General features: G+C 36.7%; 1 pseudogene; it reads left to right on the forward strand.

Annotated features, from left to right (window-relative positions):
• The first annotated feature begins 30,703 nt into the window (after window positions 1-30,703).
• Window positions 30,704-115,543, forward strand: LOC110203181 (ubiquitin-conjugating enzyme E2 C pseudogene; annotated as a pseudogene).
• Window positions 115,544-144,179: the final 28,636 nt, after the last annotated feature.

Genomic DNA, 144,179 nt, shown 5'->3' on the forward strand with positions numbered 1-144,179 from the left:
GTGTATGCATGTGTGTATGTGTGTATGTGGGGGGGGAGGTGTTAAGTCAATATGCAGCCTGTAGGGGTCCATTTCCATTTGACAGCACTGCAGTCTACAGTATCTCTGTGCAGAGTGGAGGTTATCTATGATTTGCAAAAAGAAATGCTTAAGTTGTTTTTGAACGCTAACAAAAAAATGGGGATTAAAGTGGGGGATGAAAGAACAAAAGAACCTAGGAGAGCTATAACTAGAAATCTTGGCACCCAGCGCAACCACCACAAAAGGATGTCTAAGGCAAACCAAACTACTGTGCCCTCAACATAATTTTGAGGAGAGACTCCAACATAAGCTCCATGGAGGAGACTCTTAGACACTATTTATGGGGAGGGAGTTTCCAGGATAACTCCCTTCGTGAGGAATCAGAGACTCCAAAGCATGAATCCTTCCTGGAGTGACTTTATTGCTAGGGAAGACCTGAGGAGGGTAAGAGCAGCCTAGGCTGCATAGGAGTTTATCTATTATGTGACCAGCTAGGAGAGGAGAGAAAGTTAGGATTACATAATCTTTTAAAATCATTACTTTAACTTTTTGCACCCTCTGTATTTCAGTGCCTTGGACAAAGTGGCAGTTGCCTTGCCTCAGTTATATTTCTGGAGCCCAGTGTAAGAAAGGAGAAATAAAATAAATGAGTGGTTCTATGATAAAGAAATAATCAGCTTAATGCATTTCCCTCTCCCCCAAGTTCCTTAAACTGTGGATGTTAACTCTTTCGATGTTTCAGTACCATGAAAAATTTTCCTTATTTAAACTACCTGTCCCTATGTTCCCTCATCCATACAATGAGTAGGCTGGACTAACATAATGGAAATATCCCTTCACCAACATAATGGAAAATGTCACTTCCCACTCTAAAATGTTATGGTTCCTTGAATGAGTTAAGTTCTTGCTTTAAATGTGATAATCCATTGATTCTTTTGCAAAATGGACAAACAAAAAAAGCAGGAGTGGGGAATCTCATAATGGGGTCATTGTGAATGAATAACTGAACTAAATAAATCTACTCAGCTTAGCAGAAGTAGTAGTTGGCTTAGCAAACCAATAAATGTGCTGTTCCTTGAACCACTATTATAGTGATAAGGAAATGTGTGGTCGTGATAATTTTTATTGGCTATTTTTATTAATATTTAAAAGCTTTGGTCTTAGTGTTTAAAAGCCCTCAGGTAAAAGACTAGGGCTAGTAAGTAAGTGAAGGAGTAGGGAATGGAGAAGGGGTAAGCGTGTGAGGAAGTAGGCAGCGGAGAAAGGACAAAGACAAAAGGTATATTTCTACCTCAAGGTAGCCATTGAAATAGCTCTCTCTTCTATATTATTCATGCCCTCCTTCTACTCAAGAGAAAATGAAGGTGAGAGAATGGGGCAAGGGATATGGAAAGGGATTTGGTAATATACAAATTAGAAAAGAAATGTAAAACAATAAATTGAAATAGGAAGAGGGGAGAGGTTGACAGCAACTTCAGAATCATAAAAGTTAGACCTAGTTGTTGTTCAGGAGTTTCAGTCATATCCAACTCTTCATGATCCTGTAGACCATAGCATGCCATTCCAATGGACCTTAAAGATCTAGTCTAATTCTCTCAATTTACAGATGAGGAAATCAAGTCCGAGAGAAGTCAAATGACCTGTTCTAGATCAATAAGTAAGTCATTACTTCCTTTCCCTTCCTTTTTTACTATTAAAAAAATTTCTAAAACTTGCCTGGTTTTTGTTGGACCATAGCACATCATTCTGATGTCATATCTTTTAACATTTTAATAGTGTCCATGATTTGTTTATTTGTCTTTTTGTTGAAGGTACTGGAGTGGTTTACCATTTCTTTCTCCAATGGATCAGAATTCTCCTCTACGTCCTGTACCATCTTGGGTAACCCTGCAAGTATAGCTCATGGTTTCATTGAGCTACACAAGCCAATTTGCTGTGACAAGGTGGTGATCCAAGATTTCCTAGTTAAAAAATAATGAGTGGAAGAGTATGGATAGCTATCTTGACCTTAATAATCTTTGGTAATGGACTCAGGTTTCAAACGGTCCTGCTACTCTTCTTCATCCTCATCAACCTAGGCATCCTAAACCAAACAACTTCAGCTGTTTCCATAATCCAGGATAATAAAAATCCAAAAGAAGTTTAAGAAACCACCACAAAATTCAGGAATTTATGTTCATTGAGTTCACTCAGCATCCCTCCCCCACTTCCCATGCTACTGGCATCAAGGCTACACCAGAATAACTAAGCACACAAAACAGACTTACATCAAAACCCACCTCTAAGTCTCAGTACCCCTTCCCACTTCCCAGTTCCAAGATGTAGAAGTTTGATTAGGCCTCAACAGCCACCTTGTCCATGGCCATTCAGGAGCAAAAGCCTGCTGGGGGCTGCAAACTGGAAGCATTAGCACTGAAAACTCTGAACTTGCCAGTGCCAGGTAAAGTAGGCTTTGAATTACTGGTGCTTGGACATAGATCTGAGGAACAGAGGGTCACCAGGACAAGACGCAACACATGTGGAGAGCTATGCAACATTCCTTCAAGCCTGAAGGGAAAAGCAGAGTATCAGCTGGGACCATTTCTGACCACTCAAAAGTCAGTTGGGACAGAAACATAGGCTAATGAACCATGAATTGACCAGTGGGGGAGCAAGCTGAGATGCTTTGAGATCTATCACCCCAAGGAAACTATCACCAAAAAAGAGGGACTCAGGAAGTAAGTGATGGGGAAAATAAGGTAGGGGAGAAATTCTAAAAGTACAAAAGATTTCAGAAAAAAACAAACAAACAAATATCTCAAAGACTTTGAATATGAATCAATAGGAAAAATAGTAAGAGGAGGAAATATGGTCTCTAGGTTTAGTAAACAAATTCAGGCATCTACGAATAAATATGGCAAAGTGGAGGAAAATGATCCAACACTTAATGAGACAGAAGACCCTGTGAAATGTGAGAACATGGAACCACAGCATGCTGGTTCTGAGCAAATGAAAAGAGAATTGAGGATCATTAGAACAGAATTTATGTTCTGCACATCAAAAATAATGAGCAGAATAGGAAAAAATTGGATATGCAATGGCAAGCCTCATCCAAGAAACAAAAGAGAGAAAAATAGATTGGGAAGACAAATACACAGAAATGAAGGACAACCAAAATGAAAAGAAGCAAAACCCAAAAATATTAAAAGAGAATATGCTCACTACACAGTCAAAATATACATATCGCAAAGACAAAATGTCTTTAAAGATTATAAATCTCACAAAATATATTACGGTACAAAACCTTAATACAGTAATGAAGGAAATAATGGAAGAGAACTGCCCAGAAGTTCTGATCATAGAAAATGAAATTCCAGGTGAAAAAATTTATGGATTGCCTCCAGAAAAGAAAAACAAAACAAGGCTGTAAACTTTAACACATATAGTGGTTAAATTTGAGAATTCAATTAAAAAATGACAAGTTTTTCAAGCCATCAGGAAAAGACCTTCAAATGCAAAAGAAGACTTTCAAGTAATGCAATACTATTCAAACCCGCTAGGGGAAAAAAAGGAGAGGAGAATGGAATTATGTTTTCCAAAGAGCATTAGAACTCAGGATGCAGTCCAGGGTTACCTTTCCTGAAAATGTGATCTTGGCCATACAGGACAAAAGATGGACATTCAAAAATAAAGAGTTTGAAACATTTTTAGAAAGAAAAGCAGCACTAAAAATTATCTGCTTCTTGAACACTCCAAACAAAAGAATTGTAGAAGTGACTAAATGGAGACAGCAACATCAACAGAGTGGTAACAGAAAGACCATTAAGACACTTCTTTCTAAAGGTATACAAGTACACAATGGTGAAGGTGGAAATCTGGCAGAGATTACAGTGAAAGGGTAGATCTTGGGCATTATGGACAGAACCTAGCAACACCCTATCTACAGATGAATGCTTTTTTGTGGGACTACATTACAACATGGGAGGATACATGAAGGGGGAATGGGAATCAGAAAAATAGAGAGGAGTGAGTCGTGCACCAGACTCAGATCAAGGGCTAGCAATAAAGAGAAGGTGAACTCTGTAGTCTCAGAAAGAGATGACTCTGCAAAGTAGTAGGTGAAAAGGTGGGGGTGAGGGGGAGGGAGGGTGCAGACTGAAAAAGGGAGGAAAGGAAGGAGGACTTACTTTGGAGGTAGGAAGGTGGTCCACTGATGAATGCTCCTGAGGGTGAAAGGAGATGAAGACTTTACACTGAATCAAGGTCTGGGGAAGTTGGTGCTTCAAAAGTCTAGTTGTCCTGGGAGGTGAGGGAAGCCCTGAGGGCAATTGGCACATGAAGGAGTGGGAGAGTATGGACTCTAGGAGGAGAATTCCAGCCAGGAGAATTTCCAGGTGTAGCTACATAGCTGGCAGAGGTGCCCTCTACCATGGGACAGTGTGCTCTTTGACACTTCCAATAAATTATATTGTTCTAAAAGTGATCAGTAAGGGAAAGGGGGAATCTATTGGGTAAGCCCTATGAGTGGCAGAAAATACCTTCGGTGAGAGCTGGAATAATACCTTGGAAGCCTTGACTATAGGAAGAATCCAGAGAAAATAGACACACTAGATGACTATAGGGGTCATGAATCAGAGAATGAGGTTCTAGGGTAAACATATGGAGAAGCTGGATAATGAAGAAACTAAGAGAAAGTGTTTTTGGAAAGGAGTACAAAAATAAAATTAAAAAACTGAGTAGAACTAGCTGAAAGGGGAGAGAGAAACGTGGAATCTTCTTGACTGAAAGGAACAAAGAGAGGGAGAATACACATACACACACGTATATATTTTTATATGCTCATGTAAAGGCACAAGAATGAGACAAATAAACAAAACTCTAAAGGGAAAAGGGTAACAATCATTTTAGGGAATCAGAGGAAAGGAAAGAGAACTAGTGGGAACAGCCCCCCTAAAAAAAAAGTAAAGTAAAATAATTGAAGGAATATAATAATGTGTTTACTATAGAGGAAGAGAAATATCATAACTTGGAAAAAACAATTTTATAGGCATGTAAACAAACATAATTCTAACTCATATCTTTAAATGTGAATGGATTAAACAATCCAATAAAATGAAAGCAAGACAGATTGAATAAGAAAGCAAATCTACCATCTGTTGCTCAGAAGAAATACATTTAAAAAAAGCAAAGACTAAGGGCAGTTAAATGGCACAGTGGATAGAGAACCGGCTCTGGAGTCAGGAGGACCTGAGCTCAAATCTGGCCTCAGATATTTGACATTTATTAGCTGTGTGACCCTGGGCAAGTCACTTAACTCCATTGCCTACCTCCCCCCAAAAAAAGACATACAAAATGAAACTGAGATAGAAAAAATTACTTTGTATCAAGTGAATAAAAAAACTGGAGGTGCTATCATGCAATAAGACAAAGTGAAACATTCAAAAAATAAAAAGAGACAAACAACGAAAATATGTTACGCTGAAAGGAATCATGGACCACAAACCCTGCAAAATAGCACAAATGATAAAAAAAATGGAAACAGTCAGTGTTAGAGGGTTGTGGGAAGACAGATATATTAATACATTGTTGCATTGTAAAGTAGTCTGATACAATTATTGTAAAACAATACAACTATTTTGGGAAAAAATTTGGAATTATGCAAGTAAAAATGACTAAAATGTCCCTATCCTGTGAACCAGAGACCCCATTATTAGGTTTATATTCTAAGGAAGCCATTAGTAAGGGGAAAAAAGTTCCCATACTACTCTAAAATATACTTTTTGTGAGAGCTAAAGATTGGAAACAAAGTAGATACCTATCATTTTGGGATTGGCTGAAAAAAAAACTGTGGTACATGAATGTAATGGAATACTACTGCACTGTAAGAACTGATATCTATGATGAATACAGAGAAGCATGGAAAGATCTATGTGAACTGATGCAGAGAAGAGTAAGCAAAGCCAAGAAGACAATAATCACAATGTAAATTGAAAGAACAATGACCCACCAAAAAGATAAAAAATAAGTGTAACAAAACTATAAAGATCAGGTGGGACTTAAATAAAGAGATGTGGGAAGATACCACAAACCTGCCTTTTTGTGGAGGTGGGAAATCCACAAGTGTTACACATTGTACATGCTTTCAGACTTTTTCAATGTATAGATCAGTTGTGTTGACTTTTTTTTCCCTCTCTAAAAAAATACTATTTTTCCTATGGGATATTGCTGGGGAGACGGAGAGATGTATAAGATTCTATGGTCATATAAGAAACATAAAATATCAACAACAAAAACATTAAAAATGAAATAAAATATTTTAATAATTCATTGTTCTCTGGGAGATAGGAAAGGGGGAAATGTAGAAGGAAAGTACGTGATACACAAACAAAATATATCAATGAAACTATAGTCTTAAAAAGTTAAGCAGAGAAGTTTATATTTTACCCCAGAGGCAAGAAAGAATTTGTTGAGTAGTAGAGTAACATAATCAGATATAAATTTCAGGAAAACCATTTTGGCTACTTTGTGGATGATTAATTGGAATAGTGATGGACTCAAGGCCAGGAGAATGATTAAGAGGCTATTTCACTAGGCCTGAGGTAAGGTGGGCCTGAACTAGTATTGTAGGTATGTGGGAGAAAAAAAAAGAAAAAGAAAAGGGGTCAGATACAAGATATGTTGGAGAGGTAGAACCATTAAGAAATGCTCTCCCTCCCCCAATTAAGATTTAGCTATTTATGGAGGAGGACAATGTCTAGAATCACAGAGAAATGATAAACTTGAGAGTCTGTGAAAGAATGGTTATGTCAAAGACAGATAAAATGTAAATTTGGAAGATATGAAGTTTGGGATGTAAGATAATGCATTTTGTGGTAGAGAGAATCTCATCTCCAGTTTCATCCTGGCTCACTCTGTTCCGATCAAACAAATTTAATTTTTGAATCTTTCTTTCTATCTCTGTTCATATTATCCCAGTTTATTATTTCCTATCTGTTCAAGAAAGAGACATATTTTTGATGTAACCAAGGTAAGAATTTGTTTTGCTTGATTATACAGATTTGTTATAGGGATTTTGCTTTCTTTTTTTTTCTTTTAAATGGAGAGAAAATAAATGATTATTAATTGAAAAATGACAGAAAATGAAAGATAACAAATTAAAACTTTTATCTGTCTCTTTCTTCATGCATAACTCTGCTACAAATCTCCCTTTTCCAGGAAGCTTCCTTAGATAATACTCCATGAGGAAAAGCTAGTTCTAGGCAAAATTATGAAATAAACAAAGTTTGACTATTTCCTTTAAGTCTTCCTCCTCTTTTCCCTATCAGAACTCACAGTCAGAAAAGTTTGACTTTTCAATGTGGTGTTACTTCCTTCTTAAAGGATTATCTGCAATCTATTCCTTGTGTTGAATTTCAAACAAAAGCCTTTATCCACCAGAAAAGGAATTTCAGAATTCGACTGTAAATTCATCCCACAAAATGGGACTGTTTATTCCATATCTTGTCAAAGCAGAAAACAATGGAGAGCTAAGTACCAGTCTCAACTTTGTCACTTACCAGCTACAGAAGATTGGGCCAGTCACTTCATTTTTCAAAGTCCTAATTTCCTCATCTATAGAATGAAGATGTTCTCCTGACACTACCATAACTTAGGTTATGATTCTGTTTTTAAATGTAAGACCTGATTGCTTCCCTGTTCTGGTTACCTGAAATACCTCTAATAACTAAAAACATTAAAATATTCTCATTCTCTCTCTCTTTCTCTCTCTCTCTCTCTCTCTCTCTCTCTCTCTCTCTCTCTCTCTCTCTCTCCTTCTCTTGATACAGACATAGATATATAGATATAGATGCAGATAGGCATATAGGAATATATAAATTACTCATATATACATACATATGACACAAATATTTATATATACATGTAAAATACATAAATGTGTATGTATGTGTGTACATATGTGTTTTTTTATGGCAAAGAACTGGAGTAATTAAAAAAAACAGCTTAGTGCAACTAGGAGCTATGAGTTACCCCTTCAACACAAGTGCTGAGTGTGGGGCCATTATCCCCCAAACTTTGCATGCATTCTCAAAGAATGTGACATAGACTTTTGAGGGAATGTTTGTACCAACTATTCTTTCTGTACCACCTTTGCACATGCTTCTTTCTAAAAGGGGTTATGGTTGGCTTACTAAATGAATCTCAGTTGATAATTCTGGGGAATCATACTGATGAGGACTCATACCGGTGGATTTAGAGAATCACCTCCAACTCCTTACAAGCAACCCTAGGACTCTGAGGAGGAGATGTAGCCTTACTCTAGGTTCCAAGATTCATCAATAAGAATGTGAGTTGGAATAAAGATTCTCAGAGCTTATATGGGTTATACCTATCTATCATCTGTTATAAAATATGTGTTACATGTGTGTGTGTATGTGTGCTTCCTATCTCTCCATTAAGTCATAAACTTATGTCTCTATTGTATGTACACTTCAGTATTTCTATGTGTTTTCCTTATCTCCCCTATTTGATTCAAAGCTCCTTATTGAAGGCAATTGGGTGTTATTTCCTTGGCATCAAAGATCTGACCTAGAAGGTACTTCAGAGATTGTCTAGTATAATTCTCTCATTTTGCAAATGAAAAAAAAAAAATCCAAGAACAACTATGCTTTTTGCCTCTCCCCAGAATGCTCGGTACAACATTGTGTAAACAGGTGTTAATAGGTCACAAGAAGTCAGAAATTTCAGCTGTAAGGGACCTTAGAAATCTCATTCAGCCCTTTTACTTTACTAATGAGGAAAATGAGGCCTAGAGAGGTGAAGTAATTTGTCCAAGGTTATACAATGAGTTAGTAAGACAGTTTCTAATTTATCTCACTCCTCTTCAATTCCATCTACACATAGCACCAAAGTGATTTTTCTGAAGTGTAGGGCTAACCGTGCCATTCTCCTGATCAATAAACCTCAGGGCTTCCCTGTTACTCCCAAGACTAAATATAAACTACCATCTTTGGACATTTAAAACCTTTTACAACCAGTCTCTCCAGCTTTACTATGTATTATTCCTCTTTGGCTGGACGCTATGGTCTAGCCAATTGGCATTTTTGCTGTTCTGCATGGACACCATCTCATTTTTCATCTCTTTGAACTTGCTTTCCCTCATTCTTGAAATGTTCTCCCTCCTTATCTCTGCCTCTTAGAATCCCTAGTTTCCTTCAAAGTTCGGCTCAAGAGCCACTTCATAAGGTCCTTCCTGATACTTATGTTGCTTTCTCCCACCCACCAAAAAATTGCTAGTTATTTATATTCTATCTATATATCAAGGATTTGGGGCAGCTAGATGGATCAGAGGATAGAGCACTGGGCCTGGAGTCAGGAAGACCAGAGTTCCAATCTGGCCTCAGACACTTACTATCCATGTGGCCTTGGACAAGTCACTTAAACTCTCTTTGTCTTAATCCGCTAAAGAAGAAAATGCCAAACCACTCAGTATCTTTGCCAAGAAAGCCACATATGGAGTCACAAAGACTCAACGACTGAACAACTACAAGAAGATACATATGTATGTGTGTTTATATGTATATGTGTATATATATACACACACGCATCTATTATATACTTATATGTGTATGTATATATGTATGTACATAGGTTGTATACAAACATACACACATGCATAAAACATTGCTCCCCCAAACAGAATTTAAGCTCCCTGAGGAGAGGAACTGTTTATTTTTCGTTCTTCTATCCTTAGTGCCCAGGACCATGCCTGGCACTTAGAAGGTGCTTTAGTAAAGTTTGCTGATTAATTAATGAGAATCCATGTCTCCTAGTGCCCAGTCCCCTCTTATTTTCCACTGTCATATGCCACATCTTGCTTAGGTAAATACAATTCAGTGCCATAATGTGAAAATTAATCCACACAAGAATTCCCTTACCTCTAAAAGGAGGGAATTAGACTAAATGATTTCCAAGTTGCTTCTGGCCACAAGTTTATTATATTATGAATGTGTAGATTTCTGCAAATCTTCCTTCTAGATTTGGGCAAAGGACACAGAGAAGAATAAAATAGCCTTCCCCTTGATTTTCTCACTTTGTGCTCATCCTTGCTGTCAGATGTTATCCTCCTTCATCTTTTTCCTTTGAAAAATAAGTCTTAAGACAAGATATTTTCCTTTCCCCCCCCATTAGGCAGCTTCCTCTCTGTTCCTGAAATGTTAGTGCTATCACCGATTCAGTGCATTTTTTCCAAAGACGTATTGTAGGCACATGTGACAGAGCTGCCCCCAGGAAGAAACCATTGTGAACATTCTGCAAACAGGCACACATAGAGGCCATGCTGCACAAAGTGCCTAAGTTGTCCAATAATGTACTTCTTCCAAAAAGCCAAAGCCTGGTCCATTCCAAGTTCTACTTCTTCTTGGAAGCATCCCCTTCACCCTCCATATTACCATAATATCACCCTCCTCTGGAGTCATATAGCCTTTATTCTGTATACTATACAAATGTATCTGTCTTTTATTTTATTCCACTATTACATGGTTGCGTGATTTACTTTCCTAACTAGATGCTGTTGTCTTAGAAGTCAGGGACTGAAGCTTACACACTTGTTTGTATCACCCCATGGTATATGTAATACATGCTCAAAGTAGACAAAGTAGCTCAGTGAATAGAGTGGTAGACCTGGAGTCAAGAACACTTTAGTTCAACTCTGGCCTCAGACACTTGCTAGATATGTGGTTCTGAGTAAGTCCCTTCTCCTCAGTCTGCTTCAATTACCTCATCTGTAAAAATGGGGATAATAATAGCACTACCTCCTAGGGGCTTTGTGAAAATAAAATTAAATAATATTTGTAAATCACTTGGTGAAATTTAAAGTACTCCACAGATGCTATTATTATTGTTATTTTTATCTTGATTGTACATACTAGGTCATACATTTAGAGTGAAAAGGAACCTTAGCAGTTATCTTGTCTAATGTCTTCTATTTATAGCTGGAGAAACTGAGGGTTGCAAAGGTTAGATAATTTGTCCAAAGGTACACAAATAGTGGCATGGCCAGGACTGAAACTCAGATTCTCCAACATGAAACCCAGAGCTCTTTTCACTGCATCTCCCTTAACAAGCCTGGCATCACGGTCAAATGGTAACCTTTAAGTTCTATAATGAGCCCTGTAGGCCATAGCTGTTTTAATATCACACAAAACACCAGAGTTGAAAGACATCTGGAAGCTGAACTTCATTTTTCACTTTTCATCTGGATGCCTGACATGTAGATGCAGCCAGTGTATCCATGGGCAAATCAACACAGAGAGCAGGATTGTCCTCTAAAATCACTCAGGGCCCCAGGTCTATTTGTCATTTTTAATGCCACAGATACATTTCATTACATTTACATACCACCTTTTTTCAGTCATTCATAGGATGACAGCTTGAGAGCTAGTTGGGACCTCAGAGGTCATCTAATCTTTAGCAAAATGAAAGGGATGAGAGACTTGACCTGAATTATCTATGCTGAATGCCTCCATCCATATTCTTATCCAGTTCAACCTTGTGCTTTGCTATTTGGGCATATGCTATGTTCATAGCACCAAATATCCAGGTGTTCAGTGGTGTACAGCAAAACAACGTAATTAACTGAGGCATACAACCTTTGTCTCAAGTCTCTGGAGGAGACTGATTAGAACCCCTAACACTTTGAGGCAGCCATAGCTACTTGGACTGCTATTTATGATTTTTTTTTGTCTTAATGGACATTGCAACCCATGAAATACTAACATCCATTGTGCAATTACATAATTCATTAATAAAACAGCAATGAACTTTTGCTGGACTTGACTTCCTTCAATGCAATTTATTAAAAAAGTAGTTTTCTCAGTCCTTTCAAAGCACTTACAGTATAATTGGTCTTGAACCTACTAAAAACAACTTTCTTCTCTTGTTTGGGAGACTGGCCTAGTTTGAGTTATGCTCAATTTATGCCTTTATTCATTTCAAGAGCCTTTGAAAATCATCATTTCAAAGCTCTAACACTCATTACTTTAAGAAAGGCGTTGAAAAAATGTTTGATGTAGCAGAAATTTTTCTTTAAGTCTCTTCTATGTGTGTACAAAGATGCTAATATCCAATTCTGCTAGTATCTTCTTTGCATACTGATGCTCCTTAGTCTCATCTGTGACCATCTTTAGTTTCTACATCTATAAAATGAAGGGGTTGGTATCTCCAAGGTCTCTTCCAGCTCTAAGATTAAGATCCTTTGACCCTCTGATCCTGCTCCATCTTTATGAATCTTTGGGGTAGTATCTTCCTTTGCCTACATTTGCCTGAAAGCCCAAATTCAAAAATGTCATAAGCTAATAACTGCATTTACAAAGATAATAGCTCTATGAGAACTCATGTATTAGTGGGAGAAATAGTTTATTTCTTTTCTATGTTTACCAGATGCCTTTTGCTTTTTACCTCACAGATAATTCCTGATAAATACTGTCCTCCCTAGCCAATACCTCTTTTCTCTTTTCTGCCCCTCTTCAACCCCGGGCACTGTCCCTCATATAAAAGGAAATGTCAGGCAAAAATACTATAAGGTAAGACTGACTGTGCAAAATTTCACATCCTAGATCCCTCATTTCTGTACAAAGAGAATGAAAGTATATTTCATCATGACTTTCACTGCCTTTTATTATTGTTTTCCTTTATATCTTTGTTGTAACTATATTTCCCTGGTATTACTTTCATTCAGCATAAATTCATACAAGTTTTCCCATCTCAAATACTCATATTTGTCATTTTTAATGCCACAGATACATTTCATTACATTTACATACCACCTTTTTTCAGTCATTCATAGGATGACAGCTTGAGAGCTAGTTGGGACCTCAGAGGTCATCTAATCCCAAACTCTTTCATTTTACAGATAAGGAAATCAAGGCCAGGGAATTAGAGTGGTTGCCCACTTTAAACCAGATAGCACCAAGAAGAAGGGCTAGGATTTGAATTCAGCTTTTTCTGATTCCTAACGCACAGTTTGTCTTTCTTTTTTTCCCCCAATGTACCATTCACCAATTGATAGGCAGCAAATCTGTTTTCAGTTGTTGGGGTTGTTTGTTGTTATTGTTGTTTGCTATCAAAAACAAAGTGCTGTTTTGAATGTTTTCTTATATTTGGGATTTTTTTTTCATTCTGCCTTTGACCTCATTGGGCTATATACTCAATAGTGTTATCTTTGCATTTTAAAGGTTGAAGGAGCACATTCCTCTTCACCAAGAGAACTTGAGAGGTCTTCTGAACCAATCTATTTCAACTAATTATGGGTACAAATTTCATCAAAGGCAAGAATAAGCCATTGTAGAAAGATAGAGAGACAGAGAAAGAAACAGATAGGGACAGAGAGAGACAAAAATAAGCAGAGACAGAGATGGACAGAAATAGAGATAAATAAATAGAGAGACAGTTGGAGAAAGAGAGAGGAAGAAGGGGGAAGGGAAGGAAGAAAGGAAGGATGGATGGAAGAAAAGGAAGGAAGGAAGGAAGAAAGGAAGGAAGGAAGGAAGGAAGGAAGGAAGGAAGGAAGGAAGGAAGGAAGGAAGGAAGGAAGGAAGGAGGGAGGGAAGAAAGGTAAGTAAAGAATGAAGCTGAATTCTGCTGTTATTAAAGTAACCTTTGCTGCTGTTGTTATTTTTAAACAAACTGTAAACTGAAAGCTAGCATCCACTTCTAGCACTAAAGAATCAAAGATGCTTTAGAGTTGCAGGTCGTTATGATACCTGCTTGTTTTTAATTGCACAGCTTCTTGTGAAGGACTTGTTAAAAAGCTAGTTCCAGCTTCTAGGTTTCCTCCAGCAGCCAATCCCATAAACACTACTGCCACCTTCTGATCTTCAGTTGAATATCTAAAAATCTGGTGGCTAATAAGGAATCATTTCCAACTAAATAATGTCCAAAGCATTGCATACCCAGTGACTTTCTTGCTGCTCCTTTTGTTGAAATCTTCATTGTCCTCACTATAACCACAATCATTATCATCATCATCATCATTATCCTCCTCCTCCTCCTCCTCCTCCTCCATCCATTATCACCACTTCTATTTTCTTTTTTGTGTATTGCCTTTTTTCTCACGGTCCCCTTTTTCAAATATTATTTATCCCCAGACCCAACAAATTTCTAAGCTGAGTTCATAGGTTTCTAAACACAGTACCTTAACAGGCCATAAACTCTGTCTTAATAATTCCACCTTCTGCTTATGATTTAGAGACTCCTATTTTATACTTCTATTGTGCCAATAGAAAATAGGTAGGGAATAAATGTTTCCTCTTTTGATGGCTTATTTTTCAGAAAAATAGTTCCAACCGCCTTTTGTAAAAATCAGTTGTAAAGCTCTCTTGTTTTTGCTAGTTTCCTATGATTTTCCAAAGAAGATCCTGTCTTATTAGATCCTCCCAAATATGATTTTTTTTTCTGAACAATATTTAATTTGAAGGGTTAGGAATAGTTTTTGTTTCCCTTTTCTATTAATTTATCAGCTGTACTCTGGGTATAGTTCCTCTGCTGTTAGGTATGGAGTCAAAAGCCATCCATAGATGCATGTATATTACACTTTGTTTTCTTCTACCTCTCCTCGCCCTTCCTCAGTTCTATCTCCTTCTCCTATTTTTGCATATATTTGTTTAAAATTTCAAACATTTTAATAGATCATCAAAAGCACCTTTAAAGTGAAATAAAAATAGCAAAAAGGTAGCATGTATTCTGAAATGTCTCTTTGGTTAAGGGAGGAACATTGCCTTTATTGGAGACTTTTCAATGCATTTGCATGTATTTAAGCTTCAAATATTTTCTTGGCACCAAATGGCAAAGCAACCTCTCTCTTCTACTTAGGCTACCCCCATGAGTTAATGCTCCTGACATTTGATTTCTATAGCAGAGTGGTTTGTGGAGTCATACCTCTGATTTACTATTGTCAGAGATGATTGAAGTCATGTTTCTTCAAAGAAGAAGTTTCCATGGTTGGATTGGTACTATCCATGGATAGACAATGTATGGAAAACTAGGTATACTTATCAGGGAATGTTAATAGAGAAAGCAAAGGAAGTCTGGAAAGAGGTGACAGTGAAGAATCATAAAACTGTTAGATCATAGTATTTAAAGCTGAGGGGGAAAAAGGGTTTTTAGACATCATCTAGGGATCATGAGCCAGGAATCAAATCAGGAACCAAAATGGGAGAAGAGACAATCCAAGCTTTTAATGGTGTTTAAGAGGTTATGATATAATATTATTTATTCAAATTTCCACAATGCTTTTATGCTTATAGTCTAAGTTATAGTGCTTATATATGCTTATAGTCTAACTTATGGTCTAAGTTCCTTAAGAAGCCTGGCAACCATGGGGATAGCTGGGCTCATATAGTCATGACTATTGTTACCATCACCACTATCACTTTTGTTATCATTATCATCGCTATTGCTAACATTTACATCGCATCTTAAGGTTTCAAAGTGCTTTAGATATATTATCTTATTTGATCATACCTTTGGGAGACTTCAGTTTGAAGAACAGGTACACTATCCTTTGATGCTTTGTAGTATGGTGAAAAAAGCACTGTCTTTGAAGACAAAAAAAACTGACTTTGAATCTTGTCTGTACCATGTACTACTTGGGTGACCTTGAGGAAGTCAATTGACCTCTAGGGGCCTTAGCCTCTTCATCCAGAAAATGAGAGGGGACCCTTCCAGCTCTAAAGACTATAATTCTACCTTGATGTGTAATTTCAACAAGTGAGGGCATTCTTAAGATCTTGCAGATTGCAATTCCTTACCTTTTTTTTCATCCTGTAGCAGTTCCTATCTAATGACTTTCTATAATCCTCTAACCATCCAATATAGTGTATGCCTTCTTCTGTTTCTTTTAGTGTTCCAGGAATCACAGTGTAGCATTAGATTTCTCCTCCATCTTACAACGTGACTTTTCCCTTCAATTCCTTTCCTAGTCATACATCAGAGAATTGTAGATTTAGGAACAGAAGAGACCTTGAAAGTCATCTAGTTCGACTCATTCTTTTTACAGATTAAAAAAAAAACTGAACCATGAAGGAGATTGTCCATAGTCACACAAGTAGTAAGTAATAAAGACAAAACTCAAAACCAGGTTATAGGATTATAGGATAATAAATATAGAGCTAGAGGGGACCTTAGAACTCATCACCTCATTTTAAAGATAATGAAACTGAGGCCAAGATAAATGATTTCCCAAAGGTCACAAAGCCAGGATTTGAACTCTGGATCTCTGACTCCAGTTCTAATTCTTATTCTACTACATCATGCTGACATGTCTCTTACTGTATTTGTTTACATGAGTAGTTGTTGGTCAGGGGGTGCAGGGTTTTCCTTTTACCTGATCCATTACCATTATATCCAAGTAAGAAGCCCATATTTTGTATTATCAATAGATGACACCTATTTTGCTTAGAATTATGTTCTAGATGTCCTAATCTAATCTGAATTCTTCATGCTCTGTCCCCTCAAAGATGATTGATAAGAAGAATCAAGTTAAGGAGGAGCTTCATGGGTTGCTGCCTACCCTGCCAAACTTATATTGAGAGCTCAGCAATGACAATTTCAAGATCTCCTCAAAGTCACTACTTCCAGGAATAAACCTGATTTAGCCAGGCAACAAAGACTTGAATGAAGATATCGTCATTGACATTTAGTGTAGATTTAATTCCTGAGATCAAAAGAAATTGTTTTTTTTTTACCCTAAATAAAATGGAATCATGTCTACATGATAGAAAATCAACTAATTAGGAAACTAAAAATGAATCAACTGTGGTTTGGTCCATGCTATGAAAAATAACAAGTATGACTGATTTTCATACCGAAACTGTTGATTCTTTTTATTTCCACAAAGTCTGCTAGTAAAAACTACCTTGAAGAAGAAGCATAGTTGAATTTAGTCAACCATTTAATAGCCAGTCACTAACTAATTAATTTCCAAAGATTTGGTTGGTTGGCTGAATTCATCCATTAAAAAACAAATAAAAAACTATTTGTGTACGTGTGTGTGTGTGTGTGTGTGTGTGTGTGTGTGTGTGTGTGTGTGTGTGTGCGGTCATAGCCAGAACTGACTGGTTGCTCTGGTATTACCAAGATGCAACCACAGATTCTTCAATTCATCTTATCTCAGGGTAATTTTTCACCCCTTTAAAAACAGTCAGTTGGATCATACATGACACTCAATACTGCCTTATTAACCAGAAACTAAATGAGCATTCAGGAAATTTAATTGAATGTGATACCTTGAATGTTAATGAGTGGCTGGTCAGGAGGGAGATTGATGTTCCCAGCTGCAAACCCTGCCTGGAAAAAGATGCCACTAAGACCTTGGTACCAGAGCCAAGCTAAGTTTCCAACTGTCATTTCTTTCATGCTTCAAATCGCCTTCCTACTTCCTTTAAGAAAAATCAGGAGATGTCTAATTCTCTCAGTCATCCACATGTTCCCCCTGGTCTGACTCTGTCAGCCTCCTGCAAAGAACCCTCAGACCACTGGCTGGCTTGTCCCTTCATCAAGCAGCACATTTGCTGAGAGCCAGTGTGCATTATTAGGGAATGAAAGCAACACTTCTGTGGCTGGGGATTTATCAGAGAGAAAGGGAAGAAGTGCTGGGGAAGGGAAATATTTACACCCATTTGGTTCAGAGATTTGACAGCCCTCACTAAAAACCTGGAGAAGATGTGGTCCTGAAAGTAGGGATCTATGCAGTATTAAGCCTTTCCAGCACTGGAGCCTAGGAACCTGGGACTTTGGTTGGTGGCCAGATATTTGCTCATAGCTGCTTTTGGCCAAATGGAGTCTTTCCAGCTAACCATACCCTTCTGCCTTTTCCCCAGACAGGTTCTTAGAAGGGATTTGGCTAGTCACTAAGCCATTGAGTTTCCTCACAAAACAAAATATTCCATTTTAAGGGCATACTTCCTAGAATCTCAGAAATTATTTAGTTGGTTTTGTGCTGTTTAGTCATTTCAGTCCTGTCTGACTCTGTGACCTCACTTGGGTTTTCTTGACAAGGACACTGGAGTGGTTTGTCATTTCCTTCTCCAGCTCATTTTATAAATGAGGAAACTGAGGTAAACAGGGCTAAATGATTTGCTCACGGTCACACTAGTATATGTCTGAAGCCAGATTTGAACTCCGGAAGATAAGTCTTCCTGACTCCAGGCCCAGCTCTAGCTGCCTTCCACTCTGTCACATAGTTGTACTGCTTGTTTGGAGCTATGACTTTTATAAATGAAGAAACTGAGTCACAGAGAGGGGAGAATACTTCCCAAGTATCATAGAGGGAGTAAGTAGCAGAAGTGGTATTGAACATAGACCTTCTGACCCTACTGCTTCTGAGAAAATACATTGTTTTTTCTTCTCACTTTTCAAATCACTGTTACCTAAAGAAGCCTCACACTTGTAGAGAAGGTGTTAGGGTTGAACTGACATTCAGCTGTCATTTATTGTGGTTGACAGGACTCCCAGTGTCAGTGTAACACAAGACTGTTAAGTGGGCAGTGTGTCTGGGGTTATGCTATCATATCAACCGCATTTCCACCTTCTTAGCTATTTCTGCCTCAAGTTTCTGTCTTGTGTAGTATTCCTGCACAGCATACAAATTTTAAAGGAATAGTTTAATGAATTAAAGGAGGAAAGAAACAGTAAACCTATACTAGTGAGGGACCATAACTTTCCTTTCTCAAAGCTAAATAAATCTTACCATAAAATAAATAAGAAAGAAATTAAGAAGGTGAATAGAATCTTAGAAAAGTTAGATATAATAGACCTTTAGAGAAAACTGAATGGGAATAAAAAGGAGTGTACCTTTCTTGTCAGTTGCATGTAGCACTTTCATAAAAATTCTCCATGTATTAGGGCATAATAACCTCACAATCAGAGGCAGATAAACAAAAATAGTAAATATACCCTTTTCAGACCATAATGCAATAAAAATATATAAAGTAAGCGTTATGTGTAATGGGGATAAACTTGAAGCCTTCCCAATAAGATCAGGGGAGAAGCAAGTATGTCCATTATTACTACTACATTCAACATTATTCCAGAAATGCTAGCTATAGCAATGAGACAAGACAAAAGAAATTCAAGGAATAAAAATAGGCAATGAGGAAACAAAACTATCATACTTTGCAGATGATATTATGGTATACTTACAGAATCCTAGAGAATCAACTAAAACAAAAACTAATTGAAATAATTAAGAGCTTCAGCAAATTTTCAATATATAAAATAAATACACATAAATCATCAGCATTTCAGTACACTACCAACAAAACCAAACAGCAAGAGATAGAAAGAGAAATTCCATTTAAAATAACTGCAGATGATCTCAAATACTTAGGAATCTACCTGCCAAGACAAACGCAGGGATTATATGAACTCAATTGCACAACACCTTTCACACAAAGGCAGATATAAACAAGTGCAGAAATAATAATTGTTCATGGATAGGTCAAGCTAATATAATAAATGACAATTCTACCTAAGTTAATTTATTCAGTGTTATATGCATGAAACTAACAAAGAATTATTTTATAGAGCTAGAAAAAAATAAAATTCATGTAGAAGAAGGAAAGGTAAAAAATATCTGTGGAATTAATGAAAAAAATGTGAAGGGGAAGGTGGCCTAGCAATTGCAGATTTCAAACTATATTACAAAGCAGTAACCATTAAAACAAACTGATATTAGCTAAGAAATAGAGGAGTGGATCAGTGGAATAGATCAGGTACACAATACATAGTAGCAAATGACTATAATTTATTATTTAATAAATCTAAAGATTTTGTCTTTGGGGTTAATAATTTATTATTCAGCAAAAATTGCTGGGGAAAGATGGAAAGCAGTTAGGCAGAAACTGGACGTAGATCACCACCTCACATTGCATACCAAAATAACTTCAAAATGCATAAATGATTTAGACATAAAAGGTGATATCATAAGTAAATCAGGGGAGCATGAGAAAATGTAACTGTCAGATCAATGGATAATAAAAGAGTTTATGATTAAACAAGCTATAGAGATGATCATGGTAAGTAAAATATATAATTTGGATTACATGAAATTAAAAAACTTTTGTACAAACAAAATTAATGCATCCAAGATTAGAAGGAAAACTGAAAACTGGGGAAATTTCATGGCAAATTTCTTTGATAAAGGTTTTATTTCTCAAATATGTAGTGAACTGAGACAAATTTATAAAAATAAGAGCCACTCCCCAGTTGATAAATGGTCAAAGCATATGACAGGAACTTTCAGAGGAAGAAATCAAAGCTAAGAGTAGTTATATGAAAAAAATGCTCTTAATCATTATTGATTAGAGAAATGCAAATAAAAAAAACTCCAAGATACTACCTCACATATTAGATTATCTAATGTGACAGAAAAGGAAAATGACAAATGTAGGAAGGAGGGATGTGGAAAAATCGGAACTCTAATGAACTGTTGGTAAAATTAAGAACTAGTCCAATAATTTTGGAGGACAATTTAGAGCTATAACACTGTGCATATCCTCTAACCCAGAAATACCACTACTAGGTCTGTATCACAAAAAAGATCAAAGAAGAAGGAAAAGGTCCTGTTTGTACAAATATATTTATAGAAGATCTTCTTGTAGTGACAAAGAATAGGAAATTTAAAAAAGATATTTATCAATTGGGGAATGGATAAATAAGTGATGCAATACTATTGTTTAACAAGAAATAATGAGCAGAATGCTTTCAGAAAACAACAACAACAACTTGAGATTACTTATATCAACTGATGCACAGTGAAGTGAGCAAAACCAGGAGAACACTGTACCCAGTAGTAACAATATTGTAAAGATAATCAAGTGTGAAAGACTTAGTTACTCTCATCAAGACAATGATCTAAGACAATTCCAAAGGACTCATGATGAAAAATGCTCTCCACTTACAAAGAAAGAGCTAATGTACTCTGAATACCGATTAAAGCATACTGTTTTTACTTTATTTTTTCTTGTTTTATTTTATGAGTGTGTATGTGGGGGGTTTCTTTTGCAATATGGCTCATACAAAAATATATTTTGCATGACTTCACAGGTATAATCAATATCAAATTGCTTTCCTTGCCAAGGAAGGGGAAAAGCTGGGAGGGAGTGATAGTTTTGGAACTCAAATTTAAAAAAAATATTAAGTTTTTACATACAATTGGGAAATATTTAATGAAATAAATAAGATGTATTTTTGAAAACACTAGGTCCAATCCTAGAATAAAAGATTTGTCTTTGTCTACCTACAAACATGTCTTCCGATGTCCTCTTCCCTTTCACTAAATATACATATTCAGGTATCTGATGCCCATTACTGTCCAAAGGCTCCCCATGTAAGTTTTCCCTGCCTATATGGTAGACCTATATTCTGATTTTATCTTCCCCTTCCCCACATCAAAACTTATTTGTTTTGTATTTATTGCCTAGGCATGGAGTTGCCATGGTGACAAATTAACTAGGCTAATATATTCATGAGCAGTAATATGTTAATAGGCATACTCGTTTCCTCCACAGATGAAAAGATTTTATGGGTATACTAGGGGATAGGGATAGGGAATAGAAACTGGTTCTCTGATTTCATTGGTTCTTCTGTTAATGCAAGCCAGAAACTTTTTTGAAACTTATGATATTAGAGAGGTACCTAGATTACTGAGACATTAAATTAACCAAAATGGTCAAATGATAATTGTTGGAGGAGCTGTGGGAAAACAGACACATCAATGCATTGTTGATGGCAATGTGAATTTGTCCAGAAATTCTGTAAAACAATTTGGAACTATGTCCCCAAAGTGATGAAACTATATAACCTTTTGGCCCAGTAATACCACTGCTAGATCCCAAAGAGATCAAAGAAAGGATAGGACTCAAAGATATAAAGATATTTATAGCAGCTCTTTTTGTTATAGAAGGTACCTGGAAATTAAAGGGAGATGCCTATTGTTTAGTAAATGGCTGAACAAATTATGGTATATGAATGTAGTAGAATATTATTGTGAGAAATAATTGAAGAGATAGTTTCAAATAAACTTAGGGAAACTTCTATAATATGATGGGGAATGAAGTTACTAAAACCTGGAAAAAAGTGTATGGAGTGTAGTTCCCAGAATGTGCCACATAACATTACATCTGGCGGCGTACTTATTAGCAGAGGTGTCATAAAGATGTGACATAAGTAAAAGACTAAGAGGAGAAAGAGAAAGAAAAGTCAAGACAATCTAAAGAAAGAGTGGGTAGCCATCCTCTGATTTCACTGAGGTCCACTCGCTGTTGTGGCCACAATTGTTCTTGTATTCATTAAAATCAGGAAAGAATCTATTTTCCTTTCTGCTCCCAACTCATTGCGTGAGTTAATTCAGTGGGGCCTAATTGCTTCATTTCTATTAGCTTCAGTTTTCTCATAAGTAGTATGAGCTCTCCAGAAAGGGACAGGGCTGAACAAATAGAGTTTGCAGATATGGACGGGGGTTGAACCAGAAGGGGGAGAGGTGATGGTGGAGCACGCAGCAAATATCTGTTCAGGGTGTAAGGACAGGTATCTGGCTGCTAAGTTTAGGTTCTTACTTGATGAAAGTGTCAGGAATAGGAATTGTTTTAATAAATCTGGTTGGGGAGACAAGACATGCACATGAGACAAAAACCCAACGCAAAGAAGCAAATACATGCCAAGCAAGTGACACAGGAAGCAAAGATTACAGAGGTGATTATCAGCTTTTTGTTGTTTGTTTTTAACCAGACCTGTACTTTCACAGGTATAAGGAGCTCCCAGGGAGAATTTTCTCTACCTCTACAACTTACATCTTAGAGGGTTGCCCAGGCCATTACAAGGTTACGGGGTCATACAGACAGGATATGTCAGAGGTGAGATTTGAATCCGAGTCTTCCTGACTCCAAGGCCAGGTTGTTACCTATTATGACATTGTATCTTCATATCATCTGTATTACCAAAAATATTGTTTTCTAAGAGAAATCCAAAGGTCAGCCCCGGATTCTGTATCTAGAACGTGCATGACCAGACAAGGAAGTGGTCTGGTCATATGGTAAGAATGAGACAGAATAGATGAGAAAGACCCATAAATAAAATCTTGCAATATATTGATTGATTAGTATATAAGAAGGGATTACAGGGAATCTTAGACAAGAATCATGCCGGATGAGAATGATTTCAACCAAATTAATGAAAGAATGTCTTTGTATTCATTTTAATTTTGATTTTTTTCTTTTTCTTTTTGATTACAAAATCCTTTTTGTTGAATCTCCTTAATTAGTAAAAATGTCAGCTTTTATCCCAATGATAACTTCATCATTAATGGTTGATACTTCATTCAGAAAAAAAAATTAAGGAAATACTATTTATATCTCCACAAATTGAATTAATGTGAATTGCTCACTAGAGGACCCTTTCTTCTCAACCGTTACCTTTATTTTGGTGGTTAATTACTCAACCAATAGATGGTCATAATTTCAAATGGGCTCAGTGCTGCACACAATCTCTTTCATGATGCCCATTTTCTCTTCACAAAGAATAGAAAGATTTATAATCCTGCAGCTATCTTAGCTATCAAATTTCTACATGGTTCTCAGGAGCTCAGAGGTATAGTGGCTGGAAGAAAAGCAATAACATTAATAAGGTCATAATTTTTGAATTGAGAATGGTTCTTACAAATAACTTTTATCTTTCTAAGGAGACTATTAGCATAACCAAATGAGATTAATGACAAGCTGGTCTTCATTCTCAGGCTAATGCTTTTTAGTTGCTTTGTTCCTTCTTCCTAATAGCTGGAGGTGGTGCATATCGATGGTCCATGATAATAGCACAATGGTGCATAGTGATTATTTCACAGATTTCATGAAGTCTCATATTGACAGAATTGACAAAGAACATGTGAATTTATCAAATCCTTCCCTTAAAGCCCTTTTCCTGACTTTCTAGACTTTAAAACCAAACTCCAGCTATTGTGTCATCCTGAAACTTCCCTCAGTGCCTGAAATGTCCTCACCCTTATTATCCTGCAATATTCCTCCACAAGGGCTGCCCCCTTCTCCCACTGGTGAGTACCTGCTGAGGCTTCCATTTTGTGGAGAAAGTCAGACTGCCCAATTTTTATTCCTTTCCTGGCCCTTTTACTGACTTTTCAAACTTCAAAACAATACCCCAACGCTTTGATCTTCATCTCTCTCTACCCTATCACCCTTTTTTTGTGCTGTTTTTCCTGTTCAGCTCTCTTTTACGTGCTGTCCCTTCAAATTAGAATGTAACCTCCTAGAGAATATATATCTAATGGAGAATCTATCTTTTTGATTCTCTGTATATCCCCTGTGCTTAGTATAGTGTCTTGCCCATAGTAAGCACTTAAAAAAAGTTCCTTTCTTCAAATCTCATGCCCCCCAATAAAATTTCATAAGCATAACTGGATTTCAAAGTCATAATTTATATTTATACAGTTACTTTCTATATAAAATATGTGTTTGCATGTGAATTAAATATGATGGGGGTGGGGAGAGACTCTGTGTGCCTTCAAAATTAGTTTAATACTTTTTATCTGACTCTTTGGCATGAGTGAATATTCATGTCAGTATATTTATCTTTGACTATAGACTCTACAAGTGTGGAATTCAGTTCATGGAATTATTTGTGTAATTAATCATTCAATCAATAAATATTTACTAAGTAACCTACTGTATGCCAAGTACTACACTAATACTGTAGATATAAAGACAAAAATAAAACAGTCCCTGGCCTCAAGGAGCTTCCTCTCTATCAGGGGATACGATATGTACATACATAAATAAATAAAAGATAGAAGCAAAATAAATAAAGGGTTAGGATTAGATCCATGATTTTATTGTTTTATGGAAGCCTTGGATAAGGGATGAAGAATGAAAGAAAAATAATTTATTAATTAATAACATTAGATTATTAATTTCATTCTTTTCTAGGTCCACATTCTTTTATCAGCTGTCTCTTTAGTGCGTATTATTAGGTAAAAGGAATATTAGGGCAGAAAATATGGGTAGGTCATTCCAAATTCTCTATTGCACAAAATTAAAAGTGCATGGTCAGGATTATCATTTTATATTAAAAAATTTTATATTAAAAACAATTTTGTTGATTTTGAACATTCTTTCTCATTATTATGCCTGTGTGGAAAAATGTATCTTTTCAAGACTTCTCAGTTATAGCCTCTGTTCAATTTTTCCTTAAAGATCCTATTATTGCAAGCCTTTTAATGATCATAAATAAAGATTTCCTATTAAAGATAATGGGTTTACAGAGATCAGCCTGCAAAAAGGAAATGAGAAAAAAAAATCTTATTAGAGCCTATCTTCATCTTATAGATTTATCCACATCTCACCAATTATTTCTTTAGGTCTTGCTTTATCAATCTACTCCTCCTCTCTTCTTATGATATCACATCAGGGTGACTAAAGTGAAATTAATTCTTAGCAATTTCCTAAGGCAAAGGGAAAAGGGGATGGACAACATTTTGGGTAGGAAATAAAAGACAAATGAAGAATTACTTCACTGATAAGTATTAAAGTATACCAAAGGAATAGACATAGATGATGTTTAACAGCAATGAAAAAGGGATGATAATTAAACAGATGTCACAATAAAACAATGTTAAAGTAAAGAGGAAGGAAGACAGCAGCAGGGACAGGGTTTGAGAAGCCTCGTGCCAAATAGACTATCCCTTAATAATCATCTACTCATCTACTGTTTCTTGGTTTGCTTTTTTTTTTTTTAGTGAGGCAATTGGGGTTTAGTGACTTGCCCAGAGTCACACAGCTGTGTCTGAGGCTGGATTTGAACTCAGGTCCTCCTGAATCCAAGGCCGGTGCTCTATCCATGGAGCCATCTAGCTGCCCCTCATCTACTGTTTCTTAATCAGTGTCAGGGTAGCTTGTAATGTGAAAACCTCCTTGAAAAGTTATGATAGCATAAGTTTTCTCACTTCCTATTGTTGATTTCTCACCAGCAAGGTGGAATGTGTACGCAGCAGGGAGGCTGGGCTAGAAAGAAAAGTGCAGGTAAATTTCCTGGGCAAAGGGTAAGAGGGAAGCAATGTTCATTACAGCTAATCTATAGAAGAATTAACAACTAAATAAAAGCACATCAAATGAGGAATGAGATTATTTTCCTTCTTTCCTTTCTTCCTACTTTCTTTCTTCCTTCCCTCTCTCCTTCCTTCTTTCTTCCTCTTTCTCCCTTTCTCCTTTTGTCTTCTTCCCACTTCTTTTGTTTCTTGTACATTGGAAGCATTTTGTATATGTTAATAGTTTCCTACTCAGAAACCTAAATTCAGAAAGAATAGGGCAAAAACCAGAATACAAATTTATATCTTCATGTTGACAAAAGCATTGTCCATTCATAAGTTTTATGAAAGGGAGGTTTTATTGTTTAGATGTTTTCAGTCATGTCCAATACTTTGTGACCCCATTTAGGGTTTTCTTGGGAATGATACTATAGTGGTTTGCCATTTCCTTCTCCAGCTCATTTTACAGATGAGAAAATTGAGGGAAACAGGGTTAAATGACCTTCTCAAGGTCACACAGCTAGTAAATGTCTGAGGCCATATTTGATCTCAGGAAGATGAGTCTTCCTGACTCCAGGCCTGTTTTATCCACTGCACCACCTAAATGTGATGAGATAGGGGTGAGGCAGTACCAAGTAGTCTTTAACTTGTGCTTGTAGTTTGGGTTTTTTTAACCAGTATCCAGCTAAAAAGTGGCTCATAGAGGACCTAGTACCTGTCACAATTCTTGACAAATAGTTGTTTAATAAATATTTTATGATTTGAATCTAACATCAATTGACCTTTCTTATTCTTTCTCTGTCTCCACAAATTCTCTTGTAATAGTTTAAGTCTTGCCTATAGACATTCATAAGAAAGAAAAATGAACTACCAAAACTCATTTAGAAAAACTAAGACTAAACTTAGGCAGCAAAGGTATAACTGTTTTTTTTTTTCCTGGAGTAATCAGATCAAAGTGTAATCTGAGGTAAATAGAATGTAAAGCTGAGATGCTGAGAAACCTGCGTATGGATGGGAGTAGAAAAGAACTTTAGCCCACCAACCAGCAAATTCTTATTTTGACTATTCTTGCTTTTTAGGAGCTAATATTTGTTGTTTCTATGAGTTGGATTACTGAAAATATTACAATCATCTACTAAATTTGGTACACTGGGGCAAACTGACTCCCAAGTTAGCAGCCCTAAGACAAAGTTTTAATAACTCTACGCTAGTTATTGGGGCAGCTACGTGGCTCAGTATATAGAATACTGGATCTGGAATCAAGATGACTCATCTTTGGGAGATCAAAATCTGGCCTTAGGCACACACTAGCTGCGTGACCCTGGGCAAGTCACTTAACCCTGTTTGCCTCAGTTCCTCTGTAAAATGAGCTAGAGAAGGAAATGGCAAACCACTCTAGTATCTTTACCAAGAAAACTCCAAATGGGGTCACAAAGAGTTGAACACAACTGAAATGACCGAATAACAACAATGACAACTTTAGTCATTGGTCAGAAATTAGTCAAAAACAAAATCGAGCATAGGCAAAATGAAACTATGTTGTGCTAACGTGGCATAGTAATATCAGGATGCTATCCCTAGATGTTTTTTCATATGAGGGAAATTGTTGGCTGCCAAAGTATGACACAGTGAAAAGTATGCTGAATTGCAAATGAGATTATCCATGTTTGAATCTTAGATCTTCTACTTATTGATTATGTGACATTAGACAAGTAACAACCACTGTGGGACTGACTTTATCATATATAAAGTGGAGAGGTTGTGGAAAAAAATCAATCAGTAAAACAGGTATACAACCTACAAAAGGAAATAGTAACATAGTAATTGATAAACCCAATGAACCCAAGCAATGGGATGAAAGCTCACTATTCCACAAAAATCTGGGAAAATTGGAAAGGAGTCTGCCAAAAATTAGATATATGCCATTTTATCACACCACATAGTGAAATAAATGAAAAGTGGAAATATAACTTTGATATAAAAAGACAGATCATAAAAAACAAGTAAAGGTATGTGGAAAAATTAAACTTCTTATCTGTAGATTAGGGAAGAATTGATGATAAACAAGAGACAGGGTAGATCAGAAAAGGTAAAATGGACAATTTTAAATATAAAATTTTAAAAGTTTCTGCAAATTAAAATTCAGTTGAAATTAGAAGAGACACAGTTCTAGGGAAAGAAAATCATAGTGTCTCTGAAAAGGATCTCATACCCTAGATACATAAGAAACTGAATCAAATATGTAAGAACAAGAACCAATCTCCAACAGATAAATGGTCAAAGATGTAAACAGCTCATTATCAAGCAAAGAAAGCCAAACTATGCTTGTGAAAAACTCCAAATCATTAATAATTAGAAAAAATTCAAAGCAAAGCAAATCTAAGCATGTCTCATACGTATCATGTTGGCAAAGATGTCAGAAAAGGAAACTGACACTAAGGTACTATTGGTGGAACTGTGAAATCAATTAACCAATCTGGAAAACATTTTGAAACTGTGTCCCCTAAAGTAAAAAATCTGTGCATACATTTGACCCCACCATAATACTACTAAATTTATACCCTAAAGAAATCAAAGAAAGAGAAAAGGATCTTGATTTAGGTTACACTTTTTTTGCCTCCCTTCAATTCAGGTATGTTCTTAGGAATGCCAAATACTGTTAGTCTCAGCCCTCATAGCCTGAATTCCAATAGGGGACAGGACATTCAACATTCCCTCCTCCCTCAGGTAATGATGAATCATCTTGCTAGGTATTCAGCTATAGGCTTGGATATGCTAGCTCAATCAACAAAATTTTATTAAATGCCTACTTTGTTCCAAATACTATGTTACTTACCCAGGATGCAAAGACAAAAACTAAATAGTTCCTACCTTCAAGGAGCTTATTTTATTCTACAAGAATACAGAGTATGCTTTGCTCCAGCAATGCTTGGCCCAAACTGCACAAAAACTGTTTATACTCTGGGGAGCCTTTGAAGCCTAAATGAAGCATATCATTCATGTGGAGCAGTGGAATTAGCTGACCCACCCACCAGAGACTCAATGAGTCCCCAGACTGATTATTGCAGAAGCCCTGCCAGGCTTTCAGGCACAAATAAAATGTCTTATGAACTCTTACTCATGGAGACTTTCCTCAGAGTGGGCCATTACACTTGTTTTGTAGTGTCCTGCCTGCCTATTGGCACATTGGAGGGCCTATTGGCACAGATTAATTCTTGGGTCATTGCTTTAACCTCAAATAGGAGTAGCTCTGTTTAGAGTTGTAAAGTAGTTATTCCAACACTTAAAGGCTTCTTTTGATGCATATTTATAGTCAAAAGTTATCACTTACCAGATCTGTGAGCTCAAGAAAGGGCTTGGAATTATGGTGAAATGTGGCAGCTTTTTCAATGTCCTAAAACAGAATTTCTCCTATAATATACCTCCAGTGGATGATGAATTTTAGAAACCTCAGCTGACATGTTCATGATGAATTAGACAGTTACCTTCCCTTGCTACTCTAGTTCTTTCAAAATCATGTAGGTGGTGAGCCATGTAGACTATCAGCTAAGAATACCCCTTCTACTATGCAGCTGCTCTTTTCCATCTGTTCATATTTAAATGGCTCCACAATTACAGAATAGCTAGATGATACAGTGGATAAAGTGCTGGGTCTGAAATCACAAAGACATCTTCCTGAGTTTAAATCTGGCCTCAGAAACTTGCCAGCTATGTGACCGTGGACACTTATTTTAACCCTGTTTGCCTCAGTTTCCTCATATGTAAAATGAGGTGGAGGAGATGGCAAACCACTCTAGTATCTTTGCCAAGATGGGGTCACGAAGAATCAGACACAGAAAATGACTGAACAACAAACACACCAATTACAAACTACAGCCACTGAATTATTTCTCAACTGCACTAATCATGGATGAATAAGAGGAATGTATAGCATAATATAAGGGACTTGGTGAAATGTGCCATCTATCTCTAATACTGGTAGACTTGAACAGTTGTGGACCTGAGGGGAAACATAGAAATAAGCAGTCATATGAGTGCTTCTACCTCTGAGGTAGGTAGAGTCATTTCACCAATGCTAGCCTACCATGTCTCAACTAGAGATCCAGGGAGGCGTTATAGGAAGGAGTAATATATCTCAGCTCCCAGATGTACAGCCATATCAGAGACTGAAGTTCTTATGCCAAAAAACATTGATATCATAACTTGCTATACAGACAATTGGCCTGTTCTCTTTGGTTGGTTCTTATATAAGATAAATGATCACTCACAGGGTTCAGGGTTTGTCCATTTGTTTCTGCCCTCCACTACATTTTCCTGAGCTTGCTTCATGAGGCTATCCTCTTGGATTTGTATATTTTGCCAATGGCCTGAATTCGTAACTTCATGCCTAGTCTTCTGGATCAGATAGGTTACCTTGATGAATTACTGGTTGTAACCTCGTCCCAACACCTTCTTTTAAATGTTCGTCTTTAATTTGACTTATATCCTTTTCTTGTTTTCACCTTTTAATCCTAATAAACAGCCCTAAAAAATCAGCAGCAGCATCATTGTCATCATCATCATCATCAGTAGGAAGTTGGAGGTACCAGAACTACAGCTGAGTAGACTCTAGAAAAGATGACAGAGGACAAGTATTCGGCAGAGCAGTTTCTGATAGAGCAGTCTTTGTCAGAGAATACAGCAGAGCAACAACCAGGGAAGGACATTCTGGTGGCAGAAGTAGGTTGTTTAATATTTTAGTTGTATATAATAATTTGTGAGCCTGGGACCATAGCACAACAATACTGTCCATGAGGTTTTCTTGACAAAGATATTGGAGTAGTTTGCCATTCCCTTCTCCCTTGAATTGAGTAAAACAGAAGTTAGATGATTCACCCAGGGTCATGCAGCTACTAAGTGTCTGAGGCCAGATTTGAATACAGGTCTTCCTGACTTCAGGCCCAGTGCTGATCCTACTGATTCACTTAGCTGCCTCTCAGGTCTAGTTAGATGAATGACTAGAAAATATGAGCACCTATGCAATACAAAAGCTTCCCCTTCAACATATATTTCCTCCACACATGTTCCCAAGCCACATAACTTCTATGCAGATGCCCTCTACAAGTATGCTCCCCTAGTCACGTGCGTGTGTGTGTGTGTGTGTGTGTGTGTGTGTGTGTGTGTACTTTCATATGGGTCCTTACATGTTTCTATTCTTCCCACTGATAACATGTATGTGTGTAGATATAGATATAGATATAGATATAGATATAGATATAGATATAGATATTAGAGCACATAACTCAGGTTTTTGAAGGAAATGTTTTATTCCTTCTTTTACTATATAGTTTCATTAAATGCTTTTTCCTTAAACTAATCTCATCCTCTGGATAACTATTAAGGCACATTGGCAGGGGTTCATAGGCTATAGTTTTAGAAGCTGTAGAGCCACCACAATACCTTGAAACTAGAGCAGCTGTTTGTTGTGAGACAGGATGGGTGTTCCATGTTCTACAAGGCTATTAATATACAACTAAGCATATAAGGGCCAGAGACCATTATATTTTGTACACTTTCTTTTCATCTAGCTATGTCAAGGCTATGCACAGAGTGGATGTTCAGCAAAAATTGCCTGTTTAGTCTGAATCAATGACTCAGAATGTGAATCTGAGTTAAGTTTTTCTCCCGACAAAGAAAATAAAGAAAAATGAGAGCTGAAAATACTCCTATTATTTTGGCCTAAACCAATATCTATGTAACTAGCTCTTCTAATTTAAGTTGTTCTACTTTATAAAAATCAAAACTACGCTTTATTAGTAATGCTATATGGAACATTTTATATTCAAATATGTTTGTTTCGTATCTAAAAGTTGTCAGTCACTATTCATTTCTCCTATGAACATCCATATAAACATTCTATGAGCTTCAACAAAAACAAAAATTGATTAAAATCCCACACTAACTTTTCCCAAGAATAATGAAGAATTTCTCAATAAACCTGACTTTATTACTTATTCTTATACAAAAGTAAATTAAACTATATTCAAAAAAGTATATCAATCCACCTAGGTAAGCTTGAAAAAAAAATCCCTAAGTCTATACAAAGTAAAAGTAATTTGCAGGTTTTGTTAAGAAGCATTATGAAACCAAAGTTTAGGCCATGTGAGTGTTTGATAGCTCTGAAAACAGATTTCTTCTTTCTTATTAAATGCATAGTGAGGCTGTAACAGAATAAGAGCTGTTTCTTCTTTTCAAATACAACCCCTTGATCCCAACCACTCCTGTCTCTTCCAGGGGCTCCTTCTCCTCTCTCTTTCTTTCTTTCTTTTTTATTTACTTATTTATATTTTTTGGCTAGGCAATGGGGTTAAATGACTTGCCCAGAGTCACACAGCTAGTAAGTGTTATGTGTCTGAGGTCAGATTTTAACTTAGGTCCTCTTGAATCCAGGGCTGGTGCTCTATTCACTGCGCCGCCGAGCTGCCCCTCTCCTCTCTCTTTCTAACCTTTTCAATCCACTAGCTCCTTCCCTGCTGATTTCAATATGCCCAGATCTCACTCGTCCTTAAAAACAAACGAACCCCTTCACTTGATCCTGTTGTCCCACAGAGCAATTGTTCTATAGTTCTCCTGCCTTTCACTTTCAAAGTCCTTGACAAGAACTTTCTACACTCTGCCTCTACTTTCTCATAGCCACTTAATTCTCTTTCAAAAAGCTAGCTTTAAAGTCTACTACTCCACTGGAATTGTATGGTTTCTTAACTGCTAAACTGAATGGCATTTTTTCTCAGCCCTTATTCTTCTGGGCTTATTCTTCTGCAGTTTTGGTCAATGTTGACCTTTCTCCCTTCTCCTGGATGTTCTCTTCTCCCTTGGTTTCCATGTTACTGTTTATCCTGGTTCTCCTCTTACCTATCTGACATCTCATCTTCAATCTCCTTGACTCCTCATTTGTCTTTCCTGAGTGCTAGTCCAGAATTACTATCTACTAAGTTCACAGCCTCCAGGTAACCATTAACTCTTCACTTTCCCTCAACCCCTATATCCAATAAGTTGCCTTGTTTTTGTCATCCTACTTCCACATTATCAGTCATATCCTTCCCTTTCTCTCTACTCATGTAACTGTCAACTTAGTCCAGGCTTCATCACCTCTCACCTGGACCAGTCATCTCCTATTACAATATTGTAGCATATATAGGAGGACAATAGCCTCCTCAGTGATCATCTTGCTTCAGTTCCTCCTCTTACAAAGTTATGCTGCACATGACTGCCAGAATTAAATTCCTGAACCCAAGTTTTACTATGTGATTCCACTGCTCCAAAACTTTAGCAGCAACCTTTTACCTATAGGATAAAATATAAATCCTTCTTTTTGGCTTTTTAAATCCTTCTTAATTTGGCTCCAATGTATCTTCCCAAATCAACTTTCCATTATGCCCCCATTTTATTGTATTTAAGGCAGTGAGGAGATTTTAACAGTAGAGAGATGAACTTGGTGTCAGGAATACGCAACTTGATTTTTTTTTCCTTGTTGCCTGTGTGACTCTAGGGAAGTCACTTAACCTTAATGTGTCCCAGCTTTTTCATCTGTAAAATGAGAATGGTTGGGTTCATTGCCTCCATGGTCTTATCCAGCTCTGAATCTATGATCTTGGCATTTATATTTTCCAGCCAAACTCTCCTACTAGCTTTTTCCTATGTTTGACGTTTCATTTCTCACCTCCATGCCTTTGCACATGATATGCCCCATACTTGGAAATCTCTGCCTTCTTATATTTGTTGTTCAGTCATTTCAGTTGGTCCAACTCTCTATAACCTTTTCAAAGGGTTTCTTGGCAAAGATACTGGAATGGTTTGCCATTTCATTCTGCAACTCATTTTACAAATAAAGAAACTGAGGTAACCAGGGTTAAGTGACTTGCCCAGGGTTACACATCTAGTAAGTATCTGAGGCCAGATTTGAATTAGGATCTTCCTGATTCTAGGCCTAGCACTCTATCCACTGAGCCACTTAGCTGCCTTTTCTCATATCCACCTATTAAAATTCCTAGATCCTTTCAAGGCTCAAGTTAACCTTAAGAGACCTTTGCTGTACCTCGCCCCACTCCCATGGTGAATGCCCTCATAGAAATTATTTTGTGTATAGTTTGTATTTATTTATCTTTATATGTATTGTCTCCTCCTACCTCCCTCAGTAGAATGTAAGCTCCCAGAGGGCAGGGAACATTGTATTTTTATGTTTTCATCCCAACCTATAACAGTGCCTAACTGGTACTTAAATGCTTATCAACCTGAATTGAATTTTCAGAGAAGATATAGTCTTTATGAAAGTGACAACTTCCTAATAATTGGATCTGAGCAAAAGCTGGATGGAATGCTTAAGGTCATATTGAAGACCCTTAGTGGAGGTCTTTATGCAGAGGTCGGACAACCACTAATCAGGGATATTGTTATGGGGATCTTTGGCCAGGTATAAGGTAGATTACTTGAGGCTGGTCAATGAAGTAACTTCCAACTCATGCATCCTATGAAGTATAAAATGGAATTAGAACTGAGATCTCTCAGCTCAAAGCCACTGAATGTACTTGTCATGACAACATGTCATCTCTCATCTGTTGTTATACAAAACTGTAACCATGACCATGCCATATCATTGACTCCCAATTAACTACCACAAAGAGTCAAATTTCATTTATTGTCAATAATAATATCAGCTACATAATAGACACTAGTATTTAGAAATCTCTTCATTGTATAGAATTATGGATCATTAAGTGTTATTCAGCCCAACTCTCTCATTTTACAGATACAGGAACAAAGACTCCAAAGAATTAAGTAATTTGTTCAATTTCATACAGCTAATTAGTGGTAAACTTGGGACTAGAACAAAGGTTCTCTACCTCTCAACACAATGTTCTTTTGATAATTCCATTGTGTTTCAAATTACATTGTGGTTAAATCAGTCTTAACTTGTTCTTCCCCCAAAAGTTAGTATGGGAGCAGTGCTTGTCATTTAGTTCAGATTTATTCTGTTTGGGTCTTATCACTAAGTCTGGCTATCTCACAATGCTCTGCCCAGAGTCTCTTCTCTCTCTACATTTGCCTCCTCAGTTATCTCATCATTTCTCATTGGTTTAATTTCAATTCTATGCAGAGAACTCTCATTCCTAAAAAAATTAACATGAGTCTTTATCCTCCTATCATTACATCATCATGTAATTATTGGACATCTATGCTTGGATATCTCTTAGGTATCTCAAAGTCCACTGTGTCCAAAATGGAAGGCATTATATTTTCCCTAAAACTTACCCATTTCTGTTGTACAAACACACCTTCTAGTCATTCCAGTGACCTTGAAGCCACCCTTGACTTTACTCTCTTCCTATCTTCTATCCCCATATTCAAACAATTGTGACATATGGTTGATTCTATTAAGTATTTCATGACTCTCTTCTCTTCTCTCAGTATACTTGGCCGCCATCCTGACTCTTCATCTCTTGCCTAAACTATTGAAAGAACTTCCTAATGGGTCTTTCTATATCCAAACTCTCCTTTCTAATCCATTCTCCATGAAGCTATCAAACTGGCGTCTTTAAAGCACAGATCAATCCATGACACCCCTATCCTTCAAAAACTTTCAATGGTTCCCTATTGCCTTTAGGTCACAATGAATCCTTAACCTGGCATTTCAAATGATCTATGATCTGATACACCCTCCCTTCCCACTGTCCTTCATACACTTTGTGTTTCGGTCAAACTCAACTACTATAATATTCCATCTCCTGCCTTAATGTCTTTGCACAGTTTGTCTGTAATCTCTGGAATACATTCCCTACTTGCCTCTTAGAATCTCCAGCTCACTTTCAGATGTAATTCAGGTGCCATCTCTTATATAAATTCTTTCCTAGTGTTCCCAATTGTCTATACTCTCTTCTTATTGAAACCATTTTGTATTCTTTTGTATATCTTCTTTGTTTCATGGATATTTCATAAATAATTTCCATTATTCCATGGAAAACCAGAATAAATGTGATCTCAAAGTTAATGGAGTACTGAAATAATACATAAATATATGCACACATGTATTCACACATGCTTACACACATATACACATATACATACATTCACACACACACATACACACTTATTTGTACATAGCTAGGTCCTCATTGGTACAAATAATGCATCCCTTAAAGAGGTCACATTTTTAGGATTTGCATTGCATATTTCCATTGGACTAGATCCAGTGAACATATTCTACATAATTATAACTTCAAATATAGTGAATTAAAATACAAATGACTTCAGGGGAATTCATTAACCTCGCTAGTTGGGACCTGGATATACATGCTGCTTACTCCACAGAATGTTGCTCCTTGATATCAGGGAGGGTTTATTCATTTGCATGTTTGAGGGTCTTTATCCTCATTGCCTGGCACTTAGTGGGGAATTCATGGATAATTGTTCAACTGCATCCAGTGATAGAATGATACCCGTGCAGATCAAAATTGAACTGGGAATGAAGAGGTCTGAATTCTCCTCCTGATCTTGTACTTTACCTGCTATGTGATCTTGGGTTAGTTACCTAACTTGCCAAATATCAGGTCCCTAATGTACAAAATAGGGATGATAACAATCATGGCACTACATGCCTTACAGGGACATTTCAGGGGAAATCCTTTGCTGTATAAATCAGTGATCATTTTGAGGTGATTCTCCAACCCAAGTTAGCCCCAAAGCCAACCCTAAGAACAACATCCATGAGGGGCTGCTGACTCATATTTAACTGTCTCTCACTGTAAAGAAAATCTCCTAATTCCAGTATCCTGTGATGTTACAACAAGTCTATCTTCACCCTATAAGCCACCTCTACTTTGATAGTTTTCATTATATCTTTCTCAGTCACTGTCTGTTCACTTCAGCTGGGTCTATATACTCAAATGTTTGGGCTGAAATCAGTTATTAAAATTGTGGAGTTCAGTTGGCCTGATAGTTTCATTCTTTGCTCTTGGCATGCCATACAACCCACTTGACCAGTTCCCCCCCTCCACCCCCACATTTCATCCAGTTAGTTATATACCTAAATGTCAAGAGAGAGGGGAAATGGAATAATAACCCTTAGGACATTTTCTTCTCTTTTCCTTGACCTTCTTGTTTAAACTTTTTTCATTTTTAATGATAGCAGACTGCTGTAGGCTGTGGGAATAATAGCCAAAGCTGCAAACAGAAGGAAGGTTTTTATGGATGATAGGTGTGGAAAAGACTATAGCACTGGTGTTTTCAATATCACTCACACATAGATCACTGTAGTACTTAAAGACAGGAGTTCAACAGAATATAACACCACTATTTGAGGAAAACAGTATTTTTTTTTCTTATGACTTCATACTTTAGACAGAAAGACTGAGGCACAGAAAAGTTAGTCAATGTACTTTATAAAAATATAGGCATGAAATAATTAGAGAAAAAAGAACATGTTCTGGACTGTTGATTTAAGTTCCTACCTCTTTTTATTTCTTATAATGTAATAACCAGAATTCCGTTAAACTTGAATTAAATGGTACACACAGCATCTGCAATAACAAATTTTAAATATCTATCAAATGTCATGAAATGTCATTTAATATTGTTTTCCATATGTAAGGAGAAAATGAAAACTGACAAAGTTCATATAGATTTTGTGCTGGTTCAATACTTTAAATACCACCTAATAGAAATTTCCTCAAACAGCAGATTGCAGTAATATGCCTAGTATTAAATAAGCATGTATACTTTTTCCAAGCATAAGCAGTCATATTAAGTGGCACTTTTAATGATGCTCTAAACAATTTCTTTGGCTGCATCAGTGTATAAGTTCAGTTGATAATAAAAATTGCATTTGAACAGAGTACTCTAAATTTTTACAAGACTCCAATTCCCCTGTGCAATTATGGAACTTGAAATGTAATTCTCCCTAGAACTATAAAAGAATTAGACCAGGGAAACCCTGTTAAGAATAGAGCAAAATAAAAAGGAACAGTTTCAAGGACCCCTTTCATATTGCTGTTGCTATATGTCATGTTATATTCTACAGCACTAAGTTGAGACGTGAGAGGACAATAAGAACAGTCAGAATGAAAAAGCCCACCAAGAAAAGAGTGAAAATTTCCAAAGTGCTTGGGTGTTTGGACAAAAAAAATAGTATTTCCCCTTCTAAATATTCTGTCTTAAGTTCTCTAAATTATTTTGTCTGAAATTTGGAGTATATCCAAATTTATTAACAGTTGGATAACCAATAATTTTCTCTTCCCACCTATTTCCACATGTAACCCATATCCCTTGAACCTTTTCTTATAAAAAAAGAGAAAGAGTAAAGCTACACCAACTTACACAGTAAGAACATTTGCAAGTACATACAATATTCTGTAACCCTAGCAACCCCACACATATATATTTACCTTGGGGAAGGATGTATGTTCCATTATTTGTTCTCCAAGTAGGAGATTAGTATTAAGATTAATCTGAGTTCAGGTCACTTTTAGTGTTGATTTCATTTACATTATCATAGTATTGTGTATATTATTCTCCTGATTCTGCTTACTTCATTCTACATAAGTTCATATAATTCTTCCCACATTTATCACACATATTTTAAAGGCATAATAATATTGCATTATCAAAGGACACCTACTTTGCTCCTAATATTTTTTGCTTCCACAAAAAAATACTGCTATGAAAAATTGATATCAAAGGAGACTTTGTTTCTGTTTTTGATCTTCATGGATGGATAGATGGATGAATGAATGAATGAATGACTACATGAACAAAGCATTTATTCAATGGTTACTGTGTGCAAAACACATTTCTACAAATAGAAAAGTTAGGCAGTACCTGCTCTTAGGGAACTCAAATTCTAATAAGAAGCCTACACATATGGAAGGTGTCAGTTATGGGTACAAACAGAAGGTTCAGTGGTCCTCAGGTACAACAACAAAGCATTTTTTCTTTTCTTTTTTCTTCTACCTAATAGTATTTTTTTTACAATTACATGTAAAGATAGTTTTCAACATTCATTTTTGTAAGATTTTTAGTTCCAAATTTTTCTTCTTTTCTCCCTTCCCTTCCCCCCTTCCCAAGACAGTAAGCAATCTGATATAGATCATACACGTACAATCATGTTAAAGATATTTCCACATTAGTCATGTTGTGAAAGAAGAATCAGAACAAAACAGAAAAACCACAAGAAAAAAACAAAAAAAGTGAAAATAGTATGTTTCATCCTGCATTCAGACTCCATTGTTCTTTCTCTGGATGTCTGTACCATATTCCATCATCAGTCTTTTGGAATTGTCTTGGATCATTGTATTGCTGAGAAGAGCTAACTCTAACAAAGTTGATCACCATACAATGTTGCTGTTACTGTGTACAAGGTTCTCCTAGTTCTGCTCACTTCACTGAGCATCAGTTCATGTAAGTCCAGGTTTTTCTGAAATCCTCCTGCTCATCATTTCTTATGGAATAATAGTATTCCATTATATTCATATTCCCCACCAGCTATTCCCCAATTAATGGGCATCTCCTCAATTTCCAATTCTTTGCCACCACAAAAATCTGGTAAGGATGGTTAGCTACTTCTGCAGAAGAGCTGTTTCTCTGGAGGATTGCTTTGAGGGCTGGGCTGGGGGCAGGACTGGTGGTCTGGGAGATGCTAGTACTCCCATTTCTCCCATGTGTATTTACATGTTGAGCTAGTCAGCAGCTATTACTCATGGTGATGAGGAAAGTAGGCTCCTTCTCCATCCAGATTTGTGGAAGCATATACTCAGCAACAGGATCTTTTGGTCAAGGGATATAAACATTTTTCCCATAACTGTTGATCAACAAGTATTTATTAAGTGATTATTGTGTGTCAAGTACTATACTGAGCACTAGGGATATTAAAAACATAAGAACACAAAAACAGTTCCTGCCCTCAAGAAAATTGTTTTCCAGAAAGATTAAACCTAATTTGTAGCTCTAATCATAGTGTATTAATGTGCCTTACTTCTCAAAAGCACTCCAGCTTTGATTATTTCTATCTTTTGTTATCTTTTCCATTTTGATACATGTAAGGTGAAACCAGAGTTATTTAATTTTTATGTATCTATTTGTCCTTTCAAATATTTTTTCATATAATATTATAAATTGCAGTTCTTTGGAAAACCATTTATATCCTTGACCAACTGTCTATTTGGGAATATTCAATCAAAAGTGAAATATCTACTGCATTATGTGCCCAGCACAGCGCCAGACACTATGAAAATATAGTTTCTGACTCCTAGAAATTTATAATCTGATTGGGAATGCCAAAAAACAAATGTGAAACAGTTATAGGAAACATTTAGGGAGGGTTAACCAGGGTGGTTCTGACTTTGACTATAATGGAAATTCAGAGGGGCAGAGATGACCATGGGCTATATTCATTAAAGAAAGCCTCATGGGGACTTGGGACTTAAACTAGATCTATAATGATAAGTAGGAATGATAGATAACTACTGAGAAATTCATCAAATATCTGACCTTGTTAACGAATAACCCAGAGCTTTATTTTTAATGGCTTCATTTTATTTTCATTGCAAGAGAAGTTCAGTAGTACCATTCCTTTTTTTTTTTTTTTCATTTCTCAGGGGACATTTTGTTCTAGTGTACTCCTGAGTTCAGATTATGTAAAATATAGTTTTACCAAACATATTCCCAACCATCTGGTTGGCATTACCTCTTCTAATTCAATCTATACCTGTTGAAAGTGACCCCCAAAATAGCCCCAGCATTCCATATTCTTACCATCTAAATGATAACAATCACCAATGCTATTACTATTCAATTCTCCCATCTCATAACACCAATTCTGGATCATTTTTAATAAACCATATAGCCATAGGATCTTAAGATTTAGAACTTTAAAAGACCATGGCGATGTTCTGCAATAGACAGATGAAGGAACTGAGTCTCAGAGAGATTAGGTGACTTTCCCAAGATCACATAGGTTTTAAATATTAGAACCTGACAAATGACTGTTGAATTGAGTCTTAGGGGGCATTATATTCCAAGCTTGGAACAACTCAACACATCAGTACAGGGCATGAACAGGAAATATAACAGTCACCATCAACTACTGAAGCTTATTGACCTCCCAAGATGAATCTCTGCTCCTGCTATTGGTTTTTTCCATTTGCCTTGCACTCTTGTATTTTGTTTCATCAGCAAATCCCTGAAAACTGTTTGAATTGGTCTTTGGATGCATGTTTCTCGACTCCTAATTTCACCCCATCTCCTCTACCTCATGAGAGGGCGTAGCTCTGCTCCCATGGAATATGACACCACATAAGAGGCCAGATTCCAAATGTTTTTTTTTTTTTCCATTTTACCATGTCACTCTGTACATTACAACAGCCTCATCATGTAGGTGCTGGATGTAAAGAAAAGAGAAGGGGGGGCAGCACATCTTTTTCGTATTGATGATTCCCAGTCTTTTACAATCAATTGGCACATTTATTTATCAATATGGCCAGCATTGTGCTAAGTGTTAAGAGGAGAATGAGATAAGATCCCTGATTGTATTTATCCCACTATTCTCCCCTTTCCCTAAAAACCTCTTGAAACGGCTGCATGGCATATGTTTATAGTTTAATCTTAATATATTCAATTAAAAATAATGTTGAGCATTACACAATGCTTCTTGCGAGAATTGAAGGCCCTGAAGTGCTGGGAAACTAGACCTATGAATTGGTCTCTTTATAGGAATGGATCATTGGGCGATTTATGGCAATATAGTATAAAGTAGATTAATCAAATGCCATCTTTCGTCACCACTTCGTTCAGGATTAAATACTTCATACATGGTTTATAGCACAATAGCAAGACTTAGAAATTATTTCTCTTGAGGCAAAAACAGTTTGGGGAGCAGGGCAGGGAAGGAGTAGGAATGATTGATGTAGAGAATAGTCCACCTACAATTATAGCAGCTATCAGGAGAAGGGGAAGCTCAGTTTATGTCCCCAAACATTGGGGAAAATGGAGGCCAGCCTTGTATTGAGATGCCACAGCAAAAAGACCAGAGGGGTGATGATTAAATCAGTTTGACACAGACCAGCAAAAGACTACAAGGCAAAGGGTGAGTGTAGTGATTGCTATGGGGGAAAAATTCCTCTAAGTAGAAGCAGTCTTACTTACACACACACACACACACACACACACACACACACACACACACACACACTGATGCCCTGGAGCAAATCCCCATTCCTCTATCCTGGTGTTAGCATTGCATGTCACTGATAGAAAATAAACTGCCAGACTATTGAGAGGGAAACAAGAAGTACTGCATGGAAAGGAAATTATTTATGTACCACAGTGTCAAGTCTCTTGTATTAGAATATCATGCGTTACCAGTAGGTGGGGAAATAGCATTGAAAAGGGACTGAGGCCTCTCTGAGTCCTTGAAATGACACTTTTAGTCATGGGATCATAGATGCTAAGCTGTAAGGAATTGTAGAGTCCATTATCTCACTCCAGTCATCTCATTTTTGTTAATAGATGAGGAAACTGTGACTCAGACAATTAACTGACTTACTCAGAATCATATAGCTAATAAGTGCTGGAGGGTACATTTGAACTAAGGTCTTTCTGACTCCAAGTCCAATGCCATATCCATTACATTATTTTGTTTTTTCTAAAAGGCTTCACAAAGATTCTGACATTATTATCTGTACCACTTTAGTTCAGACTCTCATTTCCCAAAGTCCTAGAAGGTGACTGTAGCTTGTCAAGTGATCGTCTTACTTTCTTTCTCTTTCCCTTCCAAATCACTCTACACACTCCTGCAAGATCAGCCTTATGTTCATCACATGATTGGAGAGTTTATATTCAAGGGCATGAACAAATCTTTCATTACTCCCCCATTGCCTATTTAAATTCCTCTTCCTGACATTTCAGGCCCTCAATAATCTATGTCCATTTTAATTATCAAATATCATCTACTATTTTCTAACAAATATGCTTTAACTTTAGCCAAGTTAACATTTTTTCATTCTCCTGAACACACCATGATCATCTAACTTTTTTGCTTCTATTAATGCTCCTCTTCTCTTCTCAAAAAAAAATGCTTTTTGTCAGTCAGTCAACAAATATTTATTAAGTATCTACTATCTGCCAGACTTTGGGATAAGTGCTAGGAATTGAAAGAAAGATTAAAAAAGTACCTGGCTTCAGGGAACTTATAGTCTTGTTCCTCCTTTTCTATCTAATAAAAGATCCTTATCTTTACTTACTCTTCAAAGCCCAGTTCAAGTTTTAATGGCTATATGAAATATTTTCTGCAGACAAAATTGATGATCACCTCTTGCTACATTGTACATAAAAAAGAATTTTGGCCCTTATGTAATTAAACAATTATATTTTAGCACATAGTTACACAGTACCTTGTTTTATATTATGTTCTAATTATTACCTGTGCTTATTTTAGTCTCTTCAAAAGTTTTCATCTAATTAAATATACTGTGAATGTCATATAATCCCCTTATATCTCTTATTAATAGATTGCCAAGTATTGTATAAAAAGTGCTATACTGGGAGTCAGAAATGTGGGTTCAAATCCTACCTCAAACATCTAATAGATAGGTATGATCATGGGCAAATCACTTAACTTCTCAAAGGCTTATCACAGCACTTGATGTCCCATGGTGTCCCATAGTCACCCTCTGGAGTTAAGATTAAGAAAATGGCAAGATGAAGGCATATGAAATGCTTTCTTATGCTAAACATGGCTCCACCTTTCTCCCTTTCACTTTTGATTTTTTTCCATGCTTAACTGACTAGGTTTCTTTGAAATACAGGATTTAGCTCTCTTTTTTAACTTCTGAGGGGCATCAATGAGAGCCATCCTGAGAACTCCACTGGGAGGGAAAAACACAGAAATTGAAAGGAGGTTTGATCAATATAGGCCATGTCCTTAAAGATGAGATTTTCAATTTTTTGTATGCCTTTTCCCCCTTTATTCATATGGTAAAGCCCATGGATCTCATTTCAGAATAATGATTTAAATTTATAAAATAAAATGCATAAGAAAACAAAGGAAACTAATTATATTACAATATAGTTATGCAGCTATAACAATATTGCAATATAATTATTATATATACACATGCATACATATATATGCACGTATATGTGTATCTGTATATGTGTGTGTGTGTATACACACACACACACACACACACACACACACACACACACACATGTATGTGCCACAAGTTTAACAACAAACAACAAACTCTTGCCTTAAAGTATTTTCAATATACTCTACCTGTTGCTGATCCATCGAGAGGCAAAGTGACTGAATGTCTGGAAATGTGTGATAAAGGAGCCCTTTATTCCCCTTCTTCAGAGGACATATAGGTATTCTCTGACTATTTTTTATTAACTTACTGTGAGTTTACAAAAGTATTTTAATTTGCTACTGAGGAAGAACTGAATATGCAAACAAAAGGTCTGAGTAGATAAATTCTCTCTTCCTTAGCGGCAAGCAATGGTAAGAACTAATGTAGGGCTCTAAATGGAGAAGGGGAACTTGGGTCTTCTCTCTCCAACTCTTACTCTGTAGCTGTGAGTGCATGGAACCTGTGGCTTTTTTGTTTGTTTTATTTTGTTATCCTGTCTCCATTATGTTTGATACTTTCCTGGTATTGTATTTTCCTGATATCACAGTAATGAGTATCAGAAGTAGAATGCATGAAGTTACAACTTCATGAGTTTTGAAAGATCAGAGGAGCTGATATTCATAGCACCTGGAGATGATAGTACCTTTGAAGAGTCAAATGTGAAGATCCGTCCCTAAGGAGCAACCTGCTACATGGAGCACAAGAGAGAACTGACCCTGCAGCCAGGACACTATGTTCTGTGTCCTGCCTCTTTTCCTATATCTATGGAATAGAAAAAAAAAAAAGACTTCTATTTTTCAATTAACTCCCATGCTCTCAAGATACAAAAAAGAGAACTCAATGACTGTAAATTTAAAATGAACTTATAGGTATTTATGGAATACTCATTGCTATCTTTTGATTCAATTCAATGAAGTTTTATGAATTATTTACAGTGTGAAAACCACTGAGACAGAATTCTAACCTTTATGGACATTAAAACCTAGTAGGAGGATATACAATAACTATACTGTCCAAAACAAAAGTATATCAGAGAGGTAAAAAAAAAAGTACCACAGTAAGTCCACTGAGGAGAAAAGTCATTACCAGCTGTTGTTTGTCTTTCCTTTCAAAAGAGGACCCAATGACATCATGGGTGAATTGCATGCGAATTGGATTTAAGTGAGACCAAGTTGTACAAAGTCATAAGCCTCCCTCTCTTCTCGAGTCATTGAAAGACCAGTGGCAAGACAAAAATGAGGATGACTGGCAATGGCCTGTGGTACAGTGGATAACCTTGGTGTCTTTGATGCCTGTGCTTTCCACAGCACTGCTTCAGTCACCTTCGTGGCTATTGGAATAAATTGTTCTCATCCACCCATTCTGCATAGGGGAAAGTCTTCACACGCCAGGGTTTGACATCCCCCTAACTCACCAAAGGGTGTGAAGACTGTTGGTTACCCTCAACCTGGTTTAGCCCATATGACAAGATGGTTTTATGAAAGGTGTAACCACTGCACATGCTATAGCTTCTTGAAACCATACGTAAGAGTTAGCTGGACACCAAAGGGGGATGAACAGCCCTGAAAAGGGCTCAACAAGCCTCACACTAGAGGTGCGAGTCCTCCCTTAACACCCCATTCACCCCTGATTACTAGTTAAAGAGATCATAGAAAAATTCATATAGGAGATACAGTTTGGCCCTATGAACAAATGTAAGACTGGGATTTAGCTCAGTAAAAAGGAAATTGCCAAGGGGTATCATGATCAATTTCTAGAGTCTATCTGACAGTCCATTGAGTTGATTACTAACAATAACTGTGCAATTCTAGTATCACAGGGAAATCAGGGAATAACATAGCTTTCAGAGCTTAGGCCTGTTTCTAGTATTATAGGTGCAGGGAAAATTCAAGGAGTGGCATCAATTCATCAGTGTTGCCTTAGCTAACCTCATTAACAGACCCATTCCAGTCTTTTAGCAAATTTTCCAATCTGCCCATGTTTGGAAACAACCTCATTTTTTCCTAAGCACTGTAATGCTATTTATCTCTTCAAATCATAACAGCATAATGCTACAATTAAGTCTCATGACAAAGATTACAACAAGAGCATAAAATATGGCAAATTAATTGCTTCTCATGATAACAATATTGGATTGCAAAGAAATAAAAGCAAGTTGACCTCTTCCCAAAACAATTTTAAAACTATAAAATTGTAATCTCCTCAGCCCACTATGAAATAACTGCATAAACATCAGGCCTTTCAGATATTTTATTTCTAAAATTCAGGCGAGCACAACGGTAGCTAACCAGGAAACTGACTACATTAGATTAATAGGGAAAATCCCAAAGGTCTTTTTGGTAATGCCTAGAACCCATTGATGTCAATACATGAACTTGAACTAAATCTTATTGGGGATGTTACAATAAGTAAACTGACTTAAAGCTCTTTATAATATTTTCTAAGTAAACAAGATTCCTATAACAGAGATGACAAGTGCTGCTCTTATTTTAAGCACAGTGAACTAAGCCTAAAGATTTAGAGAACTTAAATGACCCGGTCATGTCTGTGAAGTCAAGGGAAGCAAGCAAGTACTTTTAAGAGAGCTGACTACATGTGATCTTGTAACCTCACAGTCATTTTTGATGGATTCCTCTTCCTCATCCTCCAAGTCTAACAAAGTTCAAAATCCTACTGTTCTGCCTCTGTGGCATCCTTCATATACATCCCCTTTTCTCCATTCACAAAGCCACCAGTGTAGCTTAGGGTCTCATGACCTGTCACTTAGAATATTGTAATAGGTCTCATCACCTTTTATTTGAAATATTGTAATGTAAGAATGGGCTCTCAATTGTTTTTCTCTGCCTCTATTATCTCCCCTCTAATCCATTTTCTCTATATCTGCTAAAATAATCTTCCTAATGTAGCTTGACTACATTACTTCCCAGTTCAGATAAGTCAATAGCTCCTTATTGTCCATAGGGTAAGATACAAATCCCTTAGTCTCACATTCAAGGGACCCCACATTCTGGTTCCAACTTTCCTTTCCAGTCTTATTTCATATTGTTCCTTTTTTGCATGCTCTATGTTACAACCAAACTGGTCTGATAGCTTTTCCTCATAGTCCACGTTCTACTCCTCATGTACACATTTGCACAAACTGATCTCCATGTATAGAACTTGTCACTGTTGTTGTTGTGACCTCATTTGGGGTTTTCTTGGCGGAGAAACTGGAGTGGTTTGACATTTTCTTTTCCAGCTCATTTTACAGATGAGGAAACTGAGGCAAACAGGGTTAAGTGATTTGCTCAGGGTCACATGGCTAGTAAAGAAGACAGATTTCAACTCATGAAGATAAGTCTTCAGGTTGGACATTCTATCCACTGTACCATGTAGCTGCCCTAAAAGCTGATTTTCCTTTATTTCCATAAGTCAGAATAATTATTTTCCTTCAAGGTTCAGTCCAGGTTGTATTTCCCCAGTAATTCCCCTAGTTGTCTCCGCTGAAAATTAATTCATATTGTAATCATGTGAAGGAATTCTCATTTCAAATTTTGATAACTTTTCTAATTGAAAAGGGCAAATATTAAAAAGAAATGTACAATTTTCATAACTGAAAAATGTTAAGAAAGTAGCAGAGTCAAGGCACTTAGAGCAAAGATGTCTAGAAAATACTATTATCCAGCATCTAATCTCTATATGACAGAAGTACGTTGGAGTTAATAAATGAATAACTTGGTTGTTGTTTTGTGATTTAAGTTGTATCCAACTCTTCATGATCACAATTTGGAGTTTTCTAGAAAAAAAAATACTAGAGTGGTTTGCCAGTTCCTTTTCCAGCTCATTTTACAGATGAGAAAACTGAGGCAAACAGGGTTAACTGACTTGCCCAGGGTCACACAGCTAGTATATGTCTGAGACTAGATTTGAACTCAGGAAGATGAATCTTCCTGATTTCAAGCCCAGGGCTCTATCCAGTGTGCCATCTGGTATTTAAGAATAATTTTATGGTTATTAGACAAATGTGTATTTCTTCATTATAGCAAAAGTGAGGGTTTTGCTAAGTATCATAAACTAGAAGTGAGACCTCATATCTAGCTATGTACCCTGTTTTGGATCATTTAAGTAGGTCTGTGAAAAGATCTCAGAGCTTATTGGTGGAAGAAAGGATTTACCATCCTTTCTCTATGGTGCCACCTGCTGTCTGGCAGAGCTTATTGGCACAAGAGAGGCTTTACCTCTCTTTACTGCCTCAGAGGTAGAAACCCCTCAGTGATCAGCCAGGAATAAAGAATTAAAAAAGCTCTGAAAGACCCAGTCTAAGAATCCTTGCTCTTTCTGAAAGATCAATATTACCTGGGCAGTGAGGAAGAATGGCTAGGCCCTGCCCAGAAAAGGACAGCAGAAAGAAGATAGATGACCCCATGGGGGCCCATGAATGGGAGAACCCAAGAAGTTGTACAGCTTGGCCTGGCCATCGAGATACTTGTATAACAATGACACTATTCCCATCAGAGTCTTCATGAAGAAAAGAAAGGATATCAAGACCTGCAGTTCCAGAGTTGTGAGTTGTCTTGGGCATATGTACACCCTATATATAAATTCATACCCAGTTTCTCCCATTGACACTGTGTGCATTGCTCAGACTGTGGACCCTAGGTTTATGGATGGAACGTTTTGTTATAATTAGGATTTAAACCGGATTTAAAATCTGTGGTTTTACTAAGCTGTGATTTGAGTTAAATGAGCTACTTATTGACTAAGTAGCTGAATAGGTATATTTAAATGGTGGCATTCTATATATGATGGCTGTAAGAATGTGATGAGCTTTTGGGTTAGTGGTGGCCAGATCAGGATTATCTCTATGAAGGTCTTTAGTTTATCTCTTTCCACAGAGGAGCATACTCTTTGAAATTCTAAGTCTTTCTTTGTCCAAGAGCTTCTAAATTTATCACTGTTCAGCCAGGCCCTCCAAGGGAGGGGTAGTTTAGAAGGAGGCTGTATTTCTCTTGTTAGAATCTAATGCCTTATTAATGCTATTAGTTCTGTTACACATTTTAATTAGCATCCTATTGTGTACCTTCAGCCTGAGGCTGTGCAAGCAAAAGATACACATGTAGACATCTAAGCATAAAATGGTAAGTAAATATATCTGTGCAGCATAATAGCAATAATGATGATAAAAATGCAATGAACAATTATAAAATAGGAAGGCTTAGATTACATGACTTCTAAGGCCTCTTCTGATCCTAACATTCTGTGACTCAATGTTTACATGACCCGAAGGCTTTTAGGATGAAGATGAGATTTTATTCATTCATAGACTCAGTGAGAGTCAAAAAGTACTCACTACTATGTTGTCAGAGAAGTCTGAGATACAGTTCTTGTTCTTGTGGGATTTATAATCTAGTTGAGGAATCAAGACATAAAAAGAGTCAAGACTAGGATAAGGATATTGGGGTTTCGGCCTAAAGCACTAAGATTTCTTGGGCAGCAAGAAGCTACCTACTTAAATATCTAATTAGCCACAACAATTAGTTAAAATAGGAACCTATCAGGTGGTTTGACTTCTAAATGCTACACTAAGATGACTTCTCCAAGCCATTTAAACTCTGACCCCTTTCCTGGTGGCAGCCTATACACCAGCAGCCTTGGGTTGACCCTTGACCCAAGGTGATTAAGAGGGCTCTCAGTCTCTCCTCTAGGGAGTGGTATCCTAGGGATTCCATTTACATGGGGATGAGAGGAAGAAAGACTGGAGTAGTCACCAAGAGCCCCATAACATTACAGAATATTTCACGCATTTTCCAAAAGTAATCACCACGGTAATAGCAACAGCAAAAACATTCAAAATCTTTGTCAAACCATTTCTTGAACCACAATTATTTTCCTCACTTCACCTATGGAAAGAGCTCATGTTATTTTTTTCCTCCAAGGAATTGATCTTGGCAGTGTCAGGGGAGGTTTCTTTAAATAAATGCATCTTGTGGAGGGATTTCATATTAACTATGTAGTACAGGTGAGCCTTGCTTGCTACATGCCTGGGAAGAAGTTGTAAATTGAATTTGTATAATGTCAGTGACATCTAAAATATACCATAGGAGCATTTTTTTTAATCCTTTGGCAAATTCTATTTCTAAAGGAAGTTGATCAGAGGAATATCATAGTCATTTTAATGAATTCTTCTTGGTAATTCTTGGGAATTCTACTTGGCAATCTACTTGGTAATTCTTATTCTATTTGGTAATCCTACAGTACAGTTAGCCTTAGGCTGCTGGGTATATACCCATGGAAAGTGTTGGCATGCCCTTTGGTATCTTGTTAAGAGAAAGGGGATGTGTTTTGATTTGTTACTGTAACTGAGGTTGCCAAGAGGATTATTGATTGGCTAAGACTCAAGAGTGCTGAAATTTTCAACACCACTTTATTCCAGCCTATAAAAAGACAGTGACAGACTAATTTCAGTCCATCTGCATTTTTTAAAAAAATTTTGCCTCTTCCCTATTTGAAATACAGACTAGAGAATATCAGAGTAGACATTTGTTCTACTGATTGGAAAGTACATACATGTACACAGACTCTTCTGCACAGAAACCTATAGACAGAAGCAAATGGCAGAGATAGACATATTGATCACATGCCCTGAGAGTTCAGGTACTTGGTCTTATAGAAAGAGAATTGAGTGGAGTTTCTCAAAAGCATTCCTCTTGGAGAAAGATGAATGTCCATATCACTCCTCTAGCCAGAGGAACAGGAAGAAATAAAGCTCTCTCACACACATTCACACCCACACACACCCACACACACCACATATGACCCCCTCAAAATAATAACATTTTTTTTTTGGTCCACATGGACCCATAATTTCATTAGCACAGGGAAATCCTGGTAAATTCCCAGTTTCTGCCATAATTTACTCCCCTGTTGCTGTTCTTCAGTCATTCAGTCATGTCCAACTCTTCATGACCCCATTATGGGGTTTTCTTGCCAAAGATGCTGGAATGTCATTTCCTTCTCCAGAAGTTTAAGCAATCCGAGGTTAAGTGACTGGTCAGGGTTGTGCAGTTAGTGAGTGTCTGAGGCCAGATTTGAACTCAAGTCCTCCTGACTCCAGGCCCAGTGCTCTATCCACTGAGCAACCTAACTGCCTCTATTCCCTAGTTTCCTTCAAAGCTCAGCTTAACTATTGCCATCTATAGCAAGTGTTTCCTGATCACCCCAAACCATAATGTATTCCCCATTCACCTATCAAAAAAATTACCTTAGAATTTTTGTAGTGTTATGATTAATTTGCATATATTTGCATATAGAAAATATTTTGTCAGTATGCTTATATATGTAGGTGTTGTCTTTTTCAATAAGAGATAAGTTTTTGGAGCCTAGGACTACTTCTGTATTGCCTGTTTCCTCATCGTTTAGCATAGTATTTGGTATGTAGGAGACACTTAACAAATACTGAATAATTGGTTGTTTGGTGAAGAAATTCTAATGGAGTACATATGGCTAACTGCTCTGCAACTTACAGCAGAGAGTCCCTGAGATACAGGGAAGGTAAGAGTCACACAACTAGTATGCAGTTATTTTAATAGTTTTTTAATAGTTATTTTAAGTAGCTAACGTTACGTTATGCCTTCCCCATCTTCAGTGGTATTAGGTATTGGCCACTCAGTCCCATCCACATAGTTTCCTTTATATCCCCATACTATTTGAAAGGAAACAGAAAAGACCCTGCCCATCAGGACAGCTATGTTCTAGTATCTGTCTTGCCATTAACTCTTTGTATGTCCTTGGACAAATCACTTAAACTCTTTAGGCCTTGACTTCATCATCTGAGGAAACGAATAATTTCTTAAGGCTTTTCAGCTCTCATTTTGTGAAGTATTTAATATATCTTTCTCTTGCTTTATTTATAATATCTAACAAACCATAGTAAGCTATGAATACTGTCTGGTATAACTAATTCAAGCTATGTTACCTCACAATAATATTATATATAATAATTATTAAATAGTATTATTACATATGATATAAATGTATATAAACATATGTATATATACATATACATACACATGTGTGCATACGCATGGCAAGACCCTTGCCAATATAGTGCTTATAATGAAGTTGTTTTGTCTAGTGTTGAATAAGAGTTGCATGGAATCATCCACACTCCATGACATAGTCATTTTTTTGAGAGACAGCTTGCCCCCCAAAAGAGTATTTCCTTTGTGAGGTGTCAACTGCCAAGTGACATAGCCTCAAACACTTACCCTGCTTTCCTTCGTTGCAGAAGGGCACACATAATTATTTTAAAATAAATATTAAAAATAATAAAAAATTAAAATAAAATAAATATCAAAATTCCAAACAAGAAGTCTAGGGTATATTCACTAGTGCCATTGTACTTTAAAAAGACAATTTATCCTATTATCATTTTGGCAAAAAAAAATCCCACTTCATTGATTGATATGTAAACCTGGAAGAGTTGTCACGAACAGAAAGAAAACAAAAAGCCAAGAAGTCTTTCTGCATTGCAGTGGCAATGTCTCTGGGCTCTGCTTTTCTCTTTTACTCTTCTGCTGACAAATAAATTTTTAAAATTTCATTTGAGGTGTTTCCAAAATGAAATGCCTCAAAACAGGTGCCATGCCTTTGATTTCCATAAACGTTGGGGTCTAATTACACATAGCTGAAACCCTTTTCTAACTCCCATGTAGGGCATTATCATAGTCAGTGCTACTCATGTATCTTGGCACTCCATGGAAAACTAAAAGTTCCACACTGTGTCAGGGTACAAACCGTACTTTCAGTTACAGTGAACTTCTGCTAGGGCCCCAAATTCCTTTCTAAAAAGGTACAGAATCTTCCTAAAGAAACATTCATATATATAAACCATTCAAAAATTATCAGTACCACCTTTGAAATGACTCAATAAACTCCAGTGGCTCACTATGGCTCTGGGATCAAATACAAAATTCTCTGTTTGGCATACAAAGCCCTTCATAATCTAAGCTTCTTCTATGCTTCCACTCTTCTTACACCTTACTCCTGACATACTTTTTAATTTAGTGACACTGGCCTCCTGGTTATTCCACAAACAAGATGCTCCATCTCTTAGGTCTGGGAATTTTCTGTGTCTATCCTTCATGTCTGGACCATGGTTATCCTCTTCAACTCTGCCTGTTGACCACCCTGGGTTCCTTTTAGTCCCAACTAAAATATTTTCTTTTACTGGAAGTCTTCCCCAAACCTTCTTAATTCTAGTGACTTCCATTTTTAAATTATTTTTCTAATTATCCTGTATATAGCTTGTTGTGTATATATTTGTTTATATACTGTCTTCCCATTACATTGTAAGCTCCTTGAAGTCAAGACTGTCTTTTGCCTCTTTTTGAATCCTTAGTACTTAGCATAATGCCTGTCTCATAATAGGGGCTTAATAAATATTTATTTGTTGATTGGGCAGTATTTAAGGGAACGTTTCTCATTTCCATGGAAATCATTAATTCCTAAATGAAAATGGCTGATGAGCTCATCAAGGATATTGTGGTGGGACATAGTAATGGAGACAGCGAAATAGCTTCCCTGTTCTGTGGTCGAAACGAGATGGATCATTGAGAAGATCCAACAGGTTTTCTACACTTAAATAAACCAAAGACCCATTCTCAAGTTCCCAGGTTGTAGCTGGGACCCACATTTCCAGAGGCGATGGAGTGAAGATTAGTGAGGCTTGCAAGACTACTAATAGCAGCAAAGGAGTGTGTATTGGTTCTCAAACTTAGAAGACAAAGCTAGACTAATCTATGGTCAGAGTGGTAAATAAATGCAATCACAAAATTACATCACTGTCTCCCTAAGAATTCTGAACATATTTCGTTATCTTAAAAAGAAACATTACCATAAATAGAGATCTTCATGATTATGATGAGGATAGGCGTTGGACATACGATTTTACTTGGTATAGGCAGCTTCCGAGAATACTCCCTGTATCAATGTAGGTCTGCACCTCCCCTGAAATTAAGAATCTTAGAGAGTTGCCAATAGCACTAAGAATTTAAGTGACTTATCCAGGGTCATACAGCCAGTTAGTATTATAGGTAAGACTTGAACCCATGTATTCATGGCTTTGAGCCTGGCTCTTTATCCACTATTTGCAACATTGCCTCTTATGTTTATAATACAGTCATCAAATCACAGCAAGCCTTCACTCTGAAACATTTTTTAGTCTTTTTATATTGATTTTTACTAGATAAAATGGAAAGAAAAGATGCTTCCTTTCATTCTAATTATACCATGTTTTAATTCTCACTCTCAGTGCATAGGAGATTAGAAAGCAAAATGATTACTGGCTGCAGCAAAAGTCTAATCAATGTGATTTAATTAATTTAGCATGTTGTTTTATATTACGAATGAAGGTGCAAGAGAGAAGGCATCAGTATTCTTTTCTTGGGGGGGGAGTGTCACATAGAGACAAAATGTGGCTTACTAAATTGTATGCAAAACATTACCTTTTTTCTTATGTATATATCCATGTTCATCCATCTCTCATGGCTAGCATTATTATAATGAGCAGGATAAAATATTTTTACATTTCTCAAAAACAGAAATATATTTTAATGTCACTTGAAGCATTACCAATACATGTATCCTATTACCAAGTCTTTATCACTGACCTGTTACGGAAATAAACATTATGTGCTCTTAGAAGTATTGATCCAGGAGGAGACAGGATGGTACAGTGCAAGGAATGCTAAAATAACAGTCAGAAGATCTGGCTTAGGCATTAATTAGCAATGTGACCTTTAGCAAATTACTTCCGGTCTTTCTCAGTCTCTTCATCAGTGAAATGGGGATCATAATATCTGCTCTAAAAATACTTTTTAAATAAAAATAAAGCATAGGGAAGTTTTCATATGCACTTTATTATTTATTATTCAATCTTGGCAATAACATTGCAAGATTGCGCAGGATCAGATATTATTACATAATTTGTCTATTATATACATACATGCTCACACATAAAATATATTCATATGCATAGGCAGTACTGTGAAGTGTAAAGATGGCTGGATTATCATAATCTATGGTCTTGGGCTCAAATCCTGCCTCAAACACAACCACCTGTGTAACTTTGGGCGAGATTCTTAACGTCTTTGGACCTTGTCTCCAGATTAACTCACTGCTGTCAGTAACTCCTTGGTCACTGAGAAACCTTTTGCTTACACATTTATGACCCTCTGCATGTGTGTGTGTGTGTGTGTGTGTGTACGCACACACACACATATTATATTGTAATAATGTTATTATTAATAACATAATATTTTATAATAATATTATATACATGCAGAGAGAGGAAGAGAAAGACAGAGAGACAGGGAGAGAGACAGAGGGAAAGAGACAGAGAGAGACAGAAAGAGGAAGGGAGAGAGACACAGAGAGACAGACGGACAGAGAAACAGAGAGACAGAGAGAGAGGCTAATAATAGGGGCAGATTGATTTTAAAATATTTTTCAATTGAAAGAATAAAAATGATATAGACACAGATGCAGGTATAGTAGATAGTATATCAGGGTATCCCAAAAGTCTTAGTGCAATTTTAAGCTTTGATATCTTATAACTGCACTAAAATCTTTGGGGCACCTTGTATTACACATATATAAGCCATATGCCTAGATCTTCACTGGTTGAGGTAACTTCCTCATAGGGAGTTCCCTACACTAATGAATAACAATATGTACATATATGTACATGGTTATAGGTTACATATATATGCACACATGTATGACATGTTTATGTACTATATGTATGTATATTTATGGTAGTCTTAGAGCAGATATTGCTGTATATACATAGGTTACACACACACACACACACACACATATATATGTGTGTATATATATATATATATATATATATATATATATATATATATACATATGTACATATATTAGGTAGCTAGTAGCTAGATGTGGAGGTAGGAAGGTAAACAACATTGCATAGCAGCTGTAGAACTGGCCTTGGAGTCAGAGTCAGAAAGAATGGAATTCAGATTCTGCCTCTGACATATACTGGCTTTGTGACCCTGGGAATGTCACTTACCCACAAGATTCAATGGAAATGTCTCTCTCCAAAGTTATCCCTTAATTATCAAATCTAGAAGCCTTTTCTCAATCCTCATCCTTCTTGACCTCTCTGCAGTGTTTCACACTGTCAACTACCCTTTTCTTGTTCATCTTTTTTAACTGGGTTTTGGTGACACTGCTCTCTCCTGGTTCTCCTCCTGCCTGTCTGAAGATTCCTTCTCCTTCTCTCTCTCTTTTTTTTTTTTTTTGGTTCATCAACCAGTCATATCCATTAACTGTAGGTATCCTCCAAACTCCAAAGGGCCTTCTTTCCTTTGATGAGTTTATTTCACATGGTGATCTCATTCTCAAGGATTCAACTATCATCTCTATATAGATGATTCTCAAATCTATTGTCTAGCTATAACTTCTCTCCTGACCTCCAGTCTTATATCACCAAAAGCCTATTGAACATCTTGAACTGGGTGCCTCAGACATATTAAGCTAACATCTCCAAAACTGAACTTAGTATTTTTTCCCACAAACCCACCACTCTTCCAAACTTCCATTTTATTGTTGAGGGTACCACCATACTTCCAAGCACCCAGGCTCAAAAACCAAGGGTCATCCTCAACCCCTCACTCTCTCTCACCTCACATATTTAATGTCTCTAAAGGCTGTTGTTTCTACTTTATAACTCTATTCTATCACCCCTTCTCTTTACTTCTAGCACTTTAATAGAGGCCCTCATCACCTCATGCCTGGACTACTGTATTAGCCTGCCGGTTTGTGTACCTGAGTTAAGTTTCTTCCCAGTCTAATATATTCTCCATTCCAATATCAAATTTGTATTCTGAAACATATCACCCCTGCTCCTATTCAATCAACTCCAGTGGCCCCCTATCACTTCCAGGATCAAATACAAAATCACCTCTTTTACTTATAAATCACTCCAAAGCCCTTTCCTGCCTTTCCAGTCTTCTTATACTTTACTCCCACATACTCTGAAAGCAAGTGAAACTAGCCTCCTTGCTGTCCCTCACACATGACACCCCATCTCCCTTCTCTAGGCATTTTCACGGCCTACCCTTTATGCCTGGAATTCTCTCCTTTTTCATGTCTATATGTGGGCAGGTAGGTAGTGCCATGGATAGAACACAAAGCCTGGAGTCAGGAAGTCTCCTCTTTGTGAGTTCGAATCTGGGCTCATACACTCATTAGATGTGTGACCCTGGGCAACTCAGCCCTGTTTGCCTCAGTTCCTCATCTATAAAAATGATGGGGAGAAGGAAATGGTAAACCACTCCAGTATCTTTGTCAAGAAAACCTTAAATGTGGTCACAAAGAATCTGACATGACTGAAAAAACAACTGAACAACATGTCTGTATATTAGCTTCACTAGCTTCCTTTGAGTCTCAGCTAAAGTGGCATCATTTGCTGTTGCTGTTGAGTCATTTTTCAGCTGTGTCTGACTCTTCATAACTCCATTTGAGGTTTTTGCAAAGATACTGGCGTGGTTTGGCATTTCCTTCTCCAGCTCATTTTACAGATGAAGAACTGAGGCAAACAGAGTTAAGTGACTTGCCCAGGGTCACACAGCTAGTAAGTGTCTGAGATCAAATTTGAGCTCACAAAGAGGAGTCTTCCTGACTCCAGGAGCAGCATTCTATCTGCTATATCACCTAGCTGCCCTAAAGTCCCATTTCCTACAAGAAGCTTTTCCCAGCCCTCCCTAATCATAATGCCCTTTTTCTATGATTTGCTCCAATTTACATATATCTTGTTCATATGTAATTATTTGTACATTGTCTCCTGCATTATGCTCTGAGCTCCTTGTGAGCCAGGATTGTTGTTCTGTTTTCTATTGCTTTCCTTTCTTTGTCTTCCCTGTGCTTAGCACAGTAACTAGTGCATACTTGCTTAATAAATTCTGTTGACTTGACCTACTTTAGGGTCCCTGGGGTAGGAAACTTGAGGTCCTCGAGGCCACATGTGGCCCTCTGGGTCCTCAAGTGTGGCCCTTTGATAGAATCCAAATTTCATAGAACAAATTCCCTTAATAAAAAGATTTGTTATATAAAACTTAGATTCAGTCAAAGGGCTGTACCGGAAGACCTAGAAGGCCACATGTGGCCTGGAGGCTGCAGGTTCCCCACCCCTACAGTCTACACAATTGTCTAAGATAATAATATGTGGTATTTTTGTATATTCATATCTATGTATATATGTGTATAAGCATATATATGCATATGTTCCCTATATATTAAAATATAGCATGATTAATATAGTTAGGCTTATGTATAGACAACAAAAGCAATGGTCTATATTTTAAAATCTGGGAAGTTCCAAGGTTCTTGTGGTTGAATTTATAAGTTTGTCACTATATTAACCTAAGATAAGTAGAGTGTAAGTAAGTTTTCCTTTACAGAGCTAATGCTATCTGAAGCTCCAAATCTGAGACAGTTCTGTTCCCTGTCTTCCTCTTCTATTCCCTGCGTAGAGATGTATGTAACACTCTGGTCCCCCATCTCCAATTACTTTCAGTACCTTTTGAAAGACAATACCACTAGGACTTTGTCATCATTAGTATTTGTTTCTCCCTTAATTCGATCTCAAATTCTAATTTTTTTCCCCTTTTGATGACCTATCCCTCTCTATACTTTCTCCTAGGTTCAGTATTGCAAAGGAGGTATTCAAGTGTTGACATACTAGATAAATATACATAAATCTCTGTTTTTAAGAAGAAGCTTGAGTATGAAATAGAATGTATGTGAAAGGAATCAAATTGGATCAGATAGAGTTAGATTTTATTGGTCCAGACTGGAATTCATATTAGCGTAACGAATTGATTGCAGAGGACTAATGAATTAAACTTCTCTCCATTCAGTAAGGAAGTGAAAGACTAAAGATGCAGGCTACTATATATGCTCTCAGCCATGGCTGATGCCTGCCTGTTTTTACTTAATTGATTTTTTAATTTAGTTTTTATTGATGGGTTTTGATTTTTACATCATCATAGTTTCTCTGCTATCTTTCCTCTTCTTCCTCCAAGGGAACCATCTCATAAAAAACAAATGCATTAAAGAAAAAAAATAAAAGAGGAAAAATCAGCACAACTGATCAATATACTGAAAAACTCCAAAACTGTGTGTAATATGAAAAATCTGTGGATTTCGTATCTCCATGAAGGGGTGGTTTGGGAGTGTCCTCTCCCTACCTTTCAGTCATAAATGATTTTTATAATTTTGCTCCGTTCACTTTCTCTCTTTTTTAAAACGTGGTTGTTCCTTCCATTTACATTGTGTACATAATGTTTTTTGGTTCTGCTTATTTCACTCTGCATTAGTTCATGTAGATCTTTTCTATGCTTCTCTGTATTTATTGTATTAATGATTTCTCATGGTATAGTAATAGTTCATTATATTCATGTACTACAATTTGTTTAGCCATTCCCCAACTGATGGGCGTCTATTTTGTTTTTAATTGTTTACTATTTTTCCCTGTTAAAATGAATGTTTCTAAGGAATAGGCCAGGGTATGTGTGGGGTATGTATTGGGGGCATGTTATTGGGGTAAAATAGTTGACCAGGGTGAGGAAAAGAGGCTGAAATGTAAACAATCCATCATAACTACTAAGTATCTTGATGTAAAGGGAGTTTAAAAGAAAAAGATTAACACTTTTTTTTTCCTGAAATACAGTCTGGTATTAATCTTTCTATTTAGCCCAGTCACATTACTATAAGTATCAAGAATTGGCTTACTAATCATTTTCCTTACCTTGAGTCTTTCTCCTACTATAGTCCTTGAATCCTATTCCAGATCAATCTTCATAGAATCTTCCTGATTTATTCAGTACACAGGCATTATACTTCTCATGTCCTGAGATCCCACATTGCAAGTTTAAACCACTAGAGAGAGATTCTGAGGTAAGAATTCAACAGCAGATCATAAGATGAAAGGTGAAAATAGAAACAGCTCCTTAGATACAGCCGAGTCAGAGACAGTGAAACTTCATCATAGTGATGTGAATGAAGCCAGTACCTATACCCCTCCTCCCTCTACCCCCAGCTCCATCAAATGTGGATCTACCACATACTAGGTATAATTCAATACAACAAACATTCATTCAACAACCACTAAAGCATTCGGCAATGTTGGGAAGGGTTGTGATGTATACCAGGTACAACGTGGAGAGTAACAGGGGCAAAAGAGTATTTCAGACAAAACGCTGCAGGAAATTTTGAAGATGGAATAATTATTTAAATCAAGGACACATCACAGCCTAACTGTATAAGTTCAGCTGGAAATGTTGAAAATGTAGACTGAGAGCTATAAAAGCAGGTAACAAACTATAATATGTCAGCTAAATTAAGTGGCACAGCATGGAGCAGAATACAAACAAACCCCCCAAAGCCACCCTCTTACTGTCATGAGAAAGAGGGAGCATATGGCAAAAAACTCACTGAACAATGGGGCATCCAATAGAGAGATGCCATTAGGGCTGTGAATGCCACCAAACCCAGGGGAAGTAGGGTGGCCCACAGGGGAAAACTGTATTCCTTGTCATCACTGGCGAAAATGTATTACTGCCAACACTAAATTTAGTTATTAATATGTCAAGATATGAGTAAGTATCCTGAGGATCTATTGAGAGTAGAGACAGGTGGTCATTCTGTACATTAATCAACAGGCTCTGAAAAGATGTTTGTGGGAAATCACCATAAATTTTGCAAGGTAACATCTGCCTGTTATAAAGGATTGAGCACTCTCCTAAAGATCCCAAGAAAACCTTCCATCTTGGAAAACATTGATTGCAGTAAGGGTGCCAAAAGAGATAAACAAGGAAATTCTGCCAATATACAAGTTCAGCTTCCTAGGATGGAATCAATGAATATCCCTACTCCTCTCCCTGCCTCTGCATAACTAATCTGGCAAATGTATCTACCAGAACTGGCATTTGCTTATGATTCCAAACTTTGCAATTGTAACATAATCAGAAAGTTTAGGCAGAAATACAAACATGCAATTACTAAACAACTGCTTATTGCAAATGTTGCACTCAGTATGCAAAATGCATACTCCCTATTCATTTGATAAAACCATTCTTTGCAGTCACACACACATACACACACACACACACACACACACACACACACACACAACACACACCCCACATACACAGAGGAATTTCTGTACCAGAATGAATTTTCTCCCTCATCTGTCTTTATAGTGATATACAATGCTGTACTGAATAGCTCTATAGCTCACCCATAGATAGTAACACTTTTGAGCTGAATCGCATTTGTACCATCTTCCTTTATGATGGCTCTCAAATCCATTTCTTTCTGTTCATTCCCACCACTCTTACGGTAGTACAAATATTTATCATCTCATATTTTCCACCCCCAGAATATACTCCCGCCTAACCTCTGCTGGTTAAGAATCCAGAGCTTCCTTCAAAGCTTATCTCAAGCACTGTTTTTTTACCCAAAGACTTGTCCAGTGCCCCAGTGTGCTGGAACTTCCTCTGACTACCCTGCATTTACTTTCTAAATATTTTGTGTATATTTTTATGGCTACATGCTGTCTACCTCAACAGAATATAAGCTCCTTTTGTTGTTGTTGTTTTTGTTATTGTTGTTTTGTATCCCTAGTACATTGTCTGGAATAATATAGTAGGTGCATAATAATTGCGTGTAAGAGTAGCAAGGTGGTGACTTGGGTAGAGTGCTAGCCCTGTAGACAGGAAGACTCCTCTTCATGAATTCAAAGCTGGCCACAGACACTTACTAGCTGTGTAACCCTCGGCAAGTAACTTAATCCAGTTTGCCTCAGTTTCTTCATATGTAAACTGAGTGGGAGAAGGAAATGTTAAACCATTCCAGTGTCTTTGCAAAGAAAACCTCAAAGAGGTCACAAGGAGTTGGACAGGACTGAAAATGACTCAACAACAATTGCTTTTTGCTTGATTTATTGATTGAGAAGAATGATTATGCAAGTTCTAATCCTTATCATTTCATGCCTGTAACAATACCTAAAATCCTAATTAGCCTTCTCTATGCCTGTCATCTTTCTCTATCCAAATCTACTCTAAATATTTCTTCCTTTTCTGCAATAATTCTTAAAACTTCTGCCCAGTAGTCTAAGTTGTTCCCTATGGAACTATAAAGAATAATGCTAATTTATTGTCCATAGGTCAGGCTTAAAATATTTTAAGATAATTATTAGGTTAGCATAAGACTTCTCTAAGTTAAACATTTTTCATTTTCAAATAAGATCGTGTTTTTAAAGTGCTTAGCACAAAGCCAGGCACATAGTAGGTTGTATATAAATGCTTACTTCCTTTTCTTCTCCTTTTGCAAAATTTCCTCCTTTAACAATCTCAAGGTCTCTCACCATACTGGTCATACTCTTCTATACAAACTCCACATTTTCAATTCTCCTATAAACATGTAATGCTAGGAGTAGAATACCATTTCCTAGATGCAGTCAGACCAGAGTACAAGGAGATTACTGGTCTCCATTTCTGGCATCTTCTTGAATAATAACTATTTAGACTTTTATTTTAGAGGCAGTAGGGAATCACTGAATGTGACCATGGAAGTGGCATGATTTTTTGGATGCCAGAGAATGTGACCTCCTTAAGAGCAGAGAACATGGTTTGGTTTTTCTTTGTATCCCATTATTTAACACAGTGTCTAGCACACAGTAAGACCTTAACAAATGTTTCTTGTTGATGATGTTGATGAGAGGAAAGGCATAAACAAAGAATAACTAGGTGGCGGGAAGGGATTTGACAAAATCTCTCATGATGTTCTCTTATGGATGAGAAAAAAATTTGGATTGAATGACAGACAGTACTCTTAAGTGAAATAAAAGATTATTGATTAATGAAAATATTAATATAATTTTTGAAGGAGACTTTTTAAATTTTATTTTTAATTTATGGAATAAAGCAAGGATTTCTATAACACAGTATAAGAAAAAGATGATTTCCAATGAAACTGCAAATCTATTATGTAGAACTTGCTATTCCCTTATAAATACATAATAAAATTATAATGTGAATTTCTTTTTTTTCCTTTTTTCTCTTCTACCCTAGAGATGGCTACCATTAGACACAAATGTGTGTGTGTGTGTGTGTGTGTGTGTGTGTGTGTGTGTGTAAAATCCTTCTATACATGTTTCTATTTATCTATTCTTTCTCTGGAGGCAGATAGCATAGTTCTTCATATGTCCTTTGTAGTTAATTTGGATATTTACAATAGACAAAATAATTTATTTACTCAAAGTCATTCTTAAAACAACATTGCTGTTACTATACACAACATATACTATATACTGCTCATTTCACTCTCCATTATTTCATGCAAGTCTATCCATGTTTTTTTAAGATCCTCAAGTTCATCATTTCTTATAGCACAATAGCATTCTATCACAATCATATATCATAACTAAATAGATGAACATTCCCCAAATTTTCAGTTCTTTGCCACCACAAAGAGAGCTGCTCTAAAGATTTTTAACATACAAATTCTTTTGCTTTCTCCCTAATCATCTTTGGAAAGAGGCCTAGTACTGATATTATTGTGTCAAAGTGTATAGACAGTTTGAAATTTCTTCAGATTTCTCTCCAAAATAGTTGTATCAGTTCACAATTCCACTAATCATGAATTAGTGTTTCAATTTTTCCACATCCCCTAACACATCTGTTGCTTCCCTCTTCAATCATTTTAGCCAATCTGATGCGTAAAATGATAGCTCAAGGTTGTTTTAATTTGTACTTCTTTAATCAATAATGACTTAGAGAATTTTTTCATATGACTATAAATTGCTTTAATTTCTTCATTGGAAAACTTCCTGTTCATATCCTTTGACCATTTATTAATTGGGGAAAGATAGGAGATATTTAGAGGCATACAACAAGGTTTTTTCCTTGACTATATTCCATTTAATATTTTTTATCAGTGACAAAGTTATAAAAGAAATTCCTATCAATTCTCCTTTGAAGAACGGCATGCTACAGGGGAAAGATCATTAGATTTAAGGTCAAGGGAGCTGGATTTAAATCGTGGTTCTTCTATTACTAACTGTATAACCTTTAGCAAATCATATTTCTGCCTTTGAAACTTAGTTTCATAATTTGAAAACTGAGGATGTTGGGCTAGGTGACTTCCAAGATATTTTCCAGCTTCAAATCTTAAAATGACCTAAAGCTGATGTATGGGGGTACGAGGTAGTGAAGAGTAGGTATTTCACTAATATTTTAAATGAACTCAAATTTTAAAATATCACATTAGGCTGGAATAATTGTCTCAGCTCATAGCTTACCGCTGAAGTTCTTCTCTAAACAGTACTTCCCTATGTGCATGGTCTTTTCATATTAGAATGTAAGTCCCTCAATGGCAGGATACTTCTTGTTTGCTTGAATTTGAATCTTTAGTACTTAGCACAATACCTGCCACATAATAAGTTCATAATAAATACTTTTTAGTTTGTTCATTTTATTAATATTACTTCTATAGATAAGAAATATTAAATTACTATACATGTTCTAAAAATTCAAAGTATTTGTGATTTCATGGAGACATATTCTCCCTTACCCTATACAGGTAGTAAAATGTACCCATTCCATCCCATCCTATGTCATTCTTGTTCATATCTTTTTCTAAGTCCTCCATGGAGTATTTACCCAGTGTACTGGAGGCTTACCCTTAGTCCTTGTGGATTCTTGGGTACAAATGTGGCACTCAAGCTCCTTATCTGCTTTTTTTTACTCCTGTTATATTATTGGCTCATCTTTGTGTTTCATCCAGTCATATGTGTCTTTGATTATATCTTCTTTGCCATTTATCTTGTAGAAGTTATCAGTAATAACATCACATACAAGTTATTACAAATATAGCAGTCTCCAATAGTCTTCCAACTGTTTTGGTTTTAATAATATTGATTCTTTTGATAATGTGGTATTTTATCATTTACAGTGATAGCATCAAGTCAACAAACATTTATTGAGTGCCCACTATGTGTCAGGCACTACGCTAACTGGAACATGTGATGACCTGGAGGATCTGAGATTTCATCAGTATGTTTTTCCTGGAGCAGTTTAGGAACTCCCACCAAAGCCGTTCACAATCCATCACTTAGCAGGTAAGTTCTAGACAGTTGTTCAAGAAGAACAGTAGTTAAATAAGTTTCTCAGGGTCATAGTTAATGAATATATGAGTTGGGATTTGAATTCAGATTTGCCTGACTCCAAGCCCAGCACTCTATTCACTATGTTATACTCCTTTTACATCTTTGGAATCTTGATGTTCAAAAAATAGAATCTGTGGCAGTGAGCAGTCTAGCCATCATGCTATACTGCAGAGAGGACTGTATTTAGAGCCAAAGTCCCTACATTTGAACCCTGGTTTTGCTACTTACTAACTGTTTGACTTTGGTGAAGTCCCTTAAGCTCATAGGACTCATGTTATTCATTTCTAAAATAACTTCTAAGAGTCATTCCTACTCAAATTTTATCATTTTATGGACAATTCTGCAAATGTGACTCAGCTACCTCTTCTCCTTCTTCTAATAGACATATGGCAAGTTGAAAAGGAAGTTGTGACTAACTCCTATCTAGCGAAGGTCCTGAGATACAGTCCATAAGGTATGCCAGGGATGGGAAGGATCCAGGAGAGGAAACAGTGTTAGCCTGAAAGCTAAAAACTTGAGAGAAACCATTAGAACTCCCTTTAAACATCTGTAGGTTTATCGTGAGGAAGACACTGACTAATGTTTCTTTATTTCCTCAAATCATTAAAGTTTTGTTTTAGGTATTTTTGTTTACCACAAAATCTTTTACTGTAAAATATTTGGTTTTGTTTTTTCCTTAGATAAGAAGGAATGTGGATGGTAAATGGGACTGAATGCTACAATAAAGTACCAGCACTAGACATTTGGTTTCCTTCTAAGCAGAGATAGGTCATTTCGACACCCAGGGGTATTTAGCTGTGAGAACAGGCAATTGGGAGGAACATAGGAGACACAGACCTCAGGATACCATAAAATGAGGGAGAGGAAGAAGAAGAAGAGAAAGACCTTACCTTGCCTGCAACTACAAGATTGCCATCTGATAGCTTACCATTTTACTAATTACTCTTGATAACTAGGTGCTAATCTTAGTTGCTTATGTGCTTTAAGAAGAGAATAAGTCTTCTTAGTACCTTATAAATTTTAACAACCTGAGGCAACAGCCCTAGCATAATATCCTAGCTATGATTCTACATCCAAAGACATTAAAAAAACCAGAAAATATCTTTTGCAACAGAATATATAATTGCTACAAATCAGCCTAATATTAAATGAGTTGACCTTATAAGTTTCTTTCTTATCTTAATGTTTTCCAATATGCTGGAAAATCTTTCAAGGCTTTCCTACAGAGTAATAATAAAATTCTTAATGTCTATGAATTTTAAGATGCAACAAATTGGTAGATACAAATAGGAAGAACTGGAAAGATAGACTAGCAATTATATGTAGGGATAATTGCATTTTAAAGTAAAGATGGCAACATATGAGGTCACTCACAATTGATTATATTAATCATTTTAGCAAAGTTGGATAGAGAAAGAAACTAGGGAATTGGAGCAGGATGAAAATGTATGGAATTACCCCCTTGGTTGACTGTCAAAGAGAAAATTAGTGATAAGCAGAAGGATTAGTAAGCACCAGCTAAAGCTAGGTTGAAGTTGGACAATCGAATTATGTGTTGGAACAGTTATAAATCTTATTCCATAAATGTTTGATGACCTGGAAGTAGAAGTAAATAATATGAAAAGTGGGGATAATCCAATAAAACAGTAGATTTTTGCAAATTGGAGGAAAAGTAAACACAGAGTTCTGAAGAAGAAGACAGTAAACTAGGTTGCCCTGCTGCATCAGAAAGGATATTAAATGCCATGTTATTGTTGTTACTGTTGTTCACTTATTTAAGTTGTATCCAACTCTTTGTTGATCCCATTTTTTAGGCAAAGATATTGGAGTAGTTTGCCATTTCTTTCACCAGCTCATTTTACAGATGAGGAAACTGTGCCCAAAGTCACACAACTAGTAAGTGTCTGAGGTCAGATTTGAACTCAGGAAGATAAGTGTTCCTGATTCCAGGCCTGACATTCTATCCACTTCACCACCTAGCTGCCTAAAAACGCAATTCAGAGAGAGAAAATAATGGACAGGAGGAAGGAGGAAGAATTGAATGACAGAAGGCTCCCATGAAGGCAGAGAATAACAAATTTTGTTGGTGAGATAAAGGAGTAGGAGACACCATACATCTCAGAGTTCAAAAGTAACTCAGAAGTCCAAACAGTCCAAAACAGATGTCCCCTGTATAAGATTCTAATACTTTGTCTTCTAACCTTCATTTGAAGACTTCTGGCATTAGACAATCTCTGGAAGTAATCTTTTCCACTTTGGGATAGCTCTAATCATTAAGAAATTCTTCCTTATATTGAGCTTAAGTCTGCCTCTCTACACTTTCCACCCAGTTCCTCCTAGATCTGATTTCTGGGGAAAAAAACAAAAACTATAACAAATGTAACTCCTTTTTCACCTAACTGCCCTTCAAATACCTGGAATTATAGACACCTGGGACAAGCACTATTTTTACTATTAATTCATTTGGGAACATTGATGATCATATCTTATCTTTCTACTGACTCTTTTTCTGAAACAGAAAATGAGACTACAACAATATGATGTAAGATTAAGCTATTTTCCTAAACTTTAGTTAGTTTTCTATCATTTGAGTGCCAAATTTCATGCTATACCCATGTATGAGTACACTCTTCTGTGTCATTTTTAGAATGGATATTATGGAAAGAAAAACACATAAAAGTTGTAGCTCTTCAAAAGTACACTTCAATGACTGCTAGAGATATTGCAGCAGCTGTTGGTGTGAGGAAGTCAGGCATTTCAAATATGATTTTAAGCCTATAATGAAACAACATCAGTCACAAGGAAGCACAAGTAAGTAAAAACCAAAACAGAACCATCAAGTGCCAAGAAATGATGAATTATTGCTGCTAAACAGCCTAATTAATATCCTAGAAAACAAGGAAAGACTTTTAGAAGGACTTGGCAGCTGGAGGGGCTGTCATTGATTCTATTATGGGGCATTACAGCCATCGTAAGGCTGGAAGAAGTTTTGTTTGCTTGTTTCTTTTTAACTGCTAGATACTAATATAAAGAAAAAAAATGCTTGTTATAGGTAAAACAATATAAAACTAAAAGTAATAAAGATTAGAAAAGGGTAATTCTTTCTAATTAATTCACTTTTAATTTAAAATCATATTAAAACTATCACCAGAATTCCAGGTGAGCTTGTAAGATCTGGTCAATTTCATCATACAGCCAGAGTGAGAGGAGTCACAATGCGGATGATGAATTGGTTGACATATTTGAGAAGGATATCATTTGGAAGCTGAAGTCCCTTAGCAAATGGTAATTGGTTATGTAAAGTGGTAGACCAAAGCATCAATGATTTGAAGAGGATGATATAATTTTAGGACATAGACTTCAATTTTTTTTAATGATTAATAAAATGGCTTATAAATGTTAGCAAAGACAAAGAAGCCTCCAACACACACACACACACACACACACACACACACACACACACACACACACACACACATACACATATACACACAGGTGATTCAGGATTCATGAGGTTTGGGGAGCAAGACAATTTTCATTTAGAAAAAATAATGAAGAGTTAGGATTTTTTTTAAAAAGCAATAAAGATAAATTTGCCACAGTATACTTGCAATTAGAGCACATTGAAGGTAGGCAGTGGGTAGTATTTAAAGTGACCAACAGTTTGGGGATTGGATAGCTGAAAACACAATGACTATGAGGGTTCCTGTGGAAGTCAGAGATTTCTGATCACAGTCTGGATATAGTTAATAAGGACAAAAAACACATAGAATCAGGAGGCAGAAGGGAGACACTCATTAAAAGCTAAGTTGAGAGAACTTTAGGGTAATGATATTCTTAATAGTGGATAACCATGAAAAAAGGAGAAAATGGTGTGTCTTATTAAAGGGAGAAGTGTAGTAAATATTGTTTAGTTGTTTCAGTCATGTCTGACTCTTCATGACCTCATTTGGAGTTTTCTCAGCAAAGACACTGTAGTAGTGTGCCATTTCCTTCTCCAGTTCATTTTACAGATAAGGAATTGTGGCAAACGTGGATTAAGAGACTTGCACAGGGTCACACAGCTATACTGGCAATTAGGACAAATCATAACTTTCCAAACAGAATATGGTTCACATGGTGTAAATTCTTTAAGTCTGATGCCAATGAAAATGTTCAGAAAAGTTTGTTATTTTGTCTTTGAGTGAGTGGGAACTTCACAGAATCCACATTTGTAACAGTTCCACCATGTCAATGTGCAAGAAGAATATAGTGTATCTAAATACACTCTCAATAGCATATCTTATAATCATAGAATCTCTTTCACTAAAGGAGACCTTAGAAAATATCTTGCTTAACACTATTATTTAACACTTGAAGAAAGTGGGTACAGACAAGTCCATCAACTTATCTAAGGATATAAAACAAATTGGCAGTAAAATTAAGACTAGAGCCACTAGCTCCAGAATCATATCTTAGTGTCATTTCTACCACAATTCTGAGCTCTCCTTATCTTAGCTACCCCTTAGCTACCAAAGAAATACTAAGTTTTATTTAGATTGCTTAGTTTTGCTACATTTACTGTAAAGTGTATTTTCTTGGGACGTGCTGAATAAAATACTGCAGTGGCTCATCATCAGTAAACAAGGTTTATTCTTCAATTTAATTGAACAAATTCATTCAGTGTGTCGTATGTTTAAAACACTGCAAGTCACTACAGGGGATACAAATTGCAGGTGAGATACAATAATTACACGAATATGTGACGGTATTCATGGCCCTCTTTCTTTTTTTTAATGGCAGATACATTTTTCTTGGCTGAGTTCATTTATTATTTCAGTTCTGCAGATAATAGTTACTCCAATGCAATTCTGACAGTCTAATTTTTTTAAATATGCAATATAAAACTTTCCAGAATTTCTTGTCATCATTCTGGTTGCCTTTTAAAAATACACTCAAGCCTTAATTATAGCACACAGAATGGAACACAATAGAGCAGATATGGTTTTACCAAGGCATAGAGCTTCTAGTTCAGAAAGCCATATAGATCTTTTCCAAGCTCTGGTGTTGAACCCCAGATTTTCTATCCTATATTTATGCAGTTTTTGTTTTTCATGCTCAAATATATATTACATTATCCCTATTGAATTTAATCTATCAGATTCAGCCCAGAGCTTGTCAATAACTTATCATATGCCAATTCTATTATACAGTAATAGTATAATAGCATATAGCTCTTATGTCATTTGCAAATTTGATGAGCACACCATCTATGGCTCTATCCAAATTATTGGTAAAATTAAAAAAAAACACATAGGCAAATCCAAAATATCGGGATGCTTCATTGGAGATCTAATGACAAATTGATATTAAATAGTTATAGATTAATCTCTGAGACAGCCCATTCAACAAGTTCCAAATCGATGTAATTGTATTGTTGTTTTGTCTTCATTTTTCCATCTTTACACAAAATAGTGTGACAAACCTTTATCAAAAGCTTTGCTGAAATCTTGCAAGCTCTCTTGATAACACTGACCTGATCTACTAGTTTAGTGACCCTAAGCAAAGTGAATAGGGGGTTAGTCTGGCATGACCTGCTGTTGAAGCCATTCTGGCTTGTTATAACTATTGCCTTCTTTTCTAGATATTCACTAATCATCTCTTTATAGATCTGTTCTTGAATTTTCCCAAAAATCAAAGTCAAATTTATTGGCCTATGATTTGCCACAAGATTCTATTCTTTACCCATGGTTGATAGTGAATTTGCTCTTCTCTAGACCTGTATTGCTTCACTCACTTTCCATGATCTTTCATATATGATTAATAACAGCTCACCAATCACATCCTCCAGTTCTTTCAGTACTCAAGAATATAAGTTACTTGAAGTATGTGATAAATTAATCAAAGGCAGCTAAGTGATCCCTTACTATCTCCTTACTAATTTTGGAAATCAATTTCCTATTAATCATTTCCAGGCCAAATGTCATTTGCTCTCTCTTCAATGAATTAGAAATTCTTACCATAGCTTCATTTCACATACTCACTAATGAGATTTTTACTTGCTCTATAATGAATTGGAATCAAATTAAATAATACCAACTATCTATATCAAATGTGATAATTACTATAATCACACCATCATCCTTCTTGGTATTGATTTATTTTCCAGCAACATAATGAAAATTATTCAGTCCTCAAATGATGAATGACTTAAAACAATTCAGTCAAGTATTTAGATGACAAGTAATAGGGTAAGGATGGTTTTCCCTAGAAATGTAAAACAAATCTTGTTTATTTTGTTAGTGATCGCTTCAATGGATAGCTTTTAAGGATATTTGTTAATTTTCTAAGGAATTTTAGGTGGGAGGTTAACTGCTAGATTTAATTAGAAACTGCTGAACATATTTTCACAAAGGGAAATGATTTAAGTCTGTGTCTTTTTTAAAAGACATCACACTCTGTGTAGTTAAGGAATGGCTACATGTCAGTGTAAAAGGCCATTTAGCCAGGTGGGAACTTTGGTTATGGAAATGCCTAATCTCAAGAGACTGACCAGGTTGTTGATGTTATTTAATCATCCTATTTGATTACTCAAATTGCTGATTTATGGGTTTTGATGCTAAGTAGTGTATTTTGCTACGTGTTCTGAAGTACCTACACAGTGGTTGATGTTTTCCCAGAACTGTTTGAGTCATGACATCATGAGTAACAATTCATCCATATGTTTTGGTGAAAATCGTACAGTAATAATATCAAAAATCCATCACTTAGGGGGCAGAGCCAAGATGGCAGAGTGAAAGCAGTGACTTGCTTGAGCTCTCCCCCAAACCCCTCCAAATACCTATAAAAAATAGCTCTAAACAAATTCTAAAGCAGCAGAATCCACAAAAAGACAGAGTGAAACAAATTTCCAGCCCAAGACAACCTGGATGGTTGATCAGAAAGGTATGTAGTGCCGGGTTGGTAGAGGAGCACAGTTTGGCATGGGCACACAGGCCTCAGAGGACTGAATCGTGGGCAGCTGTGGCAGTTTCCTCACCTCTCAATCCACTAACACCAAAAACAACTTAGAAGGTCAGTGGGAAAAGTTTATTTCTGCATTGAGAGAGAAGCTAGGTCTCAGCCTCAGTTCTCGAGCAGGCATGGCCATAGGGTGGTGGCTGCCTCCTGAGCTTCTGGCCCACAGACTGAGGGGAAATTGAGTGGCTGATCAGAGGAGGACTGCAGGGAACTCTTTGTCAGTGCTGAGGCAGGAATCTCTTGCTTTACCTGTGCTTGGATCTGGGTCACAGTTCTGAGGAGTGGTTCTGGGGTGAGGAGGAGTGCTGGTGTGGTAAAGCTTGTAGTGGCTATGGAGAGAAAATCTTCCTCACAGTTCCAAGACAAAAAAGAGTGCTTGTGGTCACTCACAGACTACAGCAAAGGCCAGGAAAGGAGTAAACACCTTGCCCCTTATCATACCAACCTTGGAAGAACTGAAAATTTACAGGTCCCTACAAGCATCTCTAAAAACAGCTGCACAAACCCCCGAAGCTTGGACAATACATTCTCCACATTGGAAGCAGACCTCTACCTTAATGAAGAGTTTTTCACTAAAGTAATTGGCTAGAATCATGAACAAACCTTGCAAGAAGTGTCAGACCATAGAATCTTTCTTTGGTGCCAAAGAAGATCAAAACACACAACCAGAGGAAGACAACAAAGTCAAAGGTCCTACATCCAAAGCCTCCAAGAAAAATATGAATCAGTCCCAGGCCTTGGAAGAGCTCAAAAGGGATTTTGAGAAGCAAGTAAGAGAAGTAGAGGAAAAACTGGAAATAGAAATGAGAGTGATGCGAGAAAATCATGAAAAACAAGTCAACAATTTGCTAAAGGAGACCCAAAAAAATGCTGAAGAAAAAAACACCTTAAAAAATAGCTTAACCCAAATGGCAAAAGAGGTCCAAAAAGCCAACGAGGAGAAGAATGCCTTAAAAAGCAAAACTGGCCAAATGGAAAAGGAAGTCCAAAAGCTTACTGAAAATGCTCCTTAAAAATTAGAATAGAGCAATTGGAAGCTAGTGACTTTATGAGAAATTAAGACACTGTAAAACAAATCCAAAACAATGAAAAATTAGAAAACAATGTGAAATGTCTCATTGGAAAAACAACTGACCTAGAAAATAAATCCAGGAGCGAGAATTTAAAAATTATTGGACTATCTGAAATCCATGATCAAAAAAAGAGCCTAGACATCATCTTTCAAGAAATTATCAAGGAAAACTACCCTGATATTTTAGAACCAGAGGGCAAAATAGAAATTGAAAGGATCCACTGATCTCCTCCTGAAAGAGATCCCCAAATGAAAACTCCTAGGAATACTGTAACCAAATTCCAGAGTTCCCAGGTCAAGGAGAAAACATTACAAGCTGCCATAAAGAACAATTCAAGTATTGTGAAACACAATCAGGATAACACAAGATTTAGCAGCTTCTACATTAAGGATCCAGAGGGCATGGAATATAATATTCCAGAGGGCAAAGGGGATAGGATTACAACCTAGAATCACCTATGCAGCAAAACTGAGTATAATCCTTCAGGGGAAAAGATGGTCATTCAGTGAAACAGAGGACTTTCAAGCATTCTTGATAAAAAGACCAGAGCTGAATAGAAAATTTGACTTTCAAATACAAGACTCAAGTGGAACATGAAGGGGTAAACAGAAAAGAGAAATCATAAGAGACTTATTAAGGTTGAACTGTTTACATTCCTGCATGGAAAGATGCTATTTATAACTCATGAGACCTTTGTCAGTATTAGGGTAGTTGGAGGGAAAAAAGTATATGTGTGTGTGTGTGTGTGTGTGTGTATACATATATACATATATATATATATATATACATATATACATATATATATATATATACATATATACATATATATATATATATATATACATATATAATATATATATATATATATATATGTATATATATATATATATAAAGATAGATAGATAGACAGACAGAGGGCACAGGGTGAGTTGAAGATGAAGGGGTCATATGTGGAGAATAAAATTAAGGGGTGAGAGAGGATTATACTGGGAGAAGGAGAAAGAGAGAGGTAGAAAGAAATAAATTATCTCTGAAAAAACAGAAAAGACTCTTACAGTAGAGGGGAAACAGGGTAAGGTGAGAGGGAATGAGTAAATCTTATTCTCATTGGATTTGGCTTGAGGAGGGAATAACATACACACTCAATTGGGTATGGAAACCTGTCTTACCCTACAGGAAAATAGGAGAAGAAGGGGACAAGAGAACAAGGGAATGGTAGAGAGGAAGGCAGATTGGGAAAGGGGGTAATCAGATGCAAACACTTCTGAGGAGGGATAGGGTTAAAAGAAAGAATAGAATAAGTTGGGGGGGCAGGATAAGATTAAGGGAAATAGAGTTAGTTTTTTACAACATGACTACTATGGAAGTGTTTTGCATAATTGCACATGTATAACCTATATTGAGTTACTTGCCTTTTCAATGAGGGTAGGTGGAGAGAGAGGAAGGGAGAAAATTTGGAACCCAAAGTTTTAAAAACAAGTTTAAAAAATGTTTTCATATGCAATTGGGAAATAAGACATGTAGGAAATGGGGTACAGAAATCTATCCTGCCCTACAAGAAAGTAGAAGGGGAAGGGGATAAGAGAAGGAGGGGAGAGATAGAAGGGAGAGCAGATTAGGGGAAGGGATATTCAGAATGCATGCCATCTTGGGGTGGGGGCAGGGTGAGATGAAAATTTGAAACTCAAAATCTTGTGGAAGTAAATGTTGAAAACTAAAAATACATAAATTTTTTAAAAAAGAAAAATAATAATATCAAAATCCAGCTTCAGATACTTTCTAGTAGTGTGGCCCCTGGGCAAATTACTTAACATTTGTCTGACTCAGTTTCCTCATCTGTAAAATAGGGATAATAATAGTACCTTCCACTGAGAGTTGTTGTGAACATAAATTTTTATAATATTGGTATAATGCTTTACAAACCTTAAAACTCTACATAAATTTTGTTTTTGCTGTGCAGAACATATATATATGCTTCTTATGTGTAATTTATATTTACTGTGAAATGATTATTCATGAAAGTCTAAACACCTCTATTATACTTCGTATGCATTAGTGCCAGGTCATGTGGTACCTGAGTGACTCTCCTTCTGTGAATGGTTGTAATAGATTTTGACCAGAGAATTCTATCTATATGAGTAAGGATACAGTTACTAAATGCCAAAGGCCACAGGTGTATTATAGTCTTGGTGTCCATAGCTATCCTTCCCACGAGAATTCCTCAGAAGAGGTAAAAATTATAGGATACATGGTTTACTCCAAAACCTGAGCACACCTGGCCTTTAGTAGAGTTGTAGTTCTGCTTCCTCTGTCCTGTATCTCTTTGGACTGATGCCTTCATAGCGGTTATTGGTCCAGGCAAACTAGCCTGCTTGCCATTCCGCCCACACCAAATCTATCTCCTGTCCCTGTACCTTTGCAAATGCTGTTATTTGTGTTTGAAAAGTGAACCTTCCTCACTTTCACTTCTTAGAATCCCTAGTTTCCTTCAAAGCACAATTCACCAGCTCTATTAGGCCCTTCGCTGGTACTCCAAGCTATTAGTGGCTACCTTCTCTTCAAACTGCCTTAAAATGATGATGGTGATGTGACAATGACATATATATGTCTGTGTGTGTCTATGTGATACCACATGTGTGATAATTATATATAGGTGTGTCCAAATAATTATACGGAATATATATACATATACATACACATGTATACATGTACACACATATAATCTCCCCTTTCTTACTTGAAGGTAAAAACCAGTTCATTTTCATCTTTGTATTGACATTTGCTTAGCACAGTGATTGGCACACGGAACGTGCTTAATAAATACTTACTGATTGATTGATGATAACCTGTTCCCATTCTGCTGTGACAGAAACATTTATCTTCTCTTAAGAAACTGTTGTAGCTTGGTGTCACTTAATGATTCCCCTCAATCGAACATTGCATAGACAAAAAAAAATTATCACACTAACTCACTCATTCTTATTCTGACTCCAGTGAAGAAGGTACAAGATTAGTGTGTAAAATTTGCTTTATCATTCTATCCATTGAAAGTTTGTTGATCTATAACGTAAGCTCTATAGGGGAAGTAATGATTTTGTTTTTGTCTTCATGTACTTAGGACAGTGCCTTGCCCATCGTTGGCATTTAAGTGGTTATTGAATTTTAAAGAATCTTATACACTGTGACTGAATATAAACATATAATGTGATATTGTGCTTTTATTTTTAACTTCTATTTGTTCTTCCTTTTAGGTCTAATTTTAATATCACGTACTCCATGAAGCCTGGCCTGATCCTACAGCTGAAAGTAATTTATCCCTTTACAAATATTGCTTGAGCGGATTGTGTAGATCTCTATATTTGCCCCACATCATATGCTGCCTTCTCTGATTGTTATTTTGTGTATGTTATTTCATTCCTATTAGCATGGAAGAATATAGACAGCAGGAACATAGGGTTTCAACTTCGCATCTCTGTGCCTATCACAGTGCCTTTAAAACATTCTAAGCACTTAAATCAAATAAAGTCATATTTATAAAGTGCTTAGCACAATACCTGTCACATAGCAGGACCTTGGGCCATTTTTTAAAAATTTTTATTTTTCTATAGCCAGGATCAATGGCCATACATCATCTGTGCAGCATATTGTGTATATTTAAAGCTCACTATTGTTATCCCTCCTGTCTCTTTTTTAAATACACATTTTATTTTCCCCAATTACATGTTAAAACAATTTTTGGCATTTTTTGTGAAGTTTTGAGTTCCAAATTCTAACCCCTCCCTCTTTCTCATTCTCCCCCCCCCACTCTGAGATAGCAAGCAATCAGATATAGGTTATATAAGTGCAATTATATAAAACATTTCCATATTAGTCATTCTGTACAAGAAGACTTGAATAAAAGAAAAAAAGTGAGAAATATAATACTTCAGGCTGTATTCAAATAATATCAGTGCTTTGTCTGGAGGTAGATAGTATGCTTCAGCATCAGTCCTTTGGGATTGTCTTGGATCGTTGTATTACTGAGAATAGCTAAGTCATTCACGGTTCTTCATTGAAGAGTATTGCTGTTAATGTGTACAACATTCTTCTGGTTTTGTTCACTTCAGTCTATGTAAGTCTTTTACCATTTTTCTGTAATCATCCTGCTTGTCATTTCTTATAGCATAATAATGTTCCATTACAATCATATAGTACAACTTCTTTTGTTATTCCCCAATTGATGGATATTGCTTTTATTTCCAATTCTTAGCCCTCACTAAAACAATTGCTATAAATATTTTTGTACAAATAGGTCCTTTCTCCTTTTTTGAATGTCTTTGGGATATAGACCTAGTGGTATATATTGCTGGATCAAAGGGTATGCACAGTTGTATGAACCTTTGGACATAGTTTGCAATTGTTCTCCAGAATGGTTTCATCAGTTCACAACTCCACCAACAGTGTATTAGCATCCCAGTTTTCCCCACACCTTGCTATTTTTAAAGCACACGCACACACGCACACACACACACACACACACACACACACACACAATGATAATAATTCCAGAACACATGTGTGTATCCATATACACATATATATGCACACATATTTGTACACATATATAGAGATATACACACATTTAGATGCATATATCTATATCTATATGTCATTTATTTTTAGAATACAAAATAAAAACATTCAAATAGCAGGACTCTGATTCTGCATCCATGTGTCTGGCTTAAATATGGATCCTATAAAATACATGGTGTTAAAAAAAATCACAGAACCTAGAGTTTAGACAATGTGTTCTTCTATTTAGTACAAAACCCAGGAGACATCATATTCAGGAAAATCCCACAGAGTACACCATTTGTTCCTATTTTAAGAGTGCCTATGTAATGATGTGAAATGCGCAAATCGTACATAGGCCATAAATAAATGAGACCTTGGTAATCACTTTGTCACAAGCCATAATTTTACAGATGAGGGGTCTGAGGCCCAACTAAGTAAAAGTGAGTTGTCTAATGTCACAAAACTAGTCGTCTTCAGAGCCAAGATTTGTTTAAAGCTGAGACTTTATTCACTACACCAGACTGCCGTCGTGTTGTTATTGTTGTTGCTATAGAACATCCTACACTGTGTCCATGCTCTTCATTCTTCCCATCAGTTTTCTCTGTTCTCATCCCTGCTGATGATTGGAGGCTGAGGGCAGGGGTGGGAGGGGTAGGAAGATAGAAAAAGAGGAAAAGTACTGATTGAGCTGTAGATGTATTGCTTCCTCATTGGATCTTCTTCTAGCAGGCTACAATTCTAAGTGTTCCCAGGCCTATATTCTAGGATCCTTTTATATACAGACTTCTTGAAAGCTATCCCAGATTTAAGGCATTGTGTAGGTCAGTATCAACTCAAAGACTGAACAATATGTTGATTTTTACTAGACCAGCTAGAGGGTTAAATTCAAATCAAAAGACATTTATCAAATAGCATAGCAGGTAAGAAAATAATTCCCCATAAACAGTGGCATACTCACCCATAGATCACAATACCATCAATGTGGGAAGATGAAATACATACATAGGACACATAAACAGAGAACTGAAGAAGTATGTGTATACAGAAAAACTCATAACTCTAACATGTCACAGCCATTAATAAACTCTGCTGATACCATCACTTTGTTGGAAATCTTTGTAGCATTATCTTTGCTCTCTTCTGCCATCTGCAGGTCATTAACCAAGATGCAATTTTATTCTGTTGGAAGGGGTCTTACAATCTTTAGTTTATAACGCCAAGTGAGCTAAGCCCCTTAACATAATTGAACAAAGTCCTTAGACATTTAAAATCAATTTTTAGAACTCCTTTTCCCTTGCTAACACTCAGCATCTTTCATTCTTATTTCTTGTCTGAGTTGTTCAAAATTCTTTTTAATTTCTAAGTCAATAGTCAAAAACTATTTATTGTCTATTATGTGCTGGCACTATGCTAAGGAAACAAAGAAAGTAAAAATAGTCCCTGCCTTCAATGAACTCACAATCTAATGGGGAAGCTAGCAAAAAAAAAAATGTACAAAAATTATATAAAGGACAAACAGGAAATAATAAACAGGGGAAAAACATTGGAATTGAAAAGGATTTGGGAAAGACCTCCTGTAGAAGGTAGGATTTCATCTGAAACTTAAAGAAAGCCAGGTAAGATGGTAGACAGAGACAGAGGGAGATAATTTCAAGCACAGGTGATAGTAAGAGAAAATGCTCAGAGACAAGATATAAAATAGCTTGTTCATGGAAAAGCAAGTAGGTCAGTGCCATCATATTGAAGAATTATACATGGAAGAGGGAAGACAAAGTTGTGAGAAGACTGAAATGGGGGTAGCTAGGTGGATAGAGCACCAGTCCTAGAGTCAGGAGGACCTGAGTTCAAATCCAGCCTCAGATACATAACACTCACTGGCTGTGCGACTCTGGGCAAGTCACTTAACCCCAATTGCTTCACAAAAAAGAGACTGAAATGGAGGAGGGTAGGGCTATATTATGAAGGGCTCTGAATGCCAGAATATTTTATATTTGATCCTGAGATGACAGAGAGACACTAGATTTTATTTAGAAAGGAGATGATATGATTGGACATGCACTTTAGGAAAATCACTATGGTGGCTAAAGAGAAGATAGACTGGAGTGGAGAGAGATTTGTAGCCCACAAACCAACTAGCAGGCTGTCATGAGGTGATAAGAACCTACACCAGAGTCATGGCAATATCAGAGGAGAGAAGAGGTCATGTTCAAGAAATGCTGCAAAGATTAAATCATTTGACAGGCTTTGGCAACAAATTGAATATGGAGAGGGGGTGAGAAATAGAAAGAAATCAAAGTTGATCCCTAGTTTGTGAGCCTGGAGTATTGGGAAGATGGTGGTGCCTTTGACTTTAATGAGGAAATGTATACGGGTGGGGTGTTTAGGTCTAAAGATCATGAATTCAGTTTCCAAAGTTTTTAAGTTTAAAATATCTACTGGAATTGAGTTAAAGGTGTTTGAAACGGCAATTGGAGATGTGAGATGGAAGGTTAGTGGGGAAGTAAGGCAGGATAAGTAGATTTGAGAACCATCAGTATAGAATTGATAATTACATCCATTAAAGCTACCCCAATTGGTGATTTAATTAGCTCAACTGGCTTTAATTATCATCTCTTTGCTGATGATTCTCAAATCTACATATTCAGTCTCTTTGTTGACCTCCCATCTCCAACTGCCTTTTCATATATCTTAAACTTAACATGTCTCAACCTGAACTCATTTTCCTTACCCCTGAATCTTCTACCTTTCCAAACTACCAGTAGATACTGGAAGAGTAGATAAAGAGAGCATTAGACCTGGAGTCAGGAAGACCTGAGTTCAAATCTGGCCTCAAACTATTATTAGCTTTGTAACCATGTGCCAACTTGTGTTTACCTAAATTTCTTCATCTGTAAAATGGATAATAATAACACCTATCTCCCAGGATTGTTGTGAGGATCAAATGAGATAAGTGCAAAGCACTTATCACAGTTCCTGGACGCGCAGTAAGACTACATAAATATTTAATTATTACTTTCATCATCATCATCATCATTGTTTAAAGTAACATAGAAAGAGAAGGAAAAAGACAGACCTGCATGAGAAGCCCACAGTTATTGAACATGACCTAGATGAGAATCTAGCAAAAGGGCTTGAGAAGGATCATTCAGATAGGTAAGAGTGGAACTAGGAGAGAGTAGTATTATCAAAGAGAAGGCAGTGATCAATAGTGTCAAAAACTGCAGAGAAGTCAAGAAGAATTAGAATTGAGAAAAGGTAATTGGATTTTGCAATTACAAAATCATTGGAACCTTTGGAGAGAGCAATTTTCATGGAATGATGAGATTGAAAGCTGGATTGTAGAAAGTTAAGAGAATAAGAAGAAGGTGGAGGCATCTCTTGTAGATAACCTTCCCAAGGAGATCAGTCACAAAGGGCAGAAGAAATAAGACAATACAGAGTGGGGGTAGAAGGATCAAGTGAGGCTTTTTTTTTCCTTAGGACAGGGAAGACATGAGAGTGCTTGTAGACAGTTTGGAAGGAGCCAGTAGATATGGAAAGATAGAAGATAAGAAGATAAGTGATATAATGAGGGAAACAGAGAGAGCAATCTACCAGAGAAGACAGGTTATAATGAAATTGCTTATGCAGGTAAAAGTCATTGCTTTGGTAAGGAGCAGGACATCCTCATTGTGTGATCCAGGGGTGAAGAAGAGGATAATGGCCAAACGAATCTGAGTGATATGAAATAAGGAAGAAGGGATCATCCTTGGCAAATAGCTTCAATTTTTTTTCCTATAAAATATGACACAAGGTTCTCAGCTGAGAGGGTGGCAGGAGGAAGAGCCATGGGAGGTTTGAGGAGGAATGAAAAGGTTTGGAAGAGCCATTGTGGAGAGTAGGATAGTGAGTTGTTAGGTAATTTATGAAAGGATGATTATCTGCAATAAGGACCCAGTTGAGGTTACGTAACATAAATTTGTAGTGGAACCCATCAGAATGTTTTTGTGATTTTCTTCACCATAGTTCAGTAGCACATGAGTAACAGTGACAGCTGTGAATGGCGGAAATGAGGGCAGTACTTGGGAAAAAGAGAAAGATTATGATCTGGGTACTGAACTCATTGAAGAAGGAAGGGGAAAGTCCAGGAGATCTGTTGACAGCTATCAGGGTGTTGTTGATTGAGTGGAAGATGTGGCTTGTATGGATTCCAAAGGAAAAGAAATTACTGAGTAATGGACATAGAGTGAGAAGCTGGAAGTGGCAACATTGAGCAAGAAATATTCCAACTGTCTTGGTTCAACTATTGAGCTGAGAGGCATAAGTAAAAGAACAATCAGTACTGGACAGGATGGCCAGGAAGACTGTGTTAAAAAGGGTAGACAGACCTTTGAGATTGCCAGAACATGGAAGGAGTGGAAAAGGCAAAGCTTTAAGGTAAAGGCTAGTTTTCCTCCCTTCAACAGGTATTCCAGGAGGCATGATGGAAGGGGTGGGTAGTATTTTGTTAAGACTTTGAGGTGAGGAGGTTGAGGGGGATAGAAATAAGTAATTGAGGGGAGGGATGGGGAATGGGGTTTAGATGATGACCTATATGTATTCAGAATCATTGATATGATCAGGCATGACAATGTTAATCATTAAGTAGGAGGCACTTCTTTTCTCCCCAAAGGACAGTGGATATCAAACAGGAAACATCATGGCAGGCAATGGAAGCCAACCCCCTGCAACAGAAGATGGAGGTCTAGCTCCCCTCCAACTTTCTTCTTCCTCTTCACTCAAGAGACATGCAACAGGAGATGAAAGGATCATGATCAGATTAAAGGTCATTCCTTTCACATTGGTGATCAGGCAGGTGGGGCAGGGGAAAGTCTAATCTTGCAACTTAGGTATGATTCCCACATGTGCAGCTGGAAGTCATACCCAGAACCGTTCCTTCTTTCCTCTTCCTCTGCACAGCAGAAAAGGGAAGGCACACAGTTGGATAGAAAGTTGGGCCTCACTTCATTTCTATCATATCTCCTGAGTAACTAGCCTGTATCCCATTCAATTCATCATAGGAAGCCCATTTAGCAAAATTATAAAGAAGCTAGAAGGAGCATGGTTGAAGAAATACCTTTCAATGCCCATCATTCCCTTGTTTACCACGTAAATCAACATACACACAAGACAGTATGATGCTGTAGACATTTGCCTGACTTCCATCCAGTAAACAAAATTACTGTGCTTACTACCTGTTCCCCACATCTTCCCCTCAGAGTTTGTGTTCTCATCTTAATAAATTATTTTTTTCTGAGACTTCTAGGTCAGTTTGTTGGGCCCCTTAATGCCATGGAGAACAAAGTCACTACAAAATCAAATATGGAGAATAAAGTACTGAAATATACTTTACAAATTCAAAATTATACCACACAATGAAGCAAAAATACAGCATTTAAGATACTTCTTCTGTATTAAGATACCTTTGACAAAGTAAAATTTGCTACGAGGTTGTTGTGTTGTTTTTTTTTTTTGTTCTATGAACTGAGTAATTAGGTCAGTATGTGGAGTTAAGAAAGAACACAAAACTGGCCCAAGGATCTCCCCAGACTTCACATTCCCTTGACAGTCACCCTGACCCTAATGGAAGGTGGCAGTTCAGAAATGATTGTGTATGGACTAATGTCTGCCTTCAGGAGAACCACATTAAAATGGAGAAGGTAGCAGTCATTTCTATTTTTTCAGCATTCCCGAACACCTGTCTAGTCCTTTGAATGCCTTTTGTTCTTTGAAAGGAAAGATGAATGGGCATATATCACTTTGCAGCAGAGTTCTCCAGAAGCCATAATCGGCAACTATTCTGTTATCTCAAACTGTGCATTTTATTTTAAAGGTCGTGGCTGTATAATTCTGACTTTTGCAAGTGGAAATTTTTTTTTGAAATGTGTAGCTTAATTTCATTGTTCGTGTTTAAATATTCATTTCACATTTGATGGGCCAGGGATTTGAAATTCAAATGGCTCCCTATGCCTTTATTCTTAACAAAATACCCTGTGAAAAAGAGTTGCAGTTCATTTGCAAAAAATTAAAAATAAGATATACTTTGTAGTTCAACAACAACCAATTAATTTGAATAAAAAGAATGTACTTTCAAGAAAGTGAAAATGTATAGTCTAGTCACATAGCTCAGATGATTGTACAAATACTTATATTTTGTCATATATAATGAAATATTACAATATGAATACCATCTTCTAAATGTACTACAAGGTAAATTCCATTAAAATATAGAATAGAAGGTTGAGTCTGATTCTTGGATTATTAGGTCAAAGAATAGTCAATTTTATTCTGAACAAAGACAATACTTTGAAGGCATGTATTCAGTGAAAAAGAAAATGCCTCCTCATCTTCCTCTTCAGTTGTTTCAACAATTCAGTCATTCTTCTATTTGTTAAATATTTATAAAGTGCTTATTATTTATCAAACACTGTGCTAAATAATGAAGATATGGGAAAAGAAAAAAATAGTCCCTAACCTCAAAGAATTTCTATTCTCCAATGCACCTGTGATTTCAACGATGTGAATATTCCCTAAAACAATGAATCTTTCACTCCTTTCATGCTTGCCCATCCAGTCTGCCTCTTTTCATGTCCCCCCCCAATAAAACTGCTCCAGAATGTCCACTCAAAATTATAAGGGCTTTTCTCTCATTCTCTTGAAACTATGTGTACACTAATGTTATACTAGTATATAATAGAGGTTGTCCATTAGCTTGGTATCCCTAACTTTCATTGTGCTCATTTGTGTGTTTGTTTGTTTATTTGTTTTTCAGGTTGTATATTTCTCTGATGACATTCTTTATCCCACACCACTTCTCCTTCATAACTCTTCTTACATGGTGGGACATAGCCAGTGCCTACTATCTTCTTCAACTTTCTTATAAACAAGACTGTAAGCTCTAAGAGGGGAGAGACCCTAGCTTGATTGTCTTCATCGTTTGTACATTCCCTAACACAGTGCTTTGCATACTGAGTGAATCATAACAGATCAGGAATCAGAACCAAACATAATGTTTTACATTTCGTAGTTGTTCAATAAATGTTGACTGAATTCCAACATATTAAATACTTACAACATCTAATCCAGGGTCTAGCTACCTGACCTACATTGCTGATCACATGAGTTACTAGGCATCCTAAAGACACTATATCCCCACTTTAAAAAAATTGGTCAATAAATTTGTTTAATTGAGTTGATATAAATTACTGTGATAATTAAAACATTCTATAAAAATTGGCCCATTATTTCCCTGAATTGACTGGTCCTTTGAAAGCATGGTTGATACATTAACCCCTCATAGACTGTTCCAGTGTCTAATCTATATCATTTAAGACTTGCACATTAAGTGTAAATGGGGTCCAAGGGCTTGAATGCCAGCTAATAGCTGCAGCAGGAAGAAAAATTAGCAAATTTCAAACTTCTGTTCACAGTTCAGTTCTAATGGTAATTGAATATTTGCTAGTTAAAAGGTTTTGCCCAATTATAGAGTCCTTTTATGAGTGAAATGGGGTTTGAAGTTCACAAGTATGCTTAAATTTCACAACAGGGAGCTCAACTGTTTCACAATGTTAAGTCTTCTAATCCAGGTATTACTTAATATTGAATATTCAGCAAATATGGCACTAAAGAAGTAACAAAGGATTTGCCTATTTAATTTTCATTCTGAAACCTGTTATTTGGCCATAACGAGTAAGCTGAGAAATAATTATATGCTACCTACTTGTAATGGGTTTTTCTCTAAATAAAAAAAGTATTTTTCCTATTATTAAAAATGTTATAGTCTACTTAGTTTATTACAAAGCATAATTACACAGGACAAGAAAAAAAACATCTGAAATAATTAGCATATAGCTTTGACAAGCTAGATAGTTATAGGATTCTTAGAAAATGATATATAATTGAAACAAGACCAATAACACATCCCTATTTTTCCATAACTAATATGTTAATACTTTGAATTCCTCAGCTGAAGTATGGATTAGTTGAGAGTGCATCAAAGATTGTCATTTTATGTGCAATGGGAAAAAATGACTATTTCTGGCATTTTAATCATGAGTTTAAAGTGGATAAATTTCCATCTTTAGCAAATGCTATTAATGTTTGCTGGAGGAAAAAAGAATTAGAAGGAAAATACAAATACCATTATCTTTGTTACATATTTAAAGATCAGTCTCCTACACTCAATTTCCACCCTACATTCAATGTTATAGGAAATGAGTTCAAATACTACTTCTGCAACTATGGCAAATGATCATTCTGGCAAATAACCTCTCTGGGCCTCAGGTTACTAATCCGTAAAATATGAGGCCTGGATTATAAATTATTTCCAAGGTACTCTTTGGCTCAAAACATTGATGGAATGATTCTATACTTAAAGAAAACACACACATACAATGACATTTGCTTTCCTATAATTTTTGTGATATTCTAACTACACATTAAAGTTCCTTTGGTCTGTATAATTAAACGTTCACTATTTCTTCTATTTTATGAGTCTATGAATTTTGGTTTTGTGACATTTTCTTTTTCTTTGATCTTAATAATCATTCACTTTTTATAGCACTTTACAGTTTGTAAAGCACCTCTTTACCATAACCCTGTAATATTATTCCTCTCCATACCCCACCCTATCCCTTTCTCTCAAATCTTTACTCTTCCTATCTATTCTTCCCTTTCTTGTTTCCTACAAATCTGACTAAGTCACTCCCATCCTGGTGAACAAAACTAAACAAACAAAAAGCTATTCACATTCTATCTACACTCAGTGCCCTCACTTTACTTTTATTGTCTTCTGAACTTTCTGCTATATAACTTATAACCTCATCATTCAACTGAAACTATTCTCCTAAAAGCTACTAATATCTCATAATTGCTTTTTCCTTTTGACCTCTTGCCAGAAGTTGACAGTTTATTACCTTCTCTCCTCTCTGGCTTTTTGTGAAACTTCTCTCAGTTCTCCTCTTACCTGTATGATGACTCCTTTTTTAACCTCATTTGCTAGATCTTCATGTATGTCATACCTCATAACTATGGATGTGCTCTGTGCTTCTGCCCTTAGCTCTCTTTTTCTCTACAAACTGTTACTTGGTGATCTAATCAGCTACGTGGGTTCATTTAATCTCTACATAGAGGACAGGACTTCTAGACCTATGTATCTAGCTCTGTTCTCTCTCTTGAACTAAAGTTATCCATCACCATCTTCCTACTGAAAATTTAAACAATGTTCTATAAGCATTTCAAACTCAGCATGTACAAAACAGCATTCATTGGCTTTCCCCTCCAGACCAACTCCTCTTTTGGACTTTTCAATTATTGTTGAAAACACCTTCTGGTCATCTAGGTTCACAAATTAGTGTCATTCTCACTCACCTCACAAATCCATTCAGTTGCTGCATCTTGCTACTTCTGTCTCTTCATCATTTCTCCTACATGTACATCTCCTTCTCTTTATTCATATAACCAACATCTTAGATAATGCCCTTAACAATTCACACTTGAATTGCTTCACTAGCCTCCCAATTGGCCTTTCTTTCTTAGGTCTTTCCACTCCAACATACTGTACATTGTGCTGCCCAAGAAATTTTCCTGAAGCACAAGTCTAACCATGTCACCCCAATAGCCTCCTGTCACTTCTAAGATCAAATATAAATTCCTCTATTTGGCATTTAAAGTTCTCCACAACCTGATTATTCCTATTCTTCTAGTCTTCTACTACATTACCCTGCCCCTTCATAAATTCTATGGCACTGGCTTTCAACCATGCCTAGAATGTTTCTTTTTTCTCTTTACTTTTACCTCTTAGAATCTCTAGCTTTCTTCAATGCTCAGTTAAAATAACACCTTCTGGTGGACTTCTACTTCTGGGAGCCAAGATGGCAGGGTAAAAAGGTAGTAGCTCTCACCCTCCCCTATCAACATCTGAAAGTCCAGAAAATATTGTCCCAGAAAAAACCCTTGAACAGTTGAACCATAAGAAAGACAGGGAGCAGCAATACAGTAGCCCAGGTAGCTTGAAGGATTAATGGGAAAGGCCCCTCCTTGGCTTGGGGGAAGTGGAGCAGTACAGAACAGGAGGCATCCTAGCAAGCTAGCGGAAAGCCCCACTTTTGCACACCAGGAGGAGATACTGAAACCCAAGCGGTGGAGCAGGCAAACAGCAACACCTGGACCTCCAAGTGACTTAGTGAGGGTGGGGGAACCATTGGAAGCCAGCTCAGAAAACCACCAGGTGCCTCGGCATTCTACAGCAAACAGGTCTCCTATTGCCTCCACAAAAATAAGGGAAGCAGCACTACAAAGGGCACCGGGCTGATAAACGTCCTGCAACATCCATCTGAAAGGAGCTGAAGAAAGCTAAAGGAAAGGAAAAGCAAGCAACCTAAAGTTGCCTGAGAGTTCCAGCCTTGCTGATTCCAGCCCAACACCAGGTAAGCTGCCAGAACTCTACAGCCTCCAATTGCCAACATCAGAGGCCCCAGCACACAAAGCCAGTGACAAAGACCTAGGCTCCCAACACAAGAAGCTTGAGTCAGTGCTCTCCTCTCCCCCAGCAGGAGAGCTGAATCTCTTTAAAGGCCCGGGAATAAGGAAACACCATGAGTACAAAGAAACGTACCATAGATTCATATTATGAGAAGAGTGAAGATCAAGGCAGACTTTCTAAAGAGGACAACATTGTCAACAAAACCAGATCTGCAACCTCAAAAGAGAATATGAACTGGTCTGAAGCCGAAAAATCCTTTTAGAAGAGCTCAAGAAGGATTTTAAAAGTCAAATGAGAGAGGTAGAAGAGTCCTTAAAAAATACAGTTGGCCAACTGGAAAAAACAAAAGGACAATGAAGAAAACAAATCCCTAAAAAATACAATTGGCCAAATGGGGAAGGAGGTACAAAATCTCATAGAAGAAAACAATTTATTAAAAATTAGAACTGAGAGAGCAAGAATCAGTCAAATGGAAACAAAAGAAAAATGAAAGAATAGATGAAAAAACAAAATGCCTCATTGGTAAAACAACTGACCTGGAAAATCAATCCAGGAGAGACAATTAAAAAATTATTGGTCTACCTGAAAATCACAATGAAAAAAAGGGCCTAGACAGTATCTTTCAGGAAATCATGAAGGAAAACTGCCCTGACATCCTAGAACCAGAAAGTAAAATAGCCATAGAAAGAATCCACTGATCACCTCCTGAAAGAGATCCCAAATTGAAAACACCAAGGAATATAGTAGCCAAATTCCAAAATTACCAGGTCAAAGAGAAAATACTGCAAGCAGCCAGAAAGAAACAACTTAAATATCATGGAACCACAGTTAGGATTACACAGGACCTTGTAGCTTCTACGTTAAAAGATACAAAAACCTATTACAGCAGAGGGAAAGAAGGGAGAGAGATGAGCATTGTTTGAACCTTACTCTCATCAGATTTGGCTCAAGAAGGGAATAACATAATCAATTAGGTATAGAAATCTAACTTGCCCTATAGGCAGTAGAAGGGCAAAGGGGAAATAAAAGGGAGGGGGAAGAAGGAGAGGGAAGAAGCAGTAAGGTAAAGGGGAAGAAAAAAAGGATAATAAAGGGAAGGGACTGAAGGAGTGTGGTCAAAAGCAAAACACTAGTGAAGGGGGAAAGGAAAAAGGAGAAAGAAAAGCATAAATAGGGGGGAAAGGATGGAGAAAAAGACACAGATAGTATCATAACTGTGAATGTGAATGGGATGAACTCTCCCATAAAAGAACAGATTGCAGAATGGATTAAAAACCATAATCCTACAATATGTTGTTTACAGGAAACACATTTGAAAAAGAGTGACACACAGGGTAAAGGTAAAAGGCTGGAGCAGAATATATTATGCTTCAGCTGAAGTAAAAAAAAACAGGGGTAGCAATCCTGATCTCAGACAAAGCAAAAGCAAAAATAGATCTAATCAAAAGAGATAAGGAAGGAAACTACATCCTGCTAAAAGGCACCATAGACAATGAAGTAATATCATTACTAAACATATATGCACCAAATGGTATAGCATCCAAATTCTTAGAGAGTTCAGGGAGTTACAGGAAGAAATAGACAGCAAAACTATACTAGTGGGGGACCTGAACCTCCCTCTCTGACTAGATAAGTAACCACAAAATAAACAAGAAAGAAGTTAAGGAGGTGAATAGAACATTAGAAAAGTTAGGTATGATAGACCTCTGGAGAAAACTGAATGGGGATAGAAAGGAATATACTTTTTTCTTGGCAGTACATGGCACACACACAAAAATTGACCATATACTAGGGCATAAAAACCTCACAATCCAATGCAGAAAGGCAGAAATATTAAATGCATCCTTTTCAGATCATGATGCAATAAAAATTATATGTAATAAAGGGCCATGGAAAGATAGACTAAAAAATAATTGGAAACTAAATAATCTAATCCTAAAAAATGATTGGGTCAAACAACAAATCATAGAAACAATCAATAATTTCATTCAAGAGAATGACAATGAGACAACATACCAAAACTTATGGGATGCAGAAAGCAGTTCTTAGGGGAAGTTTTATATCTCTAAATGCTTACATAAATAAAATAGAAAAAGAGGAGATTAATGAATTGGGCATACAACTAAAAAAACTAGAAAAAGAACAACTTAAAAATCCTCAACTAAACACCAAATTAGAAATATTGAAAACCAAAGGAAAAATTAATAAAATTGAAATAAAAAAAAACTACTGAACTAATAAATAAAACTAAGAGCTGGTTTTGAAAAAAACCAATAAAATAGATAAACCTTTGGTTAATTTAATTAAAAAAAGAAAGAAAAAACCAAATTACTAGTATCAAGAATGAAAAGTGAAGCTACCACCAAGGAAGAGGAAATTAAAACAATAATTAGGAATTATTTTGCCCAACTATATGCCAACAAATTTGACAATCTTAGTGAAATGGATACATATTTACAAAAATATAAATTGCCCAGATTAACAAGAGGAAGTAAAATACTTAAATAACCCATCTCAGAAAAAGAAATTGAACAAGCCATTGATGAACTCCCTAGGAAAAAATCTCCAGGGCCAGATGGATTTACATGGAATTCTATCAAACATTTAAAGAACAATTAATTCCAATACTATATAGACTATTTGGGAAAATAGGTGAAGAAGGAGTCTTACCAAATTCTTTTTATGATACAAATATGGTGTTGATACCTAAACCAGGAAGAGTCAAAATAGAGAAAGAAAAGTATAGACCAATTTCTCTAATGAATATAGATGCAAAAATTTTAAACAAAATACTAGCAAATAGATTGCAGCAACTTATCACAAGAATAATACTATGACCAGGTAGGATTTATACCAGGAATGCAGGGTTGGTTCAATATTAGGAAAACTATCAGCATATTGAGCATATCAACACCAAAACCAACAGAAACCACATGATCATCTCAATAGATGCAGAAAAAGCTTTTGATAAAATACAACACCCATTCCTATTAAAAACACTAGAAAGCATAGGTATAAATGGAGTCTTCCTTAAAATAATAAATAGCATCTATCTAAAACCTTCAGCAAGCATTATATGTAATGGGGACAGGCTAGAAGCATTTCCAATAAGATCGGGGTGAAACAAGGATGTCCATTATCACCACTGTTATTCAATATTGTACTGGAAACCTTAGCTTTAGCAATAAGAGAAGAAAAAGAAATTGAAGGCATTAGAATAGGCAAAGAAGAAACAAAGCTATCACTCTTTGCAGATGACATGATGATATACTTAGAGAATCCTAGAGAATCAAGTAAAAAACTACTTGAAATAATAAACAACTTTAGCAAAGTTGCAGGCTATAAAATAAACCCACATAAATCATCAGCATTTCTATATATTACCAACAAAGCCCAACAGCAAGAGATAGAAAGAGAAATCCATTTAAACTTACTGTAGACATTATAAAGTATTTAGGAGTCTACCTCCTGAAACAAACCCAGGAACTCTATGAACACAATTACAAAACACTTTTCACACAAATAAAATCAGATCTAAATAATTGGAAAAACATCAGTTGCTCATGGGTAGGCCGAGCTAATATAATAAAAATGACAATCCTACCTAAGCTAATTTACTTATTCAGTGCCATACAATCAAACTACCAAAAATTATTTTATAGAGTTAGAAAAAATAATAACAAGATTCATTTGGAAAACAAAAGGTCCAGAATGTCAAAGGAATTAATGAAAAGAAATGCAGGGGAAGGTGGCCTAGCAATTCCAGATCTTAAATTGTATTATAAAGCAGCAATCATCAAAACTGCTTGGTACTGGCTAAGAAATAGAGTGGAGATCAGTGGAATAGGTTAAATATGCAAGACACAGTAGTCAATGACTATAGTAATCTATTATTTGATAAACCCAAAGACCCCAGCTTCTGGGATAAGAACCCACTCTTTGAAAAAAACTGCTGGGAAAACTGGAAAAGTTTGGCAGAAACTAGGCATAGACCCAAATCTCACACCATATACCAAAATAAAGTCAAAATGGGTTCATGACTTAGATATAAAGGCTGATACCATAAGTAAACTGGGAGAACAAGGAATAGTTTACCTATCAGATCTATGGAGAACAGAAGAATTCATGACCAAACAGGAGATAGAGAACATTATGAAAAGCAAAATGGATAATTTTGATTACATTAAATTGAAAAGTTTTTGCACAAACAAAGCCAATGCAACTAAGATTAGAAGGAAGGTAGAAAATTGGGAAAGAATTTTTACAACCAGTCTCTCTGATAAAGGCCTCATTTCTAAATATATATAGAGAATTAAGACAAATTTATAAGAACACAAGCCATTCCCCAATTGATAAATGGTCAAAGGATATGAACAGACAGTTCTCAGATGAAGAAATTAAAGCCATCTATAGTCATATGAAAAAATGCTCTAAATCATTATTGATTAGAGAAATGCAAATCAAAACAACTCTGAGGTACCACATCACACCTATCAGATTGGCAAAATGATAAATGTTGGAGAAGATGTGGGAAAATTGGAACACTAAACATTGTTGGTGGAGTTGTGAAATGATCCAACCATTTTGGAGAACAATTTGGAACTATGCCCAAAGGGCTACAAAAATGTGCATACCCTTTGATCCAGCAATAGCACTTCTAGGGCTATATCCCAAAGAGATCATACAAATGGGAGAAGGACCCACATGTACAAAAATATTCATAGCAGCTCTTTTTGTGGTGGCAAAGAATTGGAAATTGAGAGGATGCCCATCAATTGGGGAATGGCTGAGCAAGTTGCGGTATATGAATGTAATTGGAATACTATTGTGCTATAAGAAATGATGAACAGGCTGACTTCAGAAAAACCTGGAAAGACTTGTATGGTCTGATGCTGAGTGAAGTGAGCAGAACCAAGAGACCATTGTACACAGTAACAGCCACATTGTATGATGACTAATATTGATAAACTTAACCCTTCCCAGCAATACAAGGATCTAAGACATCTCCAAAGGCCTCATGATGGAAAATGCTATGCGCATCCAAAGAAAGAACTATGGAATTTGAATGCTATTTTTTTCTCTTATGTTGAGTTTTGTTTCCTCTTTATGGTGGTTCCCCCTATTGGTTTTAATTCTTACTTACAATATCACTAATGTTAAAATATGTTTAATAGGAACATATGTGTATAGCCTATATCAGATTGTGTGCCATGTTGGGGAGGGTGATGAGGAGAAAGGGGGAGAAAAATTTTAAACTCAAAAGCATATGGAAGTGATTGTTCATAAATCAAAATAAATTAATAAAATAAAATAACACCTTCTTAAAAATGACTCACCCTCTCCTTCCAATCTTCCCCTGCTATGACTGACCCTGATAGGCTGTCCCTCTAATGTTACCATATATCTAACCTGTATATACCATGAATGGTGGGCTCTTTCATAAGAAGAGAGCATTGGACAAGGGCTAGAAGAATGTATTTACCTGAAGATAAGCTCTTTTGCTTAAAAGGGATATAAACTAATAAAAGAGAGAAAGGTAGAAGAGTGCCCAGATAGGGTTCTTAAACCAAACAATGAAGTGAGACATATGGCATGGGAAGAATAATAGTAGAGGTCTTCAATAAAAACAAAACCCAAAACAGGAGACTTTGATGTGAAAATCATGTCAATAACAACACTTAAGGAGTCTGAGAACTATACTTTAAAGTGCATGGGTATAAATGAACAAGAAAATGAACTAGAGATCTTATTTATTTGATCCAGACCTCTGCTCTTAAGAATATGTGGAACTCCTAGTGTTCAAACTCCCTTCACAAGAAGATTCATAACATCATCGATTTAGAGCTGAAAAGAAGCTTAGAGGTAGCTAGGGCATTGTACTTGAGTTTGGAAAAGATTAATTCACATACTGTCTCAGTCACTAACTAGTTTTGTGAATCTGGGTAAGTCGCAATCTCTCTTAGCCTATTTTTTCTCATTGATACAATGAGGATAATAGTAGCATATACCTAGAAGAAGCTTTGCTAAAACTGAGTGAGATAAAATGTAAAATATTTTGCAGATTTTGAATATGTAAATCATTACTATTGTTATTAGAAGTCATCTAGTCTGCACTGTACATTTTATATATTATGAAACTGAGATCCAGAGAGGTTTGCTTTACTGAAAAGGATAATGATGATTTTCTTTCTCTACATATTCTCTCTTAGTAATCTCATCTACTCTGATTTCTTTAATTGCTATCTCTATGCACATTTTTTTTTTATTTCCAAATCTAACTTCTCTAATTGAGCACAAAGCCTGTATTTTCAAATGTCTTCTGGACAGCTCCACCTGGTCATGCCAACACACCTCAAACTAGACACATCCAAAATTGACCTCTTCACCTTCCTTCCAAAAATCTGTCATGTCTCCCAATATTTTTGTTTCTCCTGTTGGCACCCTCATTTTCCCAGTCACCACGTTTTGAAAACTTAGAGTCACTCTTATCCCTTACCAATCACTTGCTATTCATGTTCAAACAGTTGCCAAGATCTGCTGAGTATGCTTCCATAATCTCTCTTAAACATACTCCTTTATTTCCAATTCCAATTCCATGACACACGTTTGGGTCCACATTTCCTCTTTAGAAGGTTATTAAAACAGCTTAAGTGAGAACTATTTTAATAGCTTTCTAAAGAATATCTCTGATTTTCCCTCTCCAAACTATTGTTCAGCTGTGGTCAAGATAATCTTTCTAACATATGAATCTGAGCATATTACTATTTTCTTAGGGAAAAAAACAATTTTGGGGGTTGGGGGTGGGGTACTGAAAAAGGAGGAAGTTTAAAAGCTGCCAGCCACAACAACAGTGGTGTGGCTTGGAACACAATAGCTAAACATGGTCTTATTTCTAGCATCTGATATAGCCTGCAAATAAATAACAAGGGCAGAAAAACCAAACCAAAGGGCAGCCTATAATTCTGCCACTCTGAGCCAAGAGAGCTTGCCAGCTAGCCGATGGAGGTAGAGTCCAGCAGCATTCTACTCTTGCTCAGACCCAGACCCAGGTTAGGAAAGGGATGTGGGGATGGGGTAGGCAGGCAGCAATTAGATTTTGCACTGGATCAGATCACTATAGGAACACTGAAAGCTTGCAGGTCCCCAAATTGTCCCTGAGATCCTGGAATAACACAACACTCAATAACCACCCCCAGAAAAGAGGCAACAGGACCAGCTCAGACCTTCCCTCAAGAATGGTGGTAGAAAGCAGCCCTAATGTCAAATCTGAAGTATGGAAATGGGCTGTACTAATGGACACACACACACACACACACACACACACACACACACAATAATGAGCTATTTTGGTGGCAGCAACTCTCAAGACACAAGTGGAAAAGAAACATCTACAAGAACTGAATCAGAGACAAATATAGCTTTGGCACAAATTAAGCTAGAATTCCTAGAAGAGATGAAGCTGAATTTTTTTTTTCAAAAAAAGAGTTTAAAACACTTTATAAATGGAATAAGAACATTTGAAGGAAAATATAGGAAAAAATGAGAGCTATGGAAGAAAGAATTGGAAATGGATTAATCAGCTTAGCAGAAGAGATACAGCACCTTGCCCATACAACAAACTCCCTGAAAATTAGAATGGACCAAACAGAAGTCAATGATTTTGTGAGGCAACAAGAAATATTAAAACCAAAACAAAAGGCTGAGAAGAAAAACAGAAAATATAAGATGTCTCATAGCAGAGACAACCGAACTGGAAAACAGATGAAGGGAAAAAAAAGAATCATTTGACTATATGAACACCATGACTAGGAAAGTAACTTATATATTCTGTTTCAAGAAACCTTAAAAGAAAACTGTCTAGATGTCTTAGAACCAGAAGGCAAAGAGGAAATAAAAAGAATCCATTGGTCACATCCTGGAAGAAATCCAACCCCCCCAAAAAACAAACAAACAACAAAAAAGAAAATTTCCAGGAACCTCCTAGCCAAAATCCAGGGCTTCCAGATCAAAGAAAAATACTTCAAACAACCAGAATAAAATAATTCAAATATCAAAGAACCACAGACAGGGTGATACATGATTTTGCAGCTACTACTGTAAAGGAATGGGAAGCTTGGAATATTATATTCAAGAAGGCAAAGGATATGGATTTCCAACCAATAATAACTTATCCAGCAAAATTGGAAGTATAATGCTACAGAAGAAAAAAAAATGTGTCTTTAATGAAATGGTAGACTTCTAAGCATTTCTAATAAAAACAAAAACAAAAACAGAGCTGTGGAGAAAGTCTGAAGTAAAACCACAGTAGTGAAGAGAAATGAAGTGATGAATATGGATGAACTGAAGGAAAAAGCAAGTACAAACTTCTTACATTCAAATATGGAAAAGTGATATATTCATCCCTTCTGATGTCTATCATCTACAGAGAGAATTCAACTGGACAAAGTCTGGGAAAGGTTCTGTTATGTCTTGATGATCATAAGAAGAGAATGGAAAGGGAAGAAAGAATACACTGGAGGAGGGGGAAAGGAAAAGAAAAGAAGGTAAGGGAAAATTACTTCATGCATTCAAGGTGTACAAGTAGACATATATGCAAATGAGAGGGATTTTAAGAATCACTGGAGTATCTGAATGCCAAGTATATGAACAAAGAGGAGTGGCAGGAACAGTGGTTGATACTTGAAGCTCACTCTCATTTGAATTGGACCCAAAAAAAAGTACACCCACAGTTGACTACAGAAGATCATTTCAATCAACAATGAACTAGAGGGAGGGGGATGGTGAGGCAATTTGAGGAGAGGTAGATTAAGGAAGAGAATAGCCCTAAGGAAAACAAATTCAAAGGATGTCAAATATATTTAAGGGGACAAAGAATGGGAATCTGAGGGGATGCTCATAAGTTGAGGAATGGATATACAACAGTATATAAAAATGATGGAATATTATTGTGCTAAACTCATCAACATAATTACTCACCAGGATTCCAAAGGACTAATGATGAAACATGCTACCCACCTCTTAATAGAAAGGTGAAAGTCTCAGAATACAGAATGAAACAAGTATTTTTTAGGACATGGTCAACCTGAAAATTCATTTTCATTGACTACACTTGTTCATAAAGGGTTTTGTTTTTCTTGTGTTCTCATTTAAAATGGGTTGGAGAGCGTGAGGAGGCAGATTTTGGCTGATTAAAACAAAATGAAGGAGAAGGGAGGAGAGGGAAGGGGAGAGAAAAGGAGGAGAGAAGCCTAATAAATGGTTATTGGATTGAATGGAACTGAACAGTATCCATGAGAGTAAGCTACTATGAAACAGTGACTATGGGGGAATTGAATGATGATAATAGTAACAATGGACCCCCTGATATTATTTCTTATCAATGTTCTTATGGTATATTTGAATTATGTGTATTTACTTTCTTCCTTGAATTACTGTCATCATCATCACCATCAATAAACTTTTAGTAATTGCCTACTGTATTCCAGATACTGTTCTAAGCTATATTACTGCAATTGTTAATAGATCTGAGATTTCACTGGGGGAACTTCCTCTACCAAGACAGACTGACATCTTTTCTGCCATCAAAGAGAGTTGCCTTGGAGTGTTGAGGGGTTAAGTGTCTTCACCAAATTCACACTGCCAGGAATATTCCAGAGCTAGGGATCTGTCATTTCACTAGAGCTGTCCCAGGTGAAGAATTAACCAAAGCAGGCTGGCACCTTCTCTGCAACTTAGAATCTTGTTCACTCACAGTACACTGTGAGGTTAAGTGACTTGTCCAGGGTCACAAAGTCACTATGTCTATCTATTGCTCTGGCCTTCAGATTGCAGAATGGAGAGTATAAAACTTCAGAAGGCATCTATCTGTGAGTTTAAGAAGGAATGAAGAATCAAGTCCTGCACAAACAACCTTACTCCAAGATGTCATAGAAGATTTTTTTTATAGTTCATCTACAAATATTTTCCAAGCATATCTACAAGCTCAAGGAGTGAGTGATCATTTACGATATTTCTTTCTGTAGCTTTGTGCTATCTGATTACTTCCTGACATTTCCTTAATATTGGAAGTTTTCCAATAAGTTCATTGGATTTCCATTAGTGGGAAGTTATACTCTTGTCATTTGTGTTTTGAATAACTTTGAATAGATGAATAAATATACCAATATCAGGGTAATCATAGCACAATCACTGTCATGGCAGAACAATCTTCAGTCCTCGATGGCTCCTTTAGCTTACCTTTGAGCAAACCCCAGAATCCTAAAAATGCATTGCCTAAACCTTAATAATCAGACATTCTAAAATCTGACTTCAAATCATATGTCTCTGACCATCAAAGTTTAACAAGCATCTCTGCCTTGTCAGAATTATGTCCTTTTCTCAGAAGAATTCGTATATAATGAAGTTGCTCATTAAAAATAATGAGATGTCTTTGTAATGAGTCCTGATCTATAGCTTCTGTCTGAAAAAAAATCTTCTTTCCAACGGAAAAATAATTAGATTCAATTGAGGTCCCTAAGTTGGGATATAAAAGGTAACTGCAAAATCATGCTAAATTATGTAAACTGAAAACTTTGAGAATAATCTTTACAAAATAGCAGATTGACTTTGAAACAATGATTCATTTGATGGTGAGATGTACCTGCTGCTGAAGAGCAAGCTGAAATTAAAGAACTATCCATGGGGCCATTATTTTTTTTTTCCATTAGTGATTATAAACCACTTGCTCCTAAATCTTCATTTTTGAACCAACAAAGGAGAATAAAGGCAGAAATCACTAAAGTGTTAACCATCTTATTTGCAGATCATAAGATTCTTGCACTCCTGAAAGATCCAAATGCACTTTTCTTCCCTTAAATGTGTCATAGTAAAAATGTTCCATTTCCACCTCACTGAGACCAGGAAGAAGTTTAGCAATTGCTTTAAACACTGAAAGTACTTCCAAGTGCCAGCAGTTTATAGCAATAACAAATTTTCAAGTCTTTAACCAATTTTGCAATGACAGGCTTTAGTAGTAATCATCTGCTTCTTTGTTTGATGCCCTCATTTTCAAAAGGCCTAACAAGAACATACCTTGAAATCACAGTCCCTTAATTCTATACCTCTTTCAAAATTGGAAATGGAACTCTGAAGGAGAGGTAGTTGAAAGAAAGGAGTTAGTTAGGAGAAGTAATGAGAGATCAGATGATCTTTATATTCCCACAGGGGAAAACTTGATGTACCAATTGAAACAAGTTGGTGTACTTGTGTTGTCTGAGGGATAACATAGGATATTTACAATGCTACTCCAGTTATGAGGCATGTATATAAAAATTTGATCCCTGGCACCAATTTATGCCACTCCTTGATGCCATCTCCAAGCTCCCCATCTTGGTGCTGAGATATCTTCTATAGAGGGAGGGAATCTGAAATCTCAGTTTCTAGTCATAATTCTTAAATATGTATTGAACAAGTGTTTAATGGAGCTTCCTCCCCACCCTCATACCGTCCCAATTGAGTCTGAATTTCATGAGGTGATTTTCTGTTGTGTTATTCTATAGAAAGGGTTCCTGCATGGAATTGGACTAGATGTTCTCCAAGGCACTTCCAACTCTAAGAGATTGTATGATAACAAGATTCTTTCAGCTTTCTACTCTCTTAATAGTGAGTTTCCAACACAAATCTCAATCCCTTAAATTTGTAGATAACTTTGTGTTCTGAGTTCTGTATTGTCAATGTATTTTACATGCTTCATCTCATTTGATCCTCATAGAATTTCTGAATTTGGTCAATTCTCTCTCTCTCTCTCTCTCTCTCTCTCTCTCTCTCTCTCTCTCTCTCTCTCTCTCTCTCTCTCTCTCTCTCTCTCTTTCTGTGTGTGTGTGTGTGTGTGTGTGTGTGTGTGTGTAGATGAGATCTGTAACTTCATTTGCATAGGGAGTTCTGAACTCCCTCTGTCACTGCTGATTGACATCTGCTCTGAAATTTATTATGGTAGAGAGCTGCTTGGAGGACTGAGGAGGACTTGAAGGAGCTTAAATGTCTTTCCTAGGGCCACACAACGAGTATGTGTCAAAGATGAAACCTGACCCCAGGCTTTCTTGACTCTAGGGCCAGTTTTATACCCATTATAAAATATCATCCCTAATTTATACATGAAAATGCTGAACTATGGAAAGTGTAAGTCACTTGCTTAAAGTAGCTTAGCCATCTAGAAATAGCCAGGATTAAAAATGATGTTTAATTGGTTTGCATTAATTGATTAAGTTTACTAAGCATCTGGCAAAAGGTGACCTGGAATTAAAATTTTACCATAGATGGAAAAGATTTTGCTGTCGTAGAGAGAGAGCTTGCCTGGGGTTAGGAATGGCTTCCTTTTACATCCAGTAACAAATACAGCATCTTCTGTTTGTCTCTCAAAGCTCTTCATCACTGGCCACTTCCTGCATTTCCAGTCATTCTCCTCATATACACCATATCCCCTGCATCTACTCAATGACACTGACTCCTTGATGTTCTTCACTCAAGACATGCTATCTGCCAGCTCTGAATATTTGCTCTGGCTGTCCCCCATACCTGGAATGCCCTCCTTCATCTCTGCCTTGTAGTTTCCCTGGCTTCCTTTAAGTCTCAGCTTCTTCAAAAAAAACCTTTTCCCAGTCCTCTTTAATTCTAGTTCCTTCCCTCTGAGATTATACTCAAATTTATCCTGTGTATATCTTATTTGTATGTAGTTGTTTACAAGTTTTCTTTCCCATTGGACAGTGAGCTCCTTGAGAACTAGGGCTATTTTTTTTTTTTGCCTTTCTTTATATCCTCAGCTCTTCTCATAGTGCCTGGTAGTGTTTAATACATCATATACACACACACATACACACACACACGTAATGTGTATATATATATATACACAATGTATATATATGTATATATATGTATATATATGTATATATACATACATCTATATATTTGTGTATATATAATATATATGTATGTGTATATAATATGTATGAATGTATAATATATACACATATATATTAATACATACTATGGTTAATAGATTCTGACTGATGTGTTCAAACCTGCCCTTTGATACATAAGTAACTGTATAACTCTGGACAAGTTAACTCATATCTCAGTGTCCCAGGTGGCTCTCAAGAAGCGCATACCCATTTTCTGTGGTTGAAGAAGTTTGCTCATAGGCAGTTTTCTATACCAATGAAGCCAATGGTCCAGACTCCTCTTCCAAAAAAAGAATCCAACAAGCTTGTAATTAAAAATTGACTATGAGAACAACCATGGTCCTTAGAGATAGAAGGAAAGTAGTATTATTAACTAGCATTTATATAGTACTTACTGTATACCAGGAACTGAGCTAAATGCTTTACAGGTATTATGTCATTTGATCCCCACAACAACCCTGGGAGGCAGGTGCTATTATTATCTCCATGTTGTAGATGAGAAAACTGAAGCAAACAGAGGTCAAATGAATTGTCCAGAGTCACACAGCTAGTTAAGTGTCTGAGACTAGATTTAAACTCAGGTTTTTTTCACTCCAGACTTGGTATTCTACCTACTGCTCCACCCAGCTGCCAAGAATAAGCGAGCGATTATGATGATGATCCCCATTTTAGAGAGGACGACATTGAGAACCAGAGAGAACAAGTAGTTTTCTCAAGATCAGAGTAAGGAGGACAGAAAGTAGGACTAGAACCCAAGTCTCCAAAATGGGTAGAATTTAGAAAGTCATGTGTTCCAAAGTTCTAATGGGCCTTTTTTTCTTCCTCTTTTATCCAAATACACTCTTCCATGACCTTGTTTGTGGTATAACCCCATTGCTCCAACTGTGTTTGCTTCCCACGTATTTCCCTTGTCACTTTAAGCTAGAATAAAATATGTGAGGACTTACTACTTTATCCAATTACCACTACAAATGCTGGGGCCCCTGTCCCCTACAATACGGATCTGAAATGAGTTCAGCTTTAGGTCGATCCTTGTTCTTGTGGATTTGAAGGGTTTGGCTCTGGCCATTGGTGCTTTCTTAAGAGGTGTATTTAAAAATATGTGCCTTTAAATAAATCATTCTCTTCTAATTTAAGTTCTTCTACAGTAAATAGGACTCTAGTGATGGGGTGCTTGGGTGCTTATGTTTGGGTGCTTGTACTTGGACCCCAATTTCTCCCTAGCCTCAGAAACACTGTCCCTGACAGTTTCTCCCCAGCCCAAGAACCCTGTGCCTAGCAATTACTCATGAGTGGGCCCCAGCAAGAACCTTATCTGTCTCCCTGGTGCAGTTCCAAACAGCACCCGAAGGATTTATTAGTTTGAACTGGCTTTACACTGGGTCATAAAGACATTTTTACCCACCGGACTATCTCCTACCATCCTACCTCATTATCTACATCCTGGGTCCCTCATTAACTGTTTTCTAGACTTAAGACATATGTATACTCCCTACATCTATCCTGTCAAACAAGAAATTGATTGGTGGCAGACTGGACAACTCTCAGTTGCCCCTGAACTCTAGTTGACTTAGTGATGTAGCAGGCCTAAAACCACACTTCCATGTGGCCCCCATTGTGGTCTTTTCCCAGTGAACTCTGGGTAAAACGCCTGCACAGTAGATACAAGTGCATGTTTCTTTAAGAACCGACCACTCCTTAACCACTCCCTAATCCCCACCCTGAATCACCTAGTTAGCATATTTGGCACATGTTTTATTGTATTTTATCCTATATAAACTTTAACTGTACCTCTCAAAGGCTGAAGGATCCTTTAAGGATCCTTGCCCACTGAAAATAACTTGCCACCTTGGCTCAAAGAATGCTTGAGTCTGTGAATTCATTCCAGATGAGCCATATACTTCAGTCTTTGAGAGGTCACAACCTCTCAACCTCTCAGCCTGCAACACTAGCACTGGAAGATAGTTTAGAGATTATCTAGTCCTCATTTTCCAGATGAAGAAACTAAAGCCTAGAGGGGGAAAATGGCCTGCTCACGTAGAAAATTAGAAGGAAAGGCAGGACTAAAACCCAAATATTCTACTTCCTATTGCCCTCCCTGGATCTCCTTTCAACTCAGGCTCACCCTCCAACAGACATTACAACAAAAGCAATAGTATGGACATGCAACTGAATCTGAAGTCCAACAGGCAGAGGCTAAGCATCCCAAGGAGAAAAAAGAGAAATAAAAGACAAGATGCCACGATAACTTCCATGATTCAGGACAATGATTCTCTTCTTTTTTCTCATGGGAGGAGGTTTGAAGCCATGGAAGAGTGTAGCATGGTAAAATGAAAGGAATGCAATTAAAAGAGATTTGGAGTTCAGAAGATATGTGTTCACATCCTGACTCTGCCACTTATTTACATCTGACTCCTTGCAAAGACAATTCATTCCTCTAGTTCTCAGTTTCTTTATCTGTATAAAGAAGAGGTTGGACTAAATGCTGTTATAATTGTCCCAGTGCCTAATGCAGCTTCTTACATACAATGGGTGCTTAATAAATGCTTGTTGATGAATTGATGGGTTGATTTTAGCTTGAAATCCCATAGTCCCTTGAATGAATGGGTTATAATGAGTGCCAAGACTTACCTCTATAGTCCCCTCCTCTACCTCCAAGTAAATCTTGAATCTTTGAGAGAATAGTTGTCTCTAGCATCTCCTAAGGGGTTAAGGTTCTGCCTAATGTTTAAGTAGGAGGAATAGATCAGGGAAGAGCACACTTTGGGAAAATGTACTTGGCATTTATAGAGCATAAAACCTGACAGGGTCCATCAATTAGACATTCAGTATAACACACTGTCAGAGATGTGTTTTGCAAATAAAAGTCAAGCAGACTAAGGAAGCATAAATATGTGCTGGGGGTTGTGTTTATGTGATTAAGTATAGCAAGTTCACCTACCATTCAATCTATACCTAGTAACATGGTCTCCAAGCAAATAAAGAAAAAACCTCATTAGTTTTATTCCAATCATTGGGGAAAAATTAAAAAAAAATCCCTAAGGATGAAATCATTCTACAGGAAGAAGATAAAGGGAAATCATGGAGCCTTCTGGACAACTGGCTACCTGGGAATTTGTCAGGCTCTGCCCATCAAAAACTAATACTCATTTGCATCTCCTAACCCCATTCCCCAACACTCCCCCTTTACCTACATATCCTGAATTACCTCTTCCTTTTGGTCCGGCCATATGAGGAGTTGGTATTTGATTCTTGCTGTTACAGGAATAATGATATTATTATTAACAAGCCTGAGCCCTTTTTGTATCTCTAGTTTTCATCCCAGTGTTGAATATACCATGAATGTTTAATAATTGATGGCTGAGTGACTGAATGACTAACTTTTAAGACCTTTTGTTGTCATGGAGTCCTTGTTCCTTTAGACTTCACACTGGTGTCTTGATAGCTGACCCTAATTGAAGTAGGATTTTCCAGGACTTTCACCCAATCTAACAGTTCCAATATCTGGTGATCCTAAATTGCTTTAAGATCCCCCAGGCATAGGGTCTCACCTTCCACTGATGACCTACCAATGTTCTTAGTGCTGAGACTAACATTAAAAAGTCAGACAAGTGTTTGGAGAGAAAGTTATCATTTCTTTTTGTGAGTGGCTGTGTAGGAAAAGCTTTGATCTCAACTATGAGAACAAGACAGGAACAGAAAACTACAACATTCAAGACTCTCTAGAAGCAAGTAGTCTGTGATGGAGATGTCAATCTTATCAATGCTCCATTTCCTTATCTGTGACCTTGACTGAGCTCAATATCAGGGGCATGTGGCTAGAAAATAGGAACATGGGTAAAAGCAGTGACTTACTTGAGCTTTCCCCCAAACCCCTCCAAATACCTATAAAAAATGGCTCTAAACAAATTCTAAAGCAGCAGAACCCAAAAAGTGAAAGAAATTTCCAGCCCAAGACAACCTGGATGGTTGAACAGAAAGGTATATCGTACAAGGCTGGTAGAGGAGCACAGTGTGGCATGGGTGTGCAGGCCGCAGGGAACCTGGAGCAGGTTTTCACTGAATTGTGGGCAGCTATGGCAGTTTCCAGAACTCTCATCCCACGAACGACAAAGACAACTTAGAAGGTCAGTTGGAAAAGTCTGTTTCTGCGGTGAGAGAGAAGCACAGTGGGGTTATACCTCCATTCCCTCAACTTAGCCCCGGGGCGGCAGCTGCCTCCTGAGCTTCTGGCCCACAGACTGAGGGGGAATCAAGTGGCTGATAAGAGGGGGATTGCAGGGATCTCTCTGGTGGTGCAAGATTCCCTTGCTTTGCCTGTGCTTGGATCTGGGTAACAGTTCTGGGTGGTGGTCCTAGGGCGAGGAGGCGTGGTAGAGCTTATAGTGGCTGTGAAGAAGAAACCCTCCTCAGAGTTCCAAGACAGAAAAGAGTGCTTGTGATCACTCATAGACCAGAGCACAGGCCAGGAAAGGAGTAAACACCTTGCTCTTAACCATACCACTTTTGGAAGAACTGAAAATTTACAAGTCCTTACAAGTATCTCTGAAAACAGCTGCACAAAACCCCTGAAGCTTGGGACAGTACATTTTCCACTCTCCAGGAGTCTGGAAACAGATTCCTACTTAACAAAGAGTTTATAACTCAAGTAATTGGCCAGAATCATTAGCAAGCAGCGCAAAAAGAGTCAGACTATATTATCGTACTTTGGTGACAAAGAAGATCAAAACATAAGAAGAAGAAGACAATAAAGCCAAAACTCCTACATCAAAAGCCTCCAAGAAAAATATGAATTGGTCCCAGGCCATGGAAGAGATCAAAAAGGATTTTGAGAAGCAAGTAAGAGAAGTAGAGGAAAAACTGAGAGTGATGTTAAAGGAGACCCCCCAAAAATATTGAAGAAAATAACATCTTAAAAAATAGAATAACCCAAATAGCAAAAGAGGTCCAAAAAGCCAATGAGGAGAAGAATGCCCTGAAAAGCAAAACTGACCAAATGGAAAAGGAAGTCCAAAAGCTTACTAAAGAAAATACTTCCTGAAAAATTAGAATGGAGAAATTGGAAGCTGGTGACAATTTGAGAAATCAAGGCACTGTAACACTAATCCAAAGGAATAAAAAATAGAAGAGAATGTGAAATATCTCATTGGAAAAACAACTGACCTGGAAGATAGATCCAGGAGAGAGAATTTAAAAATTATTCTACTATCTGAAAGCCATGATCAAAAAAAGAGCCTAGACATCATCTTCCAAGAAGCTGTCCAGGAAAACTAACCTGATATTTTAGAACCAGAGGGCAAAATAGAAATTGAAAGAATCCACTGATCACCTTCTGAAAGAGATCCCCAGAGGAAAACTCCTAGGAATGTTGTAACCAAATCCCAGAACTCCCAGGTCAAGGAGAAAATATTGCAAGCAGAAAGAAACATTTCAAGTGCTGTGGAAACACAATCAGGATAACACAAGTTTTTAGCAGCTTCTACATTAAGGGTCTGGATAGCAAAGTATGATATTCCGGAGGGCAAAGGAGATAGGACTACAATCAAGAATCACCTAAGGAGCAAAACTGAGTATAATCCTTCAGGGTAAAAAATGGTCATTCAATGAAATAGGGACTTTCAAGCATTCCTGAGGAAAAGACCAAAACTGAATTGAAAATTCGACTTTCAAATACAAGACTCAAGTGACACATGAAGAGGTAAATGCAAAAGATAAATCACAAGAGATTTATTAAAGTTGAACTGTTTACATTCTGCTTGGAAAGATGATATGATGATATTTGTAACTCATGAGTCCTTTGTCAGTACTAGGGTAGTGGGAGGGGAAAAAACTATATGTATGTATAGATAGATAGATAGTAGATAGATAGATAGAGGGCTCAAGGTGAGTTAAAGATGAAGGGGTGATATCTGGAAAATAAAATTAAGGGGTGAGAGAGGATTATAATGGGAGAAGGAGAAAGAGAGAAGTAGAATGGGGTAAATTATCTCATATGAAACAGACAAGAAAAGGCTTTTACAGTGGAGGGGAAATGGGGGAAGGTGAGAGGGAATGAGTGAATCTTTTTCTCATAGGATTTGGCTTAAGGAGGGAGTAGCATACGCAATTGGGTATGGAAATCTATCTTACCCTGAAGGAAAATAAGAGGGGAAAGGGACAAGAGAGCAGGAGGTTGATAGAAGGGAGGGCAGATTGGGGGAAGGGATAATCAGAAGCAAATACTTCTGAGGAGGAACAGGGTCAAAAGAGAGAACAGAAAAAATGGGGGGTAGGATAGGATGAAGGGAAATATACTTAGTTTTTCACAACATGACTTCTATGGAAGTGTTTTGCATGACTACACTTCTGTAACATGTATCAAGATGCTTGCCTTTTCAATGAGGGTGGGTGGGGAGGGAAGAAGAGAAAAAATTTGTAACCCAAAGTTTTAAAAACACATGCTAAAAATAATAATAAAAAAAGAAAAAAAAGAAAATAGGAACATAATCTCAGTCTTCAATATGACTTGCACTTAGATGGGGTTATGGAAATACTGAGCTGTCCCTTTGTGGAGGTATTTGAGGAAAGGTTGTATTAATCTCATGTCAGGGGTACCATAGAAGGATTTCTGTTCTTTGCAGAAAGTTGGATGAGATGAGCTTTAAGGTCCTTCCACTTTTAAATTAAATATTGTTTTCCACAAATGACCTGCCCTTTTGTGTTATTCTACTTTGCTCTATCTGGTGACATTCTTATATGACCTATTTTCTTTCTTTCCTCAGTTTCTTCAGCTGAACAATTTCAACACTCCTGGAGGTAGAAGTAAAAGGTGACATCAGAAGGGATGTGGCTACTTTGTATCAGGCACAATGCGTAAAGTTTTATCCAGAGAATGACAGAGGGAAGTTTTTCAATCATTTATTAAATAAATATGAAAAACAGAGAAAGACAATATGATGAGGGATTAGGATGCAAAAAGGTAAGGCCATTTAGTCTTTGCTTTAAATAAAATGATTAATATTTACATTCCTTCAAGATTTACAAAGCACTATACAGACATTATTTCATTTGAGATTTCTAACAACCCTGTGAAATCAACAAATCAACAATCATCTATTAGAGCTTACTTTGTGCCAGCCAATGTGCTGTGTGAGGTAGATCCTACAGGTCTTAGTATCTGTTTTATAGGTGAGAAAACATAGGTACCGGGATGTTAAGTGACTTGCTCATAGTCACACAAGCAGGAAGTATTAAAATTTGACATATGATCCTCCTGATCACAAATTCTACATACTCTACCCAGCATGCATATCCGCAAATGGAAAGTCCATTTGCTTTCATGTTGCTTATTAGGGAAAATAAGATTTAAACAAAACTCCAAAGTATAAAGTATGAAATAAAAGCATTACAGAGGTACAAAGTACTATGAAGCTGAAGATTATTTCCAACTGGGTAAGAGATTTGGGAGAAAAGATGAAAGGGAATATTCCAAGGATACAGTAACATTTGAAATTAGTCTTAGAAAGGGTAGGAATCAAATATACACAGCTATGAGGAGATGATGCTCCAGACAGAGACACCATAAACAAAGACACAAGGGGATGAAACTACAAGGTATGTCCATGGAATGTCAAATAGTCCTGTAGGACTGGAATACTGTCATACTAGAGAACAAACACAAAGGAGAGTTATGGATAAGAGATGATGTTATAAAGGAAGTAAGGGATAGAATCATGGAGGACCTTGAATGTCAGGCTAAGGATGTGAGTCTTTGTTCTGTATATAATGGAGAGCCATTGAAAATGTTTAGGCAATTGGGATATGATCAGGATTTAGTTTTAGCAATATTAAAAACTCCCTCCTCACATCAGTTTCTTAGAATCATTGGGTTCCCTCAAGATTCAGATCAAATACCACCTTTTGCAGACCATTCATGGTCAATCATCCCCTCCCCATCCCACCATTATAGAGTCTTCCCTTCAAAGGTTATGTTTCATTTGCTTTATTCAGCATGTGTATTATATATACTTATATTACATACATATACCTATATTATATGCCTATGTATATACTTGCTCCACCATTCCACTCCAGCCCTCCTGGTAGTTCTCTCTCCATCTTTTGACTTTAAAACACAGACTTAATCATGAATCATTCAGTCCTAGGATTTTCTTTGGAGACAACAGAACATTGCTCCTTAGGGTACTCAGGCATCTACAGAGTCAATATGAAATGGAATTTAAAATAATATTTTGCTAACCGTATGGGAGTTTCATATATGTGTGTGTACATATATATATATATATATATATGTATATATATACATGTATGCACAGGGAGTACAGATAATAGCACTCTATTGTTTTTGGTGAAGTAGATCATGTTAGAGTGGAAGAGAATGGCAATAAGTACAGGATAATTAGCAATATTTAACATGTCCAAGATGGCTAGAGTACTCTCCCTCCTCAGTTCAGCTTTTTAGAATCATTGACTTCCCTCAAAATTCAGTTCAAACACCATCTTTGCAGAGTAGTCCCACTCCTACCACCTGATACTACAGCCTAGAGTTACATTCCATTTACTTTATTCAGCATGGGCAGCTAGGTAGCAAAGCAGATAGAGCACTGGGCCTGGAAGCAGGAAGACTCATCTTGCTGAGTTCAAACCTGGCCTCAAACACTTACTAGCTGTGTGACCCTGGGCAAGTCACTTAAACTCTGCTTTAGTTTCCCCATCTGTAAAACAAGCTGGAGAAGGAAATGGCAAACCACTCTAGTATCTCTGCCAAGAAAACCCCAAATGAGGTCACAAAGAGTCAGGCAAGACTGAAAAATGACGGAGTGACAACAAATTGTGTGTATATGTGTGTGTGTGTTTGTACGTATGTGTTTGCATGCGTATGTATGTATATACATATGTATGTGTATGTATATGTATGTATGTTATATGTATGTGTGTATTTATATTATCACCTCCATTATAATGTAACATTCTTGAAGGCAAAGACTAGTGGTTTGTCTGTTTTTTGTATCCCCTGTACTTAGCAAATAACAAGCCCTTAACAAATGCTTATGGATTGAATGACTGGAATAGTAAAATGGTAATAATATGAAAGTGCCTAAAGATTGAAGACTAATTTAGAAAATGACAAAATAATCATCTTTCACTTTAATGATCTCAATATTTGTTGGAATTCTTTATTTCATTATGGCCAAGGAGAATAATCTATGGCTTAATAGGGTGGCAAGAATTCTTGCTTTAGAATTCAAGAGCATATGTTTGAAATTGGTCTCTGCCACTTATCTATATGACCATAGGTAGGTCCCTTTCCCTCTCTGAGCCTCAGTTTCCTCATCTATAAAATGAGGAAAAGAGTTAAACAACTTCTAAGATCTTTTATAGCTTTAAATCTATGATCCTATGGTTAGTAGCCATGTTTAGACATCTGTCAATCCATTAAGAAGTATTTATTAACTGCCGACTCTGTGCCAAGCATTGTTCTAGGCACTGAGGATGCAAATATTATGAAATAATCCCATGTCACTAGGAGCTTACACTCTAATAGAGTGGATAAGAATATATATGTATATGTGTGTGTGAGACAGAGAGAGAGAATATACATACACATATACATATACGTATACACATACACATACACATACACATACACACATACACATACACACATACACATACACATACACATATACACATACACATACACACATACACATACACATATACACATACACATACACATACACATGCACATACACATGCACATAGATATACATATACATATACATATACATATACATATACATATACATATACATATACATATACATATACATATACATATACATATACATATACATATACATGCACATATACATATAATGTGCATATGTTATTGTTGTTCAGTCATGCCTAACTCTTCATGACCCCATGGACCATACTGTCCATGGGGGATTTTTTTGGCAGATATTGGAGTGGTTTGATATTTCCTTCTCCAGTGGATCAGGGCAATCAGAAGTTAAGTGACCTGCCCAGGGTAAGTGTCTGAGGCCAGATTTGAACTTAAGTCTTCCTTACTCCAGGCTCAGCACTCTACCAACTGAGCCATCTAGTTGCCATACACACACACACAAATACACACACACACATACATACATGAAATATATATAGTGTGTATATATGTATGTATTGTGTATATATTATATATACAGATGTATGTATATTGTATACATATACGTATACATATACAAGCAATATAGGTATGTATATGTATCTCCATACTAAATACAAAGAGAATAAATACAATATCATTAAATACAAGTTTGTTTGAGAGAGAGGGTACTAGCAATTGAGGGGAATCAGGGAAGGCTTCCTGTAGAAGGTGATCTTTGAGCTATGTTGTGAAAGGCATATGAGGCAGAGGTGAGAAGGAGTATATTTCAGGCATGAGGGTAGTCAGTGCAACATCACAGATATAAGAGAGAGATTTTTGTGTGTGATTAACAAAGAGAACACCTGTATGACTGGATAACGAACCACCAAAGGAGTTTGAGAAAGATAAGTTAAACAGATAGGAGGAGAACTAAGAGAATATGTCCATGAAAGCCCAAAGAGGAAAGAATATCTCAGGAGAAAGTGGTCAACAGTGTCAAATGCAATAGATAGAGAAAAATGATCATTGGGGAAAAAAGCATAATCAGATTTGGCAATTAAGACAACATTGTCATTGTCGGAGATGCGTGCTAAGCACACAAAATAGCAGATACATACTAGGATCTTTGAGGAAGCAGTCTAAGAGATCAAAATCAATAGCTAGAGTTCAAAGTTGGGACCCAGAATTAGGATGTCAAAGGTGAATTTAGGAAAAATATAGCTCTAGGATAGAGTCAAGGTTGAATTAGTTGATGAGATGCTAAATACACAAGGATCAGAATCCAAAGTAGGATTCATAGTACAACACAAAGGTCAAGCTAATAAAAGAGGATCAGGGGTATATCAATAATTTCCTCTCCCCTTATTGGTCTAAAGTCCTTATGTTCAGCCAGAATCTCCCCGAGACCCAAAGGTAAAACTAGAATCGAAAATCTTGCCCAGGATACTTCATTGGATCAATTACTGAGTAAATGTCATGGATTTTCATCTAATAGAGTTTTCTCATTTCTTTATTTCTTTACATATATACAGCCCACATACAGCAGCCTAGGGTTATCATTCTCATCTGATATTTTCCAGGTCTATTAAATTTACTGTTAAAAAATAAGGAGAACAAAAGTCTCCTCTCTATTTTTATAGAACTCAGAATTCCCAGTACAAAAATAAAGACTATACAGAATGCTGCTGGAGAGGTAACAGCAAGCAGAACTGCTGATTACAAGCCATAGAACCTGAAGGAAATGTGAATAAAAGACTTCCCATTTGTCCTCCCCCAGAGGCACAGCCGATAGGAAATGGACCCCTTGAGAACAGTGACAGTGATACCAGTGGAGACTACATAGAAAGATTCCTGAGGCATCTCTGCAAGCTGCATGCAAACATCCTGTTCATTCAACATCAACTTACTACTGATTTTTAAAAATCTAGCTTCAGTTTCCTTTCATCCAGCTCCCAAAGTGCATCCTTTTTTTTTATGTGTTTTAATGTAATGACCACATCTTTTTAAATTTTATAGAACACCAAGCAACATGATGTAGTGGAAAAGAGCTTTGAAACTGATTGTTCTAGTCATTGACTCTTTTACTAATTGGCTGCATGACCTTGGGCTCATCAACTTACCTCCCTGGGCTTCATCTACAAAATGAAGGGGTTGGGCTGGATGCTTTCTAACAATTTTGTTAGCTCCAGGCTCTCTGATTTTTTCCATCCTTCTCCCAGTAAAAGAAAACTAGGCAATGCAAATTCACAGAGAAATGTGAAATAGAATTTTGCATGGGAAAGAAAAAGGGCTCTTTTATTAGAAGACCATATTTCTTTTATATTTGGCCAGATGTGGGATGCAAGGATGCTGGGAAATAACCTAGATTTGCATTTGTTCATGTTTCTTCATCCATTTGCTTATTCATTTATTCATTCATTATTCATCCATTCATTTAAGAAGCATCAGCTATGGGAAATAGTGTAAGGTAGTGGATAAAAAGCACACCTTGTACTCTTGAAGACCTGAATTCAGATCCTACCTTCAAACACATACTTGTTCTTTGTGACTTTAGAGAGTAACTTCTAAAAGCTGGTTTAGGCAACTCTAAGATCACACATTGCAGAAAATGTACTGATTGCATTGATGGAGAAAGTTTCTCCATGGGGGAATTTCCGATATCAGTGAAATCGTAGATCCAGTCCCTATTCCTGTTCTTACTTTGTTACAGGCACTATGCTAGCCCCTTGGAATATAAAGACCAAAACTGTTCTTGCACTCTGGAATCAGAGATTCTATTAGGAGAAAACATGAACCCAGCAAAATAAATGTAAAACTAGATAAATTAATTTCCTGGAGAGAGTGCTAGCCATTAGAGGTAAAGTGGGGATCAGGAAAGGCTTTCTGTAGGAGACAGCACTTGATCTGAGCTTTAAAATAACTCTATTCCAAAACTTGGATTCACTACCTACTTCCCCATAGTCATTGGTGAGGGAACATCTCTTCTGCCATTGCTAACCCAGATCCTTGGGTCCTTGCCATCTGCCCTTCTCCTTTGCCTGCTAGACCCCACAGACCACATGTCATGAAACTGAACTGTCCTTTATGTGTTGCCTCACCCAATTAGAATTTATGTTCTTTGAGAACAGGAACTTTCTATCATTTTATGTGTGTATCCCACTGTTTAGCACAGAGCAAAGCATATAGTAAATGCTTAATAAATACTTTGCAATTTTATTCCATTACATTTATTCCATTACAACTTTAAAAAATATTTCAAAGACACCCATGTTCTACAAAATTTCAGTTAAATTATACACTAGATGTTAATATTCAAATTATCTAGGTTTCTTTGGGACAACATCCAAAATTTACAAATTTGCTTAATGTGAACCTGAGGAAAATTGTGGAGTGACTTCTCTCTAGCTGAGAAGGGGAGCATTTGCTTCTTTATGACTTGAGTTCAAACTCAGCCTTAGATAAATACTTCATGATGGTAGGCAATTACTTAACCTCTGTCTCAGTTTCCTCATATGCAAAATGGGTATAATAAAAACCACCTACCTCTCAGGACTGTGAAGAGAAAATGAGATATTTGTAAAATGTTTTGCAAACTACAGAGCTCTATATAACTATAATATTGCTTAGAGCTAGGGATTAGATTAGTTTAGTTTAGGTTGTTTAGACCTTAGAGTCCATCAAGTCCAGAAGTTCTTAATTTGAGACCAGTTAACTTTTATTAAAAAATTAATTTCCTTTATAATCTTACATATTTTGTCTTTTGCATTTTAAAATATTATTCTAGGCAGTTGCTGCCCCAGAGTTTCTCTCCCTTTATCTCTGGTCCCCCATAGCCTCGTAGAACTGAGACCCAGACACTGCCAGTGCTGCCACTACTACCTGTAAGGTGGCTGAGCCTGGGGCAGGTGCTGCCTGAGGGTCCGTGGGCAAGAGGTCACAGCAGGAATTGATGACCCCAATGATGTCTGGAGACAAAGGAATTTCTGCCTTCCCAGAGTTAGAAAATCTCTTTGAGTGAGTTGGGACCATTCATGGGGCAGCTAGGACAGTATATGAAGAACTAAGGTACAAGATCTCCTTGGAATTCCCCAGTGGCTACCCATATAATACTCCCACTGTGAAATTTGTCATACCTCGTTACTTTCCCAATATGGACATCCAAGACAATATCTGTTTGGACATCCTCAAGGACAAGTGGTCAGCTCTGGATGATGTCAGGACCATCCTGCTATCTGTCCAGAGCCTGCTGAGAGAACCCAACATTGAGAGCCCTTGAACACACATGCTGCTGAACTTTGGACAAACCTCACAGCCTTTAAAAATACTTGCTGGGAAACCTACATGAAGCTCTGACCCTGGCTGCCCAGCCTACCTTCCTTCATCTTGTGTGTATGTGTGTACATCTATCTTTTCTCTTTCTCATAGCCTGTCTTCTCTTTTTCTGTACAGGATTCTGTTTCATAGACTGTTTTCCTTTTCTTCTTTTTTTTTTCTCTCAAGCTCTAGTCCAACCCCAACATTAATGTGTAAATAAATAAAGTTTTGTTGTTGTTGTTGTTTTTTAATATTATCCTGGAGAGGAGTCCATAGCCTTGTTAGATTGCCAAAGAGGATCATGACTCACACACACACACACACACACACACACACACACACACACACACAAACCCATCAAAAACACTTGTTCTAATCCAACTCCTTCATTTTACTGATGGGAAAACTAAAGCCCCGCTTGAGGCTTTGCCTAAATTTGCACAAGTAGTAAGTAGCAGAGCTGGGATAAATCCAGTTCTTCTGATTCCAAATCAGGTGATCTTTATAATACATCACTTATGCTGTATCTTGCTTCTGAAGATCTTATCGGCATTTGTTTGCATAGGTGTTGAAGATGTGGCTCTAATGCCAGCACATTTCTTAGTTCGAGTATGATGTTCGGATGAAATGAGGTACTCAGACATCACTGAACATTTAACAAAGAAGGTTTATTTTGCTCTAACACTTTGAAGATATATAACAAGGATATAGCTACACTTAGCCTCTCTGAAAGTGGCAAAGCTTGTCTCCTTCCAGAAACATGTCTGATCAGTAGGTTATTACGCAGTCACCAGGTTATGGCAACTTGCTTGGTCCCAGGCACCTACCAAGTACATGAGATCCATACTACATGGGGCAGAGACTTTTTATGTCTTTCTACCAGAAAACTCCATGAGGGAAGCTAGGGCAAAAGGAAGTTGCATAAGGAAAACATTGGTCCTATCACGATAGGAATGTAGATACTCTTGTCTGTTTCTCCATGATTATACACCCACTTTTTTTCTGTAAAAAAAATAAAGAAGTAAATAAATGTACTTGCCTCTTCATAGTGTATCTGTGGCCCTGAATTCTCATAGACTATGCCAGTGATGTGCTGGCTGAAGGATCCCTCTAAGCTAAAAAGACTTCAGATATGGTCCTGGCAACATACCATATATCCGTCAACAAAAATTCAGCTTAGCCAAATAAAAAGAAGCTCATCACTGAGGGGTAATGGCAAGGTGGTTGGGCTTTTTTTTTGGACATGATAGCTCATGAAATTATCTACAAAGACATGAAAAGTTTATCCTCTCAATTTTTGGAAGGGGTTCCCACAGCCAAAAATAATCAAAGATCCTTGAATTATCAAAAAAAAAAGCATATGGTGTTGACTGAGACCTGCTCATCCAACAAAAGTTTGGTAATTAGATCATCCACATCATCATAATAATTAATATTAATCATAACCAGAGCAACTTGCAGAGATGAAATTAAAGCATTTAATGGTGATGATCAGTGTTTGCAGAGGGAGTGAACACAACAATAAAACTGCATCTTTTGATTTCTTACAACATATAGTAGAATTATATACAATAAAATGAACTCATAAGAAATTAAGGTAAATAGCAAACAATGTTTGAGCTTCGTGAGGCTTTCATTTCATACTTAGATTTTTATTTAAATGTACTTAATCATTTCTTATAAATTCCTCTCCTGTGCATTTTTTTTTCCTGAAAGGTAGCAACAGCTTTAGCTACTAAACTTATCAGGGCTGACAGCAGGTTCAGTCACCAGCGCATACAGCCTCCTCCACCCCCTTAGAAGAGCATGTGCAGCTATTCTCTGCCTGGTGGTGGGGGTAGGGTGGATTGCATAGAAATTCCATCTTGAAGGATGCCATGTCTGGTAGAAACATTATCTCTAGACAGGTTTAGAGAAGACAAGATGTGATTTCATTCAGGCGAGCATGGATTCAATGACCCAGGCTTACACCAGAGGTGCCTGGCTGTCTTGTCTCTCCTTTTGTGTTCCTGTCTTCTAGTGCTGGGCTTGTGAATACTGAAAACCCTGGAAGGTCTGCCAGTGCTGGAGAAACTATTGCAGCAAATATTGGGGCAGTTGCAGTCTCAGCCACAGAAAAAGAATCTGGTTTGTGACAAGGGAAATGTTGGCATCAGACAAGGAGGTCCTGGAAGAAAGACAATCTCATTTGGTGTTTGATCACACGGGCCCAGTGGAAATGATATAGGAATAAGTTGATTAGCAGACTCCCCAAAACTGCTTATGTCTCAAAGAGGCTTAATTCTGTATTTCTTAGTTTTCCCTTTTCTGTGTGGGAATCAATGACCTGTGTTCCACATCAAATTAGTTTTACATTGGGTATCTTTTTTTTTCTAATACTTTCCCACTTCTATCAATTCTGCAAGTAGGAACTCTATATGAAGCAAAGTGAGGGTGAAGAGAGAACTCAGGGAGCCTACTTCCCCTATTGAGAAGTCAAGCATCCCAAAGCAATAAACACAGGTGAATGTCAATTCCAGGTAAAGGACAGGAATTGGGGCAGGTCAACAATCGCTATGGCCTCAGCCTAGATAACCACTGTGTTAGATCAGGGAAAGAATTAAGTTGGTTCCCAACTAAATAACAAACCAAAGAAGATAAAACAAAAAACCAACAAAAACCTCCAAAACATGGCATTTGCACGTTCAGTGAAGATCAAAACCAAACAAAGAGAAAGTGAGGCAGTTAATTGCAGGCTGATATATACTTTGGAGGAAAAAATTCCATGAACTCTTTTCCACTCGACCAAATGGGTAAACACTTTAACCATTTAAAAAAAAATTAACACCTCATGAATGGTTAGGTTGGTTTTGTTTTCTTTACTCACCTCAATTTAATTATGGCCTATAAATGGTACCCAAAGAGAAAACACAATTTTATCCATTTTTATCTTCATTTTTCATTCATTCCGTTTTTTAATCATTTGCTTCATTGAGCACTTACATGGTTAATTTCACTGAATTATCCCAAACTACAGATGAGTGGGCTTTTATCTGGACTTACAAAGGTTCCTCATTAGAGAACTTTAATAAGTTGAAAATAGACTTTAGCTGTGGCAAGGAAACCTTATAAAGCAGTTGTGTGGTATTAAATTCAGGTAAAAAGGCCACATTTTGAAAATAACTTAAAATTTTAGGTGTTTGGGTGTTTTTTTAACTATGCATCTGAAATGCTTATTAGCAACATTAGCAGATTATTTTATCCTCCATTAGTAAAAAAAGTGTACATTCTGTGAAGGTAGCCTTCTCCATATCTTCCAATTATCTATGATTCCTATGTGATTTGTCAGCATGGCCAATGCTGAAAGCCCAGCAAAAACTTTCAGCTTTCCCTCATCGAATTGGAAAGGTCACTCACAATGAGACATTAATACTATCATACTTACACCACACAAGGTTTAAGCAGATGACAGAGGGGACCAAATTTAAAAAAATGCTGAATAGAAGAAAGGAATATCATGGCTTGGAAAGTGAAAAAAAATACTGGAGGAGTTGGAAAAAAATACCTAATGGAATAAAGAAAGACAGGAAAACAAAGATTGACAATCAATCAATCAAAAAACATATTATCATATGTATAAACTATATCAGATTGCTTAATGTCTCAGGGAAGAGACAAGGGAGGGAAAGATAGAATTTGGATCTCAAAACTTTGTTTTATAATATTTTAAAAAAATGTTAACATGTAATTAGAGAAAAATTAAATATCATGTAAAACTATGCTTATTATGTACAAGGAAATGTGCTAAGAAATTGGGGTACAAAGAAAGGCAAAGTAGCCCCTTCCTCTATAGAGGTAAGAGTTTAAACTGGGCAGAGATTGAATAAGCAAAACTGAACACTGCAGATACAGGTTAGATGAAAGCTAACTAGAGAAGGTTGTAGAGGCTGGGGTGATGGAGAAAGAAGTCTATAGAAGATAGTAATTGAGCTGAATCTTAAAGTAAGTTAGAGAATCTGAAGGGAGGGGCATCAGTACAGGGAAGATTTCAGAAATGAGAGATAACAGTGCAAAGATATGTAGATGAGAGATGGAGAACAGCCATGTTTAATCAATCAATGAACATTTATTACCAGCATATTACCACCCTTTTTTGTTATTGTTGTTTAATTGTTCAGTTTTGTCCAACTCTTTGTGACGCCATGGACCGTAACATGCAAGGCCATTCTATCCTCCACTGTCTCCTGAAATCTGTCCAAGTTCATGTTAGTTGTTTCCATGACACTATCTATCCATCTCATCTTTTACCTAACCCTAACCCTTTTCCTTTTACCTTTTACCTTCAATCTTTCTCCACATCAGGGACTTTTCCATTGAATACTATCTTCTCATGTGGCCAAAGTATTTGAGTTTTGGCTTAGGCATTTGACCTCCCAATCAATATCCTGAATTAACTTATTTAAATATTAACTGATTTGATCTCCTTGTTGTCCAATGGAATCTCAAAAGTCTTCTCCAGCAGCACAGTTTGAAAGCACCAATTCTGCAATGCTCAGCTTTCGTTATGGTCCAACTCTCACAGCCATACATTCTATTGGAAAAACCGTAGCTTTGACTAAACAGTTGGTGTCTCTACTTTTTAGTTTCTGTCCAGATTTGGCATAGCTTTGCTTCCAAGGAGCAAACATCCTTTAATTTCATAGCTGCAGTGATCTTTGAGCCCAAAGTATTATGCTAAGATCTTGATAATAATAATAATAACAGCTAGCATTTATATAGCACCCTACAATGTTCCAGGTATTTGATAAGCACTTTATAAATATTATGTCATTTATCATTACAACAACATGGAAGGTAGGTGCTATTGTTATCCTCATTTTGCAGTTAAAGAAACTGAGGGAGACAGAAGTTAAATGACATGCTCAGGGTCACACAGCTAGTGAGTTCCCAAAGCCAAACTTGAACTCAGTCTTTTCTGACTCCAGGTGCAATGCTCTATTCAGTGCACTGCATAGCTGCCATCTTGGGACATAAAGATGAAAACATAACGGTACTTTATCTTGAAGACATTTTATTTTAAAATCAAAGATATCAAAGCCATACAATTATATACCCAGGAATATAGGAGGCATACTAGCAACTGCAGGATTAGGAAAAACTAGGAAAACATGTTTGAGCCAGGCTTTGAAAGAACTTCAGCAATCTTGGAGGAAGAAGTGAAAAGGTAGTATATCCCAGGCAGGAGGCACACAAACACGTGTATAGAGGAATGGAAATTAGAGGAGGGAGATAGAAAGTTCTATGTGAGGAGTAGCTAGAAGGTAAGTTTGACTGAACATAAAGTACATGAAGAAATGGATCATATGACAAGTTATGAAAGAAAGATTGGAGCCAGGTTGTAAAGGACATTAAAGGACCCTCCATGTGTTCCTACCAAAAGAAAAGTTTGAATTACCCTGCCAATTTCCTAGGTATTATTTGGGGGGGATGGATGGAATTTTTAGAAGGGAAAGAAGAGAAATCCCCAGTACATGGGGAAAGAGCATTGGATTTGTAGTCAAAGATCTGAGTTCAAATTCGAGTTCTATCACTTACTACCCATGTGTGTGTTGGCAAATCACTTAAATTCTCTGGGTCTAAGTTTCCTCATACTCAAAATGAATGATTCTGAATAGGTCTATTCCAGTTCTAGGCCTATGATCCTATGAACCACTAAAGATGAACTTAAGATGAAGGTAGAGATATGGTTGCCCATGGCTGATCCTTGGTTTCTCATTTTTGTTCCTCCCGTCTCAGGAAAAGGACAGATTTCTGAGCAATCCCTACAAGTCAGGCTTGGTTCTAGATATTTGAGAGGTTTCAGGCTTAAGAAGAAATTAAAGCTTTTCAACCTCTAGACATTGTTGAAAAAAAAGAGGACAGGTTCCTGAAGATATGTTCCCTTCCTTGGCCTTGGTTCTACTGGAAGAATGAACACAAAAGGGCAGCCAGGCTTAGTGTAAACTTAAGTGCCCATGTGGCCTTTACCTTGGGCCAGGCCATAGCAGGAGAATGAGAAGTAGTTGTCAATAGCATGTAACTCAGATCATATAGGGAGATCACAATCTACCTCTAAGGCTATAAAGGGATATAGCAAGCTACAGTGGAAAGAGCACTGGCTTCTGGCATTAGAAGATCCAGGTTCAAATCTTACCTCTGATGTTTACTGACTGTGATTATGGCGAGGTCACTTTACTTCTCTGGGCTTCTGTTTCTTTATTTCTAAAATTAGGGGGTTGTACTAAGTCTCTTCTAAGGTCCTTTCCAGTTCTAGATTTATGATCTTATGATAAGCCAGGGTGACTAAAAAAGTATCATAGCTGACAAAATGCTCCTAGAAGTTAATTTCTGTCTATCTATCCTGTTGTCTGTGTGGTGTTTTTAATAGTAGTTTGCATGTTGTCTCGCCATCTTGCCTTTAGTATCCCCAGCACTTAGCATAGTTCATGGCACAGAGAAGATGCTTAATAAATACTTATTGACTGACTGGTCATTTCCATCTATTCATTTCTATGGATTCTATAGATCAATGTGGGAATGATGGAGGTGGGTAGGGAAAACCAGGGAAGATCACATAGGTATTGAAATCCTTATGGAAAAATTCATACTTCTAAGCTACAGGAAGAAGACTCTAGACATCAAAGTATTAGGCTATTGTTGTTGTTGTTGTTTTTTCCCTTGGCATTAGTGAGAAGAGAAGAGGCCATTAGAGTGGGGATGTCCCAACAGGACTGTAGAGGGCCGGCTTTGGGGTGTTGGAGGGCTTAGGGCAGCCCAGGTCTTACCTGCAGTTTGTACTAAGCCTGACAGCTGTGAAACTCAGGATGCCAGCTCACCACCCCCCTGTTCTGTCTCTTGAGAACAGGATGCAGGAAGGGAGGAAACGGATGGGGTACAGGACAGGACGCAGGAAAGAATGTAACAGACAAGGTACAAGAAGTAAGGAATCACTTAATTAGATTTGTACTTTTCATGAATAATAATGTGACTATTGCTTGATCCAGTACTATATAAGCCTGAGCCCTCAGATCAATAAACAGAGTTTGTTCTTCACTGCTCTCACCTGGCCCGTGATTCCTTCTCTCTTCACACTCTGCCAGCATCAGAACACAGCCAGGGATGCAGGTGCTCCCGGCACAGGACTCTACCACATAGTGTCCAAATCATTATACCCTGTTGTAAACAGTTGCTATCCTCCATCCAGCCTCACTGAGAGCAACCAAAAGTTTAGAGTGAGTAACTCTACTCTTCCTTACACCCATCCTGCCTCACAGTACTTCTTCTTATGTCATTTGTCCATTGCCACCTGTATTCCTCTTTCCATTTAAATATCAGGGGTCAAAAAATAATCAGTAAGCAGGGTTAAGTAGGAGCCAGTTAGAACCAGTTGAAGCCCATGGTTAAATTATCAGAGTGAGCATTTATACCTTAGAAACTGACAAACACTAGAAATTAAAACCTGATTTACTGTTGTTTTCCCTGTTGTTTTCCATTGTCTAAACCTGTGATAGAAAAAAATATTAAAAATGCAGATTGTTTAAAAGTGTGTCCTGAGTGTGTATACGTGTGTGTGTGTGTGTGTGTGTGTGTACATGTGTGTAGGAAAGCTGGTTGTTAAACATTTACCAGCACATCACTGCCAGTAAGCCTCATGACAATACAGACTATAAAAGTTTCCTGGAGCCTGGGAGGGAGAGGGGGAGAGGGAACCTTTAGAAAGATTATCTTCCAAGAACCTAATATAATCCATTTTGATGAGTGTTCAGTGGGAATCCATTTAAAATCTCATTATGATTTTCTTTTCAAGGAGAATCACCTAGGATTTGCAATTACTCAGCAAATAAGAAAACAATCTTAGACAGTATGATAGCTTAAGAAATGAGCACAAATTGTTCCACTGTCTTCTGATGGGATCTAAAAAATTGAGTTAGAATGAAAGCTCTCTGTCTAGAGTGCTCTGTGCAAATATATCTTCAAAGCTCACATTCTCGTTTGTTATCTGATACAAAATCCTGACAGTCCTTTTCCAATATCTATTGGTTCCAACCCTCCCTTCTGTGGGTCTAGTCTACATTATTTCTCTCTCTTTTATTTGTCTTCCACCAAAGGGGAAAATTCCATAGGACGTAGCTATAGTGCATGCTGTTGTCACACAGGAACTACATCAACCTCCCAAGGAAATTTCACTGTATTTCTATATTGAGTTCCACTTTATAGTCTTTGAAAACCTTAACAATACTCTATAAATGTGAGTTGCTGTTATAATCCATCTCAGAATTCATTAGTAGTAGGTATGAAGCACAGTTCTGACTGTCTTATCTTTCTCTTCAATAAACTTCAGTAGCTCCCTATTTATCTTCAGAATCAAATATAAAATCCTCCATTTGCCATGTTGCCTTCACAACCAGGGCCTGTTCCTACCTTTCCAGTCTTTCTATACTTTGCTAGCCTCTATGCATTCTATGATCCAGCTACACTGGACTATTTCCTATTCCTCACATACTCCATCTCCCGACTCCAGGCATTTGCACTGATTGAATATATGCATGTAAATGCTTTCCCTCCTTACATCTATCTCCTTGCTTCCCTGACTTTCTTTGAGACTCTTTCAAGTCTTTGTTTATCAGGTGGCCTTTAATGGTTTCCTGTACAACTAATTCCTCGTCTCTAAGATTACTTTCCATTTAGGGGAGTGTCTCCTTTAAGCATGTAAAGACTTCTTCTGGTAGAGTAGGTGGATGAGAAAAATTTTATTCCAACAGCCATGAAGGCAGCTGAAGTGCTCTGGAGACATTGAAGACACTAGAGTCATCTACTGCCTCTCAGGCTATCATCATTCATTTTGACTTTAACCTTACCACTCTACTTTGATAACCCTGGAAGAGAGAGTGAGGCTGATGACATTGAGCAACTCTCCCTCACTTAAATCCACTTCATGTGTGAACCACGACATCACCCATGATGCAATTGGCCCTATTCAAAAACAAATGAAATACAACCTTCCATTAACATTGTGTATGTGTCTTACATGTTATTTTCATCTTATCTCTTCCATCAAAATGTGAACTCTCTGAGAGCAGGGAATGGGGTTTTGCATTTTTTTGTATCCCTAGCACTTAGCGCCATACCTGGCACATAGTAAGCACCTAACAGATGCTTATTGACTGATTGTTGTTGGCATAAAGTAAAGTCTTCTCCTATGATGAAGACATGAATTAGTAAATGGAAGCTTTGTATTTCATGTCAGAGAATATAGCTCAGCAAATGCAGTTTTTCAGGTAGTTAAGGCATGCTCACATAAACAACAAGCATTGGAATCTACTAAACTCAAGCACTACGCTAATCCATTAATCTGCTGATGTTCCATTCACTGTGATCATCAGCCAGAATTCAGAGGTCAATCATGACACATCACTCTAAGGGAGTACAAGTGTCACTATTGCCTTCTGACTGACTGTCTACCATTGCTCACTCACCCCAGATAAATTGGGCTGAGGCTAATTTCTGAATTGTAGTTTGATTCTGCTTGGAATATAAAGTTACATAATGTGTATGTATGTATTTATGGGTATGCGTGTGTGTGTGTGTGTGTGTGTGTGTGTGTGTGTGTGTGTGTTTATGGAAGGCTACAGGACCAGAAGTATATTCCATAACACCTCTGTGGCATATGTGATAATCTGCTATTAAATCAGTGTTTCAGCATTGTGAAGATATCCAAAGAATTTGATTTCCACTTTAGCCAAATCACATGACACCACAAATTTTTACCATTTTTGTGGAAGTCAAACTACTGGAGCAGTTAATTTTGCCCTCTTATGAAGTATCCTGGACTTATTATTTCATTATCTATTGACTAGAACTGATAAATGGGGTAGTAAAAATCACTTTGTTAACTTTTTAAAATTAAATTTTATTTTTTAAACAACAAAATATCTGCCTTCTCTCACTCATATCCTACCCCTTAATTAAGAATAAAAGAAAAACAAAATCCCTCTTACAAACATGCATAATTGAACAAAATCTGTTTCTATATTGGTCATGTTCAAAAGGAAAAATGATAGATAACACACACACACACATATATATATATATACACATACATATGTGTGTACGTGCGGGTGTATATATGTATACATAATGCTAAAGTAAATTTTATATGCATATATGTATATACAATCTCATTCTGCACTCTGAGTCTTTCATTTCCCGATCAATAGGTGGGAAGCATATTTAATCATTAGTCATCTGGAAGTATTATTGGTCATTACATTGATCACAGTTCCTAAGTCTTTCAATATTGTTGTCACTGTATAAATTTTTCTTCTTATTCTGTATAATTCACTCTGAATCAGCTCATATAAGTCTCTCCAGATTTCTCTAAAACTTTCCCCTGCATCATTTCTTATAGCATAATATTATTCCATCACATTTATATGCCATAACCTGTTCAGCCATTACCCAATTGATGGGCACTACCCTGGCCCATTCCCCAGATTCTCATTCTATACTGCCTCAGAAGGAGCTATAAATATTTTTGTACTTTAGAGTTTGTTTTGCTTAGAACTAACCCTTCCTTAATCCACCCTTCCTCTAATCTGCTTTCTGGCTTTTCCCTCCTATATCTCTGTTGAGTGAAATATATTTGTGTGCCCAACAGTGAATGTGTGCTTGTGTAGGAGTACATTCTTCCTTCCTTTAATCAGTTCAGATGAGAATAAGGTTCAAGTGTTACTTCATTCCTCCTACCTCTTCCCCCTTGTTTGGATAGACTTTGACTTTTGCACACCAATTATATGAGATAATTTTCTCTGACCTTCCATTCCTTCTTCCCACCTCATCTCCCAAGAGTGTAGTCATCTTCCCCTCAATTTCCATTCTTTTTTTTTAACACCAAAACATAATAGAACCACTCTCAACTCTCTTTGTGCAACTTGACTCCCTATATGACCCCAGAAGTTGAGAGCATTCAAATGGTACACATGTATCATCTCCCCATATTAGAATCTCCCCATATTTAGTTCCTTAACAATTGTTAATGTATGTTTTCCTTTTTGTGTTTCCATTAATTCTTGTATTTGTACTTTAAAGTTCCCATGTAGGGCAGGTAGGCGGCGCAGTGGATAGAGCATCGGCCCTGGATTCAGGAGGACCTGAGTTCAAATCTGGCCTCAGACGCATAACACTTACTAGCTGTGTGACCCTGGGCAAGTCACTTAACCCCATTGCCTAACTAAAAAATAAAATAAAAAAAATAAAATAAAAAGTTCCTATGCAGTTCTGGGTTTTTTTGTTTGTTTGTTTGGTTTTGGGGGGTTTGCTTTTGTTGTTTAGAACGCTTCGAAGTCCTATATTTCATTAAAGGACTATTTTTCTCCTTTATGATTATATTCAACATTATTCCAAGCTTTCCGTTTTTTTATAGTGGTGGCTGTTAAATCATATTTGGCTTCTCAGTACATGAATTCTGTCTTTCTGGCTTGTAATATTTTTTCTTTGATCTGCAAGCTCTGGATTTTGGCAATGATATTCTTGGGAGTTTTCATTTGGATGCTTCTTTCAGGAAACAGTCAATGAGTTGCTTCTATTTCACTTATCCTGTGGTTCTAAGAGGTGTCAGCAGTTTTGTTTGTTTGTTTGTTTGTTCGTTTTGGAAGAAAGGTTGGTTTTGTAATTGTTTTGTTGTGTAGTTTTTTAAAGATTTCTTGAAATGTCTTATTTTGGTCACAGTGTACACATAGTGCAACGAATCTTATATTATGTCTATTCATTCTATTTTCCAGGTCAGTTGGTTTTTGCTTTGAGATATCTTACCTTTTCTGCTATTTCTTAAGTCTTTTGAATTTAACATTTCTTGTTGTTTCATGGAGTCACTGGCTTCTATTTAGACCATTCTAATTCTTAGGGAGCTTGTTGATTGGGTAAGGGTGTGTAAGTCTTGATCCAAGCTATTCACTTCCTTTCCAAATTTTCTTTCATTCTTCTGATTTCTTTTCTATTTTTCCTCTAATGCTGTCATTTCATTTATAATTATATTTTGAAACTTTTTTAAACTTTTGCTTCATCTTTTCCAAGAATTCTAGTTGAATTTATGCCCATGTTATGCTTTTCTTGGAGGCTTTGCTAACAGATATTTTGGTGTTATTCCCTTTTGGGGTTTTCTTGAATTTCCCTATTAGGATTTTCTCTGCTTCATTTTCTAGATCTGTTTTGAGAAGGTTGGGGGTTAAGAGTTGGGGAGTTGTTCTGTGAGTTCTGCTGTTCCACCATCTTGACTCTGCCTCCCAGGCTAACTCTTCTAAGCAGAATAGAAAGAAACTAAAAGCAATGCTTCTGTTGAATAGTGGAATTTATATTCCTATACTCTCTCAGAACACAAGATGATGGACCTCTCAAAATAAATATTTTCATGACACAGAAAGGCTCACTCATTAAAAATAATCAACTCCTGATCCAATCATTCTGAAGAACAATTTGGAACTATATCCAAAAGTCAATCAAACTGTGCATACCCTTTTTGTGGTGGCAAAGATCTGAAAATTGAGGGGATGCTCATCAATTTGGGAATGGCTGAACAAATTGTGGTATATGAATGCAGTGGAATACTATTATGCTATAAGAAATGATGAGCAAATAGACTTCAGAAAAACTTGGAAAGACTTGAATGGAGTGATGCTGAGTGAAGTGAGCAAAACCAGGAGAACATTGTACATAGTAACAGCAACGTTGTATGATGACCAGCTTTGATACACTTAGCTCTTTTCAACAAGAGAATGATCCAAGACAGTTCCAAAACAGTCATGATGGAAAATGCTATCCACATCAAGAGAAAGAACCATGGAGTCTGAATGCAGATTGAAGTATACTATTTTCCCTTTTTTTGGGTGGGGGGTTCTCTATCTTGCGGTTTTTCTCCCTTTTGTTCCAATTCTTATTTCACAATATGACTAATGTGGAAATATATTTATTATGATTGTACTGTATAACTTATATCAGATTGCTTGCTGTCTTTTGGGAAGGAGGGTGAGGAGGAAGAGAGGGTAAAAAATTTAGAGCTCAAAATCTTATAAAATTGAATGTTGAAAACTATCTTTACATGTAATTGGAAAAAATAAAATACTATTAAGTGGGAAAAATGCAATGTGAAAAATTAGCTGAATAAAAATGACATACAAAGAAAAAAAAACCAACCCCAATTTCCTTTTTTTTTTTTTTTTAGGATATGTGTGTCTTAATTTTTTTTTTATTTTTAACATTTTTATTTAAAATTTTGAGTTCCAAATTGCATCCCTTCCTCTCTCCCTCCCCTCCCCTTTCTCAGAGATAGCAAGCAATCAGATATAGGTTATAAGTGTGCAATCATGTAAAGCATTTCCATATTGGTCATTTTGTGCAAGAAGACTAAATAAAAGAAAAAATGAAAGAAAGTGAAAAATAGCATGTTTCAGTTTACATTCAAACAATATCAATTCTTTGTCTGGGGGCAGACAGTATGCTTACTTATTAGGCCTTTGGGATTGTCTTGGATCATTGTATTATTGAGAACAGCTAATTCATTCACAATTTCATGGAACAATACTTCTGTTACTATGCATAGCATCCCTCTGGTTCTGTTCACTTCATTATGCATCAGTTCATACAAGTTTTTCCAGATTTTTCTGAAATCATCCCACTTGTCATTTCTTACAGTGCAATAATATTCCATTACAATCACCTACCACAGCTTGTTTAGCCACTCCCCAATTGATAGGCATCCCTTTTGTTTCTCCCTCTCCTCTCTCTCCTCTCTCTCTCTCTCTCTCTCTCTCTCTCTCTCTCTCTCTCTCTCTCTCTCTCTCTTTTTGACCTAAGCAGTAGGGGTGAGTGACATGCCCAGGGTCACACACACATCTAGTAAGTGTTTTGTGTCTGAGTCCAGATTTGAACTTAGGTCCTCCTGACTCCAGGGCTTGTGCTCTTTCCACTGCTCCACCAAGCTGACCCCTGATTTCCAATTCTTAGCCACCACAAAAACAGATGCTATAAATATTTTTGTACAAATAGGTCCTTCCCCTTCCTTTTTTTTTGGATGTTTTTGGGATATAGACTAGCAGTGGTTTTTCTAGATCAAAGGGTATACACACTTTTAAATCCTTTTGGGTATAGTTCTAAATTACTCTCCAGAATGGTTGGATCAGTTCACAACTCCACCAACAGTGTATTAGTGTCCCAGTTTTCCTATATCCCCTCCAACATCCAACACTTTCCTTTTTTGTCATATTTGAGAAATTAGGCCTTTATCAGAGATACTTCTTGCAAACTTTCCCCGGTTTTCTGCTTTCCTTACAATATTAATTGCATTGGTTTTGTTTTGTACAAAAAAATTTCAATGTTATATAATCAAAATTATCTATTTTATATTTTGTAATGTGAATTGTCTTCACAGGTAGACTCCCAAGTATTTTATATTTTCTACAGTTATTTAAAATGGAATTTCTATTTTTATCTCTTGCTGCTGAATTTTATTGGTAATACATAGAAATGTTGATGATTTACGTGGGTTTGTGTTGTATCCTGAAATGCTGCTAAAATTGTTAATAGTTTCAAGTAGTTTTTTAGTTGATTCTCTAGAATTTTCTAAGTATGACATCATACCATCTGCAAAGAGTAATAGTTTTGTTACCTCATTGCCTATTCTAATTCCTTTAATTTCTTTTTCTTCTGTTATTGCTATAGCTAACATTACTAGTACAATATTAAATAATAGAGGGCATCCTCATTTCACCCCTGATTGCATTGGGAAGCTTCTAGAATATCCCTATTATAGAATATGCTTGCTGGTGGTTTTGGATAAATATTACTTATCATTTTAAGAAAATCTCCATTTACTCCTATGTTCTCTAGTGTTTTTAATAGGAATGGGTACTGTGATTTGTCAAAGGCTTTTTTTTTGCATTTATTGAGATAATATGATTTCTGCTGGTTTTATCATTGATATGGACAATCATGCTGAAAGTTTTCTTAATATTGAACCAGCCCTGCATTGCTGCTATAAATCTGAGCTGGTCATAGTGTATGATTTTTGTGATATATTACTGTAATTTCTTTGCTAGTATTTTATTTAAAATTTTACATTAGTAGTCATTAGGGAAATTTGTCTATAATTTTCTTTCTCTGTTTTCACTCTCCCTGGTTTAGGTATCAGCACCATATTTGTGCCATAAAAGGAATTTGGTATGACTCAACCTATTTTTGTTTTTAGAATAGTTTATATAGTATTGGGATTAATTGTTCTTTAAATGTTTGGTAGAATTCACTTGTGAATCCACCTGGCCCTGGGGATTTTTTAGGAAGTTCACTGATGACTTGTTCAATTTCTTTTTCTAAAATTGGGTTAAGTATTTTATTTCTTCTTCTGTTTATCTGGGTAATTAATATTTTTGTAAATATTCATCCTTTTTCATTTAGATTATAAAATTTATTGCCATATAACTGGACAAAATAGCTCCTAACAATAGCCTTAATTTTCTCTTCATTGGTGGTGAATTCACCCCTTTCATTTTTGATACTAGTAATTTGGTTTTCTTCTTTCCTTTTTTAAATCAAATTAACCAGTGGTTCACCTATTTTATTGTCTTTTCTTAATAAAATAAGCTTCTAAATGTATTTATTAGTTCAATGCTTTTCTTACTTTCAATTTTATTATCTCTCCTTTGATGTTCGAGATTCCCTATTTGGTGTTTAATTGGGGATTCTGAATTTTTTTTTTCTAGTGTGTGGTTTTTTTTTTAGTTACATGCTCAATTCATTGATCTGCTTTTTTCTCTATTTTATTTATGTAAGCAATTAGAGATATACATTTTCTCCTAAATACCGCTTTGGTTGCATCCCATAAATTTTAGTATGTTGCCTTGTCGCTGTCATTTTTTAAATGATATTATAGATTGTTACTATGATTTATTCTTTTTCCTACTTCTTTTTTAGGATTAGATTATTTAATTTCCAGTTAATTTGTAGTCTCTCCATTGTCCATTATTAAATGTAATTTTTAATGCACTATGATCTGAAAAGGATGCATTTACAATTTTTCCTTTTTTGCATTTGGTTGTGAGATTTTTATGTACTAATACATGGTCAATTTTTGTGTAGGTGTTATGTACTACTGAGAAAAAGGTATATTCCTTTTTTTATTCCCATTTAATTTTCTCCAGAGGTCTATCATATCTTTTTCCACACTTTTATTCACTCCTTAACTTCTTTCTTGTTTATTTTTTCATTAGATGTATCTTGTTCTGAGAGGGGAAAGTTGAAGTTCCTCAGTATTATAGTTTTATCACCTATCTCCTCCTGTAACTCATTCAACTTCTTCAAAAATTTAGATGCTGTACCATTTGGCGCATATATGTTTAGTATTGATATTACTTCATTGTCTATGGTACCTTTAAGCAAGATATAGTTTTCTTCCTTATCTCTTTTAAGTAGTTCTATTTTTGTTTTTGTTTTGTTTGAGATCATGATTGTTACTCCTCCTTTTTTTGCTTCAGCTGAAGCATAATAAATTCTGCTCCAGCCCCTTATTTTTACCCTGTGTGTATGTCTTCACTTCAAATGTGTTTCTTGTAAACAACATGTTGTAGATTCTGATTTTTAATCCATTCTACTATCCAATTTTGCTATTCTGTTTTATGGGTGAGTTCATCCTATTCATATTTATAGTTATGATAACTGTGTATTTCCCTCCATGCTATTTTTCACTTGTTTATCCCCTACTCTTTTCCTCCTCACAAGTGTTTACTTCTGACCACTGTCTTCCCCAGTATGCCCTCCACCTTTTATCAGTCCTCCCTCCCCCTTCTATTATCCTCATCCCTTTTTACTTCCTTATAGGGTAAGATAGATTTTTGTATCCAACTGAGTGTGTATGTCATTCCCTCTTTGAGCCAATTTTGATGACAGTAAGGTTAAGTTTTGCACACCACATACTCTTATTTTCCCTCCATTTTAATATCTCTTGCCATATATAAATATAAACAAACAGTTTAATCTTATTGAATTCCTTATATTTTCTTTTCCTTGTTTATTTTTTATCTTTTTATGTTTCCCTTGAGTCTTGTATTTGGAGGTCAATTTTTTTTTCAGCTCTGGTCTATTAATTAGAGATGCTTGAAAGTCCTCTATTTGGACTATTAAATACCCATTTTTCCCCTGAATAGTTATATTCTGTTTTTCTGTCTAGGTGATTCTTGGTTGTAATCCTAACTTTTTTGCCTTTTGGTATATCATATTCCAAGCTCTCCAGATTTTTAATGTGGAAGCTGCCAAATCCTATCTAAGTTTGACTATAGTTCTACAATATTTCCATTGTTTCTTGTTGGCTATTTGTAGCACTTTCTCCTTGATCTGTGAGTTTTGGTATTTGAGCTTGATATTACTGGGAGCTTTCATTTTGGGATCTCTTTTGAGGCAATTGGTGGATTCTTCCAATATCTGTTTAGCCCTCTGGTTTTAATATATCAGGGCAATTTTCTTTCATAATTTCTTGAAACATGTCCAGGCTTTTTTTTTTTTTTTATTAATCATGGCTTTCAGGTAGTCCAATAATTCTGATATTATCGGGGCAGCTAAGTAGAGCAGTAGATATAGCTCTGGCCTTGGAGTCAGGAGGACTTAAGTTCAAATCCGGCTTCTAACACTTGACACTTACTAGCTGTGTGACCCTGGGCAAGTCACTCAACCCGATTACCTCACCAAAAAAAGCCAAAAAAAATAATTCTTATATTATCTCTCCTGGATCTATTTTCTAGGTCAGTTGTTTTTCCACTGAGAAATTTCACGTTGTCTTCTATTTTTTATTTTACTTTTTTATTTTGTTTTTACAGTATCTTGATGTTTCATAGAGTCATTAGCTTCCACTTGCTCAATTCTAATTTTTAAGGAGTATTTTCTTCAGTGACTTTTGTATTTCCTTTTCCATTTGACCAGTTCTATTTTTTGTGAGTTATTTTTTTTCCTCAGCAAATCTCTCTATATCTTTTCTCATGCTTTTGACTCTTTTTCATGATTCTCTTGCATTACTTACATTTCATTCCCATTTTTTCTTTTACTTTTCTAATTTGCCTTTTAAAATCCTTTTTAAGTTCTTCCAGCAATTCTTTTTGGGCCTGAGACCAAAATACATTTTTCTTTGAGGTTTCACATGTAGTCATTTTAACACTATTGTCATCTTCTAAGTTTATACTTTGATCCTCCCTGTTACCTAATCTTTCAGGTAAAATATATATATAAACCCAGAAAGATGATGAGGTGGATAGAGTAATGGGCTTGGAATCAGGAAGACTGATCTTCATGAGTTCAAATGCAGTGTTAGACACTTTCTAGCTGTGCAATTTTGGGCAAGTCACATTTCCTTGTTTGCCTCAGTTTCCTCATCTGTAAAATGAGCTGGAGAATGAAATTGCAAACTGCTCCAGTATCTTTGCTAAGAAAACCCAAATGGGGTCATGAAGACACCAATAAAAAGACCAAACAACAACAAACCAAATGTTATCACATTTCTTGTCCCTGTATACTTCAAACAACTATATCTCAAACCAGCTCCTCCTTTCCTCACTCCCTGCTCTCTCCCTATTCACACAGGCATATTTTATGAGACTTGTATTATGTACGGTTGGTGGTTTTTGTCAAAGAAACAAAAATTGCTAGTCAAAACAATGACCCTGAGACTATTCAGTGGGTAGATCATTGGACCTGGAGTGAAGAAAATTTGAGTTCAAATCTTGCCTCAGACATTTCCTAGATATGTGACTCTGGGAAAGTCATTTAAACTCTTGTCTTCCTCAGTTTCCTCATATATAAAATGGGGATATGAATAGTATATACCTCTTAAGGATGTTGTGAAGATCAAATGAGATAATATTCATAAAGAACCTTGCAAATCCTAAAGAGTTTTATAAAGGTTAACTATTATCGATGTTATTATTATTATTATTATTATATGTATCCTCATGATAATCTAAGCACTCTTTATAAGTGATTATACTCAGTCTGCCACTTAAAAACTTAGAATATAAATGTTTGCCTCAAGAGACAAATATTTATTGGTGGCACCATAAGATTTACTGATATAATAGAAAATTATCAAAGGACCTTTGCTTTGAGAAAACAAATGCTTATTTTCTCACACATGCTTCTTCATACAAATTATGCTAATTTTAACCCAGCTCATCTTATTCACTATAAATCTAAATCATTACATCAAGATATCAGCCCTGATTTTCATTCATGTAATACTTCTAATAACAATATCTAATTAGGGCATTCATTTTATGTCTGCTGTGTAAATTTTATGAAAAAAAGTACAATAATTCTCTATTACAATTTTCTGTCAATTAAATTAACATGACACAAAATTAATGGGTCTTTAATTGGGCAATGCTATAAAATATTTTATATAGATTACATCAAGAATCTCTGTCTCAACCTTTTGTGTATTAAAAACAATTTTTAGGAAGGAAAGAAAGAGGGAAGAAATGAAAGAAGGAAGGGAAGGAAAAAATAAAGGGAAAGAAGAAATGTGAACATTTATCTTTGAAGGCAATCACATTTTTCAAAACAGATCATATTCACTCCATATTCCTCATGGTTTTTATTCTATTTCTCTAAAACAAGAAACTCCATTATACTAGTAAGGATCAAGTAATGTAAGTTTGCTTCTCTATGCATTTCAACGTATTATGGCATGAAATACTAATGAAGTTCTGCATTTGGTAGAGCCTAGATGTCATCTTGTTAATATTTTATCAAAAGTGACACCAGATTTCAATTTTATTTCAGATAAATGTTCTTTTCTTCCTTTACCTTTGTAAACAGAATTGTATAGACTATATGTAATGTGCCTCTCCTCACCCTGCCTTATCTAAATTTGAAATCCATTGTACTAGATCCTAATGACCTGATGACCCCAGGATTGATATAATAAGAATAGTGGGTGAGAATTCAAATGTAATTTCTGCAACTTGAACAGCTGTATAATATTAGACTGTTTAACTACTCTGGGCCTCAGCTTTATCACCTGTAATGGAAAGATTTGGGATAAGTAATCTCTTCAGGCCTTTTCCAGCTCTATAACACTAGGACTTTGTGACTGAAATTAGACCTCCACTATAGGACTTAGAATTTTTAAATCTCTTGGGAATAAGGATTGTCTTTTCCTTTCTTTGTATCTCTAGTATTTAACACAGTGCCTGGCACATAGTAGGCACTTAATAAATGCTTATTGACTGATTGACTCACTGACCAACTGGCTTTTCAGGGATGCATCAGAAGGCTATTTGTATTACCCACTTTATAATCATATTAAAAATTCACTAGCTGTTAGGTTAATGACTAGAGTTAGTAAAAGGCCTCTTTCTTGTGCTCCAAATTAGGAGTTTTAAATAATTATTTCTTAATTTTGGGCTCTCTCTCTCTCTTAGTCTTCAATACCCTAATGAGATGGGTAAAAGATTTAAATAAACAAAATGCCAGCAAAAGGATGGACCAGATAGATAACATTCCAACCTCCTGGTGGGTGAAATCTCACCTATTTCAGTCTCACTAGGAACTGTCTTTGGTTTAAAAACTAATAATAACCTTTCCAATGATGTGAAAGTTTAGTGCAAAAACAAACTCTTCTATAGTTAAAGTAAAAAAGAAGTAGGAAAGAGAGAAATTCCAGCAATGAGAAGCAGCCAAAATCCGCAGCATTTATGTCATGCAAAACTGACCTCATCAGTACTCATATTATAGTGAGGTAATTATTCAATCCATTTCAGGTACTAATAAAAACAAATGAATGTCTCTCATATTAGACTTGTCTCTCCCTACCTATGGTGCCTATCTAGATTTAAATGATGGAGGATTATGACAAATAATTCAGGCAGTGGTTTTAATACTCATAGCTTAGTCATTTGAGTAATTGTTTTGTAAGACACATCACCATGAGAATAAGGGTATGTATCCTCCAAAATGCAGCTAAACTACATCATTTACCATGGTTAAATGGAGTGGCCTACACTTTACCTTGAAGGCTAAATGAATGATTAAAATGGTCCTTTTGTATCCAGCATAAAGCTGGCAGGCAGGAATATATCTTAAGAAGTAGGTGATCTGAACCCAGAGGGCAAGTCCAGGTCAAATCACGCAGAAAACAAATTATATGTTACCTTGGCAGCAGCTTCAAAACAATGTTAAATGGTTTTTCTTTTTTCTTTGGGTCATTATTGATGAAGATTACATATGACTGTTGATAGGACCTGATAAAGTTCTCTGAATCTATAGTATACTTAGTAAATACAACTTTGGCTATTTCTATAGATGACGGACAGCTAGGTGGTACAGGGGATAGAGCACTGGACCTAGAGTCAGGAAGAACTGAGTTCAAATCCAGCCTCAACACTTACTAATTGTATGACTCTGGGTAAGTCGCTTAATCCTGATTGCTTCCATTTCCTCATTTGTAAAACAAACTGGAGGAAGACATGGACAACTAGTCCAGTATCTTTACCCCAAATGGAGTCGCGGAGAGTCAGAAACAACTGAACAACAACATGGAGAAGGAAAAGGAGTGACTAGATTGTTTTAAAACTAGTATACATACCATAGGGAATTTTCCTAAATTATTTCCATAATTCTACTTCCCTTTGTGCTGTGACAAATTGTTCTCATTCACAGATCAGATAAAACCAAGTCCTAGGTGCATTTACCTAGTACTCCTCCAGAACTTCCCACATGGAAACAGTGTGGTTGCTGTGGATAGAGTTCTGAACTTAGAGTGAGGAGAATATGGGTTCAAATCCTACTTCATATTTTATTTAACTCTTTGTCCCTGGCCAGTTTACATGACCTCTCTGTTCTTTGGATTCCTCATTGGTAGAAGGAAAGGGTTGAATTCAACAACCTCAGAAGTCCATTCCAGCTCTAATTTTGTGATCCTATGTATATGTACTGGTGAAATGGTTCAAGACTCTCATTGGCTCAAAGGCCCCTCTCAGCCCCACAAGAAGGTTTTTGCAAGCCCCTCTTTCTTCTAAGCAGTCACGTTGAGGAGATTAACCTGACCACAATGTTTTTATTAGAAAAATAATATCCACATGTTGGCCCACTATTTTCATCTGTAGTGCAATCCAAGAAACATAATACTTCCTCTATACAGGGCACTATGCTAGCACTGGGGATAAAAATACAAGTATGAAACTATTCCACTAGGGATATGTAGAAGCATGTAAAAAATGTATATACTGAATAATGTGGAGTAATTCCAAAAGGGAAAAAGTAACAAATTAAAAGATAAGTTCTCCTAGAGGAAATGTCAAATGACACATGTTTTAAAGAGAGCTGGAGATTCCAGGAGACAGGATTGAGATTCCAGGAGACAGGATTGAGGATGAAATGCATTCCAGCCATGAAAGTCAAGAGAGAAAAAGCCATATGGGGCAAAGAGCTAGCTGGTCAATACAAATTGGAATGAAGTATATATCAAGGTTTCATTCTTTCATGAGGATATTTGCTTCATTCAATGAACAAGCATTTATTCAATAACTGCTATATGCCTACCACTGTTTTTGGAATAGTAGATGCTATAGAAGTCATGGATCCAGACCTTATAATGCAGGATTTGAACTCATATCCCTTAACACCAAATTCATACCACTCTACATCCCTGAAGAGTTTACATCTAGTTGGAGGGTAAAATTAGCAACCATGAAATAATAGGTACCAAAACCAAACTGGTAGGAATAAAGTGTATTTACTTCTGAAGGTGTACCCAGCCCTGTCACCTTCAGAAAACTAGACCTATGTCAGATATCATGAGTCATGATTGAACCTACAGCATTTTATTGCATGAAGAGTGTTCTCTCTTCTTTACCCCTATTGCTATTGGCAGGGGGCGGGGGGCGGGGGAGGTAGTTCCTCCACTAACGTAGATTGTAATCCTTCTATGACTCAATAGAGGTATTTAGTTCCTGTGGCTCAAAGGTCCACTGCCCTAGCCCAACTTCATGATAAACTTCTTTAGTTGGTTTGTGGATCATACTTCTACATTCCATTGCCAAACTCAAATCCTGTCATGGCACATTTCATTCAAATCCTGTATAATCTACCTATTCCTCTAGAATACCCTTTGAAAATGCAGAGCCACTTCAACATGACCATGAAATATTCGAATAGGACATTAGAAAAAAACTTTAGAGGAGAAACCTGTGAAAAAGAAACTCCTAGAAGCAACAGCATCAGGCTATGCTTAAGACAGCCACTATCTACAGCTACCCCACAATCCTTGCCTTGAAGAGCTTTTTGGGAAAATGGACAAACCACCAGACTACTGTTTAATTGTACAGAATGGAGCTGAATTGAATATACATGGAAGATCACATTTATGGCCAAATACTATAGTAGATTTAGAAAAAAAAAAGTTACCCTTCTAAGGACCTATATTATTATGAAAACTCATGGATATTTTCTCTTTATTTTTGTTATCATACAAAGGTAGGGAGAATAGGTGAAACTTTTAGATTACAAAGTGTATAAGTACAATAATACTACTAACTAAGCTAGCATTTCTATAGTGCTTTAAGGTTTGGAAAGAGCTTTAGGACTATCTCATTTTATCCTCACAACAATTCATTACAAGTAGGTTCTTTTATTATACCTGTTTTACAGATGGGGAAACTAAGATAGATAGTGGTTAAGTGACTTGTCCAAGGTTTACACAGCTCCTAAGTGTTTGAGGCTAAACTTCAGCTCAAGTCTTCCTAACTCCAGGATGAGTGTTCTATCCACTGTATCACCAACATAGGATCATAAATTTAGAAATGGTAGGGACATTTTTATTCATCTAGTCATGTATCCTCATTGCACAGTTGAAAAAAAAAAGGTCCAAGGAGATTGTGTCTCACCCAAGGGCACACGTGATACATGTAATAAATGGCAGAAGCAGAATTTGAATCCAAGTTCTTTAACTCTAATTCCAGAACTCATTCATCAGCAATATGCTGCATCTCATTTGAATTAAGGAAAAAGAATGAAAATAGGAGAACAGGGAAGAGGAGAGGAGGGAAAAGGAAGGAAGTGGAGCAGCAGCATCTGTTTTAGGGGTTTCCCTTTATTTTTTTTCTAATTTTATTAGATTTAATTAAAAGGTGACAGAAAATGTTTGTTCATTTTCTATCATGAGAAATTTTACAAATGAAATTTACGTTTGTAAGACTGCAAATACAGTCAATTTAATTTTAATTTTTTTGTGGCCTAATTTACTCAAACCAGATTATATATGTAGATAAAGTGAAAGATCCTAGGTCTCATCTGAACACTACTGGGTACATGATTTGAGCATGAATTGTAGAATTGAGTTAATTTCTTGAGTAACTCAAGTAAAAATAAAATGTGTACCTGAAGTATATAAATAATCCAAAAATAGGGGAGTAAATTTTATATGAAGTATTTGCTAAGGTTTAGATCTAACTCTTTCTGCAGGTTTTCAGTTGACTAGCCTGTCCTCTGCAGGAAACAAAAGAAATTATTTGTATCATGAAGTTTTTTATTTGAAATATTTTTCTCAGTCTTTTCTGCCACTGTAAGGATTTTTTAAACAAGATAAAAAATTGCTGTCATTTATTGGTTGAATAAGGTCATGAGGGATTTTGACCAACCTTGGTTTTTCTTGAAAATCTCAATTCAAAATCAGTTTTACAAAAATCTTCCAAATTGCCCCAAATGTGGTGTACATCCTTCTTGACCTCAAAATACAATTTGAACAAACAATGCATTTTCTAGCTCATCTATATTACTTTTAGACCTCACTTGTCTTTTAAAATGAACCATGGTGCCACTGGAAATTGTTGCATTTGAGATATAATTTACATATTCATAGAAAGGTATGACATGTATCTACAAGTGCATTTCAGCGTAGATTCCCCACTTGTTGACACTGTTCCTACAGGTAATTATGCCTCTTTATATTGACATCATAGATGGAAAATGTGCTTTGTTTTTTCACATAGATGAACAATGTGTATTTTCATACCATGTCACACTTCTTTGCTGTGAGCTCAGGCTATAGTCACCACAGGTCAGTTAGATGTTGCCTTATTAGCAAAATTTAAATAGTAAAGGTAATGCACCAATACTAACATAGCTAGAGGTTACCACTCTATCACTGCTCGCTGAGAAAAGATTCACTCATGAGCAAGATGGTGAACTGGGTCTATAATAAGAAGTGGGCTGGGAATTCAGGAAGCTGTACTAAGTAGTATAGTAAATAATCTAGGTGGAGCCAAGATGGCAGAGTAAAAGCAGTGACTTGCTTGAGCTCTCCCCTAAACCTCTCCAAAATACCTGTAAAAAAATGGCTCTATAGTAAATAATCTATATAACAAAAGGAGCCTGAATCAGAAAGAAGCAAATGACTGCCATCTGCTGGCATTTAAGGAAAGCTGTAGGAAGAATGAGCTACAGAGCAGAATAATGAAAGCTGCCTCAAAGGGGAATATCAAAGAATCGTATTGGCTGAGATCAGTAAAAAGTCAGAACTTTGGGAAAAGGAGTGCTTTGCAAATAGCCAGATGAGCCCATGAGACACAGAGTCTTCACCTTTGGACCCCTCTTGCAGTATAGTGAAGAATGGTTTGAAATTTTCAAATATATATTTTGGTTATTCCTGTTGTTCTCTTCTAGATCAGTAGTCTCCAAAAATGGACACCTTATACCACCAGGAAACTGTGTCCCATCCCCAAAGGACAAATGACCAACTAATTGATGTGTGGAAAATAGTTTGCATCCTACTCTTCCTGTCATATCTAATCATGGGACTTGCCTCCCACACAACCATACCACCCCTTTTGCCTCTTATTACCCATCATTCCCCCATTCTGACCTGTCTCACAGTTATAGAAACTCTCAACGTTTATCCTTCTGCAACAGTTATAGCTCCTTTAGGGCAGTTAGAACATAAACACTCAGGAATCTATAAGAGTAGCTACATAGGAGCCACTCAGACTCTGCCCTCAGCATTTCTTTCCCTATACCTTACCCCACAAATACCTCGTGGCTCCCACAGGTACTCCCCTCAACTGGCTCTGCACATCAAAGTAGTGACAGGAATTAAGAGTCCCAATCTCCTTTGCATGTTTCCTATATCTGTGAAATTAGGAGGTTGGACTAAATCCCTTCTGAGGTTCTTTCCAGTTCCAAATTTATGAGACCATGAGGACAAGCAATGATAGATAGGTTGCAATCTTCATCACAGACCTCATTACAGTATTCTTCCTCTTAATCCCACCTCTCTTCCAAATTTCTCTATTACTTCTGAGTTTACAATCTCACTATTATCTTTGACTTCACTCTTACACCATATTTTTAATCAGTTACCAAACTTGTCATTTCAACCTCCTCAGTATCTCTGGATCCTGTCCCCTTCTCTCTACTTACACAGTCCTTACCCTACAAGTCCTCATCATCTCTCACCTGTACCATTGCAGTTGCAGTAGACAATGTGAATTATTTCCTGCCTCTGGTCCCTTTCTGCTCCAATATTCATAGCACACCAAAGTGATTTTCCTAAAGCAAGTTATTTCCTAAAGAGTCTAACAGGGGTGGAGGAACCTGTGGCCTTAGACCGAATGTGGCCCTCTAGGTCCTGAAGTGAGGCCCTCTAAATGTATTCAGTCAAAGGGCTTCACTTGAGAACCTAGAGGGCCACATTTGGCCTCGGGGCCATATTTGGCCTCGAGGCCACAGTTTCCCCACCCCTGGTAACCTCTTCATCTCATCCACTTAAAATCCCATGTCTTACCATTGACTCTAGAATTAAATATTATTTCATCTTGGTCTTATCTTTTAAAAATGTCTGTTGTATGTGATTGTTAGATTGCACATAATAATTTATTTTGTTGTTGTTCAGTCTTTTTGGTTACATCCAACTCTTCATAACCTCATTTGGGTTTTCTTGATGAGGAAATTGGAATGGTTTACCATTTCCTTCTTCATTTCATTTTACAGGTGAGGAAACCAAGGCTAACAGGGCTGTTATTTACCCAAGGTCACACAGCTAGTAAATGTTTGAGGGCAGATTTGAACTCAAATCTTCCTGACTACAGGCATGGTGCTCTATTCACTGTGCCACTTAGCTGCCCAATAATTAGTACCATGGTACATGTATTTAATTCACAAATAATAAACATTTATTGGGCCTGAGTGCTTTAAAAGTTGCTGTGTTTTTTTTCCTTGATAGAGCTCATGATGAAAAAAAAAAGTTTGAAGCCCACCCTAGATCCTCTGAATACCCCTCTTGAAAGACAGACTCTGCTATAGTAGAACAATTTTGTGGAAAAAAGTGATGTTCCTTTCTGTCAAACAAAAAGGGTTTTTTAGGCTAGTTGTTGGGGGAGAGCTTGATAGCAGTTAAGGGTTTTCATAATTTCCCTAGTTTCTTCACCCCTAATTAAATACTAGAACACATAGTTTAACCTCAATTAAACCATCATAACTTCAACCCATTATGGCTAGTTAAATTAATGTTCTGAGTGGGAAAAATGATCATTTCATAAAAGGATAATTAACAGCCTATGAGTTTCCTGTTTGACATCTCACCTCCCTTTTTCAGTACTCCCTTACATAAAGGCTCTGCTCCTTGTCAAACTAAGCTAGTTATGTCATGTATATAAAGCTCTTCACAACCTTAGAGTGCTATATAATGTCCTTTATTATTACTCACTATCCTAAGATGTGATTTGCACTTTCCCACCTGTTTACTTTTGCATATTTATCCCCACCCCCACAAACCTAGAAGGCTTTCCTCTCATCTTCCTCCTTTTCCTTATCAAAATATCTCCTTTTCCTCAAGTCCAAGCTCAAGCAGTATCTTCAAGGCCTTCTCCAATGGCTCTAACCCATGGCAACTTCTCTGTATTGAAATCCTATATTAAGTATTCTCTGTACCTCAGACTACTCTGCTGATTAATCTCCATAGGAATTTATGCCATGTCATAGAAACCTTTTCACCCTGGAAGATTACTCCACTCCTAGACTACTTTTCACGTTGGAGGTATTGTGCCACTGAAGCCTCACCTTCTGCTTGACTGCTTCCTCCCATAATCTCTAGTTTAAGAAGGAGGCCAAGGCCAAAGATATCTTCTCTTTCTTGGTTGTATAGCTGACTCACTTCCACAGGACTTTTTCTACTTTCCTCCTTCTCCCTCCCCATCCTTTTCAACTTTTTTTGACTTTTATGTATGTTGTCTTACTCCATCATAATGTAAGCTTCTTGAGGGTAGAAATTGTCTTTATACTTTTTTTTATTCTAGCACTTAATACATTGCCTGGAATTTTTGTTGTTGTTCAGTCAGTTTTCAGTCATGACTTAATGACTCCATTTGAGACTTTTTTGTTAGGATACTAGAGCGGTTTGCCATTTCCTTTTCCAGCACATTTTACAGATGAGGAAACTGAGGCAAACAGAGTTAAGTGACTTGCCCAGCTTACACAGCTAGGAAGTGTCTGAAGACAGATTTGAACTCATGAAGATGAGTCTTCCTTACTCTAGGCCCAGCATTCTATCTACTGTGCCACCTAGCTGACCCACGTGACATACAGTAAGCACTTAATAAATGCTCATTGACTAACTATGTCATTTATGTGACATTCA

The sequence above is a fragment of the Phascolarctos cinereus genome, unplaced genomic scaffold (assembly GCF_003287225.1).
Source record: "Phascolarctos cinereus isolate Bilbo 61053 unplaced genomic scaffold, phaCin_HiC Scaffold_726;HRSCAF=1367, whole genome shotgun sequence".
Taxonomy (NCBI): domain Eukaryota; kingdom Metazoa; phylum Chordata; class Mammalia; order Diprotodontia; family Phascolarctidae; genus Phascolarctos; species Phascolarctos cinereus.